This window comes from Trachurus trachurus (assembly GCF_905171665.1).
Source record: "Trachurus trachurus genome assembly, chromosome: 11".
NCBI lineage: Eukaryota > Metazoa > Chordata > Actinopteri > Carangiformes > Carangidae > Trachurus > Trachurus trachurus.
Genome location: NC_139904.1, coordinates 19,419,777 through 19,552,141, shown reverse-complemented (window position 1 = coordinate 19,552,141; position 132,365 = coordinate 19,419,777). Strand labels below are relative to the sequence as shown.

Sequence of the window (132,365 nt, the reverse complement as noted above, 5' to 3'; positions counted from 1 at the left end):
GCAGGAGAGGAGGGAGGTGGTCAGGGTCGATGCAGCTGCAGCCACAGAAGCGTCCGTCTCTCTTCTCTCCCAGAAACACATGTTTTGGTTCCCGTCCGAGGCCTTTCAGGAGGCGGGACATCCCGTCTCCACCAACCCGGTCACACAGACGACGCAGAGAGCCTCCGGCGCCCAATCAGAGGAGAGCAGAGAACACGAGAGTCAAGAGAGGCTCCACCCGCATCCGGTCGACGTGGACGACCACGATCCCGGCCAAGAAAGCTACGACGATACAGACGGCCGGGACGACGATGACGACAGCCGCCATGACGTCCATGAGGACAGCCACCATGATGATCAAGATGACCCCGACAGTCACCAGCACGAAGATGACCACGACGACCACGTGACGCACTACATTCCAGCTCAGCGTGACGATCTGGATGGACGGGACCGCCACGATAGCCATGACGACCACCATGAGGACCATTATGACATGGGCGAACATGAAGACGATCGCACCCGCTACGGCAGCCAAGAGTACGACGATCGAGACGACACTTTCGATGATCACCAGAGCTACGAGGATCACGAGGACGTGACGGACGATCACCATGACGATCGAGACCACGTGGAAGACTCGAGGCAACATCCAGACCACGACGACCACGACGATGGCGAGGACCATTACGACCTGGAAGAGCACGACAACGACCATTACACCGACCACGATGATCACGACCACGACGGCCAAGACAGCTACGATGATCACGATAGCCACGAGGACGACGACGGCGGTAATCAGCATGTGATCTTTTCTATAGCAACGGGTGAGCGCGGGAACGGCACTCAGAAGGGAGCGGGAGCGGGAGCGAAGGCCACCACCGACGAAACCTGGCTGGACGGGTATCCTGTCGTTCCAGAGGAGGCGGAGAAAGGCGACGCCACGACAGAAAGCGTGAGAACAGAAGACAGAGAGAGGGGGACGACGGACAGACCCAACGAAGTGGAAATGCGCGGACCGGCCCTTTACACCGGCTCGCCTGAGGAACGCGAGTCTCCCACCTCCGAGCCTGAACGGGAGGGAGCGGAGGAGGCGTGGCCCGGGTTCATCGCCACCGTTGCTCCTTCGTCTGACCATCCAGCGCCCTCAGACTCCCCCTCGTCCTCCGACACCCTCGACTACGTCACTCAACAAGCGGCGCCCACCCACTCCTGGCAGGGCGACCTCACCGAGCACCCCGTCCTCGATTACGGCCCAGCGCCACCGGTGCACGACGGCGACGACGGCGACATCCACGGCGATGTGATGGAGGAGCACACCGTGCGCAACCTGCCGGGTGAGACTGGCGAGAGGGCCGAGGCGGAGGGGGAGATGGGGGAGGCGATCTGCACGGGCGACGACTGCCCTCCGCGTCCGCCGAGCTCCTCCAGCCGAGGCCCCACGGTGGCCGCCATCATCGTGGCGGTGTGCGTGGTCGCCGTGGCGGTCACCATCGGGGTGTGGTGTTACCGACGGCAGCAGAAAAAGAGCTCGGTGTACGAGATGAACGGGAAGGGCCAGAGTCAGAGCAGACAGGGCCAACAGATAGAGATGCAGCAGAAGGTGTAAGAGCGAGAGACGAGGACAGAAGGACACTGACGGAGGGCAGAGACGTTCGCGGGTGACGGGACGATTCAGATGAACTTGAGAGGAGAGCACAGCCCTTCGTCCTGCTAGAAACTCCTGCATGATTGAAGATTTTGGATAGGTGTGAACAGATGAGTTGAGCTGCAGCCCCATATGAAACCTGCACAACATAAAGCAGTGGGAACTGATGCAACATCACAGCGGTGGTTCCCCCTTCCCTCTCACTTAGCAATTTTAAGGAAATTCAACCGTCTTTTTTCACACCTACTCATTATTTTCAATGCTCTAGCATCCAGCTGAGCAGTGCAGGGGCTGTGTCGCGACCGGACTCCAGGAACAGATAAAAGAGATTGTAAGGAAATGACCGTGTAGGAAAACCACAAGAAGGCCCGCCTGCCTGAATCTATGAACCGAGACTCCAGCCTCCAAAGCTCTTAGACATCGTGGTAAAGATTCTCTGTGTTACCTTGCTGTTGTTTCTGTTGACTTTACTGAGTGCTCTGTTGATGTGTATTGTTCTCGATTTATCAATCTCAATCTTCTTTTTCTGTTTATTGTGTTTATAAAGAACGTGTATATCCCACTTATTAATCAACGAAAGGTGAAGTTCAGATCATCGCGGCAGATTTGGGCAGGTAGTCCTGAACAAACGACCCGGCTTCTGTCAGACCAGCACGAAAGAAAACAAAAAGACGTGTGACGGGAAAAGCATTTGAAGACTTAACTCTGTTGGTTTTGACAGTAAGCTGGTGAGAAATACAGAGTGGGTGTCCAGACTGCAGACTCAACCTCGCGTGTGTGCGTCTGTGTGTGTGTGTGTGTGTGTGTGCATATAATAGAGTCTGTGAGTGTGTGTGAGTGAGTGTGAGTGTGTGTATGTGTCTCAGGTTCGTGCAATCCGCCGCTCAGCGGTACGCCGTGTTTGAAGTTTCCGACTGAGGAACCAGGGTGGATGCTGACGGCATTCAGACCAAGCAGAGATCAAACATTGTGGTGCTGCCATGGCAACAGAGAGAAACTATCCAAAATGTTATAGTTAAAAGATTTGTGATATTCTGACATATTCTGATATATTTCATAAATGTTGATGAAAGAGTGGAGTCGGTGAGACGATGACTTAAGGTTAAAATTATGGCTGGATGTCATGCTCTCAAATGTGTAGATTTATTACATTTAGCTCTATAATGATAAATGTACTTCTATACATTTGAATATACCATCTCTTCGTTATCTTTCTATTCTGCTGTCTGTCCTGATTAATTACAGCATGAACTGTTATGGCGGTTCTTCAGGACAGAAATGTCAGTTAATGTAAATTCAGTTTTCAATTTGTTGATCAAGAAAAAATCAGATAATGATTTAGGTAAGAAAACCATAATGAGTATTTTTGGTTGTCCAGCCCCAGTTAAAAAAAAGAGAGAAATATTTCACTTTAGCACTGTAGACTGTGATATTTACACTTTTGCTGTTTCAATATTGTGCCATGCACTTGAGAATAACGTAAAAACACTAACATAGGAAATGTCCTAAAAAGGTGCAAATGTCCTAAATAAAGAACAAAGAGCCATAAGACAATTTAAACCAATATATAAATGATGTATGTTACCATGAAATCTGTCACAGGTGGCTGGTAGCTCATGGATGATGGTTACATTTTCTCACATATGCCTCTAATGTAACTCAATATTCTCTTCTTGATTATAAAAAACATGTCTAATGTTATTTTCAAATTGGTAATGAAATAAGGAATTGTTGCATTTTGATGAGTTAAGTGAATTAGAGCCAATATCTTTCCCACACTGATTTAATTCAGCTTTTTCTGTATCATGATGTCTGAAACTATATCGACACTGTTCATGGAGAATGAAGCCTATATGTTTCTGTAAATATGGATCTATGACTGTATTAACTAGCTGTACATACTGTAGCGTAACCGGTGTCTAGAGAATCGCCTCACTGAGACGGTCGAGGTCGGTTAACATGAGAGAGCTCCTCTTTGTACGCAGGGTCAACTCATTTCCACCCATCAAAATCTCCTCCGCCGCCTGTTACATGTACTACTCCACTCTGCTGTTGAAACACAAGTACTGTACACCCAAATAATAATAAATAAATAAAAACACACTGTAGAAAATCAACAGAGGACCTGTTTGATCTCACACCAGATTAGCCACATGATGTGATGCCTCCAGACTGATTGTAATCATTAACAACGGTGAGGTTGAATGAGTCACTTGAGTTTTGTGCAAGAGCATGACGCTCTTGATGGCCATTTTATCATTGTCCTATCTCTTTCACATGACACTTCACCGTGTCCATTTTGCTTCCATTTCAAGCAGCCTGATGTGTAACTACACTGTATGTGTTCTCTCGGTCACAATAAACTCTTTAACATTGGGCTAATGCAGTAATTATCGCTTTAGATGTGGGTTTAACTAATTTATATTTGTATTTCCAACAGGGTCAAACAGATACTGTCACTCATGGGGATATGGATCACGTTCAATAGTGCATTGTTTACCAATCATTGTGTAAGTTTGACCTGTGACCCTGACTCTTGACAATCCTCCTTTTATCTGAGCTCCTTTTTTTTCTTTTTTCTTTTAACCAGCCATTATCTTTCTGCTTCTCTGACATGTCCCCAACATTTTCAGAAAAGAAGAGGCAAAGATGTAAGGCCCTGTGGAGGGAGAGGAAATAAAAGAGACATGTAAATATAGACAGGAGAGGAGTGGGAGACAGAGAGAGACACACAGTCACACAGAGGGAATGTTCCCCTGCGGGTTTTTAACATCACTGTGTGACAAACTGCACAGAGACTCAATGTTCAAACATTATTAAACAACTCAGTGTTTTCTCTGGCCATGTCTGTGCAGCACAATCCAGGGTTTCATCTAAAGGGCACATGCAACTAGCTCCTCTGTCTAAATGATGATGTTTTGCCATCACTGTAAATTGGCTGGTGGTTGAATACAAAAAAGCAATTTGAGTACATGAATTTAGGATTTATGAAATTGTAACATTTATATTTAACTATTTATATTACATATTACAGGCCAGCATTGTAATGATTACTTGAGAGCTCATGTTTGGGAAACTTATTTTATTGTGAAAAAGACCATTTTTGAAAGACAACAGCGATAATTCACAGTGGAGGAATGAATTCATAATAAGTATGAACAGTAAATATTTCTGCTTCTGTTATCTTCACTGACCGTCAGTCATTACGCTACTGTGCTGAATGTCCGTACCTCTGAGCTTGTTATTTGATGTTTGCAAAAATATTCAGGCTTGTGGTGCTGCAGGGTAAAAAAAACACAGTGACCAATCAGAGCATCTTACGAAACCCAATAAATACAAACTGGTGCTTTTCTTGTTGTTTGTGTTTGTTTTTCAGTGTTTCAGCAGAGTTTCCAACGTTGGCTATTCATCCCCGTCCAGGAACTCATCTATAAACTCTACCACCTCCCCCTGTGGAGACACACACACACACACAAAGAAGGAGAAGAATCAACCAGAGACGACTCAGGAGGCACTGTTTTGTTTCAATGTGACATTTTGCTCCGAGTGACTTGCATAAATTCTCCCACAGGATGTTATAACTGTGATTTCTCGTACCTGGCATTACTAAAGAGATTACAGTCAAGAAGTGAATGGTATTTGCCACATACAGCCTGTAATCCTGGCTAATGCTGGGTTGCCCTCATGGCCACAGTCCTTGTACTTGCATCACAACAATTTAAAGAAACACAGCGTGGTGCTGCCACCTCATGGTCCTATATGATACTGCAGCTTGATAAAGACAGGGCCTACATTGTACTGCAGGGCATCATGTGACCTGACAGAAGAATCCAGGGTTTTTCCATAAGTTACACAAGGACAGAGGCAACGAGAAGTGTTTACACCCTCATCGAAAATCTTTATCTATTATGTCTATTTCTTAACGTGTCCTTCATTTGCCAAAAGATACTGTGAACTCTTGACTGGAAACGTCCTGTGACACACTGACTAACACACCCACAAGAAAAATGTAAACGCAGGTACCTCATCATCACTTGCAAGGCGCTGTCTGGAGAACTCCAGCATCTGTAGCTGCATCGTGGTCTGGTTGTAGTACCGCACTGCCTCCTATAGCGAACACACACAAAGGGAATAATATGTGTTATATAAAAACAGTGGCAGAAAATTTGAAATATTAGGTTAGTCCAGAGAACCTGACAGGAATAGTATGTTGAAAATTAGTTAATACGCTTATTTCTTTTGTTCCTGAGAGTTGGATTCAGGAACAACTGACCCAATTACTGGCAGCAGGTAATCTGAGTTTAGCACAGACATGGTCAACCTGGTTCTGCCCATTAATGCTGCGAGAAGGTTCACTTCAACTTTCCAAAAAAATAAACACAAATTAGTTAGAAGGTGTTCAGTAAGTTTCGGAGGGGCTGGTAGGTACATCTTGTTACCTGTAGGTTACAGGTTTTCCTCTATCTCAAGGCTTTTTGCAACAACTTGTGGTTTTGTGTCGGATTGTTTATTAGGTGGGAGTAGTGACTTCCTGGAGTCTTGTCAACATTGTGAGGTTGTCAAGAAACTGACAAGAGAGTCCCCCTAGAGTCTTTTGCAGACTCGTGCTATAAGCTCAGCAAACCAGCTGGTGGCTGTGGTTTCATATTTACCACACAACATGAGAGTGTTATATTAGTAATAGACAAGAAGGTGATAATCCATGTTTCCCAAAATGTCAAACTATTTCTGTGCAGCAGGTTTTAAGTAAACAAAACAGACATTCAAGCACTTTAAGGCAGAGAAAGAAGAAAAGTTAAAAACTTTAAAGCCTTTATTGAGCTATGTAGGTAATGTATAGGCCTATAAGCAAAGTTGACACTGTTTCAGACCGATAAACAAGGACCAGGAGCTGTTTATGCTTCACTTTGAGTGTATAAGGTGTATAATGATTAACATGTCTCACTGATCTGGGGAGGAAGTCCTCTTCTGTCAGATCCCACTGGCTTTTGTGAAATTTGTAATAAGCCACGTTGTTCTTCATAACTTCATCACTGGGGTCAAACAGCATGTAGCTGACTGCACATGGTACCGCGTTCTTCAGGTCACTCACTGAAAACAAAACAAATCATCACTGAATACAAGAAATATACTCGACTGAAGTCACACACAAAACAACTGGCATTAGAAATTAATAGTAAGAGTGCTCCAGGAAAATGATGTGTGTCCAGGACAGGTTAACAAAACACTACTCACATTTGTAATAGGCAAACTGCAGGTAGTGGTACATGGTGGCTACGAATTTCTCAACAACAAATCCCCCTACAACAGGTGTCAGGTCACTTTCACACTTCACTTTCCTCTCAAGGACTTCTATGTAGTGATCTGAAAAAGAAAAGAAATCACCCGAGATGTTTCAGAGAGATAAAAAATATCAAGAAAAAAAAGGGGGTTGAAATCAAATAATAATGTAAACATGTTGGAGAAAAAGGGTTCATATCCTGACATAGTAAACAGTCTGGAGGGAGCTGGTCAGCTAGTGGAAAAGTGTAAATGTAGAGTTATACTGACCAGCTATGGAGGGGTAAAAGTCCTTAAAGTCTTTGACGTCTCTCGGGCCTTCGGACGCAGCCAGACATTCATCGTAGACCTTGAAGAAGTCCCTCAGAGCCAGCTCCATGTCTGACACTGAGGTTCGGAAGTTGTCTCCATTATATGCTCTCACCGCACGCACAAACAACGTCTGGAGTACCGTGTGACAAAAGAAACACCAGTGAATGAAATATGTGTTCTTCTCAAGACCAGGACAAAATCCTCCCTCCATCCTCTATATTTTGCCCCGGTTGAATCACAGGCAGCCGCCACATCAGTGCAGCCACAGAGCCAAGAGTGGAACAGTTTGTGTGTGAGTGCACTTAAATAGACATGTGGGTATGGGTGTGTGTGTGTGTGTGTGTGTGTGTGTGTGTGTGTGTGTGTGTGTGTGTGTGTGTGTGTACCTCATATGATTTGGTCTCCAAATCTTTGAGGTGCTCCTCAGCCCCTGGCAGGCTCTTGTAGTAGGCCATGTTCCTCTGCATCATCTCATCATCTGGGTGCTTCAGCAGGAAGGTGTGGGCAGCAGACACGGCCTTGGCCAGGTTGTCCGACTGAGAGAAACACATAATGTTACATACATTACTGAGGTGCATATTACTGCCGTGCCAGCATGGGCTATATGTTTATTAACTAAACAGTCTAGTCGTGTTTCTGCTTGCTGTAACCATTAAATTAAGCTTATATTTAGTCTAATTCTCTTCTAAAATGACTTCCACTGACTGAAGAGAGTAGTTATGTAGATGGTCTAAAATCAAATATGTTCATTTATTTGGTGTTTCGATGGTGATGGTGGTGGTGGTGAATGTTGACTAATACAAAGTCTCACATATAGATAGAGTGACATCTGATGACTGTGAAGACCTCATCATACAATTTTCATACAAATCAGGTCATTCAGTAACACCTCCTGTCACAGTTGCGGTCATCCCGCGAGGAATGTTTGCATAAATGTATTAACAGAATAATGTTTCAGGCTACAGCACACAAACTGCAGTGTAATTATAATCTATTGGACTGTTAATAGTTTAAAGCAGAAGTAAGCAGAATATTTGTGTTAATATAAGTCTTAAATAGTTATATCTTCTGACAGCAATCACTTATATAGAGTGTTTGGTCTGAAACACGGGTCTGTCAGTCACTCTGCTCTGCTGTGAGCCGAGGAGAAAACTTTCCTTGTATCCTACAACCTTTATCCAATGAGGAGAGAGAACGGCATAAAGGGGCGGTCCTCTCTGTGTGTGCAGCCAAGGGATGCGCGTGCATGTGGTGACGTAGGGACGAGGGCGGGGACTGCTAACTCCATCGGCTGACAAGAAGTTAGCCAAAACGACCGGATCGCTTACTTCTGCTTTAATTATATTATAATAATTGATAGTAAATAATAATAATAATAATAATAATAATAATAATAATAATAATAATAATAATAATAATAATAATAATAATAATAATAATAATAATAATGGAGTGCATATTGGACGTTGAAAGTTTTATTAGTCGGTGTAATCATCCCCTCTCACTAACAAATTTCTCATTATTTTTGCAGTGTAGGCAGGGGACTGCAATTGAGACATAGTAACAAAGAGTCTAGTCTACAGTATCAGTATTCAGTATATTAGAATAAATGTGGGTGCTTCCTGTTTTACTGTTTGAGTCTCCTAAAGACTCTTTAGTTTTAGCTTTGGCTAAACTGTGGTTCAAATTTTATTCACAAATCATTAATCACAACGACCAACTATACAGTCAGTGTTCACATGGACACATTAGTATCAGTTTAAGTCAAAGATGAAAAATGTGAATATACAACATTTGGGTGCAGGTATACACTCAAACCAAAAAAATAAACACCCCAGCATCATTGTTTTACAAGTCTTGTTGGGAGAGGAACTTTCTAAATCCAGCTACATCTCATACTGACCTGAAGCTTTAGTGTTTCCTCTCACATCACAGCATAGATGCTTTAGCAGATCTGCTAAATGAGTAAATGTCATGTGGACTATATGAACCTCGGGTGCACCTGTGTATTTTTGTCATGTTGTACATTGTTCATGTTTTTTCATTTGGTTTTGATTTGAGTTAAAGAACTGTCACAACTACATGTAATAGGGTTACATGTAATAACCCTAACCATAAGTTATGTCTAACTTTAACCTCAGTTCTTAACCCCATAATTAACTCTGATCCAAAAACTTATTCTTGTGGAAATCCTTTTTAGACACACATGTGGATGCTTTTATAGTTTCTATATTCTGGGGACGAGTTTTCATTCTTAGCTGGAAGAGCATGAACACAAACGAGCACTAGTAGAAGTTCAGACCTCCTGTTTTGCAGAGCAGAGCCCCCCCCCCTGTGCACCCGTGGCATGTACTGTAGGTGACGTCAGGAAAAACCACTGTCAGTGACATTAAAATGGAAACTGGACACACTGGAGTCCACACAGCAGTGAAGACCAAATGAAGCCATTGACCTATTTTTAATATCACCATAAGGCAAACAAAGCTGTGACACGATATCACTCATGGCTTGACTTCTGGGGTCTGGATACTTGGGAGCAGCCTGGCGACCCCACATGATTCAGATGTTTGCTCACCTTGAAGTAGGCGTACTGCAAATATCTGTACGGCTCCCTCCTATCAAACTCATCTATGGTGTCCCGGCTGGGCATGGTCTGTCTGAAAGCGGGCAGCCCCTGCTTGCATCGCTTCAGGCACTGCGCCCTCTTCATAACGTTGCCAAACGCCCGCAGCTCTGGGAACTCCACAAACTTCTGCTCGTCGTCCAGCCTCACGGAGCTGCAGTTGAGGTTGCAGAAGGCCTCGCTGTCCCGCAGCAGCCGGTAGAGCCGCAGAGACACCTCTATGTACTCCACCGTGTCCAGCCACTTCTCCCCGGTGTACTGGTCCAGTGCGTATTTGTAAGCGGACTCCAGTGGCATCAGTTCGTGCCTGGGGAAACTCCTGAAGCTGTATTTCTCATACTGGGAGTTCACCACACAGAGGGAAGACGCGATTATAAACGCAGCAAAAAGTTGTGAAGAAGTGGAGGGTGCCATCTTTAAAAAGAAAAAAAAAAGTTTGGATACTGGTGAAGACTGGAGAGGGGGCTGGTTTGGATTATCCAGGACGGTCCGTGTTGCGTGGGGACTCAAGGACCGCCTCAAGTTCCACCACGTATCCGGACGAAGCCTCCCCTCCCCCGGACGCAGAGCTGGAGCAGTCTCTCCGGCGAGTGGGGGCTGCTGGAGCTGCTCCTCCCACTACTGAATCACACAAGTAAATCAGTGCTGCTGCTCTGCCCAAATACAGTACAAGTTAAAACATGACATGCAACAAACCATTTATAACACAAACAACACGAATGACGCAGCGGTTTGTGGGCCTACACTTTTATTTTGGATGAAAATCTAGTGTTAGGACTTTTCCAACCTGTTTCCTTTGGGCTGCTAATTGAACCCCCGGTGAGAGTGGATGGTCCCTCCCCCTCCCGCTGCCACGTAGAAACATTCCTGTATGGGTCCCCCCCCACCCCCAACCCCCATCCCAACCCGAGGGCCTAAACCCCAGCACCAACATAACAAGACCCATGTTTACCATCACCTCCAAAAACTAACTTTTTATGTGTTCAGCTTGTAGTTGAAAATCTGTGTGCGAACCAGAGGTGCAGCCAGATGTGCGCCTTGTTCTTATGTATTTCGGATCCAGAGGGATGTGTCTGCAGCTGAGTGGAGACCCCTACGTTACCACGTTGACACATCTCAGAAGCTGCACTGCGCAAGACCGATACGTGGTGCCCAAGCTACTCCATTCAACACCAGAGAGAGTCAAGCCTGTTAGAAAGAGAGAGCACCGGGCAGGAAACACTTCAAAATAAAAGCACCATTAACCTTGTAAACTTTGATTTTATATTTGTTTGCGTCTCAAATAGACACGAATGCATGTATTTTATGTCCTATTTAGTTGTGTTAAAGGATTATAATGTGAGATTTAGGTCATAAAAGGGTTTAGTTTTGTTACAGTTGAACCGGATGTTGTGCGTTTTTTCCCCTAACTTGACAAGTGATCATTCCTGAGCTTGGAGCCAGGGCAGGACTTCTATCCAAGCCGGAGTAGAGGAAACTAAAAGTAGGCTACCGGTGAGCAGGGAGGGCACACACACATACAGGACGAGCCCCGCAGGTATCCTCATAGCTGAGTCGTTGGTGGGCAGTGAAAATGATCCAGTGCGTGCAGACGATGCTGTATCTCTCGGTTCTGGTGGCGTTCGCCGCCTGTAACGCGCCTCCGGTACCGTTAGACGACATCCTCATTGAGAAAACTTTCGTGCCAGAGCAGTGCGGGCGCGCAGTCAAAGTAGGTGACTACGTAAGGTATCACTACAATGGCATGTTTCCGGATGGCAAGAAGTTCGACTCCAGGTGAGTGAGTGGCACCACGCAACACAATTAGCCAACATTTACTTTGCTCTCAGGTGATTCTGCAGCAAACCGGGTGCACGGTGCGAACAGCGTGCGCGATGCGTAAAAGTGCGCGTAGCTAGTGGTTTGTCCCTGTGAGCCACGCAGGCAAGCGAGCTGGCTGAGCTGTAGGTCAACACAGTCTCTACTATGTGCAGGGGCTGCAACACTTTTTTTCCAACCCCAACAGATTAAACTCTAGCGCTAAAACAGAAAGTTTTACATCAATTTTAATTTGATCTCACTGGTCTTTTTTCATTTAAAATTTTTTTGATTGAAGCTCACTCTCAGGACCTCTGGACCATGGGAATCAGTGGTTCCCATGGAAGGCTGAATTGCCACCTAGACAAATGGGGCAGCTGACTGTGGCCCCCAGACCCCCAAAGACCCAGGAAACTCCACTGTTTCTGTTAATCTAATTAAACACACATTTTCTTCACTATCTCTATAGTCCCCTGTGATGTTAGTTAATTTTCGTGTCCCCATCTAGTTTTCAAGTTGTATATATTCATCAATAAAGTAAAAAAAAAAAAAAAAAAAAAAAGGGGGGGGGGGTATTCTGCATGTGACCCCCCCTTGCATGTTAATCTGGCCATGTGTGTGACCTGTCTGACTGTAACCAATGGCCTTACTCCAGGGACAATATGACCCTGTGAAAATAAAAGCAGCCTAAATATTTAGCAGTCTAAAGACATTTTGGTGCTTTAACTTATAGAATATGATCCTGACCATCCTGAATTCTTGCAAAAGTTTTGCCAAAATGTGATTTATTAGAGTGAATTGTCATTCAAATGATGTATGGGATTTATTTGTTTCACCCAAACACTTGTGGCTGTATACTGTTTACATAAGTCTTAACACCAAACAGAAAGATAGTCACTGGTAAAGACTTTGAGCACGTCCTGTTGGGAACTCATAATTATAGCGAAAACAAGCTTATATAATGTGTTATAATAATAATATAATGTGTTAACCTGTTTCAGTTACGACCGTGGCAGCACCTACAATGTGTTTGTTGGTAAGAAGCAGCTGATCGAAGGGATGGACAAAGCTCTGGTGGGGATGTGTGTCAACGAGAGAAGACTAGTCAAGATCCCTCCGCACCTGGCCTATGGAAAGAGTGGATATGGTGTGTATGTCTGAGCGTGTGTTAACCCCCACACACTGTGATATCAGCACATCTCTTTGTACCCATCATGCCTCAGCCTGATCATATGGAGTCAGACTGAAACATGATCTCCACTAACTCTGTGGACACACTGCTGTTTATTCCTCCCAGGAGTCGTTGTAAGTCCACAGATGAGTGAACACACAGCTGGCACTGCTCGCCATAACAGTGAGGGAATTTGGTTTGCACACTGGCAGACAAACACAGGGACAAACACAACAGTCTTTAAGGAAAGCACTAGTTAGCATTGTATAGAGGAAGAGAGGGAGAGAGGAAGTGGGCTGCTCCCAGTCGTCCATGATGGATGATGTCACAGGGACATCACAGACCAGGAAGCTCTAGATCGAGCTGCTAGGAACACGCTGCAAATGCTTCAACATCAGCAGCAGCCCAGACACACTTAATGGACAGCAAACTGTGTGAAACCGAAGACTACTTCTATAGGAACATAAATCCTGAGGCAGTGTTTACATGCAGAGACGAGTGTGTCTGAGAAATATTTAGGTAATGGAACAGAGAGAAGAGAGGGGGACATGTGTGGACAGGTAAAGGCTGAGGCTGTATCCTCTGCTACCGGCCTGTGCTAGAGGGAACAAGACAGAGAAAGAGCAAAACAGAGCTGTGAGGTTTTGCTTGGAGGTGGAAAGAGAATTAAACAGAGAGAAAAGCTGCCAGTCATAAAGATCTAATGGCTGCCACCTACACAGTCCTTCCACCCGCCACCCGCCACTTCACCTTCTGCTCTTTAGACAGTCGGCTACATCCCGATACAAGAGACAGAGATAACTGTTAGAAACATTCATACCTAGGAAAAATATGACATGACATCAATACTGTGAATGAATTTTAGACCTTTAGATCTTTCTCTTTATGTGATTTTTTGGCAAGATACTAAATAAATAAACGAAAAGAAAAGAAAAACCTTTTGATTCAACAGAAATACAGCTGGAGGTGGTAGGTTGTGTTTTCTGTGTGTTTAACCACTGCTCTTCCTCTGATAGGCAGGGTTATGTTTGCCTTGTTCTCACATTTATCTGTAACATATAAAGCAAAAAGAATGAATGAGAATATGAGAATATTCTTGTTACTATCATTATATGTATGTTGTCAAAAGACGTTTACTTTCATTATTTATTTCTCTATAATTAATTTCAGTTGAGATGAGGCCATCTTAAACGGCCATACACCACATATTGTGTGAAGAACAACTTTATGAGTGATAAACAGACCTGTGAGTCAACTTACAGAAGTTCATTAAGAGCATTAAAATGAATCCTTAAGCCATTAGTCTCACATTAAAGTTGCTCTTAATGATGCAACAGGCATTGTTGGAGTTTGCCCCCCTCAGAATTTGACCCATTTTATTGAAAAGTCCTTGCTTGTTTTCCAAGAAAGCGTGAGAGTGTATGTGTGAGAGTATGTGTGAGACAGGACGACTTTTTATTATCATTTTCTTCTTTGATTAATCAAGGATGTTTTTGGTGTATTAAAAAAATAACTCAATCAGGTTTAACTGGTGGTATTCAGTTTACAAATACATCTGAACAACTAACTGGAACCAGGACTCATTTATCATTTTCAGCTGTAACTATGAAAGCACTGCTTGATTTGCATCACTTTCCCCTGCAGGCGACATCATCCCTCCTGACTCCATCCTTCACTTTGACGTCCTGTTGCTCGATGTGTGGAACTCAGAGGACGGTGTCCAGAGCAACACTTACCACACACCCTCCATCTGCTCCAGAAAGGTGGAGGTGTCCGACTACGTCCGTTACCACTACAATGGGACGCTGCTCGATGGGACTCTCTTTGACTCCAGGTTTGTTCTGTGTAATGATCCGTCCACCGCATAAAAACACACCAATACACACAAATATGTGACGTCTCTCCTCTACCCGACCTTCTCTCTGTAGTCACACCCGCATGCGCACATACGACACTTACGTGGGGATTGGCTGGCTGATCGCTGGTATGGACCAGGGGCTTCTGGGAATGTGTGTCGGAGAGAGACGCATCATCACAATGCCTCCATCACTTGGCTATGGAGAGAATGGAGATGGTGAGTTATTCATTCATAAAACATTTGAAAATACACACATTGATGGGTTTAAAGCAACAGGTGCAGCAGTTTAACACATGTACAATACCTTTTTATATATGATGACATAAGTTGATTAACTTATCATGTATAAAAAAAACTGGAAAAAACGTATTAAGATAATTTCTTTACACTAAAAGCAAGTCAAAGTCTTTCAGTTTTCATCCTCAGTTCTCTCCTGAATCTCCATGCTCTTTCATGTCTTCACCTCTCCTTCTTCTTCTCTTCCTCCTCTCTGCAGGCAGTGACATCCCAGGACAGGCATCTCTGGTGTTTGACGTTGTTCTCCTGGACCTCCACAACCCCAGAGACGGGATCACAGTGACCAACCAGCAGGCGCCCGAGTCCTGCACGAGGAAGACCGTCTCTGGAGACTTTGTCCGCTACCACTACAATGGCAGCCTCCTCGACGGAACCTTTTTTGATTCCAGGTGTGTTTCCGTGATTAATATTCATCATTTCAATCACACAGACGGGTGTGTCGTAAATCTTTGGGCTGTCAGTAGAAATGAATGTTTCAATTCTGGGAGCTGTTTACCTGTGTAAAGTCTGCTGATCTTTAAGCAGCCACAAGATGGCAGCATCTCTCTGTGTCCTGGAGATGTACTGAGTGATGAATCAAAACCAGTGATTTAAACTGAACAATATCTCCTGTCATAAAAATGGACTGTCTGAATAGTTTTTAGTTCTTCTTGTGCTGTCACTCTAATTATATATAACTAACTATAGATAACTATGGAATAATTATAGAGGGTGAAGGTCTTTGAAATATCCATAGTTAAGAAAAAGAACACACAGCACTATGTAAATCAAGTTAAGGAGTCTGGATTAGGATATATAAGTATAATATCGGTTGTGTCCTGCAGCATGTTTGAAAAGTCAAACATTTGGTTCACTTTTTGAAACAAAGGACGCTTAATCAAGGCCGTAACTACCACTGGGGACACCGAGGTCATGACCTCTGTGTTTTTTTCTCAACCAGTTGTTACACTGTAACTACAGTACACTGTGATGTGAGCGTACGTGCACAAAATGTCACAAACAACTGTGACTGTGAAATTGCTTTTCTGGACAGATTTAACAAAGAGCCTATTGTGTAATTTTTTTATTTCAGTGTGTTTAAAAGAAAAAGAAAGAAAGCTAAGGCATGTGAGATTACTACAGACATATCTGGAGTACAGTAGAAAACTCTGCCCACTCCTGTCCTCCCTCGCGTACCACAACATAATTATTTTTAAAATCCTGCGTACGGCCCTGGATGCTTTGCACCTGCTTTGATCATTTTCATATCAAGAATTGAATGGAAAGAAGATATTCGTTGTGGCTACTGAGCTCTCTTTTCTGTTCTGTTCAGACGTCATACATCCTGTTGTCACACCCTGATTTTAATTTTCGGAGGAAGTGATTATGTGTCCTTCCTACCACAGACTTTTTCTGATGTGATGTATTGCATGGCTAGGAATCTGTTTTCATAAAAAGAAACCACAAACATATCCTTCAAGCCCAGCTGTGTTGCAGCTTTGAACCAGGTTGTCATAACAGACTCTTGTTTTATTTCCTGTTATCAGTAGGTGGTTTGAGGGTGAGTGGTATTGCTTTTGTATATGATTATGAAAAGATAATTGTGGTGGGCGGAGTAGGTGGATAACTGCATACAATCAGTTACAGTTAAGGCATCCTGCATTTATAACTTTTGGGTTGAATGCATGGGTGTAGGTTGGTGAAATTAAGTCCACACACAGATCTCGTTTTTTAAAGTTAATTTTGTTCCTCATTACATTCAATTACAAAGCCTTATGCTACCACACTTACTGTTGACCAAGTCAGTTTGTCCTGTATCTCTTTGATCACGCCATTTCTTTTGGGCACAAGGTCACATATTATCAAGTGTGAGTATGCAACAATTACATTTTCTGTATCACATTAATATTTTCTTTTCCACAGCTACTCTCGTAATCGCACATATGACACCTATGTGGGTCGGGGATACGTGATCGCTGGCATGGACGAGGGTCTGATTGGCGTCTGCGTTGGAGAGAAGCGCACCATCACCATTCCCCCACATCTCGCCTATGGAGAAGAGGGCACAGGTGGGTGTGCACGGATGACTTGGATACACTGATCTCTATAAGAAATGTTTTACTTCCCCAGTTTAGCCTTCATATAAAGGCTTTCTGTGTTTGTATGTTGCCCTCAGGCACTAAGATTCCTGGATCAGCTGTCCTGGTGTTTGATGTCCACATCATCGACTTCCACAACCCTTCAGACAGCACGGAGATCACAGTGGTTTACAAGCCAGAAAGCTGTGACAGAGAAACAAAGAAGGGAGACTTCGTCAAATATCACTACAATGCCTCTCTGATGGACGGAACATCCATCGACTCCACGTGAGTGAACTTCTGTGAGACACGTTTAGGCTTCTGGGAGAGCAAAGCGTCTTAGAAAATTGGACACAGTAACAAAGCAAATAGGAAAGTGGTTGTAAATATTGTGGAAATATTGAATAAGTAAAAAAAAAAGACCTGTGTTGAGGAAAAACTAATATGATAAAATAACACTCTCAAAAGGTGTTCAATAAGTCAGAAAAATGTTCATCTGAGTATCAGGATAACTCCTCAAGACTGAGCTTGGTGCAGTAGGGTTTACCCCAGTGAAAAACAAACATAAACCCAAGCCTGTTCTGGACCAGTTGCTGGCCTCTGTGCTTGTCTTTATAGTCTTTGTAGAAAGTACTACCTGTCTTCCTCAGAGCAGGGGAGATTTCTTCCCTTTTTCGTTCATATCCAATACAATTTGTCCGAAAAATAAAGGTGTCACCTTTCTTCCTCGCCTTGACCAGCTGGGGCTTTCCTTTACTTTTAACTGTGTCACATTTTGCGGGGGTTCAACTTAAGGTCAGTGTCCTCATTTGGCCTCCATTAGTTTCTGACCAGCCAAGCGTTTTAGTGTTTTACGGCTGGCCTCTTGGCAAACTTACTCTATACTCTGCTCGGCATATACCCTCCACCATACCTGTTACCCTAGTTACTGCACCAGGCTCTCTCTCTCTCTCTCTCTCTCTCTCTCTCTCTCTCTCTCTCTCTCTCTCTCTCTCTCTCTCTCTCTCTCTCACACACACACACACAGACACACACACACACACACACACACACACACACACACACACACACACACACACACACACACACACACACACACACACACACACACACACACACACACACAAACTGATGCAGTTTACTGTAACGCTGTAATGTGTCTGGCATCACACAGGAAACACAGCAGATGATGATGATGACTAATAACAAAATTTCTGTGTTTATTTCCTCCTCGTGTGCCTCTTTTAGTCCTAACACAGAATTTCAGTTCCACATCCCCGTCTGGTCTGCAACAGAAGTAAAACTGTCTCAACTTTATCACCATTTCAACTGAAGTTGTTTGAAACAAGAAAGATAGACAACACAACATCCAACATATGGCTTCATAATAAAACCATATCAACATCATGAATGTGAAAGTTTAGCTAATCTTTCAGGAGTGTCGGGGCGTCGCGTGGCGTAGTGGTTAGAGCGGGCGCCCCATGTATAGAGGCAGAGTCCTCGCTGCAGTCGGCCCTGGTTCGAGTCCCGCATCGGGCGCCATTTACTGCATGTCACTTCCCCTCTCTCTGCCTCCCCGTTTCCTGTCTGTCTCAACTGTACTATCTATAAAGGCATAAATGCCCAAAAAATATACAAAAAAAAAAAATCTTTCAGGAGTGTCTCGAGCTGTTCTTGACACCAGTTTCACCCTCCAAAACCCTTTTAACCTCTGCCACACTTGAGAAATGTAGATGTAGACGTGCCATCCTGACTGTGAGAAAGTTACAAAACCTTACAGTTACAAAACCAGTACAGTTACTCTGTGTTTTTGTAACTCTGACTCCATCTGTTTCAGGTATAATTATGGGAAAACGTACAACATCGTCCTTGGGGCCAACCAGATAGTTCCAGGGATGGAGGACGGACTGTTGGACATGTGTGTGGGAGAGAAAAGACACCTTGTTATCCCCCCTCATCTGGGCTATGGGGAGAGAGGAGTCAGTAAGTTACAGAGAAACACACACAGTTACTGTAAGAGTCATGGCCCCAGAGGTTTGTCTTCTGCACTAGTGCGTGTTTTACTTCAGCCTACATACTTTCACAGGATATCGTCAACAAAAATAATATTAATAATAGGTTTTGTTGAAGTCCACCTCTGACTTCCCCGCGGTTGGTTGATGCAAGGAAAGAACCACGTTGCACCAGAGAATTAGAGTTGATATATCATCAGCATTTATTTAGCAAAGATCTTTGGAGAACACAACAGAAGATCTGTGTCTTGAGCCGAGCGCCCTGTGTTCTGAAGAAGCTCACCCTTATCAGTGTTTCTTATATTCTTTTTCTGTCAGCTCCCCCCGCCTTGGTTCCTCTCCGTACCAATTCCCTGCTAGGAGTTACTCATACCTCTCCCTACTAGGAGTTGCTTTCAGTTAGAGTTTGATATATCATACCTGCACGGGAAGCATAGTGGTCTTACACAATCTTCACTCCCCTCCTGATGTTGTCCTTATTTGCACTCCTCCTATCAAGCAGGCTTCAACAGAACACAGTGTACAACTTCTTGTCCTTATTCAGTGTCATGTATCACAAGCATACAGCAAATCACTACACACACGCAAATATTTTCAGATACATAGTGAATGGCCATTTCCCACAGTTTACATTTATATAGCGCTTTTCCCAACACCCAAAGTGCTTTACAGAAACCATTATACATACTAAACAGTAGACAATGGTCATATATAGTATGTACAGTATATGATCATGAATAGCACATGATCCCGTAGGAGTCTCTTATCTAATCTAAGATGATTTGATTTTCAACGTCCGGCAGATATTCTGGGTAGTGGAGATTAGTTCTTCTTTGCTGATGATGACTGATGTTCACTTAGCAGACAGTATCTGAGCCCCTGTGTGTGTGTTTGTGTGTGTGTGTGTGTGTGTGTGTGTGTGTGTGTGTGTGTGTGTGTGTGTGTGTGTGTGTGTGTTCACAGCTGATGAAGTCCCAGGGAGCGCCGTGCTGGTGTTTGACATCGAGCTGGTTGAAATGGAGGAAGGACTTCCTGAAGGCTACATGTTCATCTGGAACGACGAAGTGTCAGCTGACCTCTTCACGGAGATGGACGTAGACGGCGACAAGGTGGTGGAGCCCTCTGAGGTGTGTGATAACCTGCCGTCCTGTGTTTATATCTCAAAAATTAAATTGTGAAGTATGCACAATGACAAAAACATCTTTTACCATTGATTGATTGATTGATTGATTAACTTTAATATCCCCAAGGGGGCAATTCAGTGTACAGCAGCAGTTGGCACAATAAACACACCGGATACAACACATAAAGTAGCAATAAATAGATAGAAATACATTGTATAATTAATACATAACAGTACGAGAAATACCAGAATACATCATAAAAATGATTACCGAGGCTACAAGTTACACCAAATCATCAGCTACAGAAAGAGGTGAAACAAAAGAGGAATCAGATGGTCGAGATCTCTTTATTCCAACACGGCCCTGTAGGCTCGAGATATCATCCCCCCGGCTATGTGTGTGTATTGGGTGTACCGATCATCCTGTTTACCAGATATTTTGGCATTTTAACCCAAAAGGGAAATTGGGGGGAAACAGCTCAGTATCATTTATCTTGGACTTTTGGTCACGTAACCTAACCCTGGTCACGCACTTGGCTGTTATCTCTATGTGTGTGTGTGTGTGGTGCAGTTCCATATTCCCATATCTTTTGGTCTTCTTCTTGTTGTTTTCAACTTGTTTGGCGCCAGTACAGGTCACGGTGACCTGGCTCAATCTTGGGTGGTGTTGAAGTCAGACTAGACTTCGTTGGTTGGTGCAGAGGAAAGAATTACATTGTACGAGAGTACAATGAGTTGAGTTTAAAGTATAAAATATTTATTTTGCAAAGATCTTTGGAGAACACACAATACAGAAAATCTGCTCTCGAGCCTAGCGCCCTGTGTTCTAAGGAAGTCTGCGTTTGCAGCGAGCTATATACTCTTCTGGTTCCCCCCTAGATAATTGGTGCGCCCTTTCCCCTGATTGGTTCGAATGTACACATTCCCTTACATAGAGTTGTTTTTGGCTCGTCTCTGTTCCGGGCATTTTCCGGTTTGTCTTGTCACTGGTCTTTAAGATGGTCATTGTACCCTTTAGACACTTGCCCTATCTATAAATACCCCTGCGTGCAGACTTCCCCGAACAACAGTGTACATTTCCTTTATTTAACTCTGTCCAGTTCCATATATGGCAATAGTATAGCAAGCATAGTTCACTCAAAGTTCACTCTATTCAAATAAGTCACAAGCAGTCAGTTTCCACAGTGGCCTGGCGTTCACAAACCTATTGGCGCTCTACTAGGGGCATGGTGTGATACTGTATGCACTCTGTTATTCTCTTACACCACCTTTGATCTCTTCTTTCGTCTCACAGTTCACTGACTACATCATGCGGCAGGTGAATGAGGGCAAAGGCCGCCTGGCTCCCGGCTTCGACCCCTACCGCATCATCGACAACATGTTCTCCAACCAGGACCGCGACGGAGACGGAAAAATCACAGAGGCAGAGTTCAAGCTTAAAGCAGATGAATCTGCTGCTCACGATGAGCTATGACGGGACTGAGCGTAAAACTCAGGTTAGGGTTCGGGTGAAGGGTCAGACCGGTGGGAAGATGCGGGTGGTTCTGGTAGAAAAGGATGTGGGTGTAGAGTCAGCCAGGGTAGGGAGGGAAACGTGCTGAGAGGTATTCTGTGTTTTTATACTGAGGGCTGAGATGATGGTAAAAGGGTGTTTTGTTTTTAAAGACCCTGTAAGAACCAAATGAATCTGAAAAGTAAAAGTTGGAAAGAAAATGTTTAATATGAAAACTATGTTAACAGTGAATTTTTTAATTTTTAATTTTTATTTTTTACCGCTTTTTTCCATCTAGTTCATTGTGTGTTTTCATGTGTGTTATTTTATTTTGAAGGGTAAAAAAAGCACTCCTGTGTGAGAGAACAAATCAAGGCCTCACTCCACCATCTCTACATTCAACATTTCCCCCTGACTTTTTTTTTTTTTTGTGGTTGTGTCAACTTTTTTGTCTAAAATACATGAAAAATCTTTAGGGAGCAATTAATCGGTCATCACTCACTGTGATACACTGTGATTAAGTTACATGTTGCTTCTGAGGTTTGCCGCTCATTTGCAAATGACAATAATAAGTGAGAGATTTAAGTGAGACAAGGATTTTATTTAGGTAGTTTATGTGTGTTTTACTTTCAAATGTCTAGATGCCTTCTGTGTTTTCTGCTGTTTATACGATTCATCAGTTGTCCGTCAACACTGAAAACTCCTAAATGTTGTTCACCAGCTTCCCAGTGTGTTAACTAGGTCAACTGGTTTCCCATCACCTGTTGTTGTCTCCATCCACATGCCAACCGCAATTTAGGACTTGGTGTGCTCATGAGTGAGTGAGTTAGTGAGTGAGTGACTGAGTGAGTGAGTGAGTGACTGAAGTGTAAGTCTTACTTTTTTATTCAGGTGAAAATTGAGGCTTGATGGTTTCAATGTCAGCACAGTCATAAGTTTGATTAAATTACCTGATTTAAAAAAAATGATTAGTTTGTGTCAGTCCATTTATTTACCTAGTTATATGTTTGCTTAGGGCACTGTTTTTTCTTTTTAAACATGGCTTGCTTGAACCAGTTTACAGTAATCGAAATTGATTAATCGATTGTCTGAATTTCTGGCACCTTTGAGTCTTTGCATGTGTTTTCTTAAGCTGCATTTAATTTAGCTGTAAGCAACAGGTAAAAAAAACAAACAAACAAAAAAACGTATTTATTACTCTTGTGGTATATTGATGTGTTAATGAAAAGAAGTGATCACCGCCGACACGTCTTCACTTGTATTCAAAAAGAGTTTATTTACAAGAAGAAAAACTGTGTCAAATGAATGCCGAATCTTTGAACATCTTAGGTGTTGTTGAAGTCCACCTCTGACTTCCCCGCGGTTGGTTGATGCAAGGAAAGAACCACGTTGCACCAGAGAATTAGAGTTGATATATCATCAGCATTTATTTAGCAAAGATCTTTGGAGAACACGATACAGAAGATCTGTGTCTTGAGCCGAGCGCCCTGTGTTCTGAAGAAGCTCACCCTTATCAGTGTTTCTTATATTCTTTTTCTGTCAGCTCCCCCCGCCTTGGTTCCTCTCCGTACCTTTCCCTACTAGGAGTTACTCATACCTCTCCCTACTAGGAGTTGCTTTCAGTTAGAGTTTGATATCTCACACCTGCACACGAAGCATCTGCTGTGGTCTTACACATGCAATCTTCACCCCCCCCCTCCTGATGTTGTCCTTATTTTGCACTTCTCCTATCAAGCAGGCTTCGACAGAACACAGTGTACAACTTCTTTGTGTAATCCGGTGTCATGTATCACAGGCATACAGCAAATCACTACACACACACACATATTTTCAGATACATAGTGAATGGCCATTTCCCACACTTACCATAATAGGCATTAACTGTTCAACATTAACATGAACATTCCATGTATTTGTTAATCTAAACAATTCCTGTAAGTGTTTAACATACATTCATGTCTTGCGTCTATGAACATATTTTACGACCTTGCACTCATACTCCGGACGAGGCTAACATAAACTTAAGCAAGGCTCTCACATGAAAAATGTAAACAACAGGAACAGGGTACATTTCACAAGAGCCACTCATTATCTAATCTATTACTGTTACTAAACACCTAATGCAACATATTTATATATCTATAAATGTATGTGCGTCTTTCTCTTGTAGTGTATTATCCACCTGTTCTTTTGCTTTAATATCTTAAATTATTGTATGTTCTTAGTTTTAATATCTTGTTATTATCATTATGTATTGGAACTCAAGGAATGTGTGAATCGATGTCCTGCTTAGAAGTCATCTGACTCCATGGAGGATGTCTGGATCAATGTCTTCTCTAATGGGATACAGGAAATGGGGTTTGTCTTCTCTAATGGACAAGAGACATAGGATACAGGATATGGGTTTTTTAGCTAAGCCTAAAAAGCCTAAAAAGCCTAAAGATCAATGGGTTAAGACAAAGGTCCTTGACCATCTGGTCTCGGGAGGTTTCTCTCTGTCCGGAGAAGGACATCCAGATTTGAATTGAACCGGCACTAACCTAAATTGAAGATAATACACCACAACTGTTTTTTTTTTTACATGGTATGGTATATTGATGTGTTGATGAAAAGAAGGTATCACCGCTGATACGTCTTCGCTTGTATTCAAAAAGTTTATTAACAAGAAGAAGAACAGTGTAGGCTACCTTTTCTGACACCCCCATCTCCAAACAGAGAGGGGCCCTAAACCAGATGTTAAATTACCCTTGACCTACCCCCTAACTTTTAGGCAAGAACGCCCTGTATTTTAGGTGCCCTTAACCATTAGAGGAGACGGCAGAATCAACAATCACCAGGCACATTCCATTCGATCAGATTACTTCTGAGCAAAACATGTCCATCAAGCCGAGCACCAATTCACACACTCTTTCAGTTCCAAACAAGGTACACATAAATGATGATGATAACGAGATATTAAAACTAAGAACATTAAGGAGTAGCCTATATAGTCTACTTGCCAACAATGAGTACCCGGAAATGTTGAGTACCCCAAAGTTTTATGTTAGAAATAGATAGTATGGGTCCCCAGTATTCAGAAACAGCCGGATGCTAACTTATATATATTGGGCAATTAGCACAATTGGCATAATTAGCATAAATTAGCATAATTGCCTATGGGCAATATTTCAACAAAATTGACTTGGCTGATCTGGGCAATATTGGAGTGGTTTTAGGGGTTATTGATGATGCTGAATCCATTTCTGACATTTTCAAAATTCAAAATGGCTGTCTAAACCGATGACAAGATTTTGAAATCCATCAAAATCGGCCCACTGGCGGTTAAAATTTGGTCACTTCCGGTTTAGACAGCCATTTTGAATTTTGAAAATGTCAGAAATGGATTCAGCATCATCAATAACCCCTAAAACCACTCCAATATTGCCCAGATCAGCCAAGTCAATTTTGTTGAAATATTGCCCATATAGGCAATTATGTCTGTTATGCTAATTGCCCAATATATATAAGTTAGCATCCGGCAGTTTCTGAATACTGGGGACCCATACTATATATTTCTAACATAAAACTTTGGGGTACTCAACATTTCCGGGTTCACAATGGGGCCCTATGGGCTGGCAAGTAGACTAATAATATAGGATGGCTTGCTTGAACTAGTTTAAAGGGACAACGAGGAGTTTTGGAAAAGCGAAGCGTTTTCACACTACATTTATGAGCCTCCGCGCGCACCGTACATTTCTTTGACCCGGCGCAAGACGGACTCATGTTTTCATTCATCAAAAATTAAAGTCAGAGGTTCAAAGAGGTTCACATATCATCGTAGTTCCGACCATAAACGGCGATTCTGCGGCGTTATTCTCATAACTCGCCATGAAGGAAACGCTGGTCGGCTCGACCAGCATTTCCGCCACCACTAATAATAACAAAATAACGATAGAGACAGATCGATATATTTAGCGAAAATGGAGCCATTAACAAGTGTGAGTAGCGGAGATTCATCCACATTAACGTGAGACATTTTTATAACCGAATAGAAACTCCTCGTTGTCCCTTTAATCGTAATTGATGATTGTCTGAATTTCTGGCGCCTCTGTGTCTTTGCATGTGTTAATTTAGCTGTAAAAAAAAAAAAAAAAAACGTATTTACCTACTCTTCTTTATTAACACATTGAGTTCATTCTTTTATCCATTCATGTTGATGTTCAGGTTCTTATTTTTTCACCAAGACATTCCTATGTCATAATTCCACACAATGTTTGGGCCCTAACCTGGCCCTAACCCTACTGATGAGCCTCTGGTCTGAGCGACCAGCACGCTGCTCCGGGGCAGGGCGGTGAAGGGGCGGAGTCTGTGAAGTAACTCTTTAACACAGCTGCAGGACAGGCTGCAGAGTCAACAGGCTGCAGAGTCAACACGCTGCTCCGGGGCAGGGCGGTGAAGGGGCGGAGTCTGTGAAGTAACTCTTGAACACAGCTGCAGGACAGGCTGCAGAGTCAACAGGCTGCAGAGTCAACACGCTGCTGTGAACCAAACCGGACGGAGAAGAAGGAGAAGAAGGAGAAGAAGGACAAGCTGCACTGATGACCATCCACATGGACGGGACAGCTCGGCTGCAGAAGAGAAACTTAAACGAGTTAATTTGTGTTGGACTCGACGGATTTTTTCACGGAGACGTTTGACGAGAAGTTTCTACACATCCGCAGCTAATACCCTGCAGTAATTTCCTGTTCTGAGAAGTTACGTTTTTTTTTTTTGGTGTGCTCCCTGCTGCGGTAGCGTTGAGAGTCACTTGAGACAATGGAGGGCAACAGCCTGAGCTGCCAGGTGGGTGGATGTGTGAATGTGTGCAAGCATGCTTCGGCTGTGTGTGTGGAGGGGTTAGTCAGCGAGATGATTGGGCGCAGAAAAAAAGACAAGTCATCAAATGTGATGGAAACAGTTAGTCAGATCCTACTTTTATCTTCCCGTCCAGCTGTTGCGCTAAACGATCAGGGGTCCGTTTCACAAAGCAGGTTTAGTGAAAACTCTGAGTCTGTTAAAACCCTCTATTGCATGAAATATTACTTAGGCATGGTAAAAAAAATGTTTTGCATGTTTTTATTACGTAAAATTGTCTAAATATTTAAAAAAAAAAAAAAAAAAAATCTAACTTTTTTTTTAAAGGGGGGCTCGTTAAATTGTTATTTCATTCAGTTATCTAGAAGATATAAGTGCAAGTCCATATTGAAGTCGTGTTCTGACTTCCCCGCGGTTGGTCGAAGGAAAGCATAAGGAAAGGATCACGAGTAGAAGTTCTGAGTCAAAGACTTGTTTTATTTAAGCAAAGATCTTTGGAGATTACTGTGGGAAATGGCCATTCACTCTGAAAATATGACGTGTGTAGTGATTTGCTGTATGCTTGTGATACATGACACCGAATTACACAAGGAAATTGTAGGCTACACTGTGTTCTGTCGAAGCCTGCTTGATAGAAGTGCAAATAAGGGCAACATCAGGATGGGGGTGAAGATTGTGTAAGACCACAGCAGATGCTTCCTGTGCAGGTGTGATATATCAAACTCTAACTGAAAGCAACTCCTAGTAGGGAGAGGTATGAGTAACTCCTAGCAGGGAATTGGTACGGAGAGGAACCAAGGCGGGGGGAACTGACAGAAAAAGAATATAAGAAACACTGATAAGGGTGAGCTTCTTCAGAACACAGGGCGCTCGGCTCAAGACACAGATCTTCTGTATTGTGTTCTCCAAAGATCTTTGCTAAATAAATGCTGATGATATATCAACTCTAATTCTCTGGTGCAACGTGGTTCTTTCCTTGCATCAACCAACCGCGGGGAAGTCAGAGGTGGACTTCAACATTACACACAGAGTAGATCTGTCTTAAGCAGTGATGGGAATAACGGCGTTATTTTTTTCAGTAACGAGTAATCTAACTAATTACTATTTATTTCCACCATTACAACACCGTTACCGACAATTAAATGAGGCGCGTTACAAACTACTCAGTGAAGCCGTTGTCCTCCGACTTGGCACATCTCAGCCACAGAAGCTGCAAAACTGTTTTTTTTTCTTTCTTCTCTCTCCTTTAGTGAGGGGAGGGGGGAGGATGGAGGGGGAGGGGCAAGACAACCAGATAAGTGATGACGATTGGTTAAGGCAGAGTAAGGTTTCATGCTAAGCCAATCAGAGGCAGTGTTCAAGAAAAAGTTTGTCTGGAAAGAAAATACTTTCAGGAAGCTTAAACATATCTAGGTTCATTTGAAATTATTATATTTTATTATATCCTATTTTAGAAATGGGCTGGAAAGGGTCATAGGCATAGACCGTAAAGGGCATGGACGTAGCATTCGTGACGTCACCCATTGGTTTTGGGGAGTCGTTTTTTGTGACTCAAATATGGCAGCCTGAACAGCGCCATGTTGGATTTTGGTGGGCGTGTACTTTCCATATTTGGAGGAGAGGCGGTAACTCAACGGGTCAACCGGCCGAGAACCCGCCCCCTGGCCTAGAAGCAACTGCCAAACTGAGCTAGCTGTCTCTGGACCTGTCACTCAACATTTCCACGTCCATATTTATGCGAACATTTTAAACCTAATAATAGTAAAACGGTAGAGTTAAAAAAAAAAAATTCACCCCCCTCAGAGTGTGTGCGGCGGTAGAAACTATCGGTTGAGACCAAAAAACGTGATGACCCCAGGCTTTGATCATGTTTATTGAGGATGTATATAGGGCTGTCCCAAATGATTATTTTTCTCCCGATTAATCTATCGACTATTTTTTAGATTAGTCTAACGGTTGATTAGGTCGATTAATCGGGACAGCCCTAGATGTATAACTGAGTCGAATCAAATGAAGTCTCAACAAAATTGCACTCCAATAGTGACCGTGTGTCATGAGGTGAGTAAGTGACTGAGCTGAGGCTGTGTATGTCGCTCTTAAGACGGGTGGGGTGGGGGTGTCAGCGGCGTGAGCGGGTCTCTGTAGCGGGGACAGCTCCGTGACACTACTGTGTGAGACTGACCACCGGTGAGGGGCGGGGCTCACGTCAGCACCGCTGCTCGTTGAAGACAGCAGTGATGACGTGCTTTCAAGTCCGAGTCTCCAAACCAGAAACATTTGTAACAACACCGGAAAAGTCGCTAGATTTGTCACTAGTCGCTTTTGTCAAAAGGAAAGTCATCAAGAGGGTTTGGATAGTCGCCAGATTTAGCGAGAAAGTCACCAAGTTGGCAACACTGACGTTACCTTGCGTTGCTCCTCACAGGCTCACATGCTGCCCTATTGTGCCGCATTTGGCCCGCGGGCTGGACTTTGGACATGCCTGCTCTAACCTTATATCTATTCCTAACTCCGAAAACTCCACCTTCTGTAGACAGAGAGGAGCTCCTATCCAGATGGTGAATGACCTCTGACATACCCCTTAACCTTTAGGCCAACAAAGTCACCATATCCTGTATCCCACAACCCTTAGCCATTAGAGAAAACAATCATTCACATTGAACCAGACACATTCCATTAGATCAGATTACAGATAGGAACAGGTGTTTGTGTTTTCTAGCTGTTATTTAAACTGTGTACATTTTCGTACCTTCTTGTTTTTATCTATTTATGTGCCGTACATGGGTTGCAGCAAATTTTGTCATGCACTGTATGATGACAATAAAGGATATTCTATTCTATAGAATATGGAACAGAAGCAGAGCATCAGTTCACACATTTCTTCCAGAAAAAGCACATACAAAGAAGAACATAAGATAATACAAGAAATTAAAGCAAAAAAGTTCAGGTGGATAATATACTACAAGATCTTCTTCATGTTTTTGAGTGACTTCAACACTTAAATGTCCAGTGTGTAAAATGGAAGGAAAGGGCAGTGTTTAGTTCAGTTGGTAGAGCACCCGCCCCATGTGTTGAGGCTATAGTCCTCACTGCAGGCGGCCCCGGTTCGAATCCTGCGTCGAACGGCCCTATCCTGCATGTCCCCCCCCCCCTCTGCCTCCCATTTCCTGTGTCTCTCTCTCGACTCTCCTATCCATTAAAGGCAAAAAGGGTTAGGGGTTAGATGCATCATCGAAATCACGTGTCTGCAAACCACTTATAACAGACCGTCGCTAAGTATAACAGACCATTGCTAGGGACTCCTCTGTGGTCTGATCAGAGGAGCACAGAGGAGAAGAACTTTGCAAGATATTTACCTTATGTTTCATATAAGGTTCATTAAACAGCTTCTGACTAATTGTGATGTTGGGTAACTTGTTACCGGAAGAGTGGAGTAGGGATGGAGTGATTTTCGATCAGATCGTCTATCGGTGATCGAAGGGACGATCGTGATTTTTTTTTTCAAATGGCGATCTTTAAGGCGATCTTTAATTAATTTACTGCCATAAGATGTTAAAGAAATAATCTCTAGAACCTGCGCTCTACTGTGTACTTGAAAAATGTTTCGTGGAGCAACATGTCTGCATACAGAGCCCTTGGATCTATGCAACAGAGGAGTGAATATTAAACTCTTAATTCCTGATCTTTTTTTTTCCTTCTCACTTTTTATCGGAGGTGCATGCCGCGGACGCAGGCTGTGCGGGGTGGGGCGGGTCATTAAAAAAACTGATGATGAAGTCCAGAGTGTGTTATCAGGGGTGCGCTGATGTTGACGAGAAAGCCGGCGGAGGTGTGAAGGAACCGGTGAGACGGCGGCTGGGCGCATCAGCAGAGCGGGGTTGGCTTCAGAGCAGAGAGCAGACCGGGGAGAGGGAGAGGCGGCCGCCGTGGCGGCTGCTGCACTCGCTGCACTGTGACTCTCCCACTCCTCACGAGCTCCACACTGACAAGCTACCGGCAACACAGCGCCTCTGTCTGCCCTTTCAAAGTAAAAAGCCGCTGTCTGACGTTTAATAGCGGCGGGGATGGTTGTGAATAGATGCGGTGGTGTGGGGCGGGTCAAAATACTTCATAGTATGTCATGCGTCATGCATGCGCGCTTGTCTGTGTGTGTGGACGACATAACGGAGAGTGAGCGCTATGCGGAGATGAATGAACGGAACTATATAGCAAGTTTTTTTTTTTTTTTTAAAGCTGACGTAATTGCTAACCCCCCCCCCCCCCCCCCGGCGATTGGATCGCCTATCGGCGATCGACAGTGTCCACGATCGAATGATCTGAATATAGGGCCGATTTCCCATCCCTAAAGTGGAGGCTCCTTCCACATTGTGGCTGAAAACCAGACCTGCTGATCAGAGCCTCTGACCCAGTGTCTCATCTCTCGTCTCAGTGGCACTGCGAGTCTGTGACACAAACGCGCCCAGTAAACTGTAATCTCTTGTTTATGACAGATATGACTACACAAATACACACATCGTAACATGTATATGATAATCCATCGATCCACTGATTGATTATCAAAGACTATGCACACGACCGGAAGGAGGCTTAGCAAAACAGCGGAGAAGTGACCGGACTTGCAGATGCGCTAAAAGATGCAATTTATAATTCGACAAGTCGTATTTTGATCAACATTGTCTCAAATTAATTATTTCACTCGTAAGCCGTGTAATAAGCGGGATAATGTAGAGTTAGTTGGTTGTTATGAAGAAATAAACCCCGACAGGAGAGATCAGACCCCTGAGTTTGTGGAGGGACCATGAACAGGAGTACCCTAGCTATTCAGAGTAGGAAAATGTTTCCTGTGCATTTCTGGAACAAGCATCTCTGTGGAGAGAGTTTTCTCCTTCACAAGAGACATTGGGCCTCATTCACCAATATCTTCTTAAGAACCTTCTTGGATTCTTTCTTAAGTTGTTCTTAAGAAGTTCCTTAAGAAAACCCTACGTCAGATTCATCAACGCGTTCGTAAGCCTCAGAATTGTTCGCAGCTGTGTTCTTATGCCATCTCCTCGTAAATTGAGGGCGTGTGCCAGGTGAGTCTAATTAACATAGGATTAGCATAGGTAACCGCCCCATCAATGCCCATAAAAGGGCATGAGACTGCAGGGCCGTGTGCACACAGAACCCACAGGCACTGAGCAGAGAAGGTGAAGTGAGAAGGAAAGTTGAAATGCTCAAATGAAAATCTGGGAGGGAGCACCAGACTCCAAACGTAAAAAGAACTTAAGTAGTGAAGTGGCGCTACTGCGGCAGGAATGAGACAAAGAAACAAACAAAAAGCTTATATTTAGTTTATATTTTTATATTTATATTTAGGCTATATTTAGTAGCGTCAGCAGTGGATGCAGCTCTTCGGTTGTTATCAGAGAGACCACACTCTCACGTGTGCCATCATAAATATCATCATTATCACATATGAAAAAAAAACTGTTGTGTGTAGTGTGAACACTTACAGTAAGTGCACTGTTGCAGCCCGCAATTAGGAAAAAAAAATCATATCGGCAGCTGTATGCCCCCCCCCCTCCCAAAAAAAGAGAAAAAAAAACAACTGATATGAATTAAGTGTCTATAATGTTTTTTAAGAGACTGCAATGATTTGTCAAATATTATTATTAATATATATGATTATTAAAAACATCATAAAAGATAAGAAAATAATTCTTATTCAAATCATATAATATCATACAACTGCAGAACAAAAGAAAACGCTATAATCGGTTATTTTTGCAGAAGTCTCAGCACCTAAAAGTGCGTAAATATACTCCTGACTGTTCGTAGATTTTGTTCTTAGTTAAGAACAAATTCTGGATAAGAAAACATTCATGAATGCCACAATCTTCGTAAAAACTTTGTAAGTAGGACTTAAGAACAAATTTGTTCTTAAGAACGGTTCGTGAATGAGGCCCAATGTGAATGCACAGAGAAGTGTCCTGAAAGCTGGGCATGTGGACCAGCTTGTATTCCTCCACAAAAACCTTGAGATTAAAAAATAAGCACTGAACTGGAACAACATGTAAAATCCAGTATGTATCCAGTAAGTGAATTTCAAGATTTGATTGGAAACATATTTCATAAGTTAAAGTATGGCAGCTGAAGATGTTAAAACCTAATTTCATCTACTAAACAAAATTTTCTAACATTCAAATTTGGCAGGATGGTTAATAAGCCATATGTCTGTTATGTGACTAATTCAGAAAACAAATCTAATTTCACTTTACACAGACTTGAATGTCTATTTTAAGAATCCTACAACCACTTTCATATTTGATTACATATATACATAGAGAGGTATACATTAATTCCTTTGTGGTAACAGTCAGAAAGTGTTGATGGTGCAGAGACCATGTTTTATTTTGATAAATTTTGAAATCAAAAACTCCTCACACTGATTGTGAACCTCTAAGCAAAAGTAGTGTTATGTTTGATTGTACAGGGACTGCATATATTTGCAAGTATTTGAGACTTTTACTGATGGGTAGATAGCCTATTCATTTCTTCAGCCTTCACATAAAGAGCCGATGTTGCAGGGACATTTGCTTTTTCAACTTTAGAAATTTTAACCTGTTTATAAGGTATATTACAATTAAAGGTGAACCTTTTAACAGAGTCAAACAATCTGTTAACTTTTTTTCATTTGTTGTTTAGCCAAAAAAACCCTGCAAATGCTTTTATTTATTCTCTTGTGAAATACAAATGTAGATCCCTCTGTTCCAATTCAGTAAGCTGATGTTAAGCATGTAACAGCATTGTGTATTTACAGTTTTCCTGCAATTAAATTCTTTAGAAAACTCAGTATATCGTCGTGCCTATGGCATCACAATATATCCTATCGTTGCCCTTGTATCGTGATACGTATCGTATCGCCGGATTCTTGCCAATACACACCCCTACTAGCAACAGGTAGAAACAAGTGCCAGAGACAAGTTCAGAAGTGGATTGTACTACACAGGAAAAGCCGGGTCGTTCAACAGAAGGAAAACAATCAAAGCAACATGCATAGGCGTCATTTACGCTGGGAACATGTCCCCACCACTTTTTGTCAAGAACAATTTTGTCCCCACCACAAAATTAACTTAACATTATCCTAATGAAGAATGACGAAAAAAACGTTGATAAACTATGACAAAATAGGCAGCCGAAACAGTGTGCACAGCGCAGAGCTTCTGCTGGAGCCAACTCGCAACAATGTAGCTTCGATTAAAGAGTTCTCACAGTCCGGACGAAGCCTCGCAGGCACTTGGCTGGTTACACAGGGAGCGTGCTTCTCCTGCTCTCTCCGCGCCGGTCAAACATCAACCACTCGTCTGTACTCGGTTTTCCACACACACAGCAGGTCTGTCTCTAGCTCTGTATGTATGGATGTGTGTGTGTGTGTGTGTGTGTGTGTGTGTCTCGTGTGCAGACGCAACTGAAAATTGACCGGATTCTCTCGCCTTTTCTGTGCCCGACTTCCTGTCTGGTACGAGCCGTCTATCCAGCTTGACAGACAGCGCTCACGGCTCGCGTGAAAAATAGAACAAACGGCGAACTGAAGCGCATATGGTCATTGTCCCCACCACTTTTCAAAGTAAACTGACACCCTTGGCAACATGTGTCAACAGCTGATATTCTTCTGGGTCCTGTTTCAGATAGTGGGATTTGTGCAGACTCTGAGTATATGACTCTGAGATGAGGGAAACTCAGAGTTTTCCGTTTCATAGAGCCGGCTCAGCGTAATGCTGACTCAGTTGCTATGGTAACATGTGCTGTGAAGCAAACCTGCTCCCTGGCAGGTTTGATCCATCTAAGCCTGAGGTTGATGCCCACTGAGCGTGGAGCAGGAAGCAGAGACATTGTGAATGAAGTCGTGGACATCAAAGTGAAACTTATTTAAAGGCTGTTGAGCGGATTATTAGAGTATTTTCCTTGTAATGAGTAGTAAGGTAGTCTTTGAAGTAGTTGTAGTAAACCTTGTTGCAATCCTGTTAACTCCATTAGTGGAGACATTTGTGTACTGAATACAATAAACCTGGGGGCAGAGGAAGGACACTAGGATGACCCACGTACAACCTTGTTTACTAACTGAACTAGGTTGTAAATTCCTATAGGTAGCCTACAACAACTGGGGTAGCCATTTGTTGAGTAATACATCTGTTGACTTGTTTTATGGCCTGGGAAAGCTAGCGCTTGTAGTAGTAACCAGAGTCATAAAGTGGGGTATAAGAAGGGACTGCAATCTCTGTTCTGGGGGCACTACTCTGAGTGACAACCTGCATGAGATTGACCAGATAGTTGTGTTCCTCTAACATGAAACAGCCATATGTGCAGTAACAAGAAGGTTTGCTGTGACAGTCTGAAGAGCATGGAGGAGAGACCAGAGTTAGACAGGGTGTTAGAAAGGCATCAAAGGCAGGGATGATACTGCCAGAACCTGACCAAATTACCTACACCAGGCTGCTGGTGTTAGAATAGAATAGAATATCCTTTATTGTCATCATACAGTGCATGACGAAATTTGCTGCAACCCATGTACGGCGCATAAATAGATAAAAACAAGAAGGTACGAAAATGTACACAGTTTAAATAACAGCTAGAAAACACAAACACATCAGAAGCACTCTTAAGAGTGCAATTACTGGCTAAAGCAGCCCAAAATTAGCTCTATGAGCCCCCGTGCTCAGTGTGAGCCATGATAGACAGACACATTCAGTGACAGGTTCAGAGTTCTGACAGCCCATGGATAGAAGCTGTTCTTTAGCCTGTTTGTCCTGCTCTTCAGGGTCCTTAACCATCTGCCTGATGGCAGCAGGTTGAACAGGTGCTGACCGGGGTGGGAGGTGTCAGCAGATATTTTCAGTGCTCTGCTCAGGCACCAGGAGCTGGCTATGTCCTCCAAGGGGGGCAGAGAGCAGCCAATGATCTTTTCTGCAGTCCTAGTTACCCTCTGCAGAGCCCTCTTTCCTGCAGCCGAGCAAGAAGCAAACCACACAGTCACACAATACAACATCACAGATTCAATGGTGGCTCGGTAGAAAGACACCAACAGTTTCTCCTTGAGGTGGTTCCTATGGAGCACCCGTAGGAAGTGGAGTCTCTGCTGGGCCTTCTTAATCAGTGCTAAAGTGTTGGTCGTCCAGCTGAGGTCTTCCTGGATGTGTGCCCCCAGGAATTTAAAGGAGGCCACTCTCTCCACACCCTCCCCGTTGATGCTTAGTGGAACATGGTCCCCTCTCCTCCTCCTGAAATCAATAGGCGCGTTTCCACTGCAGGAACTTTGGGGTAATTTTACGGGGCCAGTCCCGTTGTTGCATGTCTCCACTGCAGGAACCTCCCCCACAGGGCCGTTTACAGGAACTTTTACGGGGCAGAACGGAGTCCCTGCCTGGGGGTAGGTACTCAGATTGGCCCTCAAAAAGTCCTGGTGGGGCTTGAGATTTACTCTGTGCTGCTTGGTCTGATCGAGACGGCAATCCCATCTTTTTTGTATTTATTTATTTTAGAAAGCGTCTATACTGCCAGAAAAAGAGCGGTAACGAAATGTAAATGGTCATGTGAAAAATAATTTTTGATTGATTGATTGATTGATTGATTGATTGATTGAAAACTTTATTGAACAACATTAGACAAGTGTTCAAAAGGATTAAAAACACAATAAAGCCCAAAGGCTTATTTCCATTATGGTCCTATTTGATGGTAGACAGTACACATGGATTTAAAAACAAGGAAGAAAAACACACAACACATGGACTAAAGACATGGGAGAAAGACACTAAGGCACGTAGACTACAACATTGAAGAAAAAGAACAAGATGAAATAGAAAAAACAAGGGATTTGGTCCCAAACAGAAGCAACAAAACTTTTAACAGACACACAAACAAACAATACAATAATCTAGTGCTTCACGGCTCTTTTGATAAAGTTAATTTATTGATTAGCTAACCATTTTTTTATTGAGCACTTAAAAAGAAAGTAGAAGGAGCTAACAGCTTTAAGGTTTAAAGGAAGGCCATTCCACAAGACAGCTGCTGAGTAAAGAAAAGAAAACGTTCCCATACAGCTCTTAAATCGGCAGAGCCTGTAGTCAGTGGAGCTCCCCCTGGTGGAGTAATTGTGTGTGTCACTGACTTGCCAGGTCCTTTGGCAAACCTTTGTAATGACTCTTCAGGCCATAAATTCCCCTGATAATTTCTTGTCTAAGATACGGCCTAGGTAGGTGACCATTTCCCTGGCTGTGATTATAAAATTACCTAGTGTGACCCTAAATTCTTGTGACTTTCTTAGTTTGTCTCTGGACCCAAAAAGAATTTATTCTGTTTTGCCAAGATGAAGAGACAGCTTATCATCTACCAGCCATTCACTGAGTTTGGAAAGTTCTATACTAAGCAGCCTTTCCACCTCTGATTTCTCTTTATGAGAGACTAGTATGACCGAATCATCAGCAAATAGATACAGATGGCAATCTATGGCTGACGGCATATCATTCACATATAGCAAAAAGAATAACGGACCTAAAATACTCCCCCTGGGGAACTCCACATGTTAATCTAAGAGGTGAGGACAAGGTCCCTTCCACATCCACCACCTGTTCTCTACCTACCAAATATGACCTCACCCACTGGAGAGATGAATCAGAACAGCCAAGGGCTTTTAGTTTGTTCAAAAGGATATCATACTGGACTGTGTCAAACCCTAGAGGGACAATAAAGGTCTAAAGTAAAAAAAAAAAGCCGTAAGACCCCGGTGGGTCCTGTCTGCAGTGGAGACACGGCCACCGAGAGGGCCGACTGGGAGGACGGTTCCTGTAGAAGTTCCTACCCCCTCCTTTTACCAGGAACTCCTCCAGTGGAAACGTGGGTAATGACCATCTCTTTGGTCTTGGTGCTGTTTAGCACCAGTTTGTTTCTGGTGCACCACTCCGCCAGTATCCCAATCTCCTGCCTGTAGGCTGACCCCCCGTGATCAGGCCGACCACGGTAGTATTATCGGCGAACTTGATGATGGAATTCGTGGGGTGTTTACAGTCACTCGAGTTTCTTGGATGGTAAAGCGGTGTGTGGTCCAGGACAAGTCTTCCATGATGTTTACTCCCAGGTATTTGTAGCTGCTCACTCTCTCCACCGGAGTCCCATTGATTGTGACGGGTGTGTAGCTGTTCCTCTGCCTCTCCTCCTGAAATCCACTACTATTTCCTTGGTCTTGGAGAAATGTAGGTCCAGGTTGTTGTTTTTACACCGAACAGCTAGCCCATCTACCTCTGTTAAATAGGCAGTCTCGTTGTTATTGGAGATCAACCCCACCACCACCGTATCATCCGCGAATTTAACAATGGTGTTGTTGGGCTGTGCAGTCATGTGTAGTGTGTACAGCAGAGGACTTAAAACTCAACCTTGGGGGGCTCCGATGTTGAGTGTGTGTTGCATGGAGGTGTGTGTCCCCATCCTCACCACCTGTGGCCTGGCAGTCAAAAGTTCGGCATGACCCGTTTTAGGTTGGTCCTGACCCTATAAAACAGCTAAAGGATGAGATTAAAGTGCAGAGACAATAGTAAAAACATCTAGGGACAACCTAAGAATGCCTGCCTGAACAAAAAAAGTTTTAAGCCCTTTTTCCAGTGTCCACAGACTGGGGTTTTCGTAGATGTTCAGGGAGGGAGTTCCAGATGTGGGGGGCAGCAGAGCAGAAGGCTCGGTCTCCATCATGGTACGAAGTCTTGTGCGGGGCTCAGGGCTGCCGCAAGGGGGGTGCAAACAGGGTGACCGCCTCGAGCCTCGCGCTGTGGAGGCCTCGCGCCAGGAGAGGGGAAAAAAACGGTCCGTAATTTCTCCAGTTTATCTCCCGATTTTGAAGGAAACCAGTAAGGGGGATATTTGCCACAGTATCTGGCAACCCTGGTCTGCCTGTGCCTCGCACCTCTGTCACTCGCTAGAGGCAGCGATATGCCAAGTTACAGGTAGAGTTGACAGTCCACCTCTGTGATTTTGGCCGCCGCCTTGATCAAAGCGTGTGGGGGCCGTTTCATATGTAGCGAGTAGCGTCAGCGTGGATCTGCACGCGGTACCGGAGCTTTATTTTAAAACAACAACAACCTTTGTCATGGTGGAGAGCTGAGAACAGCTGAGTGTTCCTCTCTGTTGAGGTGGAGTTGTCACCTCACCCAGGTCCGTTGATGCAGTGTAGGAAGAATACTCGGAGAGACGATCAAGTAATTCACACTTAAGTTTTAATGCGCAGTTTGCAAAGTGCGGAGACCGCTACAGCATACAAGATGTGAACACCACTCTGTACACCACACAGTCTGAGGCTTCCTTATTCTACCCGTGGTCATATACTCTCGTGCTTTGGGGCGGATTTCCTTGTTATTTCCTTGCTGCACCATCCGTCGTCTAAAAGAGTGTTTCCTGAGTTAAGCATAACAACTCCAAATATGGTATCATCTACTATTCCTTATGTGCAGGATGTACCAGGGCACACTTTTCTTCCAGAACATTCTGACCTCACGGATGTTTAAGTCTATAACCTTTGAGCAGCTGGTCTACATCCTCAAACACATAATGTTCTATCTTGGATGCAGAGAGGTGAGTGTCAGAGGCACTTCCTAATTTCAAATCACACAACACAATAGAAGAACAAGAAGAAGAAAGTTTATTCATAGCACCTTTCACAGACGACAGTCACAAGATGCTTTACAAAGCAGAGTGCGATAGGCAAAATTCAGTGACACATTGACAGACACAAATCAACAAGCAATAAAAAACTGTTACAATTACGAGAAATTAATAAAACACCAGTGTAAACAGGTGTGTTTTTAGCTGTTTTTTAAATGAAAAATGGAGGAAGCTGCTCTCAGCTGGGGAGGCAGGGCATTCCAGAGCCTTGGGGCTACTGATTGAAAAGTCCGGTTATAAGCCTCGAGCGGGGGTCGGCAAGTAGGCCTTGGTTTGAGGAGCGAGTGGTCTAGATGTGGTGTGTGGGTTCAGAGATCAGAAATGTAGGTGGGGGCTAGTCCGTGAATGGCCTGATAAGTTATAACCAGTAGTTTAAAATTAATCCTAAAATATACCGAGAGCCAGTGTAGAGAGAACAGAATAGGGCTGATGTGTTGTGATTTACGGGACCTGGTGAGAAGCCTGGCAGCAGCATTCTGAATTAATTGGAAATGGTCTGTGGAAGATTTACTTTAAGGCAGGAGAAGAGTGAATTACAATAATCAAGGCGAGATGTGACAAAGGCGTGAATGATCATTTCTAGTTCAGATGTAGAAACCATAGTTCTGAGCGATGTTTCGGAGGTGAAAAAAGCAGGTCCGGGATAGATGATTGATTTGTTTGTCAAAATTCATATGCTGATCAAAGATGACACCAAGATTCTTAAGGTTGGGGCGTACCAATGGTTTTAGGGAACATAACATTGTTCACCTCGGAGACAACACTGTCAGCACCAATGATAAAGAGTTCCGATTTGTCAGTGTTAAGCTGTAGAAAGTTGCTGGCCATCCAGCTTCGGATTTCGGCCAGGCAATCACATAAAACATTAAGATTATGATTACCGCTGGGGTCGAGAGAGAGATATAGCTGAATATCATCGGCATAACAGTGGTATGATATCCCTTTGTACTTAGAAATGATTTTGCCTAGTGGGAGCAGATAGAGGGCAAAAAGGATTGGATCCAGGACCAATCCCTGAGGCACCCCACAAGATAGGGTAGCAGACTCTGATCTAAAAGGGCCTACGGACACAGAGAAGCTTCTTCCCGACAGGTATGAGATGAACCAGTCAAGGGCTTGCCCAGAGATACCCACATAATCCCTAAGTCTATTAATGAGGATACTATGGTCAACTGTATCAAAAGCTGCGCTGACGTCTAAAAGCAGCAGAACAGAGCACTTGCCAGCATCAGAGGACATGATATGATATCGTTAATGACTCTGAGGAGAGCAGTTTCAGTGGAGTGTTTCTCACTAAAGCCGGACTGAAATTTATCAAATAAACTGTGGTTGGTCAATGCAATATTGAGCTGCTTAGCGACGAAGAGAAAGGCACCTTAGAAATTGGTCTATAGTTGTTCAGGGTCGATGGGTCAAGGTTGGGTTTTTAAGGAGAGGCTGTACAATGGCTTGCTTGAAATAGGTGGGGACATGGCCGGTTTCCAAAGACATATTGATAATAGACAGAAGACAAGGACCAATTGTGCTAATGACGGATTTCAGCATGGGAGTAGGTAAAATGTCTAATTGGCAGGAGGAGGACTTAGCAGAGCTGACGATTTCAACTAATTCTTGCAGGGAGACTAGGGGCAGGACTAACAATGTTTATTGTGTTAAAGAGAAGATTTGAGTTATGTCAGGAAATGAGGTTTGAAATAAATAATGCTCTAGCAGGTTTTTAAGGTGGAGACAGTGTACCTGAAGCTGCGTGGACTTCCACAGGCGTTCCACCCTACGACATTTACATCTAATAAGCATAGCTGTAATATATCATCAAAAGGTACAGTCTGCGAATGGTCATGATGGCGTCTGGTCTCAGCCGCGCCATCTTGGACAGATCATCATGTTCAAGTGCTAACCGGAAGTCACGTTTGTTTACATGCTAATAGTACACGCTAATCAACTTTCTTGGAGCATTAGAGACATAAAACATTGTGGGAACACCACCTGTTGCAGCTCAAATGAGACAATATCATAATCAGTGTTGGGAAGTAACGCGTTATTAGTAACGCCACGTAACGCCGTTACTTTTTTCAGTAACTAATAACGTAACATGTTTTTTTAAAATCAGTAACTCCGTTTCCGTTACCAACCGCTGCGTTACTCCGTTCCTTTTGGTGAGGTTTTACAGCGGCACACACTTCCTATAACATTTCAGACTTGAAAAGGTAACGTACAGTAGCATATTTAGCTACTTTGTTAACTCGGTTGCCTCAGATGGTGAGGCGATGAACAATTAAATTAAATACTTACGCCAAACAATTTAAGAACAACAACAGAAAAAGCCAGGAAATATTGGGAAATAGTGAAATACATCACACACACACAGTGCTGAGTAGACAACTTACATGGCCAAAGTGCAAGATAAGTGAAATTGAGCTGTCCCCCCCCTTTTTCCTTTTGAGTGAGGTTTGCCAAAAGGTTTGGTAAACAGGATGAAACCTGTACACCCACACACAGCCTGGTTTTGGTTTAAGAGAAAAATCAGACACGTTAAAATCAGCAGAAGATCAAAAAGACACAGGTAATAAAGTACATTAAATAAAATAGCTAAAGGAGGAGATTAAAGTGCAGAGACAATAGTAAAAACATCTAGGGACAACCTAAGAATGCCTGCCTGAACAAAAAAGTTTTAAGCCCTTTTTTAAAAAGCCCCGTTTCCACTATGCGGTACGGTGGTACGGTACGGCACCATGGAACCGTACTGGTCCCATGGTACCCATTACCATTTTTGTAACCCTTCTGGTTGGGGTACCTAGCACACTGGACCGGTTCCCATGGGGAGGAGCCAAAGCACTGCGAGCTGGTGATTGGTCGAGCATATGGCGTCATCGCGCAGCGCGACGGATATCTGAAGCACAACAAGACACCCGCGCCATTTAAAAAAAAAAAGTCTGCTAGCAACGGAGTCTGGAGTGCCGAGGAGGTGCAGGTTCTGTTCTCTGTTGTTGGTGAGGAGGCTGTGCAGCGGGAGTTCGAGCACTGTGCGGAATGAGAAGGTTTTCTAGCTGGTTGCTGTAAAAATGGCAGAGAATGGGTTCAACCGGGCTGCGAGCCAGTGTCGCGTTAAGCTAAAGAAGCTTCCCAGCGACTACAGACGTAAGTCGACATAGTGACGCCCCTTTATACAATGGAAACGCAAAGCTGACCATATTCAACCCGAACCGTACCCGTACCAATCCGTACTGTGCCGTACCATACTGACAGTGGAAACAAGGCAAAAGTGTCCACAGACTGGGGTTTTCGTAGATGTTCAGGGAGGGAGTTCCAGATGTGGGGGGCAGCAGAGCAGAAGGCTCGGTCTCCCATGGTACGAAGACTTGTGCGGGGCTTATGGAGGAGGTTTGTACTTTGGGACCGGAGGTTACGGGTAGATGAGTGAGGGGTAAGGAGGTCTTTGAGGTATTGCGGGGCGTTGCTGTAGATGCAAAGGTGGGTGATGAGGGCGATCTTGTATTGAATTCTTGAGGGCATCACAGTTCTGAATGAATTTAAGTTTCTGAAGGTGTTTGTTGGGTATACCAATGAGCAGGCTGTTAGAGTAATCAAGCCTGGAGGAGATTAGGGCGTGGACGAGTTTTTCTGCATCAGAGAAAGTGAGGAAGGGGCTGAGTTTAGAAATGTTCTTTATATGGAAAAAGCAGGTTTTGTACAGATGTTTGATGTGGTTTACAAAGGTAAGTTGTGGGTCCAGCTTCACACCGAGGTTGGTAACTGAGGTAGAGAGGGGGATGTCTTGACTGGAGAAGGAGATGGTGATTATGAGTGATGACTGGACCTGATGAGGGGTGCCAATTTGTATGGCTTCGGTTTTAGAGCTGTTTAGCTGGAGGAAGTTGTGATTCATCCATGCCCTAATCACCCAGGCAGTTGGAGAGGACTAGAGCAGGTGATGATGAGAGGAACAGGGTAGAGCGTAGGTTGGGGTCAGTTCGGAGGTACAACTGAGTGTCATCGGCATAACAGTGAAAAGAGATGCCGTGTCGGCTGATGACATGACCCAGTGGCAGCATGTACAAAATGAAGAGGAGGGGTCCTAGGACAGATCCTTGGGGGACACCACAAGTAACAGGGGCTGTTTGGGAGAGAAGGGTCTGGCTGCGGCCAGCGGTGTTTCCGTCATGACATTTGGGCGTTCCTGGCTGGTAGCGTTTCGTTTCCGGTTTAAGTAGCATTCTAGCGAGCGACTAACTGGTAGCGTTAGCCACCGGTGTAGGCACCAAATGTGGGGGCTCCGGGCTGCCAAAACCGTTTTGACTAAATCTGATGTTTGTTAAGTCTGTAAAACGAATTATTGAACAAACATTACTATTTCTGTGTGCACGTTTTTGTAATTAGTCATGGTTGTCGTAGTTGTTAGCTTTGCTACTGCTGACAGCTAACAGCAGCAGCAAATTAACATCACCTCAGCTGTCAAAACCCTCCCGTTGTCGGACACGACATGAAACTACTCCAGTTAGCTCAATCATGTTGTAACTAGGATATCCGCTGGAAAAAATGTTTTTTTTCATGGGCCGTTTATTGAGTTATTGTTTATTGATACTGCTAACGGCTAACAGCTAAAGGTTAGCCCAGCTAATCTAAAATGTTTGTTCAACAATTCGTTTTATAGACTTCATAAACATCAGAGTTGTCGCAACGGTGACGTGAAAATGTGACATATAGCTAAAACCTCGTCCGTATTGTTCTCATTAAAATTACGTGATGATTATAAATAAAGTCACAATGTCTATCAACCAGTCTATGCTATCAACAATACAGTAACGGTGGAATCGAGTGTCATTCTCCGGAAAGTGGTGGATAGTCGGTTCCGTTTGCATTTTTATAGTGGTCGAAGTATTTGTGATCATTAATCATTGATCGCATTTAGTGTTGTCACGATACCAACATCGGTACCAACATGTTTTTCGATACTTTTCGATACTTTTCGGTACTTTTCCATATAAAAAGAGAACACAAAAAATGTCATTATTGATTGATAATTTTTTGACCATAAAACAGGAAATCAGTAAACAGTTACTGCTGCTGCAGGATTAACATTCCATCTATATTAATCTGAACTCTTCCTAAATTAAAAAATGTCTGTTTAAAAATGAACATCAACTTGTTTTCTTTGCATTATTTGAGGTCTGAAAACACTGCATCTTTTTTTGTTATTTTGACCAGTTGTAATTTTTGGGAGAAATTGTTATCAGTAGTTTATAGAATGAAACACAAATGTTCATGTTACTCAAACATACACCTATTGTTTCCCATATGTAGACCAAATTGATTCTGTTCCCCCCACCCCCATCAACGCAATATCGTTCCGTTAATTCATCTCTGCGTAGCGCTGCTTCGCCGTGCTCACTCACTCACAGAGAGAGAGAGAGAGACAGAGAGAGAGAGAGACAGACAGAGAGAGCATGCAGCCAGTGGTGATCCGCGGTAAAAACAAAACTTATTAACGAGGCTGTGGCGGCCGTCTCTCTCTCGCGCGCGGCGCACACACACAGACACACACACAAACACAGGCACATGGACAGGTGGCGCTGTAACGGTAATGATAAAAAGCACCTTGCTTCGTTTGTGACTCGCTCTCTCGCTCCTCGCGGCTCAAATTACAATGCGGCGACTTCACGCGGCGACGTCACCGCTGCTGGCGGCGCAGAATGAAAGTACCGGTCCCATCTAAGCGCAGTATGGTACCGTTTTAAATGCGTTAGTACCCTAATCGCATTTTGCCGTTAGCCGCTAGCGAAAAGTCATGGAGAATTAAAACATGAGGAGCAAAGAGATGCTTAAAAAAGTCCTTCTAAACTCCGTAGATTTGGTTGCCCTCTTCATAAACATGACGGTGTTTTATATTTTCATTTTTTAAATAATTATCATTATTCATTATATTAAATCATTATCATTTTTAATAACTTTTTAATATAACTAACTAGCCGCTCGGGTAGCGGCTAACTAGCCGTTAGCGTAATGAGCATGGATGTATTATATTATCGTAATGAGCCGTTAGCGGCTAGTTAGTTAATCGGAAGTGAAGAAATACACTGTGTTCTGTCGGAAACCGCCAAAAAGCAGAAGTTCATGTAAAAACAGAGCAAGTCATAATTATGTAAAGGTTAACCCTAACCGTAAACAACTCCTTATTAGGAAGAAGGTTGAGCAACTCCTGGGTACAAGGGGCAGGGCTGGAAAAGAGTATAAAGACACTGAAAGAGGTGAACTTCCTCAGAACACAGGGCGCTTGGCTTAACTCATTGAGTGCCACGCTCCTTTCCAAAGTTTTAGTCAAGTGTACCGGCAATTTAGACCATTTTTGACTTTTTATGTAGAGCCATAGTGTATTCTATATTATTGCCACCAACACATACTGTAGCTCAATTGAAAGGTTTAACTTTATGCTTCAAGTGGCCACAAACCGTTTGTTTCTACGTGCCTCCGTTCCTGAGAAAACTCAAGCTAAACATGGCTGGGTTTCACCAAAATCCCTCCTTTTTTTCTAGAAAAGGAGATAGAGCGTCTTTTATGAAAGGTGCTCTGTTTGTGTCTGTCGCTCTTCTGACACTCGCATTTCTGGATCAGAGGGCTCGTATAAGATAAATATATACAACAATTGTTGTTCTATTCACAAAACCACCATCGGGGGCGGGGGGGGGCGCCACTAAACAACAATAACACAGACGCACCGTGCCGTGTCACAGCCTCTCGCCGCGGAACGTGAGGGTCTGTCGGCCACAGCGGCTCCGGAACACCGGTCCCGCCGGTGGTCGCGGTCCTTCTGTGGTACGGGTCGGTGATGCCTGTCTGCTTTGGCCCAGAGACCATCAGATTTTACCGCGGGAGGACCTTGGGGAGGACACGGTGTTGCTCCAGATGAAGACCGCTTCCTGTTTCTGCTCCGAGCAGCTCGAGCAGCTGGAGCAGCAGCGCAGGTGAGAGCAGAGCAGCTGCGCTGCATCCATGCAGAACTCCGTTTGCAGAAGCTGAGTTATGATAAAAAACTTCCAGATCATGAGCTGTCATGTGACTTTGATCGTCATCTATTTCAGTTCTCCTCGTCGTAGAGTCCCCAAATTTACATATAATGTGTATTAAAGTGTCTATTTTCATAATTTAAAAAAGCAAAAAACGAAAAATCTCGTTTTTGGCACTCAACGCATGGGAACGAAAAACGAGAAATTACGTGGTTGGCACTCAATGAGTTAAGACACAGATCTTCTGTATCGTGTTCTCCAAAGATCTTTGCTCAATAAATGCTGATATATCAACTCCAATTCTCTTGTGCCTCGTAGTTCTTTCCTTGCATCAACCAATCGCGGGGAAGTCAAAGGTTGACTTCAACAGTAACCAGATGTGTCCCTCAGCAGTCTAAGCCTATAGCAGCATAGCTATAAAATGGTTCAGAGCTACCTGAACCAGCCCTAACTAAAAGCTCTGTCATAAAGGAAGGTCTTAAGCCTAGACTTAAATGTAGCTAGAGTGTCTGCCTCTTTGACCCATGGAGAGAGCTGGTTCCACAGTAAAGGAGCCTGGTAACTGAAGGCTCTACCTCCCAGTCTGTTTTAGAGATACTGGGAGTCACTAACAGACCTGCGTTCTGGGAGCGGAGTGCTCTGGTAGGACAGTAAGGAATGATTAGTTCTTTCAGATAGGATGGAGCTTTATCATTATATATATTTATCCTTATAAGTCAGCAGAAGGGTTTTGAAGTCTATTCTAAATCCTACAGGAAGCCAGCGGAGAGAAGCTAAAGTGGGAGAGATGTGCTCTCTTTTCCTAAGTCCTGTCAAAACTCTCGCTGCGGCATTCTGGACCAGCTGGAGACTCTTTAGAGAGTTTTTTGGATATCCTGACAGGAGAGAGTTACAGTAGTCCAGCCTAGAAGTGATAAATGCATGCACCAGTTTCTCAGCGTCACTCTGGGAGAGGATATTCCTAATCTTAGCGATACTGCGCAGATGGAAGAAGGCGGTCCTGGTCACATGTTTTATGTGGGAGCTGAAGGAAAGGTCCTGGTCAAAAATGACTCCAAGGTTCCTCGCAGTTGTACTCGGGGTCAGGGTGATGCCATCTAGAGTAGTAGACCTCTGTCTGAAGCTATAAGGGCCCATTCACATGGAGCGTCTTTTGCGCGAGCGTTTCCATTGTTTTCAATGTAACCGCGCGCCTTGCGTGCGCAAAATCCGAAGCGACGCCGACGCGCCGCGCATGCGGTGCGACGCGCCTTTTTTTCCGTGCGCACCGAGATGAAAATAATATCTCAACTTTTTCGAATGCTGCACGCGCACCGCGTGTCATGTGATCAGAATCAGCTGCACGGACCTGCTTCACCAGCAGCAACAAGCAGCCCGGCTCTCAGTGCTTGCCCGCTTTCAGCAGCTCCCTCTCGGCGAGCGGCAGCTCAGTTCTCCCCCGGTCCAGCCCTGGATCTCTACTCCATAGCTGCCGTAGCAGCAGTGTGATACCAGTACATTTAACCACATTTTTAACTTTTATTAGACACAAGGTAGGGAGTTCACGCCTCGCCTGCCTCCCTCCTCTCCACACGGCGGTGAGTCCTCCGTTCAAACTGACAGACAGACAGGCAGATCGAGCAGTGAAGCTGCTGAGAGGGTTGCTTAGTAACGGCAGACGCGACCATAGACGCGAGCTCAGAAGTGCTTTGAAAAACGCATCCAAAACGCTCCAGCTGGTGTTTTGCACGCGTTTTCAGGCGCTTCATGTGAATGGGGCCTAAGAAGATCATTAGAGACTTTGACCAGTGCTGTTTCAGTACTATGAAGCTTTCCAATCTGGATTTAGAGAACACCAAAGAGCTCGTTGCTGTGCAGGGTGTAGCCTATGGACTTGACCCTTCCTTCAACCTCCTGATAAGGCTTACAGAACTTGGATAAGACACTCAAAATGATTGCTTTACATGAAAAAGGTGAATAACAAGAAACACATTCTCTCAGGGTACATTTTACAAGAGTCACTCATTATCCCAACTATGACTGTAACTAAACACCTAATCCAACATCTTTATATATCTGTAAATGTATGTGCGTCTTTCTCTCTTGTAATATCTCCATTTATTTATATTTATTCTATTTGAATATAAACTGTCAATTGTTACAAATGAAATTGAGGATAATAGACTACACTAATCTATAATTTCTAATCTATTGAGATGTGCCTGTATATCTCGAGGAGCCAGGGGCCATTCTAAAGTGATACCACTGACTGACCCTGGCTGCTGATGGAGGTTGAGGAGTAAAGAGCACTCCCCTGCTGTGATATCTTGTCTATAGTTGAACAAATGCACAAGACCAGCATCAGTATTAGAGAGCAGACATATTGCATAGGGGACCACCTCTATGTAGACACACTAGTGGATTCCCCTCTACTTGGGTTCAACTTCCTTTGTTTGCAGGTGGTCAAAGCATTGTATTACGAATAAAAGACAGCAGAATTTTATCCATAGGGGTACATCTTGCTAGATCCCCTGAACTGGCCAAAACTCGAACAAAAACTTGACATTGATGTCAATGAATGGAAGTGTCTGAACAGTGGATACATGTGCAGATACTAAAAAGGTATGATGGCTACGTAATTATCTTGTTTTGTCTCCTGGTAAAAACCTCCTGGAAAAAGTCACACTAAATGAATCCAAGTTGAAAGAAGTTGACTGTACTAGTAGTAAAAACATTGGCCCCCATGATCCTGTCACTTAATGACAACTCCAAATGCAGTCTTTTGGTATTGGCAGATGTTACATACTGGACATTTAAAACATGCCAGATATCTTGCTCAACAGCAAGAAGGCTAAACATTAATGGCATGATGCATCATGCATTTGTGTTTGCTGCAGTAGTGTAAAGCCCCTTTTCACACGCGGTGAGCGCAGGCTGCGCACAGCTTACCATTCATTGTTTAGGGCTGACCCGATTATCATATTTTGATAATCGAAGCTTCGCGGACATAAAATCGATTTTATTTTTTAATGTAAGTAATGGCAAACAAACACTGCATATCTCCAAAATCAGGCAGGTTTCCAGGATACCAAGTAGCCTACTCATTTTAATGTAACAATTGCCGATGTGAACCGGTGTCAAAAAGGGAAAAAGGAGGGGAAAAAAAATTTGATCATAGACTTTCATGATCGATTACCATGGCAACGAACGAAGCTTCGAAGCTTAGAATTTTTTGGGTCAGCCCTATCATTGTGTATGTGTTGCACGCATATAAACTGTCAATCGTCACAAATTAAGTTCCTATCGTCCTTCAGATTTGAATTGACCTGAACTACCGTAACCTAAATTGAGGATAATATACCACACTGTTTACCAGACTGGTTTTGGCCAATTCTCCCAAATTCCCATTCCACTTATCTTGGCCTTTAACTCCATCCATCCATCCATCCATCCAGGCTTCCTTATTCTACCAGTGGTCATATACTCTCGTGCTTTGGGGCGGATTTCCTTGTTATTTCCTTGCTGCACCATCCGTCGTCTAAAAGAGTGTTTCCTGAGTTAAGCATAACAACTCCAACTATGGTATTATCTACTATTCCTTATGTGCAGGATGCACCAGGGCACACCCTTCTTCCAGACCATTCTGACCTCGCGGATGTTTTGCATGACGGCTCTTTTCCTAGGGGTTAGTTTAAGGACACTGTTGTGCAACACCCTTCCACACTTGAGGCGGTAATTCTTTCGTATACATGTTATTAAGCTAATGCGCGTAGCTGTTGTATTCCACAGTACTCAACAGTGTCTCACAGGCCTGGAGTGGCTAATCGGGAGGACCGGGACAATTCCCGTTGGGCCAGTCAGATTTTTGGGCCGCGAGGGCCAGTGTAACTTTTGGGGGTTTTTTTGGGGCCGGTGTTCAATCATAACACTGGGTTGAAAAATCACGTATGCTGCTGCTGTTTCTGGGCGGCCTCCACGTAATGGCAGGGACACACCAGCCGCGGCAGCGCCCCTCCCGTTGACACACCAGACGTGCATTTCTCCGACAAGCGCTTCTGCCCCTCAGCTGTGTGTGTATGTGTAGGCCTATCTCTCTCATGTGCTGATTATAGATTGACAAATAGGCATATATTAACGCACTCACATGTCGTACCTATTTGTCAATCGCAGTGTTTTATTAAAATTGTTTTAATTTTGAAAATTGGCCGGATTCTCTCGTTGTTTCATGTTTGACTTCCTGCCCAGCTTGATGCGATCGCTCGCGGCTCGCGCACCAGGGCTGAGCTCCATCTCCTTCAATATCATATCATTATACAGCTATATGTCACAATGAATGTGAACGTGTCGTGTATGTATCAAACTGTTTTCTCCCAGGCCTGATATTCACAACTTTAAATCAGTTTGTATCAAAGTTGGGATCACATGCAACACAGTCTCATTTACAGTCAGTCATCTGTGTGCCTTGGGAGGAACAGCGAGCTATTAGTAGGGTTTCTACATTATGTATATAATATTCTACATTATTTTATATAATAATATTAATAATAATACTTTCTTTGTTGCATTAAATTGCAGTTCATTCACTCATTATTCTCAGTGGTAGGGTGTGTGTGTGTGTGTGTGTGTGTGGGGGGGGGGGGGGGTGGGGGTGGGGGCACAGGATAACATAATTGTTTCAACGTGTATGAGACTGACAGCACCAGGACAGAGAAACAGTAAGCCCCCCCCGACACCCACCCCCAAACCACTCCCACTTCGAAGTGTCTGAAGTGGGCCAGTCTGAGGCATGAAACTCCAGGGCTGAAAATGAGTCCCACTCTGGCCCTGGTGTCTCAACACTGTGCGTGTGTCTGGTGTTCTTTGGCTTATGTCAGTATTTCCAAATGTTTCCTGTTGTTTGGTTTGTTTTCGGCATCAGTACAGGTCATCGACCTAGCTCTCACTCTTCTACAACAACTTTCGTCCAGAACTCTTTGTAATCAGTAAATGGCAGTGAAGTTCTTTGAGCAGGGAGATGAGTTAGTTATGTAAACAAAGTGTCAATTGTCAGATTACGGCAGGAGTCAAGAAAACCACCCCGCGCTCAACTTACTTAAATTCCTTGACATGTTTCTTTCTCCCTCTGCTGTGTGGTGTTGTATGTCCGTCTGTCCGAGCCTCAGGTTTCCTTAACCATAAATATTGGGTACATTGTAGAAAGTTTCCTGATGTAGGAAACTGCACCACGAAACAAGGTTTGCTCAGTTAAAATCAGGGTTGGAACAGGATTTGGAGATGGATACTCTTAGAATGTTTTTCACATGTGTTTTTACATGTGTGCATGGATGATGTAAGTACAAAGGCCATGAAATATGAGTACAAGGTTATTGGCAAGGTGTCACTATATCTTGACAAGTTGAAAACAGTGATGGATTATCTAGATAGAAGAATCCCATCATATTTTACAGATATGTTCTATGTATTCCCTACATAGGAGGTAATTGGAAAGCCTCACAGTGTTAATTGTATTGCATTAAGCAATGGACCTGGGCTTACCGCATTGAACTTAAGATCTTGGATGTATCTCTTCACTGAAAAATCAACTACTGCAGAAAAAGCATCATCAAAGAAACTATCCACAGATCTTCGCTCATGTTAACCTATCTTATTCTGTTTCTGATTTACTGATATACTTTTCTTGTTGTAGGTCTGTGTCTTCACATATCGAAAGCTGTTGTATTTCCAGACACATGTGCACTCAAAGGATCATAAACAGGTTGGTAATAACCCTATTTTACACCTGATCTAATTATAATATTTTCAGGGATTTGTCAAAAAAAAGGGACATTTTCCAACAACTGTAACAAAAACAATGGTTTGTGCCATAAAGTAGTTGTGTTTTTGATTACTGGATCAAATGCATGTCAAAAAGATGATACCTTGTGACCAAAAGATCAAAAGTGACATAATCCGCCCGACAAGTTGAAAAACACAACAAGGTCTATTGCAAGTCTAGTGACTAGCTGATGTTGACCTTGAGACCTCCAAGTCTGTGGGGCATCCTAACTATCACTCTACCTTCCTGAGATCCCCTTTGGTCACTTGTGTATTGAAAGACTTTATTACAAAAAAAAAAAAACAGTGTCAAAATAACCCAAATCTGGGAGAATCTCTGGAGCTAAATGTGAGATCTCCCCCTCTCAGCTCAAACCACTCTCTTTATATACTATATGATTCTCTTATCTCCAGAAACCCACCTTCTCCAGACAGAGAGTCGTCCCTGTCCAGCTAGTCCATAGATTAAAACGGCACCTAGCCTTCATAGGTTAACCTCTGATTTGAAGGCTTTGAACTGGCGTTTAACCTTTGAACTAGGGAAAAACACAGGAAAGGAGACCACAGAACACAACACACTTTACAAGACATGATAGGAGATCAGATACTTCATATCATAAGACGGTTTCAATTTTCCTGTTGCCACATTTGGCATTATTAAACCTACTTTGCATGTTTCTTGTTCTCCACCAACAGAAAATGAAAGCAGTTTTCAAAGGTAATACTTTACCCATAACTTTTATGTAACAATTAATTTAGTGCATTTTTCCTCCAAAGAAATGTGTTATTCAGACTCTGTGTTCAGTTTGTTAATTTGTCTCCTGTTTGCTTCTTTTTTAGATGTGTTCAAGAAAGGTGGTAAGCTGCTTCTGCTTCTTTTAAGTGCTGGTACTAATCAAATACGAGTTGTCATCATATTAAAATGATCATATTAGTCATTTATATTTATTTAAATAAACAATAAATGTATATTTATATCATTTATAAATTGGCTGTCCAGTCATCATTGCTAAAAGTGTGGATCTAATTGTGGCAGAAAAAGGTGGATTAAAGTAACATTGCGGAGTTTTTCGGCCTTAAAATAATGTTTCCATACTCATTGCAATGGTAGAAAAATGGTTAATAGGATGAATGGTGCTGCTGCTGCAGCCTGAGCCGGGTCGCGTCGGCTGAAACTGCACTATGTAACTTCCCTGCATAGGTACGAATCACGTCACAAAAAATGCCAAATCCTGGAGCATCTCTGGTGTCAATGTGAGATCTCTCTATCTATGGTTCAAAACCATAACCTTATATACTTTCTAACTCCAAAACTCCACCTTCTCCCAACATATAGCTATATCATATTAGGCACATTAACATGAGCAATCCATGTTTCCTGTAAATCTAATCAATTCCTGTAGCTGTTTAACATACACAGTTCATGTTCTATGTCCATGAACATGAGACAGGATCTAGCCTATATAATTTTCCGACCTATTCATCCTCCAGACGAGGCTAATCAACTTAGTTAAGACTCTCACAGGAAAAATTTGATTACAACAGGAAACACATTCTCCCAGGGTACATTTCACAAGAGCCACTCATTGTCTCATCTATTACTGTTACTAAACACCTAATGCAACATCTTTATATATATCTGTAAATGTATGTGCGTCTATCTCTCTTATAACATCTGCCTTCGATTCGTTTACTTCTAAGCAAAACATGTCCAGGAAGTAGAGCACCAATTCACACTTTCCTTCAGTTCCAAAAAAGGGCACACATACAAGTGATACATAGTGATGATACAAGATATTAAAGCAAGAAAGTTAAGGTGTATAATATACTACACTTCATTCATACATTTTTACACTACATGACAAACAAACCCAGAATCAGTGTTTGGAACTAATGGGGAAAGTTCTGTCCAGAGTTTTCCGATTTGTACAATCCGTCTGTCTTTCTACCACTCTAAAGTCAGGTCTCCGTCCAGATAGATGCAGAGTTGTCAAGTTTAGAGATGTATTACACAGTCTATAACCTAGTTTGTTTGAAGCATACTGAGTCATAGCCTAGTGTTTGAACTGAGAAATATGATCATTTGTAAATTTTCATTGTGCCAATGTCCACCACTCTGCCTGTATGTTAAAATTTAAGTAAAATGTAAAGTTTTTCTGAGTATTTCAGACGTAATATTTTTTTTTCACTGTTGCATTTGCTCCACAGGAGACATTCCCTTCATTACTGTTGTCAACCCACGTACCATATCTGAGATGAAGGCACCCATCGTAGGTTAGTAAAAGGTTTTTAAGCACACTTTAAAGTTTTAAGTTCATTAGTTATTATCCCTAGGCAACAGACCACAACTCACAGTCTGCTTACAAGCCTTTTCATCCCTGGGAAGCTGTGGTCTTCAGGATTGTGTGACGTGTCTGAATGTTCTTGTTTCATTGTGAACCTGCGTTTGAGCGGGTTTGAATTTGAATGTTTGAAATGTTAATGGCATAAACAAACTGTACTTCATGTGCTTGTTTTAGTTTTATTTTATTTGACTTTTATACTTTTGGTGGATCAAGCGATCACACTGACCTATGATGACTCATTATGTTTGAAGTAATTATGCTATTTTAATTTTAAATTTCCAGGCTTGTCCATGCTGTCTTTATGCTTCAGCTTAAGCACAGAGACCTTTTTCTACCTGTGCCACATCTGTGAGGAAAAATGTGAACCATTCAGGATTTTAAACCACCTCTCTTCTGGTGACCATTGCATCAACTACTTTGTAAGCACTCAGAGAAATAATTCAGTGTTTTTGAATTTTGAAGCAGAATTCACTTTTTCATTATTATGATATGTTTTATGTTTTAGAATTACACGAACCCCGATGTACTGAATTTCTCCTGGATGCCGAGTAGGAAAAGGAGAGACATTCTGGGGCATCAGCACAAACGGGAGATGAAAGAGAGAGGATCTGGAACATTACAGGTCTGTAACCTGGAATCACAAATGCAAACACATAATGAATAGTAAGAGCACATATTTACAATTTAATTGTATTGGCAGCAGATCACATGACTATTTGTATGTCAATGGAATCACTCAAAGTTTAATATGTGGTGGAAATCAAAGCATCAGAGACATAGTTTTCAGAGCAATAAAGGTCCTAATTAGTGTTACAATAACCTGTGTTAGACAGAGAATGGTAAACCACGAATGCCCAAGAATCAGAAAAGAAAACCCCAGGCTGGACTTAGCGGTCCATCCTTTTGATCAAAACAGAATACAGATAATATCTTTGGAAGGTTTTAACATGGGTTAAGAGTACAGTTGTTTGCGCCAAAATCCAACCGGTTCTGCTGCTCCACAAGGTCAGGTTGACCTGGCCCCCATCTCAACTTGGTGTTGACATAAAAGCTGAAAACGTATCAATGTTTTCAGATAATTTCACCATTTCCACCACAATTTCGCTTTGCAGATGCTGGAGTTACCCCTAAGCCTGATTATCAAGCTTGAAATGAGTACCTACTCTGAAGGTATGTGATTCTCTAACAGATATTTGAGTTTAATTAGAATGTAATGTATATTAATTAAAATGATCTGATCATCCTCTCAGTGATGCACACCCTAAATGAAAATGAAAAGCTTCGCAAGCTGCTTGAAGGTTTGTTCAGATTTTATAGTTATTTATTTACCAAGCTCTTATTTATACTGATTAGGACTCTGGGAGTTCGTTTTGGAGTTCATTTGACCACAATCAGACTGCTGTCACAAATAATCAAAGCAGTTGTTAAATCAACACTTGGTTTATTCCCTTCATCTAGCTACCAAGTCTGAGAGGAAATTGATCCAAACATACCAAAGGGACAAAAGCAGAAAACATCCACTTCTTGGTCGGTACCCATTTAACACCTATGTACCTTACAAAATATAATGTTTGCTCATAAAAGGCAGTACTTACACATACATTTTATTGTATCCCAACATAGATATAATTAACATTTATCTTCCCCTTTTCCATTTAGGTATGCAGCACCTTGTTGAATGCATCTGTGAAGGGCCACCTGAGAAGAGATACTACCTCTGCACTCTCTGCAAGCTAACTTTCACCGAGCACATGATCATCAAGCATGTCCTGAGCTTTGACCACATCTTTTGTTACTTTGTAAGTAGCTGTGATTACACCTGACATTCGTAAAGTAAAGAGGTGTAATCTATGATAGCTCAAATGCACTGCAACCTAAGACAATGTATGCAGGACACAAATGTGGTGCAAATTCAGAAAACATCTTTATCAATTTTACAACACAAAAGAAAAAAAAAAGAAACACAACAGAACACATGCACATGCCAAAACCAACAAGATGGCAAGACCAGGAGGTCAGGGTGTAGTTGTCGACCAACTGGGTCTAGAAGGTCGTTGTGGCCTGGCAGCTTCAAGAGAGTTCTGTTAGAAAAACAAGATGGGCTAAGATTCATGCTGTCAGACTGGTGAGATGGTACTATAGTGGTGCCAGTGGTACTGACTAGAGTATCTAACATCCTGTAGATGCAGTGTGCTTGCTTTTGTTTTAGTTTCTGATCAGCTTCTGGTGTATCTGACTAATGGATCTCTGACAGCTGTTTGTCTTTCCATTGGCTGTCTGGAATTCACATCTGTTTTAATCTGTGCAGAAAGTGTGGCACCCCTCCACTCTGCTGTCAAAGGAATGCTACCAAGAGTATAACTTTTACTTCGCCTCCATGATGCGAAATTTGGCAAAGCAGACAGAGGAAATTCATGCAACTGCTAACACTGATATGAAGGTAATATAATTAGCAGAATTCTGTACTGCAAATTATATGGTGCACCTGTTTAAGTTTTCCCATGTATTCATGTGGAGTCATGTGTGTTTCTGTTGCAGGAAGTGAAGCTGAGCCCTGCTGAGTTCCTATCTGTGAATTTCAAGTCTTATTTAGAAGGTGGATTTTCACCATTCATTTTACACTGGACACAGAAACTGATTAACCCATAGATTACTATTGACCAATACAGGAACAGGACTTGCACCATGGCTGCACCACCTTGTACCAACCATACCAAGTCATGTTAACCTTTTTATTGCACAAAGAGTAAGGGACAAAGAAATTGACACAACTTAGTAAATTTAATTAACAATCGAATAAGTAATGATTTGATTACCACATTTGGTATAAAAACACAACATGTCATCTACCATACTACTGGTATGTTGCTCTGAAAGCACCAAACCATCAGACGAACTCTTGCATGATGATTTACTGACTTGGATTTCTGTAAATTTTAGCTCTAAAGAGGCTTGAATCCATCGTGAAAGAAAACAAACAATGCACCTTGATCACAAGCATCAAACCAGGGAACAAGCTGGGTAAGTGTCATGTCAGTTTGAATTGGTTTGTCCAGTGGGATAGGGGCTGTTTGTATTGCACCTTACACACTGGCTGGAATTACATGAAAAGTCTATTAGTCAATGTGGTGACAAAAGTATATCCATACTGTAGCTGCCTTTACATACATTAGCAAACATGTCAAATCAATGAACCAATCAAGAACCTATCACACTGTGTGTGTGTCATAGTCACCTTTACTCTTGTTACACAGTCCCTGGGGGTCCTGGAACCAACTTTGGGATCCACTGCTTTACAGGATATTTAATTTGACCACAGTATGTTTTGGTTGTGTAAGGTCAGTTTTAAGGGGGACCAGATTCCAGAAAGAGAGGAAGAATGAACAAAGGGTGAACAACTAAATACCACCTTTCTGTTGTTGTTTTTATTTTTTGTAGAGTATCATCCTCAAAAAACGAAGATTGCTGAAAAAACAAAGACTCCTGAAAAAACAAAGACTCCTGAAGAAACAACGATTCCTGAAGAAACAAAGACTCCTGAAGAAACAAAGACTCCTGAAGAAACAAAGATTCCTGACGAAACAAAGACTCTTAAAGAAACAAAGACTCCTGACGAAACAAAGACTCCTGAAAAAACAAAGACTCCTGAAAAAACAAAGACTCCTGAAGAAACAACGATTCCTGAAGAAACAAAGACTCCTGAAGAAACAAAGATTCCCGAAGAAACAAAGACTCCTGAAGAAACAAAGACTCTTAAAGAAACAAAGACTTCACCAGCACGATACAAACTTTGGTGTCAGGTGATAGATTATGCTTTTGTTACTCATAATACACACTGTGGTTTTGACAACAGAGAGCACAAGCTTGTTTGAAGCACTGACCTTTGTGTATCCCTTACGGCAGGACTGCAGTTTTGTCTATGATAATATATATCAATATAAGAGACATCTGACAGGATGGAGACACATCGAGGTATGGATCATGACGTTGACGATATGCTGCAAAATCATAACTCACTGAAGACATACAGCTTATAATGTTTTTGTCCCCAGATGTTGACAGGATTCTGCAGAGAAGGTACATGTTCACCTTTTTCTCAGTTCCCATATTTTTGTGTATTAAGCTCATTTAAATATCATGTGAACATGTCCTCCCCCTTTCTTTCAGATGAAGCTGCCCATGGTTTTGGTCAAAAAGGTGCAATTTTCTCCGTCTGTGAAAACATACAGGACCATGATTGAAATGGATAAATGTGAATCTGTTTTTATGTCAGAGCAAATTTTTTTTTACCAAAACATGTCTAAATGTTTTTTTCTCCCCCTTTCCTTTTCTAGAGTCTTGCATGCCACACCTGGGCTTATACTCAATCATCGGCAGAGGAGTGCACCTAAATAAACCAGTTATTGGTAAGTTGACCCACTTGTTATCATTTTACAAGTTGTTGTGGTTTGTGCATATGAAAAATATATAATTTGTGTTCTGTCTTTGTTTCTTTGATTAGGTGCATCCCTGATTGTGACTTGTATAAGCACACAGGTTCAGACAGACAATATTTATGTGTGCTTCGCTTGCAAGGACTGTTTTCTTGAGGACACTATCAAGCAACACTTGAATTGTGCAAAACATCTCATACTCACGTTGGTGAGTTAATTGAGATCATTTTCTTAAATGCTTCATATTGGCTGCATTAATGTGGAGTCAGTTCAATCATGAATATAAGTGTGGATCTGCATGTCTAACGTTTTTATGTCATAGTCACCACAATGTGTGTTTGCAGTCTTCCTTTTTACAATAATAAAACCTGTATTCGATTTGTTTTTGGTCTTTTAGCTGTACCTGAATCCCTGGCGTCTTCCTTTTGCCTGGGAGGATGAGGTGGATGTGGATTTGTTGAAGTCAATGGCATGGAAAGAGGAGAGTGAAAGGGGACCAGATCAGTGCGTGATGAAGGTACAGAGCACAGAGCACCTAGACAGACCTTGGCTGATGTAATGAAATTTAGCATTTGAAGTGCAGCTGTTGACCAGGTATTTTACCCCTCAGACAGGACGACACGTTTCCCCTTTTCTGACATTGTAGCTTCTGTCCTCTTGTCCTAAAACACAGTTCCTTTTGTACGATGAGAAAAGACACATTTTACCAGAAATAATTGATAGGTTTAAAACATGAACAGCATGGACAAACAAAACCTGCTGCTTGTATTGGGGCTAGGCAATTGATCCTACCCTGTATACATTTATTTTCTTCAATGATCCCCACCCCTCCTAAGTATTGGGAAAGAATCCACTCTATTATATCAAAATTTATATGGAAGGGGAAACAACCAAGAGTTAAGCTCTCCACCATACAGCATGACAGAACTGCTGGTGGACTATCTGTTCCTAACTTTAGACTTTATGCACTGGCTTTTTCTCTTAGACCACTTTCTGTATGGTTTGACCCTCATGGAGGGAGATCAAAGAGCAATTAGTCCAGCCTTACAGACTTCAGGACGTAGTATATTCTGCAATCACTCCTAAACAGGCCAAAGTAATTTTTGGTCCCATTATATCATATTTGTTTATCAATTGGAAATCTGCATTGAAGATTACCAAAACAACCACTAGGTGGCACCAACATTCTCCAATTTTTCATAACCATTCATTACTAACAGATTCCCATCCTTTTGTATTCCCTACGTGGTCAGAAAGAGGAGTACATACACTTAAAGATGTTTGTAATGGTGAAGGTCTGCAGACCTTTCAAGATCTCAAACAGCAGTACAAATTACCTGGCACTTCGTTTTTCTTTTATTTGAGAATAAGATCCTCAGTGAAAGCATATGGGGTACCCTGGAATAGCAAATTGGAAACACTGCCCTTATACTCCATTAAAAACATTGGTCTGGTCTCATCTTTATATAAATGTTAATTGATGTCAACACACCGACCACTTGTGCTGTAAAGTAGCTGGCAGAAAGATTTATCTCTAAATGGCCATGGAAACCTTTTTTTTTTTCTAATATCAAATTGTCCTCAAGAAATCCAAATCATCAGCTTATTCATTTTAATTTTTGACACCGTAGTTATTTGACACCAAAAAAACAACATGCAATGAAGAAAATTGATTTCCCACTCTGCACCCTCTGTTAGCAGGATTCTGTTCATTCGTTCCTATGTAGTGGCAGTGTAGACCTGTTAAAGGGAGGGGAAGGGTGGGTGGCTGGTACGGGATTTTCTCCTTTACTGTTAATTTGTCATGTCCAGGGGAAAATGTTTATTGCTGCTTTTGTAACAATGAATGTAAAATAAAATAATTGTTCACAAAAAAAGAAGTCATGGACATTTAGAAATGATCATAACATTACCAGTCATTACTAATGTAGGTTTTGTCTTTCCTTTTCAGATTCTTGACTTGCCAGACTTCATGTTTCAGAGCCTCATGCCACCAAGTTACTTAAAAGGTAGGAACAGTGTATATCAGAATATAAAAAATAGTTAATGGATGGCTAAGAAAAATAGATTGAGTAGCCACAAATCCTTGTATAGATATTAGTGTTAGAGAAAGTTTTGAATCTCCTATGCAGTCTTGTGTGGTCCAAGGTCAGTCCCTCTGGCGCCGTCACCAGATAACACTTTGCGTGTGAAGAGAGAAACCATTGTTACTTTCCCACCACCTTGGAACTGTAAAACCCAAGGCAAGGCAAGGCATCTTTATTTATATAGCGCATTTCATACGAAGGCAATCATTGTATCATTTTGCTGATTTGTGTTGATATTTAGCCTTATAGATTTGATTTTTTCATTGAAAAAGCAAGCAAATTCATTGCATTTTTCTGTGGAAGAGAGTTCTGAAACTGTCTCTTTTGGGGGGGGGGTTGTAAGCTTATCAACCATAGCAAACAGAGCGCGAGTGTTGTTGATGTTCTTATTAATCATTTCATCAAGTCAGGACCACTTTGTCAAAATAATCTTTATTTACTTGCACAAGTTTCATTTGGTGGTATGATACTGTTCTGGGACCCCCTGCTCTTCCACGCGCTTGTGTGGAAAACCTGAGGCAGGAAGAGCACCTTCCTGCCCTTCATGAGCCATCATGATGAACGGCATTAGCAGGGAGCGCAGCAGCAAAGAAAACCCAGACAGAGCAGAGCAACCACAAGATACAATACAAATACAAAGGTTCACAACAGATGACGGGCTGGAGGTGGGTTGCAAAAAAGCCACCAGAGGAAGCAGCGTCGGGCTAGAGCAGTTTAAAAAGCTTTGCACTTAACTATATTAAAACTGTGAGCACTGTACTGTGAAATGAGCTCTGTAAGAATATTTGAACTGTTTCTGGTCATGTTTGTCTCGTAGCCTGTTCAACAACATGCTCCTTGTTTGTTTGTTTTTTGTCTTTAGTGATGCAAAGACTTCAACCATACCTCACTCTCCTAAAAAATCACGGTTGGTGTTGTAATGATCTTTAGCCTTAAACAAGTAAACACAACTTGGGTGCCTTGATTACTGACATCTGACTTCTACCTGTTTGTCTGTCTGCAACTGTGCAGTTCCACACTGTGAAACATACAGCAAGCTCAAAGAAAATGAGCGGTTCCCCCTGCTTGGTGAGTACTGCTGGAAAGAAAAAGTCTTGCCCATAATCAGAGGTGGGTGTGGGTGTTTTCTGACTTTTCTTTACATGCATTGTAGGAAAACAGTTCCTGGTCATGCATGATCTCCTCACAAGACATGAGACACTTGAAATGGGATACCTGTGTTTGCTCTGTAAAAGGACACTGTCTGGTGCTGAATTCTATGCTCATGTGTTCAGTCGTGAACATGTAGAAAGATTTCTGGTGAGTTGATTTACTCTTTACACTACTTACTTGCATTATATTGTTATTAGATGTGGGGATTTTGCCCTATATCCCCAACTATTACATATAGTAGCTATTTGAGGCATAAACAAAGCAGGCAAACTACAGTGACAGTGTATCTCTTGGGTTGCAGCAAATGGTTGTAGATTTGCAAAGTATATGAGCATTGGTCATTTTAGACGATATTGAAATTTCCTTATTTGGACAAACCCCTTGAGATGAATCATCTCGTTTTCGAGGGGGTCCAAACATATAGGCAAACATTAACTCATCGTACAAACATGTTCTCAACAATACAGAAAAAACAAACAAACCAAAAAAAAATAGTCCACAGCAATAAAACAAAGGACAAACCACAGTTAACATAACAACAGTGGAAGAATACAACCGTAAGAAGGCCACAATGGCCAACACTGAGACTGAGATAACGGTAGGCTATATAGTGATTACTAAGTATCAATTCACCAAATCATTAGGTGAGAAGACAGAGCATGCTTGAAGATACCAAAAGAGGAACTGGATCTATTATTAGCAGCAAGGTTAACAAGGTGCCAGCCACCTGCACTTTATCATATGTAAATATCACTAATGTCCTTCCAGTGAACATTTATAAAATCAAGTGTATCTGGCATATGTCAAATCCATTCATTTAAGATCAGTCTTTGTAGTGTTGTGCTTAAGACTGACCTGTTTTAAACAAAACCTTGTTTTTTAAAATGAAATATAATTGGGTTTTTTTTCTAGAATAAATGCATGGATGATTGATCAGCATGTTCACAAAAATAGGAAGAGTTTGTTTATTTGTGTGTGTGTGTGTGTGTGTGTGTGTGTGGGGGGGGTGTATCTGTGTGTGATAGCTAGGTGGAAAACAACAACAGGATGTTCTGTTTACTAGAAAAACAAAAAAAATACAAAAAAACACCTGAGTTCAGTGTTGGGTTCTTTGGCCTTTTTGGTGGGTTCGTCATATTTGGTTGTGTTTCTCAGTAATTCATGTCTGGAGAATAATAGCCTACACTTATGTCTGGAGATTAGAAAATTAATTGAATTGCTGTTATGCCCATGTCAAGACCAAATCTGCTTTCTTTCCTCACTGTTTACGTTATGTATGATACGACGTTGTTCTCTAAATGTGTTGGCCCCCCAGATGACATATCCAAATTTGGAGAAATTCGAAGAAATTAGATTTTTGGTTTAAAAAAAAAAAAAAAAACTTTTTCGACACCCGTGTGGTTAAATTGGCTTTTGTAAGGATTGGGAGCCTTCTTCACTCACAGTGGTCAATTCTCTCAAAACATTTTTATTTACCTCACACCATTGGTTTAATACATAGCTATTTTATCAATTTATGGCCTACTTATTTATATCTCACATCAATTCACATACTGTACATCAATCCAAACTGTAATTTATAAAATGGATTCACAATACACAATCAATTCACATATTAGCAATATTTATTTACATCTCATCAATCTAATTCAATTCATCAATTATTTGCATTACTTACATTACATCTCACTGAATGTAAGTACAACTGACTGTAAAGTAACAGTAACTGGAAATTTACCCAAAGCCCTCAGCAGCAGGCCAAAGATTGCTCCTCAAAAACTAAAATATTTATCAGTTTTATGATCGAGTTTATAAATAAGTCGTATAGATCTACATCCACGATTAGTATAATAAAACAGTGCAGCAGAGGGAGCTGAGCTGCTGCTGGCTGTAGGCCTGCTGCCGGGGTGAGGAGGCGGGCTGAGCTCCGGGGCTCCTCAGTACAGTCAGTGTTGTTGTTCTGTGGTGTTGTGGTGGTCATCTCTGCTCCCGCTCTGGGTGGTGGAAAGTTGTGGGTTTGCTGCCAAGATGTGTGAGTCGGTGACAAGTTTGGAGGGTGAGTCGGTAAACCGGTCAATGAATTAAGATGTAGGGAGAGGTAACTTACTGCCGTCCTTTACCGTAATGAACCAAGTAATGAACGGTAACATTAATCTCGTTTCATTACCGCCTTTTCAGTTCAGAGGCACAGCGTTATTTTTTTTTACAGCACTGGTTGCGTAGTTTAGTTGTGTTGGCTAGTGACATTTAAGCTAATATTAACATTAGAAGATTCAAAAGAAGCAAAATGTTTGAAAGCATTAAAAACGACGGCTCGATATGAGTTCGATATGATAAAAAAAAAAAAAAAACTTTAGCTAACTTACTGTCGCCATGATGGGAAGAGCTTCCTAGCAACACCTGCTAAATGTTACCTGGTGTAAGGAAAAATGTAGGCTATTTATTGGTACTTTCACTTGGATTTATAGTTTAGATTTATATAATAGTCTGATTATAGTGTATTGTAAATGTATATGTATTATTGTTAGATGATAGACGGTGGCTCTGCTCTTGCAAATTTTAAAAATCATAACAGGGTTGTTTTTGTTTGCTTTTGCAGATATGGAGCACTTCAAAGAATACTTTTATGCATTTGTACTAAAATTTGGATTAAGTAGAGCAATGCTAATGTAATCATAAAGTATAAAATGGTCCATATTATGTATTGGGCTACCACAGTGTGTTCTGCAGGTTTTGTCTTCAGATGTGTCAGTGCTGTTTATTAGATATCATTGCTTGTTTTGCTTGTTTGCTTGACAACATAATAAGTGTATTGTGTGTATGTATGGGTGCAGGGATGTGTTCATCGAGGCACGCAGACTCAAAACACTGATGCAGAGACCTTACTGGACCTGGCAACACAGGCGGGACGTATTCACTCCATAGCACATGTACAGGTATTTTATGCAAAGAATGATTTGTCTGTACTATCTGGCATCTTCTCTTGTCATGTACTGTACTGATGCAATGTTTTTGTTTTTCAAAGAAAATTGAGTTGGATATGCCTATCAGGGAGCCGTACCCTTACTTTTTTGGTAAGTGTGTCATGCCATGAATGTTAATAGCCGTATTTCCACTGCAGGAGTTCCTGGTAAAGGGAGGGGGTAGGAACTTCTACAGGAACCGTCCTCTCACTCGGCCAGTAGTAGGACCCCGCGGCGACATCATGAGTTTCGATCGCCGCTTAATCGTTGTTTAAACCGTCGCCCAGGCAGGCACATGCACAAAAATCATAACAACAACGAAGAAGGATGGAAGGAGCTGAGGCGGTAGCCGCGTTTCTGGTTTGTGTGTTTGTGCACATGGCGGTTGATTGTAAACCTGCTTGAGTTTTTTTTTTTTTTTTTACTTTTCACGGCATTGTTTTGCGGCGTGATGGATCCCCAGTGTGTCGAGGTGCGCTGATATTTTCATTTCGCCGCAATGACTCAAACCCCCTCTGAATCTCCTCGGTGCTGTAGACTGTAATGTCTGCACCTCATCGTCGGTCCATTTGTCGTACATCTTCCAGCTGTTTTCTTGTTGTTTACAGCGGTGTCTGCTAGGCTAATGCTCCCCTTCTGCTCCCTCTTTTAAAAATGCCGGTTGTTTTGGTGCTTTCTGGTGGCGTCAGAGCCTGCTCTAGCTTTAGCCAATCAGTGCCGGGTTAACCTCGAGCCCCACCCAGGAGCTTTTCAGGGCCGAACGGAGTACCTAGCCCTGGAGTAGGTACTCCGTTGGCCCCCGTAAAAGTTCCTGTAAATGGCCCTGTGGGGGAGGCTCCTGCAGTGGAGACACGCACCAACGGGGCTGGCCCCGTAAAATTACCCCAAAGTTCCTGCAGTGGAAACGCGCCTACAGTATTGTCGCCTGTAAGTAAATTGGTTTCTTGATTCTTCTCAAATTGTTTTGTCCCAGCAATAAGCGCCTTGACGTCTGTAAAAAGAAGAACTGGGGGAGGAGCACTTACACCTGTGATAACACCAAAAATGAAACTGAGTAAGTCCAGCAAAAAATATATTTTGAGCATCATTTAGATGTACAAGTACTGTGCAATAGTTTTAGGCAGGTGTGGAAAAAAAGCTGAATGCTTTCAAAGATGGAAGTGTTTTTTTTTTTCATCAATTAACAACATGCATTGAATAAAGAGACAACAATCCCAAATCAAATCAATATTTGGTGTGACAACCCTTTGCCTTCAAAATAGCATCAATTCTTCTAGATAGGTACTGTAGGTACACCTGCACACAGTCTTTGAAGGACCTGGGCCGGTGTTTTTTTCCAAATATCTTGGAGCTCCTCAGATCCTTCTGTCTCTACATGTAATCCATGGAGGTCACTTCCAGGACTTGTTGTTCTTCTTTATGCCGATGATAACTCTAAATGACACTGGCTGAATGTTTGGGGTTGTTGTGAATAAATTTGGGTCCAATCAGACGCCTCACTGATGATATTGCATGATGGATAAGCATTCTGACTTAACAGCATTTTTTCACACCTGCCTAAAACTTTTGCACAGTACTGTAGATATATAATGTATGTGTTTGGTTCCCATACCAATATAGACCTCAGGAGTACATTTGGCTGCATTCCATTAATACTTATGTCTTGAAATCATCTGTTAGCAAACTTAAAGAGGAACTAAGCAGGATTTCCCCGTGGCTATTCTACATGTTTATCTTAATTAAAAAGCTCTGGAGTAATTGTGATAGTTAACTACATGACTTGAAACTTGAGTGAGAATGGAGGCTCTCTGCCTTCCACCTGGCTCATGGCTGAAAACCAACCTTGCAAAATTACTTACTTGGCTGCCGCCCCAGTGTCGCAGCTCTCCTCTCTGTGGCACCACGACACAAACACGCTCCGTAACCCACAATCTCTTGTTTATGACAGATAAGACTACATAAAATATACACGTCGTAACATCGTATATGTTATATAACGTTATCCATCGCTGCATGGATTGATTTTTCACCGGCTTTGTTAAAAACAAATGCACAGGGGCGTCGCATTGGCGTAGTGGTTAGAGCGGGCGCCACATGTATAGAGGCACAGTCCTCGCTGCGGTCGGTTAATATCAAGGGGGCAGTTGTCGGTCTGAGAAGTGAAGCTCACTTCCGCGTTCAAAAAACTGCAATCCCCTCGGCTTCCTCTGGGGGCTGGTGTCAGAAGGGAGCATTCCCCATAGACCCCCATGTTAAAATCGCCGATTTGACATCCTCAATAAACATGTTAAAAGCCTGGTGTCAGAACGTTTTTTTTTCTCAATCGATAGTTTCTACCCCCGCACACACTCTGAGGGGGGTGAATTTTTTTAACTCTACCGTTTTACTGTTATTAGGTTAAAACTCTGGCCAATCAGGGCGCGGAAACGTTGAGTGACAGGTCCGAGCAGCTCCGTGGACAGCTGCTTCGAGGCCAGTGGGCGGGTTCTCGGCCGGCCAATCCAACATGGTGCTGTTCAGGCCGCCATATTTGAGTCACAAAAACGACTCCCCAGAACCAATGGGTGACGTCACGGACGCTACGTCTATTCTTTTTACAGTCTATGGTTAATATACTTTTAAAAAAAACAAAAAAAACAAATGCACATGGCCAGGCGGAGGGTTAGCGGAGGAAAGCGACTGGACTTGCATAGTTCCTCTTTAATTTGAACAGCTAATGTAGTGCTCTTCATGTTGCTGCTTGCTGGATAGTTGACAAAATCACATATTCCTCAGCCCCCAAGAAAACCCTGGGAAATGTGGACAAGGTGATGGACAACAGTCAACAATGTACAACGAAGGAGGGATCTAAGGACCAGAGCGGTCAAAAAACAACAGACAACAATAAGAACATCCCTGAAAAGATTTCAGGAGGACTTGATCCTGAAATTGCCAAGAAATGCTCTGTTTCACCAACTAGTACAGCTGAGATGAAGCCTGCAGTGAGGGAGCCATGCCATCTGATAAAAGAGGAGAAGGAAGAGATAGAAGTGTCTATAACCAGAAGTTCAAGTAGTGAGATTCCAGACAGCATCCAGGAAGTGGAGAAAGATGATGAAGCAGAGGTTGGAAAAGAAGAGAACACAATGTATAACTGTGTCCCCACACATGTGAAGAGTTACCCGTGTGAAGGAAATGAAAGAAAGAGGGCCAGAAGCATTTCTGAAAATTCACAAGATGACAAAGGTTCTGACAAGAACATGGTGATAGAAATGGGATGTAAAAGACCCCGGTGCACCTCCGAACAGGATGCATCTGCAGAACAGGATGCATCTGCAGAACAGTCCCAAAAAATTCCAAGTGAGGAACTTAAAGGGGTGACCACCACTGACACAGGAGGGAGTGGCACATCAAGTCACAAGACTATTAAGAAAGAAGGTATGTTAATCTATCGTGAGTTGTCACATCTCATTCTTTTGAGTAGTTAATACACCAATTAATCTTTCCTTCTCATAAATTGGATGTTGTAAATGATGGATTGAAAATTAAGTTCTTATATGTTTGATTCATCATAACATCTCATTAATTGTTTCACATTTTAATTTCACATTTATTATTGTTATTAATGAGTAATGTATTTTCTAGGCTCATGTGAGTCTTTTGAACGCCAGTGTGATGGAGGTGACTCTGCCCACCTCTCTAAGAGCTCTTCTGTGAAGGCGACAGAGAAGAAGAAAACCCTCAGCCATGTTACTGGGTCGGAGGACCAGCGGATGCATTTGATGGTGAGCTGAGAGAAGCTCTGTGTGCTGTGTAGCATGGCGTCTTTCATATTGTAGTCACTCAGTGACAATATCACTTCACAGCCATTAGGGAGAGGAGGAGGAATGATTGTAGTGACCACTACACAACAAGAATCAATATCGAGACAAAGCAATAGGGAGTGCTGCAGTTTGGGTCCAAGGAGGGATGTAAAAAAGTGTGGATAAAAAATCAGGTGCTCATCAAGACCAAAAAGGATCTTTGAAAAAACAGGGAGCTGGCTGAAGCCAAAAAGGCAGTCCGAGGCACTCTGAATAATATTAAAATCCTTTATTTAAACAGGTATAGAAATCTATCCTAGGATCTATCCCTGTTTAAATAAAGGATTTTTATATTATTCAGAGTGCCTTGGACTGCCTTTTTGGCTTCAGCCAGCTCCCTGTTATATCAATATTGTTTTTAGTTTCTTGTGTGCGCATACTTTGTCCATTTCACGTTAATATGTTAACAGATAAAATGGTTGTGGTCCATTGTTTCTGCGATATAACATGTGCATATGTGATGGGTGGCAAACAAGCTCATATTCAAAGTGATGTGGTCAGTTTGGTAACAGTCGCACCTCCCCCTGTGTGTCCCCTGTTCTCTGACATTAGGTGTCAATAAATCTCCCAACCACATTAACTGAGCAGCAGAGGAAGAAAGTCAAACATTTTGCCACTTTATGGGAACAAGATCAAGGACATGGACAACTTCAGGTTCGCACCAGCCCTTCGTTCTTTAATTTGCAGACATGTTTCCATTTGTCACTGCGTAAGCGCAGATAGAAGAAATACACTGTTTTCTACTGGTCAGCCTGGGGCAGCAAGTTCTAGGCCACACAACTGAGATAAAACAGGTGACTGATTCAAAACAAATTCAATAAGATTTATTATCTGTTTGTTGGGACTTTAGGTTGCTGAGCTGGATGACAAAAAACACAACACGTCAAAGCAAAATCTCAAGTCGGGTAAGGGAACACATTCCTTTAATTTTTGTAGCATATCCCTGTGTTCATGCTGGCTTCGGTGTGTAATATTTATTTTGTATCATTTTCACAGCCTCACAGGCAGTGAAGGAGCCACTGACTCGGCAGGTCAGTGAGTGTGGCCTCCCTGCAGCCTCAGGGATGTCTGGTGTTAAACCTGTGCACTCCTCAGTCGCTGATCATGCTCAACATGAGGTCTGCTCCGTCAGCAACAATATTAAAGTGAGTCTACTTGGCATCTAAATGTTTTATGAAGATAATTTTCTAGTTTTTCAGGTTGTCACGCAAAAGTCAAACTGCATGCTGGTTGGATGAAATTTAGCATGTCTCCTTTCGGTTTGACAATCTGAAACTGATGAGTCTAAAATGAAATGTTAATTCAAACCAGTGTGATTAATTCAAGTAGAATACATTCCCAAGGAAATGTTTATGGGTCAGGCTGCAGGGGTTTTATAGCAGGCAAAATACTGACTTAATTGCTTTACTGCTTGAGTCTGAGTCACCTAAATGTTGTGGATGGTTTCTGCTTATCACATCTGTTGTGTCTGCTCTGCTCTGTTCTTGCAACACTAGTGATTCATTCTCTTCTTCTGTCATTTTGGTCCTTTTTTAAAGTGCTACCCTCTCCAAAGTTGGGTGCAGGAAGTAAATGAAGAACGGAAGTTGTTATATACATTTAGGAGTGAAGATATGAGCATGTTGCCTTAGAAGATAACCAGGCCAACAGTAGTTGTTCTGGTGTGTATGAAAACATCTGATAAATGGACATTACATGTTATTAAATGTGATTGTTTGTTTTCAAAGGTGTTGGGGACTGATGGTGCTTCAAAAGTCTCAATGACACAGCTGTCCTCAGTGCCTGCATCCACATATGTGGTGGCTCAGAACACCTCCAGTGGTACCACCACAACCACCACGAAGAGCAGAGAGACAAACAGCACATCTACAGCTTCAACCACGAAATCTGCACCGGTGCCCAAACTGCGGGAATGCAAAACCGAGGCTGCACCCAAAGTTACAGCACCCTCCTCCTGTAAAGCTGCACCCACAGGATCCTCCACAGTGGTGCGGCAAGTCACCAGCAGAACTTCATCTTCCGAAACAGAATCTAAAATTACAGTCACATCGGAAACTACAGTGACGATTTCGGCTAATGATGTGGCTAAAGCGACAGTTCAACACAAAAACACCCAAGTGTCTAAGGCTATGCCACACTGTCATAAGATTAATCTACCCGCTGCTCCTCACCAGACCATGGTCAGGCCTGAGCACAAGAGTCCATCCACAGAGCCCTCGCATATCTTCACCACTAAGATGAAACCAAGTGAAAAGCCTCCTAAAGTTGGTAAGTATCATTATTCATATGGAGAAAATAACTCGATAAGCCTGAGTGGTTTTAATCAGTGATCTGCTGCTTTGTGTTACAGGTGTAAGCTCCATGATCACAGTGACGTGTAAAGGAAAGCAGAAGCTCTACTGTCAGCTTTGTGCAGTCAAGTTGAGGAATTCTGGTCACCTGTATGACCCACGCCACAAGTATAACTATGTGGTGCGTGACTGCGTCTTGCTGTAGAACATCTGTGAGTAAAGCAGCGCAGTATTACAGATGTTTACGAGTATGTTTTCTTTCCAGAAAAGCATGTTGCCTACGGTGGGTGTCAAGCCGGAGGAGGAGAGTAAATTGGACTATCTTGTGGGCCTCTTGCTTGAGGTGGAGAAAACTAATGGATCTCCAAAGGGCAAGGTGAGCTGCACGCATCTCTTCAAACAGTTGATATGATTAAAAACGATTACTAGGATCACCGGAAGCGTAATCTTTAATTGAGAATGTTTATCAAGATGTTCTTGCAGTTAAGTGTCCAGAGAAAACAGAAGGTGTTGAGGCACTGAACTGAAACTAATGCAAACTGTCTATTAGAACAGGGTTGCACGATCATTCTGTCGTTTTTACCAGTTAATGATTTAATTCGCTGTGCACACGCTACGTTACCCTGGAAAAGAGGAGACGTCCGACGAGACATCCTAAAAAGCGAGTGCCTAATTTTGCAGCAGGAAAAGAAACTTAACTGAGATGCTGATGTGAGGGAGCTGTGAAACACCCCCATAGGTACTGGGGATGCACATTTTGAATTTTTTTTCTGACCGATAACCGACGCTCGTTAACCGATTATTAACCGTTAACCGATATGACTACAACGCTCGCGGTGCACGTGTGTATTTAACGCCCCCCCCAAAAAATTGGATTGCTCCAATTAAAAAATAAATAAAAATGTTGCCATTAAATACACACGTGCACTCTAACAGCTGATCAGCCCACATCCACTGTGCTCAGTCTCAGCTGATCGCGTTCATATGGAGGTTATGTGTGTGATCGTCCAATGTTGAACAATTTTTTTATACAAAGTGCAGCCAAACACCTCTGACAGCTGCAGGAGAGCTGCTCTCAGCGCTGTTGTTACAGGTGATGCACATCTGTGTCCGTGTAGGTTACATTTATTGTCTGACCATCCTTCATGGAGGCTGCCCTGCACATACTGTCAGTCCTGTGTAACTTTTTGCTGCGAAATATGACTGAAGGCACATGGAAGTCTGCACATGTCGACACGCCCCAATGAGTTGACGACATAAAGAGCTAATAAAAAAAATAAATAACCGATAGTATTAATCGGTCAAAGTTCTTGTTATTGGTTAACGGTTAAATGGTTAATCATGTGCATCCCTAATGGGTATCCCCAGGTAGATAACTGAGGTCCCTCAAACTAGAGAGAGACCTTGAAAACAGAAGCCATAATGCCGTCAGAGCTGGTACCTGACTGAGGTAAATCATAGTTCTCTCTTCATGTGCAGTGAACCAGTAAGTTATCCACAAGTTAACTTACAAAGTGATTCCTCTGCTCTCCTCAGTCGATCGACGGTTACATGTGGATTGGATTTACATGAAATTGTGGCAGACAAATTAAAATAAGTATTGGTGATTAATTGTTTTTTTCTTTATTTTTGCTAGACTATAGAAGTGACGAAAGATGAGTACATAGCACTGGGTGATCTCTCGGACGCCGAAGGTAAAGATATTCCAAATGTCTTTGTCTAATTTAAGGATCGGGAATATTTATTTGGTCTCAATCCACTTTTCTGTCTTTTGCTCTTAGGTCTTAAAAGGGTAGAACAAATGCTGGAAGAGAAGAACATGCATGCCCCATCATCACCCTTCACAGCACAGGCTTTGAGACAGAAAGCTGCTCTCATCGCACCAAATTACGGTAATTTTACATCATTTTAGAGAATCAGGTTGAAACATGTTATTCATCCACATGCAAATAGATTTGAATTTATGATTTTCTATTTACATTCCTGAGGGGATATTGTTTGTTGGACATCGTAGATGAGTCCACTTGAGGAGCTCATTGCATTATTGTAAAGTTATTTTAAAGTTGTAGTGAGGTACTTTGAGTGAGACACTGAGGTCTGGATTATATTTGACTAATTTATGCGGTTTCTTTCTCTCAGAGATGTACATGCAACAGAATGAAGTGTCAGGACTCTCTACTAAGAACCAACCAAACCAGCTCCAGATACAAGGTAAGAATAAAAAGGCAAACAACGGGGACACCCCGTTCACTCACCTGGTAGAGGATGTACCACACAGGTTTTGTGTGAGCAGAATGCTGCATGTCATCCACCTCTCTTCTGTCTCTCTCTCTCTACTGTCTGGTAATAATGAACGCAAAATGGCCAAACAATATAGCATCTGAAAAAATGCAAAGGATTTCTGGTTTGGGGGGGGGGGAATTTTCTGAAGTTTCCTGCTGTAGAATAAAAAACTGCTCTTTATTCAGAAATGAAATCCAACCAGACCATCGAAAGTGATTCAGACCCCCGACATGGAGCAGGTATGATGATTGTCTTTGTTACTGCAACCAACAGAGAATCAATCTTAGTAACGTTCACATTTACAACTGGACTAAAACTGATTTCTGCTCGATTTAGTCTCTGTCAAACAGGAAAGGGTCAGGCAATATGTGGAGGCCCATGCTCATGTTCCAGTCAGTCCTGCAATACACAGTCCTGGTAAACACCAAGCTTTATCTTTCAGCTTCTCCCACATGCTTATTTTCACATGCTTTTACAATTGCAAGTTCTTTTAAAGAGCATGATTCTTGCAGCGTTAATATTTTTTATCCATTATCCTTTTTTTCAAAATCCACTATGTGTGTTTTTTATTCTTAGAATAAATTTGAATAAATTCATTGCATTGTATTTATCTTAAATTTAAATACAAAAGGTATTAGTTTGTTAGTCTTGGCAATTCTGTTATTGTTGTTAGTTTGTCTCCCCTACTTCTGTCTCACATCTGCCCCCTCCCTCTTCCTTACTGTACCTCCCAGCGGCCCATGGTTGTGCAGATCTTCCAGTCACGCAATCAGAATCCGTGGACAGCTTTGCTCAAATCCCTTATCCCTGCCAAGAGGCTCCTCAGGACGGACAGCAGCAGGAGAGATGTGACCCAAGGACACAAGACACAGAGAAGACACCACCTGTAATACCCCGCAGCCCAACCCCTTTCTCTTCTGCAGCTGTGGTGAAAACAGAACAGCAGCACCAATCAAGATGCAGCCTTGAAGCAGAACATATATCCAAACCCCTCAGATCCAGTGGAAGACCTGAGCAGCACAAAGCAGCGGAAGCGCACCCAAAAATTTCAGTGGGTAGGTATTATGCATTTATCCTGCACTATATGGATTTGTGGCTTTTATCGTATAACATACTGATTTGTTTTGTTGTTTTACTGGTGTTGCAGGGGAAAGAGTTCAGGGCTCCTCCGATTTGTCCAAATACTTGAGTGTGAAGAAACTGGAACCAATTGGTGGGTGTGCCCATCCTTGGACAACATTCCCTTTTAAGCTCCTATTATTTCATTTAATGTCACAGAAGCACAACATATGTAAAGGATACTGTGCTCTCATCAGGTCTGGGCGACGTGTGGGAGTGTAAAGGGCCATCTAAGACGTCATTCTTCTTGTGTGAGAGCTGCAGGGAGAAGCTGTCACTCAAGACCATCTTTCAGCATCTGACCAGCACTGATCACATGGTCAAATACATAGTGAGTGCTATGCCAGTAATTTTGAGAAAACCTCTTAACCATAAATATACTTAACATGGGCTCTCACTTTTTTTTCTCAATTATGTGATATGTATGTCTTTTAGAGTAGGGCATATCCACAGCATCTGAATTTCTGGCAGTTTGAGGATGTGACCCAAGAGCAGAAAGAGTTTATTTTAAACGGCGTCGCACAGAAACTGTATCAGCGGGAGCGTCACAACAGGATTGATGCACAGGTAGCCTGTCAATTCTTCCAGACACCCTGACATTTTGTCCACTCACTTATTCTGGGAAGTACATCCATTATTCCAGTTGTAATCCTGTATTTCTCTCACAAAGGGTGTAGCGCTTGGAATGCACCTCTACGAATGTGTGCAGACCGCTCCATTCAGTGAAGGTAGGAGTAGGTTTTATGTGCGGTAGTTGATGGTATGGTGTTATAGAGCAAACAGTGATATCAACTGAACTGATAGCTGAACTGACTGTTTTTTTTTTTTTTTTTTTTGTAGCTTTAGAAATGGTCCAGAACATCGGGAAAGCAGATAAACTGAGCGTCGTGTGCACCAATATTCCAAAACAAACAGGTTAGTGCCAGCACCCAGAACAGTTAAAGTTTGGAAATCATGAAGTCTTTACACCCATTGCACGAGTACAACGGGCTATGACATTTGATTTCTGCTGCACAGAAGAGAAATGGGAGATTCAAGAGGAACCTCTTCCAACAGAGGAGCCTGAGACAGACCAGACAAGCGACCAAGGTATGAAATACTGTCCCAAGGGGAAATTTACAGTTTATGTATCATGTACAGTTCCTTGCGAAAGTATTCATACCCCCTTGTACTCTTCCACATTTTGTCACCGTACAACCACAAACTTGAATGTATTTTATTTAGGTTTTAAGTGATAGACAAACACAAAGTAGCGCACAATTGTGAAGTGAAAGGAATGTCGTTGGGCTAGAGTGACGTAGACTGCTGATAATCCCCCTGTAGCTATTGCTTTAATAGTGTTGCCATCTTGCGCCGCCATGTTTGTACGGCAGCCCGAATGGAAAATCCAGCCAGCCAGATAGCACATTTTGTGAGTTTCACGTTCATAACCAACAAAGAAGTAGGCGGTAAATACGTTTTTTTGTCCTTGGAGGCCCCTGTCACTTTGCTGACGGGAGGGGGGAGTGCGAGTGTTCGCTGCAATCTAGAATCTGAATGCTAGATATCACAGTTTTCCCCCCATTTTACACACTGGACCTTTAAATTTGTGATTATAATGTGACAAAATGTGGAAAAGTTCAGGGGGTATGAATACTTTTACAAGGCACTGTAGGTACCATGGACTTTATATATTAAGATTGATGTAGCCTGCAGGTTTCTGTCATTTTGTTGCTGCACTGTTATAGAGTTGTCAAAAGTTAAGCATGTAAATTTCTTTCTCTCAACTATAATAGTTTAATGCTATTTTCTGGTGCTAGAGGCAAGACACAATACAGATGAGCAGAATTTGGAAGAAGAGACTGCAGTGGCTGGACATTTGGATCAAGTCAAACACGGAACAGTCTGGAGTCCTCTGCGTGTTACCAGTGCCTCCTCAAACGCTGATTCTGTTGTCCTGCCATTCCTTGGTGACACAGATCTCAGGCCCAGAAGGACCTGCAAGAGCCCCTCTATACAACCGGAGCCCAGACCACCAGACACTCAGCACCAAGTACCTATTATTAAAGTGGAAGAATTCCAGTCTACGGTCAGTCGGAAAACTATGCAAACCCTGCTAGTTTCTCCTACAGGTAAATCACTTGCACCAAGGAAAAGGCCAGCTGAGACATCTGTTGAGGCACTGCTCAGAAGTTGCACTGATAACCCCCAACTCAATGAGCCTATACCAGCCAAATGCACTCGCAGCTCACAGCAACAGGACTATGAACCCAGTTCGGAACTGGTCTGCAAGTCCTCTTCTGTTGACCCCAATGCAACCTCCACCACCCTGCCTCAAGACGACAAAGGCACAGGACGTAAACCATATGCAGATGAGGAATGTACACAGCTTGTGGACCTAATAGCTCAGATGAGAGAGGATAGGTCTGGGGGAAAGGTCTTTCTTTGCAAGCCAGATCCAGATAAAGCTGAATCTGAAAGTGGTGTGGAAAGCACATTGGATTCAAAGTGTGAGCTAGTTAAAGCCACAGCCAAGTCAGATGGCACCATATTATCTGCTGCCAGCACTGCTGACCCCAGTGAGCCAAAAACCCAGAGTGTCAGCACTGAGACCCTCTCAGGCAATGTGAGCCAGCTCAAACCTCATCGTACTGACTGTGCAGTCACTAGTCATAATGCAGAGCAGGTATCACAGCCACAAGGGAACATGCAGACTGAAACCAGTGGTGTTGCTCATATGCCCATTAGCACCATCATAACAGTCGGGTCAAACCCAACCAACCAGCAAAGGGGCGGCAGCAAAGAACAGAAACACACTGAGGGGCACAGTGGCTATCAGGTGGCTCACAGCTCCACAGCCGGTACATCAAACCCCAGTAACACTCAGACACATTCGGCAGGGCATTTTCAGTACAGCCAAATGTTTCCTGTCACAAATGGAAATTCACATCACCTTTCCACTGCAGCTGTTGCAGGTTACCCATCACCAGACAACCCAGCTGTTTCTCCAGGATTTGTTGACCTTGCAGCGCAACAGCAATTATTGCAACAACAGCAGCAGGAGCAATGGCGGTACCAACAGCAGCAGGTGTGGAAACATAATCTAGAGGTGTGGCAGCAGCAGCAGCAGCAGCAGCAGAAACTACAGCTCCACCAACAGCAGCAGCTACAGCACCAACAACAGCAGTCACAGCCCCACCAAGAGCAGCAGCTACAGCACCAACAACAGCAGTTGGAGCCCCACCAAGAGCAGCAGCTACAGCACCAACAACAACAGTCACAGCCCCACCAAGAGCAGCAGCTACAGCACCAACAACAGCAGTCACAGCCCCACCAAGAGCAGCAGCTACAGCACCAACAACAGCAGTCACAGCCCCACCAAGAGCAGCAGCTATGCCAATACCAACAGCAGCAGCTATACCAATACCAACAGCAGCAGCTATACCAATACCAACAGCAGCAACTATACCAATACCAACAGCAGCAGCTACAGCACCAACAACAGCAGCAGCGGCTATACCAATACCAACAACTACACCCACACCAACAGATGCAGATGTGGCAATACCAATACCAGCAGCAGCAGCAGCAGCAGCAGCAGCCGCAGCAGCCGCAGTAGTACTCCTCATGAAACAGTGACAACCAGGATGTTGGAGAAAGTCACCAATGATGTTGCGTTCTGTAGCTTTATTCTGTTCATCACTCCAACTAACAATGTATTAACTAACCCAAACAAACACAGCTGCCAGCTTTTCTCCAGACCTCCAGCCTTTCTCCGTTCTCCTGCAGCCAATAGTAAAAGTATCCCCCAGGCACCTGCAAATCTTTTTCTACCTTCTTGTTCAGGGGTTTTTATTTCAGTTCTCTCTTCAATATCCGATGAAACTACCAGGTAAACTATGGTGAAGACATATTTCATGTATTTCTTATCGCTTAACCCCTTAAGCTCAAATGGCTGTAACGTCCTGGTATACTACGTATCAAAAAATCTTGCAGATTTCAGTTTGTTATACTTTTGCATCTTGATATAAATGTTGTAGTCAAGTAATTTTTAATTTTATAACATTTATTTCATTATATTTATGTATTTGTGTGTTCACACAGGCATGGTGCCATTATGTGTAAATATTGTTGTAAATCTGTTCAGAGTCCTGAAACATGAGTTTTAAATGAAGTTAACTGATCTTCTGTTGAAGTTGCAACGACTTAGGGATATTGTTATACGTTGTAAGCACTGTTAGCTTTGTATCTGAATATTGAGTTTGTAATTCTGTCAAACCTTTTGAAATTTTGAATATTAAGCTGCTGTTGTTCATTTCACTTTTTAACTTTTTTAATGCAACATTTTCAGCAGTAACTACTGTGGTTTTTGGAAGAAGTTTTAATATTCATATTTTGTTCACGTGAATAAATTTTTTGTTAAACAGACTTGTTGCATCTTTATCTATATATCTATTTTATCTAAATTGATAGGACAGTTCAACCTGAGCTACTAGTTGGTAGACACACAAACTGTCCACATGAAACCTGTCTACCATCAAAATTAGAGCAGAGCTGAAATACGGCAGGACTTGGGTGACAGTTGGAACTCGATGAGTGCTTAAGCCCTCTCCTCAACCTTATGACCCCACATAAAATGACATTCCTGGAACATCTCTCCAGTCAACGAGAAACTGAAGATGCCTTTCGAATGTCCATGTAATATTATTCAAACACATTTATTTCTCCAGGTATGGTATATGAACATAATAGAGCAGTATGACATGGATGAGAATTAGCTATATGTAACCTCTTATCACTAGGTGTGATGATGTTTTCTGCAGTAGTTGATTCTTTTTGAAGAGATTAGGCTAAAATCTGAAGTTCAATGCACTTTTTAATTCCAGCTCCGGCTCATCACCGGCATGCGATCGACCGAACCTACCTCATATATGGGGAATGCATAGGAAACATCCAGATGACCTTAGGGGGTACCTTTCTCTTTAGATCAACAAGAATCTTTTGCTGCCATCAACTTGTCCAGATGTAGTGGCACCTTGTTCATCAACTTGTGCTCGGGATGAACCTTTATAATGATTTGAATTGTCTCGTGTTATTACTGATCTTTATATTCCTTTATCTTCACGTATCCTGTGGTATTGTATTGGTCTAATACATGTTGGGCATTTGGGCAAAGTGTTTTACAGATGTTGGCGATAAATAAGTGACGGTTACCATCGACAGAGATGTGACTGTTGTCAAGTAGAATTGAGATCCCTTGGAATCAGTGCACAGAGGCCAAGAACACAGAGGCCTGATTGACGAAATACATTATTTGTTCCTAAAAAAAAAGGTAATATTTGCTGTAACTAAGTATTATAATATGATTGACATACAAAATGTATGATTTCTGTAACTGTTTGAATCTCCTATGCAGTCTTGTGTGGTTAAAGGTCAGTTCCTCTGTGCTTATAGTTGAAGGCTGAGAGTTGCTCCTCTGAGATATACTGCCTGAGATCGTTATCCGCCCCTGCACTCTCTCCCAGGAACATACCAAGGTCTTGTTCCCTCCCTTTGTGTCTTAAATTTCATTATTTGATGGTTTCCAGTCACAGCTGCAGAACTGGCACCGTCACCAGATAACACTTTGTGTGTGAAGAGAGAAACAACTGTTACTTTCCCATCACCTTGGGAGTGTAAATCTTAATCTCAGTGTTTATGCCCAATGGCCAATAAAATGTTAACACATCTCCCTTTGCAGGTGGGCCTGTGTTGGAAAAATACCTACAGCACTCTAAATGGATGAAGGGAGGGATGAATATTATATTACCATATAAAGCCATGTATCAGATTGAGTTTGGTGTGAAGTAATCAACCTGTAAATGGGAGGGGGTGAGTGAGTTGTCCGTAGCATTGAACCTCAAGAGTGTAGGCTAATTGGGACCTGGTTCGTGAAGATGTCTCTGGACGATCCAGGAATCCAAGTTTTGACAGCAGACAGAAACGGACAATAAACCTAAGGATGGATAGCTACTGCTGGTAGAATTGAGGGAACCTCCACTCTCCCCGCCACCGGGGCGGGGATGCAATGCAATGCAATGAATACCAGTAACCTGTTTGTTCATTCAGAGACAAGTTGAAAGCACACAGAGCCACAGTGAAAGCAAAACAGTCAGTGTAGGGAGAGTTTTGTTGTGTTGCATGTCCAGTGGTTCGTGTGGTGGGAAGATGGGACCAACCTGCCAGCCTGAGGGCACCAACGAAGGGGGGGCTAAGTCTAAACCACAGCTGCTCCCCACCTGTTTTTGACCAATAAGAATTAATTACACACACATAGTGTGAAGTATTACAAAGTAATAATTAATTAATTAATTAAAATGTTCCTGTTTAAAAAGGCCTATCCCTGATGTCCTGGTCTTTTAGAATGTCCATGTGCTTCGATTTTGTTGCACTTGACTTTCTTATTTTTAGGGTTTTTAGAGTCTGACAAGGTTTCCTGATAGTTTTCTCTATGTTTTAAATTTTTAATTGTAAGTGCTTTGAAACCTGTTTATCAGGTGAAAAGTGCTCTATAAATAAAATTTATTATCATTATTACTATTATTAAAGGTCCAATGGAGGGTCCAACGAGTTTACCAGCCTGAAATTGGACGTTATTTTGATTTTATTTTTCTGGGGTCTCCACATGTTTCTGTTTGAGTTACTCCTTTATACAAGTTTTAAGAATTTGTCTTTTTTAAATTGGTATGTGGGTGTCTAAGGCAGAGGGACCGGGTTTTCACTCTCACACTCCATAAAATTGCTGTATTGAGAAAGGTTGTGTTGTAGCAAGCACGTATACAGGTACTGTTATTTTTGTAATGATAGTAAACATGTATGTGTTATCTTTTTATTTTTTGAGACTCTACGAGCCTCGTAGGGGGAAAGTATCTGAACCCCCTGAACCCTCTTCTCTTTCTTGTGGGGTGTGTTTTTCTGTTCCCCTTTCCTGTCTAATGGAGTGTGTTTTTGGTGAAATGTGTACCTATGTTTTTCTTTACCCAAAAGGTTAAAAGGTAAGGTCAGAGGTTATGGAACATCTGGATAGAGGCCCCTCTCTGTTTGGAGAAGGTGGAGTTTTGGGGTTTTCACAATTCAGATGACTGCGTGGATGAAGTCGGTTCAAAAGTGCAAAGGTCATGTCATGCATTATAAACATTTCTAAGTTAATAGGCAATTCAGAAAAATGCTCATCAAAGTGAAATAACTTCTTAAAAATGATGGGGACAGGTGGAGTTTGGTGCAGAGTTCATCCCCAAAATAGACATAAACCCGAGCCTATTCAGACTGAGTTGTTGGTCTCTTATTTTGATACATAGGCCAAACACCGTTCTGGTGGGTGCACATGCCTCATTGCTCTGGTGTTTTAACGAGGTGCTGGCACACCTTGGCCTACACTCATTACAGAGACTGGTGCCTCCTGGTACACCTGTTGCAGGCTACTTTCATGAAGCTGGAGCTCTGGGTATTTTCCAGGTCAAGGTTCCCTTTTTCTCCCAACAGTATACTCCCCCTGCTGGCTGGCTACATGTTGCGAACACTGAAATTTCTTATGGATATATTTTAACACATGTTCTTATCTCTTTTATGATCAATTATTTATTTGTGGAAATGTTGTAGCTACATTAAGAAGAAATTTGAAATGAATTGCAAAGAAAAGGGGGACAGCTATTGTGAGAATGTTAAAGTGCCTTATTAATGTGGTTTTAAATTTTCAGTTGATAAGGGAGGTGGGGAAAAAGACTTTGTGAGTCTCCATGTTTAGGTTTTGAGAGAGTCATTGTAGTGATGATTAACAGCTCAATGTATTGTTAATTAAATCAGCCTGGCCTTGTCATGAGGTGAGCTTTTCTTTTGTTCACCAGGTGGTGTTTAATCTTTTTTTAGAGCCATGCTTTGGTCTTCATGTGGCAAAAAATAGAAGAAAATATTTGATTCATCAAAGTAGGCAACAGACATCTCGCTCCTGTAGGCCGACTCGTCCCCCATCAGAGATGAGGCCGATGAGTCTCAAACACAAAAATCTTTTTTTCCTGTATTCTGTGGATCCAGATGAATTCGCTGATATAATATATGTGTATACTGTTATATTGATGTGTTGATAAGAACAATGTCACAAAAAATGCACTGGAGAATCTCTGGTGTCAATGTGAGATCCTCCTGTCAGCACAAATCACTTCGGCTGATCTCCTCCAGGCAGAGAGGAGCCTCTGTCCAAAAAAAATACCTATAGCACTCTAAATGGATGAAGGGAGGGATGAATATTATATTACCATATAAAGCCATGTATCAGATTGAGTTTGGTGTGAAGTAATCAACCTGTAAATGGGAGGGGGTGAGTGAGTTGTCCGTAGCATTGAACCTCAAGAGTGTAGGCTAATTGGGACCTGGTTCGTGAAGATGTCTCTGGACGATCCAGGAATCCAAGTGTCAATGTGAGATCCTCCTGTCAGCACAAATCACTTCGGCTGATCTCCTCCAGGCAGAGAGGAGCCTCTGTCCAGATGTCCCATATCCTCTGACCTTTTTAACTTCTAATGTACAGGAAAACATATAATCACATTTCACCAAAACAAACATCATTAGTCAGGAAATGGGAAATACATCCAACACAAAGAAGACAAATAGTTCAGGGGGTTAATAATAGAAGACAGCTCACAGGGTTAATAGAGCTAGTGGGCACAGAACATCTCTGGTACAAGTACAATTTCAGAATAAAAGCCCTCTAAAATCTCACCTCATAAGCTATGCTATTTCTGAATTCTGATTAATATTAAAAGGAAACTTTTTGTTTCCACAGAATAATTCCACTCCAGACTGAGCACAGCTACCCAAGAGTGTCACTTTGAAAATATTTGTTTTAATGTAAATATTTTATTTTGAAATCAGTCCTTGCACGCTCTTCAACGTTGATGGTGGAGGCTGTCTGACCGCAGACGGAGAAGAAGAGAGGAGCCGCCGGAGTTCATAAGGTCACAGCCTGTGTGTGATCAAGGCAGCGGGAAGCAGTCATGAGTGGACTGACGGACACACTTTGTTTGTATGAACGTCAATCTTACATTTCACGGCTTTTAGCACAGCAACACGGTTAATTAGACAGTTTAATAGCTACGACTTGCAGCAGACACAGCATTTTTTATCGGTAAGTTGAGCTAACGTTACAACTGGAAATTGATGTCTTTACCTTTCAAACAAATATAACGAGCCAGTATTGTTCAGCACTGGTTTATTTACAGAGTTGTGGTGGTGAATGTTGATAGAAAAACAAACAGAAATGTCCTTTGAGAAGATGTAGCCTATGTTTTGTTTGCAACTCGTTTTTAATATCGCTCGACAACAATTTTGTGCACCAACGGTTGTTAACGGACGTTTAAAAAGATCCGCCATTTAGTGAGTTGTTTAAAAAAAGTTAACCTGTTTTTTTCTCTCTCAGCTCGATGGAGGAAGTCCGTTGCAAAACAGAGTTAATGCTGCTCGCACACTGAACCACTGATTCACACCACCGGTGAGTATCCTACATGTATGGTCCTTTTTCACGGAACTGGTCTTTAATGCAACTAACTTAACGTTACAGTGAAACGTTAACGGTAAATGAAAACTTTTTTTTTCTCCACTTTTCCTGTGGAAAGTCAACGTGCGTTAAATTTAGCTTTAACGTCGTTTCCTGACAAATGAGGAAGAGTTGAGATTTTATTTTACAGGGTGAGATTATTTTACAGGGTGAGATTAACAACAACAAAAACAACAACACTCAATTCTTGTTGAAACTGTTATGATTAATGTTAGGCACTGTCAAGCCACAATAAACAGTAAATTACCACCAGGGAGGAGCTGTTTTTCTGTTATGTTAAAAAAAAAAAAAGGAACATCAGAAAGCCACAACAGTAATTCATCAAAGTGAGGTTTTAGTGAAAAAGTTTTAAAAATCACTTCTTCAACCTCATGTTGACCAGTGCATTGATTTGAGTGTCCTATCTGAACCATAGACTGTATAAAGATCTGAACAGCCTGATGATGACGCAGCTCCATCTGGTGGTTACACTTTAACTTAGAAAATATAATATTATAAATATTTAACAGGTAAATTATCATGGTTTCTGATTTGTGGACAATCTGGAGGAAGAAGTTAGCTTGACTCCTGTTTTTTTGTGAATTTTGATATATTCTGCATTGCATAACTTGGACACAGTATGCTGCATGCAGAGTTTTCTGCATATATAATCATCAAATTATACGGAGCGGATTATGGAGGAATAATAGCTCAACAGTGACCAGCACATGCTAAGACAACAGTTGCAGGATATCTTCACAGTCCTGTGTGGCCCTCTGTAGTCAAAAAAACTCTAATAAGATTTGGGACTTTGTTTTAAAATTCCTCTGGCAGCTACTCCTCCACTGACCTTGAATGGTAGGCAGCTGAAGAAGTACACATGATAATTGTGTCTCTGAAATAATGTGGGAGTCTACCTCTGATACTGGAAGAGTAAGACTGTCCAATACAACACACCATTGTGCTAGCCACAGTCAGATATAAGACACTCATCTGTTGCTTCTTTTCTTTCTTTTTTTTTTACACAGGAATGTATGGGTGACACTAGATAACATTATGTGGTCTTCCTCTCTCTAGATAAACAAGAGACAACACTCATCATTATTTTTGACTTTGAGAAACATGAGAAAATATATATTTTTTCCAGTTATTTATCCAAGTCTATATTTCTATTAAATTTTTCATGCTGTTTTAGAGGAAAACAAAAAAAAACATTGGACACAAGCACATTCCCCAGAGGTGATGACCATAATCCGTCTGTATGAGAAAAATACATAGATTCCTTCAAGCAAATTGTTGGTTAGGGGTGTAAAATCTATTTAAGACACAGAGAAAAGGTTCAAGGTGCCTGTTCAGCATTCTGTGTACCCCCATGTCTGTTTTTGTTAGGCTTAACTTGGCACTACACCATGTAGGGTTAAAGTGTCAAAAGAAGTGACGTGTGTACTACAGGTGTGGAGCATTCAGAGTGCCGTCGTGCTTTCTGTCAGTGACCCCATTTTGTTGCCGTTCAGAGCAAACACCTGTGAGTGTAGAACAACTCGGTACATTGAGAAATTCCCACAACACTGTATTATAACTTAATGTACGCTCCAATTTCAATTTATGCAGGTAGAGATCCTACAACAGCAGCATGCATCCGGCTAAGGGACACAGAGGTATGTCTCCCTTGTCCCTTCGAATGGGCTATAATACACTATACATAGATATCATACCTTATACTTGCTTTGCCTATCTGCATACCTTTTCAGTTATTGTTTTTGACTGATGTCTTTCTCTTTTTAGGAGACTCAAGCAAAAGTGAGCTGCTCAGTTCTCTGAAGGTGTATCTGAACAACAAGAACAGACTACAACCCATTATTGGTCCGTAGCAACAAATGCTTATGAATTTCGTATGTGTGTCCTGTGTGTCCTGTGTGTATTTAAATGATTTGTTGCTTTATTTACACCCAGGCCTGGGCAGCATCATAGAATGCGTGACGGTGGGAACATGCAACAGAGAAGTGTTGTACCTATGCGTGGTGTGTATTTGTCGACTAAGTAAAGCTGACATAAGGAACCACATCATTGGAAGTCTCCACAGATACAACTACATTGTCAGTATTACTACAGTAGAAGTCATTACGTCAAGTTTGGGTGCTGTCTTGGATTAAAGTTTAACATGTTTATTTTTTACTCAACAGAAAGCCCACTACCCGAGCTTAGTGTCGAAATGGAAAGAGAAATCTGACCTGTCTAAGCTGGCATGGCCTTTAATGGAGATAGCCAAAACAATTGAGGGAAAAGAGGGAGCTGGAGAGGTGCAGGTATGTACATTTTTTTTTAGCACATGGTTGTTTTGGATGCAAGTATTTAAAAAAAAAAAAAAAATCTTTTTCCACCTCCATATGAAGTTGTTTGAGGTTGAAGATGCTGTTTACCAGAAGATGGCAACACATAGTGAAAATGATGGTAAGGGAAAAGTCTTAAATTATTATTGTATTTTTCTGTGTTTGTCTAGACTTTTTTTTTTTTCATGATTTCCATTGGGTGTCATTTTTTTACTCCATGTGGGTCTCATTTTCTCTCGTTCTCTTTTTCCACAGCCGTAACTATGATACATGTTTTAAGAGACTGGCACAATGAGCCTGTGAGCGCTTCAGAGGCTACACCTGAGCAGATGGAGGACCGTTCCAGCCAATCGCAGAGGATTGTATTGCTTTCTGGGAAGTCCCTCAAAGCTGACAAGATATCACATAAGACTTCAAGCACACAAACTTCAAGCACACAAACTAACAGTCCTCCACATGTGAAGCATCCGCCAGCCGACTGGCTAAAAAACATCTCACCATCACGCAATACTCAGATGTCACCTGAAGCCTCTGTGCTGTCAAAGAGCAACAACAGCTTCCTTAATGGCTACACAGGAACCACACCTCTTATCGGTGAGTGCAGATCAATAATAACAATAGTGTAAGTCAAAGTAGATGCCAAATGTTAGTTATTAAAAAAAATTGCTTGTATTATGTTTGCACCAGGTCTTGTCCGTGTGGTTGAATGTAGGAGTGAAGATGGCAACATGCATGTTTTCTTATGCCACTGCTGTCGCATCAGATCCAACAAAGAGGACATCATTGATCACCTCACCAGCTCCTCTCATCTCACCAACTACTTGGTCAGTTTGTTACATATATATATATAAATAACCGAAATGAACAAACACAAATCATTTTTCATTAAGCCTCCTGAGGCTTTGAAAAACATGCTTGGAGAAAGTTTTAAGTTCACTGAAAACATCTCTGTGTAGACGGAAAAACATCCTGAGCAGATGGGTGTAATGACAGCAGATATTAATGACAACTGTCAGTTAATCCAATCACTCGTCAGGGGAGACGAACAAGAGGAGGGCAGAGCAGAACTGAAGGTATTGTATTCACTTTTATGCACAGCTTATCCTGCTTTGAAATGACCTGTAACTCTAACCCCTCACAGAGGAGATCTTGACCTCGCCTAAATTTGTCTCTCCATCAGTTTTTAAATATCTTATGTTCCTAGGTGATAAATGTACCAGAATCACTCTGTATCCCAATGACTGGCAAAAGTTACCACTGGTGTAAGTACAGATTCATGTTTTTTTTTGGCCATAAACAATTGACCTCTTTAACTTCAACTCTCTGCTCTTGAAGAGTCACTTGTGATGTAAGTACAACCTATATTTTCCTCTGTCCCTTCACGTTATTACTCTTGCTTCCATATATTTAAGAGGTGGTGTAGCACTGGGTGCTGTGCATAAAAGAAATACTCCATAAGGTCTCAAATAAATCCACCAAAGCTTCTGTTCTCTTTTGCAGCCAACGCTTTGTTGTAGAGGAAGTGAGTTTTACTCACGCATTTGTCCAGGCCATGTGTTGATAAAAGCATTTATACTTTTGTGGTTAAAAAAGCAAAGTATGTCTTATATTTTGTTATCTGTATTTTTCACCCATTTTTCTCTCTTTCATATTTTGTCCTCTTACAGCTTCTAAACAAATTGTTAATTTTTCAATGCAAAGATTTATGTTTGTATTTTTGTTTTGTATACTCTTGGATTGTCTTTTATTCACTTCCAGGTATAAAGATGCTATGTAATGGACTGACACTTGCAGGCACCCATAAAAGCAAAATCACAGGTGCATTCATGGAAGCTACTCTTCACTTGCAGAAGTTTCTTTGGTTCTCTCAATATTGAAACAGTTGGGTAATTTTGTGTTGCTTTTTGCTCAGGGCCAAGATGGAGCAAGGACTCGGTTGAGGGCAAAGCAGAGAAAAATAAAGCAGTGCAGCTGAAATGGACAAAAAGAAAGTCAAAGAAAAAGGTAAAGAAAGTGGCAAATACTGTGTTCAATGTCAGCCTGCCCCTGACCAAAGGTTTGGTGCTGCTGGAGAGGTCGGCTTTCCGTGAGGACAGCCCCCCCATGTCAGATTCACATTCACCGGCCTCAGACCTCACTCCATCGCCCAAGACAGAGGACTGTGACTTGGGCTATGATATTGAGCAAGACTTCTACAGTAGAGATGCAGAAGCGGATCAATACATGGGACCAGAGAGAATCTTCACAGACACTCCGTATCAAGAGGAGGACAGTTCATTCAGTATTAATGAAGACTTCAGGCAGTCTGAAGATGTTAATTGGACAAATGATCAAAAGGTTTATGGTGAGGGTAGTTATGGCACACAGCATGCTTCTCAAGAAGATACTAAGAACTTTGGAGACCTACAGAAAGAAAACAAAGAGTTGTCACATGCTGTGCACAACACTCAGGACTGGGCATCTTACAACTCTTCTTACAGACCTGAGGACGGTTATGCTTCACAGTGGTACAGTTCTGCTCCACAGAATCAGGTTGGAACAGGAGAGAAAGTGCCAAAAGAAGAGAAATGGGATATGAGCGTAGGTGCTGCTCAAAGTTATTACCAACAACAACCCCAAAACCAGTACATGGCAGCAGCTCATCCCAGTCATCTGACGGGTGGTATTGGGAATCATAGTTTGCCTGGTCAAACGATTCCCTATTCAAATGCTGCTTGGAACACCGGGTATCCTCAGCTAGATGCACCTGCTCACAGTGGCATCATGGCACCTCAGCCTCCTAGAGGACAGTCTCTTGAGACTGAGCAGAGATATCAGCAAACATACATGCAGTTCACTAGCAGCCAAGTTCACACAACTCCACAAAGCTATGTGGCGCAACCTGCAGCCTATCAAGGCATGTACATGGGCCACGGGGTAACGTCTGTCCCCAACTACAGTTATGATCTGAACTACAGTAATCTGTGTTATGGAGCCTACTCTGGACATAGTTACAGAGACACAGGGCCACCAGGTTTGATGCCAGGAAGTGTAGGAGGAGCACCTCCATTTGTGAGTGCATATCCCAATTTAAATTCAGCATACATGGCCACACCCTATAGAGACCAGAGCTCTACTCAAGGTAGTGGTCTCCCCTATTGAATGAAATCACATTTTGATGGTCAAGTTTGTGATTATGCTAATTTAAACTCTATATCTTATTTCTGTCAGAAGTGAGACTTCTATATGGTATGTTGCCTGCAGTGAGAGTTATAGCCTCTGACATCAGTATTTGGCTTTGTTGCCTTTTACTTGATCATTATTTGATGAGGATTGTATTTTTTATTCTATTTTGTGGTAGTAACACTGACAGGGATTTTCATTTATGTAAAATGTTAAAAACAGAACTTTTGAACTATAAACATGAAATGAGCATGCCTGATATAGAGTTGTATATATTTGTCAAGATAGCCTATGTTATTCTTATCTGAAAGTGTAAGGGACTTGATGCATACAGGCAGAATTAGAGATACTGAGATCATTTAAAATGAAAAGTGCTGGGATATTGCTAAGTTCATGTGTTCTGACCAAGTGAGGGTGAGAACCATTCAGTTATATTAAGCATCAAACTTTGTTTGTGTGGCAGCTGGCTGTTATACTTAAAAGTCACATTGTTAATACTATGGTTTGCAGTTGTCACTAAATGAATATAACTGCTAACCTGTATTTCTTTTGAACCGTTTTGCCAGGTCGACTGCATTTATGTATAAGCTGAGCCCAATGAACTCAATATGTTATGAAATGTCAAAGTGCTACAGAAGTAGTTGTTATAAAGCACTGCTGAAGTTATTTGGATTACTTTGCCCCTTTTTGTTGATTGTGTGCACCACTAACGATGTTGTATTTGTGTTGACTCTACGTAGATAAAAGTTTTCTTTGTTAGTGGGAGTTCAAATGTCTTTACGCAAAGACTGTTAAGTTCTTTTCGTGATGTACTGCAAGGCTCCTTTGATACAGTTACTTATGTATATGTTTATGAAGTTTGTTGTACTCTGGTTTCCTGGCCCAGCAGAGCACCTTTAACCTTTCACCAGCAATGCCCAAGTCTTCTAATGTTGAACTTCCATTCAATCAATCCAAGGTTAAATCAGCAGTATTGACTTAATAGAAATCAGATAACAGCATAATCACTAAGCAGTGATGCACCAGGTTGCTATGACCAAGATTTGGGAAATGATGCAAGTGATGATTATGTTGTGCTTTAAGAATGTTAGGCTTTGAAACATAAATCTCAAATGCAACTACCAACTGATTTGGTGCAGAATAAATGCTTTCTACACTTGATGTCTTTCTGTTTCATCATTTAAGAGGTTGAAATGTTTTGGACATCTTTATTAATCCCAAGAAGAACAATACATCAGCAGTTTACCCAGTCCATACAACCTTGAAGTAAGTAGATGAATACAAATTGGTTTTTGATCAGTTTTGATATATCGGTGAATGAGAAAGATACATAAGTTGAAGGTTATATGTCAGAATTCATATTGTTCATGCATGCTGTTCTTCCCTTCATATTTTAAGATCAGGATTCCCCTGATCTCCTCTTTAATTTTCTGCATCATTTTGTAAGATAAAATATCTAAATAGTAACATTTCCTTGAACATGGTTGGGAATACATGATATTCCTGGCCGATTATATCAGATCAGGGCAATGAAGGGTGAACAAAGATGTGCAGTCTGTCAATGATAATGGTTTAAATGCCGCATTTAATACGGAGAGTAATGTGAACATTGTGATGTCAGCGTGCAAGCTGCACAGTTACCGGCAGCGATATTCCTACAATAAACAGAGTAATTGCATCATATTACACAGACTGTGAGGTTTCATTTGGACTTAACAAGATACCTAGACCAAAATACATGTTTTACCTACACGACGAGGCCGAGCTCTTAATGCTTCGTCATATTTACCAGCCAGACGACTTGTCACAACGGGATCTATAATTTCCACTGGACTTGAACGCACCGTCGCTGTCACACGGAACTTGCGGAAGCGCTTCGTGTCTGCGCTGGTTTGTCCGAAGCGGAGCCTGCAGCAGGGCAGACCCCTTCCCCCCTCCTCTCCTCTAACTACCGAGACGACAGCGGCGGTGGTAGCCAGTTAGCATAAATACCGTGTCTTCACCATAGGAACGGTATCGTATGGCATTTACCTTGAATGGCTAAAAGTGTAGTAACGACTGGCTGGCTGTAGGTAGGTAAACAACATCTGGGAGGAACATTGGAGCTGCCTCTCCCGGTTTCTCACACTCCCCCCTGATCTCGTCGGTAATATGTCAGCTTTCTCTGAGGCGGCTCTAGAAAAGAAACTCTCCGAGCTCAGTAACTCCCAGCAAAGTGTGCAGACGCTGTCGTTGTGGCTCATTCACCATAGAAAACACTCCAAGACCATAGTCAACGTTTGGTTCAACGAGTTAAGAAAAGGTAAGGACGGTACGAGCTAAGCTAGTTCCTCGTGATAAAACACGGCTGTAGCATGTTTACACAACTTAGATGTAGCTCCTGGCTACATACGCTGGCTAACTTCGGCAATGCTGTTACTAAAATTACATTAAACCTGATTGACAACGGACTGTTGTTAGCAGAGCAGTTGCTAACCAACGCTAGCCAACTTTCAGTTCAAGGAGGTTTAACTCATCAGCATTGTCTTAACATCAAGGCTAACGTAGCATGTAACCACGTTATCCCCCCACTAACGCTGCTTTGTTTCTCTCGTAGCCATGTGAAGTCTAAAATGAAGACAGGTCAGCATGTTGACCCCGTGGTTTTTCTAAATGCATACATTGATGTTAGCTTTGGTAAACGAGTCTCTAATTGTTTAGCCCTGATGCGGCAGACAGAACCACCGAGCTGCTCTTTAAATTGACTCCCACTGTAGTGCACATAGTAAATGCATATTAAGATGGATTTTCCTTTAAGCTGTAGAAATAAAGATTACACCCAGTTAGCAATTGAGATCATGGCTATATATGTGTCAAATAAAAGTTGTTGTTGCTCATATTGATGAATTGATATTTCCACCCAACTCACCAGTTTCTGTCAGTCACACGATGAGTTTTAGCTTCTTCCAGGTCAAGAAAATGAGCTGATCATGCTCCATCATGTTTTTATTTATTTATTTTTAAATTAGTGTTAACTTTTATCAAAGACAAAGCCATGCAACACTGCCAACATTTAAGTTTTAGTGAACTAAATTAACATTGAATGCTAGAAATAACTGGGCCACCTGGATAGTAAGGTGATACTGGATCAGAAGGAAAACTTAGACTTAAATGTTATAAATTGGTCAGTGCGACTTGAGCTGTTTGGGTTTATTTGTCTCATTGAAGCTTTAGCTTCTCTGCCATTTGTTTTGTCTTGGTTTCGTTCCCTCTCTCCCTCTCCTTGTCACAGGAGCACAACAGTATGTCCCCTGAAACTTTACATAGATGTAAGATTTGTCAAAGTTAGTCATGGTCAGTTACTACTAAATGCGTAACTGTGTCAAGTAGTTCAGGCAGCATCATGATTTACAGCATACGATTTCACAGCTTTTTGGACTGATACTGAAACACTACACTGTAACCTCTGATCTGCTGTGGTAGTTGGATATTCTTTGTGTAATTTTATTTTTGCCTTATTGTCACAATAGGTTTATAAAACATGGTGTGCCACAACAAAAACTGATGCAGAGTGTGTAACCCAAAAAAAGGAGTGGCTGGTGGTGTTTGTGTGTGTGTCTTTTTAAAGATGCAACTCAAAGTGTGACTGATGGAGGTTTCAGACCACTAACCTGCCATTTATAACTGACTGACAGTAAATACTAGCTCTGAATTTAGATGCAGGTAGAGCTTCAAAACATCATCTTTTAGCTGCTTATGATATTATTTTAAATGATGATAAAAAGCCTGTTGTATGTTGGGTATTGCTGTAGCTAATAGAAGCCCTCTTTCCCTTAGGGTGCTCCTCAACAACCTAATGATATCTCAAGTGGATGTTGTATTTTAGGAGCTCTGTCTAAGGACCGAAAGTAGTGTGCAGTGTTAATAGCGATGGGGATAGAGATGGCACATTTTCTCTGGAGCTTTAAGCTTAGCTCAGTGTTGACTGTAACCTGTGCAAAAACAACAGACATACAAATGATCACCTGTCTGTTATCAATGTGCCATGGGGTCTTTGCTGGTGGAGAAAACACAAATAGAGAAGAAATATAAAAGAAACAGTTAAATTAAAGAAGAAGAAGAAGAAAAAAATGACCTCCGACATGAAGTTCTTCAGTGTTCCAGTCCTTGAGGCTTTCATGTAGCTATAGTGAAGAGTACCTGACTTAAGTGGGTGTTACATTATAGATTTTGCTCTTGTGATTATTTTCTATGAGGTTGATTTGTTCAACCCAGTTGGTTGTGTTGTGGTCTTGCTCGCTGGGAAAACATGCTGGTATCTTTTTCCTTTTTAAAAGTTTAATCAAATGATCATAAATAACATTTTGGTACGTTATCTGGTGATCAAAACACATCTGTTTCGTCCAAACCTTTAACTGTTTTGCTCAGCCTAATTGTCTGGGTTTGTGTCTCATATCCAAATTCTTCAATGTAATATGTGTGTCTGCATGTGAATGCTTGCAGCTCAGGTATCACGCAAGCTGACCTTCCTTTACTTGGCCAATGACGTCATTCAGAACAGCAAGAAAAAAGGACCAGAGTTCACCCAGGACTTTGCGCCCATCATCGTTGATGCATTCAAACACGTATACAGGTCAGATTCTACATTACTACAACAGCGATAAGTGTTGTTGTGTCGTGTGTTGTGTGATAGGTTCGTTTGTATCACTAATTGGCTATTCCTGAAGTTGAAGTTTACAAAGGAAAAAAGGGTCTCCCGCACCAAGCTGCTTGAAAAAGGTCCTGTGGACCGAAACATTGTTTGTTTTATTAAAGTCTTTTGCAAGTGACTTGACAGTGTGCGGGAGACCCTTTTTTCCTTTGTTCACTCCTAACCTATGCTCCAACGCACCTGTCTTTCAAGATTTTTTTTAGGTGTGCATCAGCCTCCACACCTTGACTGAAGTTGAAGTTTCAAATATTGAATTGCGCTAGAAAATGTTGTTGTTTTAAAATGAACAATTCAAGTAGCAGAGTGGTCAGACTTCTCCAATAATCGTTTCTGAAATTCTTAATTGAGATTGAGATTACTTTATCGTTCAGAATCAGGATGTAATATCTTTGAAACTTTGACGCAGCTTATGGCATGTATAGCATATTGGCAGTGAAAGGGCTGTTGAAACAAAGCAGTAAAAAGTGCGTGTCTGTTATGTGCTGTGTTCCTGTCCAGGGAGGGCGAGGAGGGCTGTAAGAAACAGTTGGGTCGGGTTTTGTCCATCTGGCAGGAGAGAGCCGTGTACGAGAACAACCTGATGGATCAGCTCTCGCAAGTCCTATGTAAGTTAATTCACGTCTAACCTGTAGTGGTACTGTATAGCTTCGAAGTAGCGCTCAACACCCAACCATGTCTATGTATGTACTTCTCACAACAACAAGTCAGTGTGACTGCTGCATATATACCCTACCAATCTGCAGCTTTGAACCTAATGTGCTTGCTTTGCCTCCTTTCTGTATGATGAATTTTCCTCTGTGGCTAATCGTCTTTACAACTGTGAAATTACACAGTTTCTCTGTATTTCATCATATAAAGTGTTCACCGTTTCACCGATGTTACTAAACCAAGTTCTATTTTTAACTTTTCGTTGCTTTTGCTTTTTTTTTTCTTGTAAATCACAGATGGAGAAAAGAAGGCGAAGAAGAGGTCATATGAGGAAATCCAGCCAGATGATGAGGACTTTGCCTCTCAGAGCTCCCCAGCTGAGCCCCCACAGGTGCTGCTCTAGACAAACAACGCAGCCATAAATACAGGATGCTAATGAAGTTGTGCTGTAAACCACATAGGATCATTTTATGATACTTGTCACAGTTGACACAGCAGCTTTTGGAAGGATGCGTCTCTTCATACTGTCTTTCTCTGCTTACCTGTCAGATGTTGTTCATGTTTGGCACATACTTAATCTTAACCAGTCATTTACCACGCTCTCCTCTTTCACTCCTCTCATCTCCTTTGTTCCTTTCACCTGCGACCTCAGACAGCGGAGTTAATCCGAGCTCTGCAGGAGCTTGAAAATGCAGCCTCTGGCGACTCAGTGCTGCGTCAGCGAATCTCTTCCCTTCCTGCTGAGGTGCAGGACACATCGCTGCTTCACAGGATCACAGGTGGGAGGCAGGACACAGGACATTATTGTGTACTTGAGTCACATGGAGCACTTTATTAGGAACACCCTAAAACACTGGGATCAGGCCTCTGCTTACATTTGAAACAGCCTCAGTGCTTCGTGGCTTGGATTGCATCACATTTCTGCAGATTTGTCTGCTGCAGATTCTTGCTCCCATTCAACCAAGTCTCAAAGATGTTCCTCTGGAGCTTGCTTTGTGACATTGCGTTGAAGTATCCTCAAGAACAGGGGTTTTCAGCATAAAGCTGAATCAGTGTGCTGCCCCTGACTTCTTGTTTTTGTTGGTCAGTGGCTTTCTGCTGCCTGAAGATAGCAGAACACATCTCTCACACCTCCTGCCATTTAAACAGTGTGGGTGCTGAATGGGGAAATTACAGCTGCATTTGGTTTGAAACTAGCAAAGACACTTGCAATGTGTTTCGTGCTGCTTGCCTCCAGGGTTGGGCAGAGCCGTGCTTCTTTGATGCAGACAGATGGTGCTGATGTGGGGAAGGGAAAAATCGATCAGAATTTAGCTAATCGGATAGTAACAAATCATTTTTATTATCTTATTATAATTTTTTTTTCTGCTTCACGTTCCCAGTCATTCTCCAGCACCCACACTTTGAAAACCGCTGCTTTAGAGGCTAAATTGCCACCAACCCTACTCAAATAGGCGAGGACAGTGAATGACAGGTATTAAGGAGCACAGAGTGTGCCAAGAAAACATTGCCCACACTATTACACCACAATCAGCAGGAGACTGGACTGTTGACCATCTGAATACCTCGGCACAAGTTCATCTGACCTGTCTGTTTGCAGTCTCGAACAGTCCTGTTGTTGTCGTGGTGGTGACTTCTGCTTTTGGCCAACAGGGATGAGAAACAACATGGACTTCTGCTATTGTAGCTCATCTACTTCATCTACTGACTGGATGAGAGTATAATTGCATTAAAAAGCAAATGTCCAGGTGTTCCTAATAAAGTGCTCGCTGACTGTACATTAAAATTTGAACTGAATGTTTTTTTTTTTTTTTTAAGTAGTTTAAAGCCTTTTAAAACATTATAAAGAGCTCACTTGTCTCCATCTCAAGAGACAAACACTACCGGCTGAAGATCATTTAAACAACACACTCGAACTAGAATGAGTAAAAAGTGCCCAAAATGCCTCAATTCATCATATGAAACAATGTTAGAGCTGCCAGTGATTGTTCGTCCTTGTCCGGGAATGGCAGATGTCTGAATTACCTCCAGCTGAACCCTCTGAAGTGGTTATCATTGAGCATTGTTCCCTGTTCTCTGTATGCTCTCTGTGATTCAGATAAAGAGTCGGGGGATCGTCTCTCCCGGCTGGTGGAGGAGGCCTGCATGCTGCTAGCAGACTACAGCGGTCGCTTGGCAGCAGAAATAGATGATAGGAGGCAGCTCACACGCACACTAACGGTCTTCCTGCAAAGCCAGAAGGACGGCCTGGTCCAGAACGAGCAGAAACTTGAAGTGCGTAAATCACTTTCTTTCTTTTCACTTATTTTATGTGTGTATGTCTTGTCTACCTCGCCTTTTGTGTCATTAATATCCATTCTCAGTGGTCATCCTCCATCTAGCAGCATGCTCACACAGCTTGTCTTCCTATGTTTTGAAGTAACATTTCTGTTTATGTATTTCAGCTGTTTCAGTCTTACTGCAGATTTCAATACAAGTCTTAGGCCTCATTGCATCGCCAAACAGGAAACATTCTCACACACGTCCAAGTGAGATTTTCCCATAGAGAATTACTTGAACCTTTTAGTTAGCTGAGGTCACTCACTGCGCACTTTCCACAAGATAAGAGTATCGACCAAAACAAATCCAGTCTTGTAGCGCTGAACCACTTATCTACAAAGTTTCTTGTTTTCCCGTAACCTTGATTTCTTTGTGGTGACAATAACTGTCCAGCCTTTATTCACAGGACACCAAGAGGATCTTGAATTTGTATCTTCACCCAGTCAAGTCTCTTGTAATAAAAAACTGAAAATAAAAACTGAAAATAATTTTGTGAGTGCTTTTATTTTGCTGTAACACCTGCAGTTGCTGGTGGTGTGTGCTGTGTTTGAAATTTCCATTTTAAGGATGTTCTATGCTAACAGCATTAACATTTTTTTCTTCTCTGGTATTGACACCCTCAAGGGTTGAAAAGAGCTAAGTTCAATAGAAGTTGCAGATGGAGGGAGGGAAACTCATTGTATAACAGGTCAAATCAAAATGTTAGAAGAGCAGAACAAAGTTTTAGGAATCTGGTATAGACACAAATAAATAGACAGTAGTGTATATTTATTATCCCCTGACCTGAAGAAATGTGTTTTGCTTGTACAACACACCCACACATCAGCTGTCCAACAATCATAACAAAGTAACACCTTAAAAGTGATGTAACTGGAGCAGAGATAAAAAACAACATCTTGAGTAACATTTGATCTTAATGTGTCTTTTTACTGTTAGAATAATTAGATGTACATGAATCAGGTGAAAGTCTTTCTTATGTCAGCTGTTTCATGGCCCTCTCTAGATTTCAAACACTCCATAACATGCCCTTTAGATGTTCGGTTCTCGATCAAGATATTAAACTGTAAACACCTCAGTCTGAGGTTGGAGGAGAGGAGAGTTATCTATGAACCTGAGGTAAATACAGTTAAATATAAACACATTTAAATCTCATCCTAGATACAGTAATTTGTAAGATGACTGATGAAGTCTATTACAACCTTTTGACAATTAATATGGTTTCTGTTTTCAATTGAGACACATTCTGTTATGTCACTAATATTTCTATTCTTATTTAGTTTTCATTTGTGTGATTGTGTCTTACCTCTGCTTCCTTGAGACAAATTGTATTCTTAAAATATTACTGATTTTAAGAAGAAGAAAAAAAAAATCACAACATTGCAAACATGTTTCTAGGTTTTGACAGACCTCTTCTGCTGTGGACTTTTTCAGGAATACAAACGTAAACTGGCGAGGGTGACCCAGGTCCGAAAGGAGCTGCGTTCGCGTCTGAACAATCTTCCAGGAGGACTCTACAACTCTTCTGACTGACCCAAGTTTCGCCTCCTGAAGTTTACACCTGACCCTCCTGCTACTAAAACATCTCAACATTGTTTCTTAGATACTTGATCAGCGACATCGCCACAGCCCTTTTGTTTTTGATTTTGGAAAGTGTCTGTATGGTGACTTATGGTTCTCATTCTGTCTTGGATAAATAATTTATCCACATGGCTTTTATTAACAGAAACGTCTTCTTTTTTTTTTCTCTCTGTCTGTGAGCTCATCTCTTTGTGCTGTATGTCACTGGTACACTTTACATGAAGATGTATAACAATCAGACACAGGCCTGTCATGCTCTGGCCCCTGCCCATCAAACTTTTACAGCTTTAAAGTAGTACGGATGATGCTGGTGACATATTTTTGTATGATAGTGACTTAAAATAATACACCAGAAAATACTCCTTTAGTGTGACCATTGTAATGATTTTCATTATTTGGATTGCTGTCATACTTTTAGTTTACTTAATTTTCCTCACTCCAGGTTGTAGATTATTGCAGCAGTTTTTCCAAATTGGGATAATTCATTTTATTGCCTCCGAAGCAAAATATGTTTTTGTTAAATAATTGGGAAACCATATTGTGAAGCTGAGTAGTATGCCATGTTCCTAAAAGCAAACACATGTGATTATAATTTACATAATGCCTCTTTGTGAGAGGGGTGTGTAAATCATTGGTAAGTGTACATATTCAAGATTGTATATAGATATGAAGGCGTTGTACCTTTAAGCGCTCATGATTTCCCTCCATGTGAACATGGCTTGGACGTGGTCATTCAGTCAGGTTATTGATTTTCTTCTTTACAATGATATGTTTGTAGTTGCCCATACCTACATGATAAGGAACTGCTGAGTGAAGGAGTCTGACGTCTTGTTAACTGTAACACTGTCCTCATAGTTTTATCCTTATGTCTACTGAACGCTGTGCTGCTGATGGTGCCTCGCAGCCGGAGAAGTGCCCCAGTTTTCAAAGCCAGGCCTGAAAAGCAGCTGTTTGTTTTTGTAACTATGGAGCAAATTATTCTAAGAACCAAATAAACAGAAAAAAAAGTATAAACCCTTTGCAGTCATGTCTGCTGTTTGTGACACTGAGCCGGTTATGCCACCAGGGGGCGTAGTAAAGGGACGTCTGTTGTCAACTTGTCCCAGTGTTTTCTACGATGTGCGCTCGTTTTGGACGCCTGGACAGCTTTCGGAGGAGGGCGGTGCGGTACAAAGACTGACCCCGCTCACGTGAGCTTCCTGTGGCCGACGACACGAGCTCACAGGAAGTTGTGTCAACGGAAGGTAACGTCTCGATGAAACAAACCACACACGCACACGAACGGATAGTGTTTTCAAACTATACATTGCAAATATAAACGTAAAGGTTACATCCAGTAGCTTACGTTTTCTAAGTTGTGAACATTTTGTTGTTAGTCGTTAAACTTCCAAAATGGACAATTTCGAGACGCCTTACGACGTTGAAGCTGAATTCATTGAGTGCACGGTAAGATAGCTAACGTTAGCTTCACCTGCTAATGTGACACGGTTCGAGAAAGAAATAAAACATGATTTACAAGTGCTAATGACTATTTACACTCGGTTGATAGATAATAAGCTAATTATACTAAATTGGTTATACTAAACCACAGTATACTTGTAGTTATACAATATACTTGTGGTTTAGTATTCAGTGATTAATGCTCAGTTCGTAGTTTAAGATGCTGCTCACCGAGAGAATTCATCCATTTTTGCTCCACCATTGTTTGTTGCTATTGCAGGGAATAATGTTTTCTGTTTCTCTCCAGGTCTGTGATAAATCCATAAGAGGAGAAACCTTGTACAAGATCCACCTGACCACATCAGGGCACTTAAAGGTACACAGCACTATTTACTAGTGCAGAGAGCTATGTAATCTGAAATTTGTGTTGAATATTAACATATGAAATAGCTACTCTGTGATAAATTAATGGTAATGGTTAACAAGCTATTTCACTGCGACTATTGCTATTGTTAAATTTAAGCTGACGATTTTTCCTTGCATGTAACAACACATTTTCAACAGGCTCAAGGTAAAACTCACAGTTAGAAACAAAAGGTGTCATCCCACTGTCTTCACAAGCTGTGGAGATCTCTGGACTGTTGGTTTTTTCTCTCCGTGTGTATCCTGCAGTTCTTCCTCCCTCAGTCCTGCCGTCTTGTGTCATAGTAAAAACAATCTGGTGGGTAAGTCCCACATCAGTGATAACAGGCAAGTGCTGAACATTTCTTCTGAGTGAGGCTTGAAACTGAGATTTTGGGCACATTTGCAACTGCATCTTTCATGTCTGAGCATTCAGGAACTTCTCTTGCTACAAGAAACCAGCAGGCTCTTTGACCTTTGTGAAGACAACGTGCTGCGCATCCAGGATGACTATGATGTCTTTGATTGGTGCACCCTTCAGTGGGCATCATAGTGACAGCTATATGACTTGATCTCTGTTTTCTTAGTCTTCTTCATCATCATCATCATCATCATCATCATCATCATCATATGTGGACAGTTGTGATCGACACAAGGATTGCAAGATTCATGTTTTTGAACAACCTGCTGGGTGACTGATCTGTGTCACTCTTCTTTTAATAGTTTGTTTTAAATGAAGGACATCCTAGAGTCACTGTCCCACATCCACTCTCTGGAAATTTTCTCCAGCTCCCTTGGGAAATTCACCAGGTCAGGATCTTGCAAGATTTTTTGAACTTTTATTCCATCACCATTGATTTGACCAAAACTTGCAACACACTAAGGTTTAGAACATGTGAATTTGTTCTTGCACATGACTACATCTCACATCCTTCCCTGAAGATTCATGTTTTGGTGGGCAAGTTGGACAACTTGCTTGATTCTCAGTGGTTTCCAGTTTCTACTACTGGGAAGCTGAACATGGAAGACTAATAATGCATAAACATGGACTGTACTCTGACAAACCGGGCATCACAGTTGCAAAGATGCTGCCCACTGTGCCCAGGCATAGAAGCCTCAGTCCTCAGTTGGTTGTCCAAAAAGGATCCGTTCAGCGTACTGCTGCATGGTCAGCTGCGTTTTGGAAGAGCTTTTGAGCTTCTTGCACTTGAGGTATATGCCCTTGTCTGAAGAAAACTGATGATGACCTGTATGTCTTGCATGAGTCTGGAGGGATGATGTCTGATCAAAACAGATTTTACATGGTGTTTGACAATTAAAGGCTGTACTATACACACACACACAGATGAATCCATTGGGATCCATGTGTGAATGAAGCTTAAACATCAGTTTATGGCCCTGTTTACACGACAACGCTCGCGGATGAAAACGACAAAATATTTAATCGGATGTGCCTTTCATTTAGATGGCGACGGCGTATTGGGGGCTTGAAAACGCAAAAAAGTGAAACCACCCTACAGAGTGGAAATCTTAAAAACTCTCCACCGTTGCGTCCTTGTGTAAAGGGTGTAAACGCAAAAGTCTGCTATGATTGCTATGACCTGTGGAGGGCACGGAGGGCAGCATTACGATTGCCGGCGTACAGCCTGCCGGAAATCAAGAAGAAGAAGAAGAGGAAAACACACAGGTGTGCGGACTTGGTGGTGTTGTGTGTTGCACACAGATTTCCACCCCAAAAACGCTCGTCTAAACGCGGAATAAAAAGTGAAGACGCGACGCCACTTTTGCATTTTCTGTTCGGGTCGTTTCCGTTTAAACGTAGCCTATGTCTCCTCTTGTTTGTACTGAAGAAAGAAGAAACCTTGCAACTAACTACTTCTCTCCACACAGACAGCCATTTCACATAAAATTTGGTCTTTAAGTATTGCAATAACCTTCTCTTAATAAAACAGCTAAATATTTACAGTTACAAGCAGAAGGACACACCCTCAAGTACTTAACTGCTTTCTTTTCAAATATACTAGGTAAAAAAAAAAAAAACTTAAAAGAAGACAGGTGAGTTTATGTACCTTTACTGCACCTCAAGTGGTTTTAGTGAAAATAACATGCTAAAACATATTTTTGTGTCCATGACATAATGGTTCTGTTTTTAGCAGTGGTGAACCCTAACCATTGTCCTGTTTAACCCAGTACTGATTGACTTGATTTTTGTTGCTCTCCTTTTATTCCTGGCAGAAAGTGGAAGCCCTTGTTGCTGCGGGTAAGTAGACTTCATCTTCAGCCCTGTTATTTTGTTCTATTCTGGCCAAGAGTGTATTTGCTGTCTGTTCAGATGAAGGTAACAGAGGTCAGTCTACTCTGTTGCTGGTTTTTTATGGACAGCATTTTTATTGCATTGGTTGTGATCCCCGTAGAATGCTTTGAGAAACTGGAAAAAAAAAAATCAAAGAACATGTCATGGTTTGGACTGGATTATATAAAAAATGTTCCAGCACTCTAAAAACTGAAATACACAAACGTCACGGTTCCTCCTTAATTAAGGGAAACTTCGACTTGCCTGCACAGAGCCCTGACCTTGCCCCTTGAAGACGGGTGGGATAATGGGTTTTCAAACTTGTTTTCCAAGATCAGCTCCAAACTCACTGATGCGCTTGTGGCTGATTGGGAACAAATTCAGTCCAGTTTCTAAAATCTTATGGAGACGATCTGCTGCTATAGCAGTAGATTTATGCCCATAGTTTTGGAATAAGATGTTGAACATCACACATGTGTCATGTACTGCTATGCACATACTTGACATAGAGTCTATGACTCATTGGCACAAATGATGTGCCGGAACTGGCCCAGCACTGGTTTGATGGTGGGTACTGAAACTGGGCAAAGGTTTCTGGAATGCAGCTGACTGGAGCTGATTTGATTGTTGAAATCAGCCAAGTCTATGTGCCCAAAACAAAGGACAGCAAGAGTTCCACTTTGTACCTTGTGTGGTTTTTGGTAGATGAATCATTCAAAACTCTGTGAAGACTGTGAACCCCTCTGTCTTTTTATTATAGGGCAATCCTTATATTCTGGGCATCTGCAATGTTTACCAGTTGGCTGTGCAACATCATGTGTAGTCCCGTCAAGTCACTGTATATTTGGTTTAAAATTACCCCAGTTTCGACTGAGGGGCTTGTACATTTACCAGCAGCAGAATGCTGACAAGGCTACCAGTGCGACTGGATCTAGCCTCAGATGCAATGGTATTAGGCAAATAGGTAGCATGCAAGCTGGGCTCAGTGCACCATACGCAGGGCATCTTCCACTGTGTGTCCTTGTTTTACTGGACTGTGTGGACACAACTGGTTGGACTGGAGACTGGTTTTCCCCACAAATGGAGATTGTGCCGCCTACTGATGCCCTCGGGGGTCAACATGTTATTCATAAACGTCATTCATCCGCCCATCAATCAAATGGGCGGCAATTAGTGAAAGAATGCAGTATAGGCCAACCTACATGTCTCCCCAAATGTCTATACATTTGGCCACCATGTTTGGTGGCTATGTATTAGACAGAGCAGGATCACATCCAGTTGATTTGTGACTGCATCATTAATGAGTGCACCAACACGCAGCTGCAATGATCCTGACTTGGCTGGTGCCTGGCTACTGAAATAGATGATGAAAGATGCAAGTAATCATCTCATCAGGTTTATGCAGAGCATGCATGCATCCTTGCACATCAAACAGTCTGACTGTTTGATCCAACTTTCTGTTTAGAGGAGGGTTGAAATGCAAAAAAACAAAAATACATTCATGCCGCTTTGCGTATGAAAAAAATAGCGACAAATTCTTCCAAGAGATACTTGTGCACGTTTTTGAACATGCAGCCCCAAAGAAGCATGTTCCAAAGTCACCTGACAAAACAAATTGTAGAGGAAAAATTGGTTTCCTCTACTCTAGGGATAATGGAGTGGTAGTTTTACTTCTCTAAGATGGATGTCACAGGAGGCCGAGGCCTCTCTTTCTTGCAAAGTAAGTTTTTTTTATACAATGAAAGCATCGTTGTCAACATTTTTTTTTTATCGGCTGTCGTAATGATTTCAGAAGATTTCATCCCATGTTTGTATCAAAGAGATCCCGTCTGTGTTGTATGTAAAGCAGTTAGTTAAGCTGCTGTTAAATTTGAAAATTAAAAATAAGGATGTGCTGTACTGAGAACTAAGCAAAACGAGTCAGTCTGTACCAGGTTTAATATAATTAAGTAAAACTATCAGTGAAAAAATAATTTAGTAAACTGAAATATAAAATAAAAATGACAATTTTTCCAAAAACGAGAACTAAATAAAAACTACTATAAACAATGCAAAACTAAACTGAATTGTAGATAACATTAGCTTATTTATTTTTATTTTATTTAACCTTTATTTAACCAGGAATAATCCCATTGAGATTCAGAATCTCTTTTGCAAGGGGGTCCTGGCCAAGAAAGCAGCACAGTACATCCACATTTAGACATCAACAAAACAAACATAAAAACAGCTAAAAGTTAAAACTTAGTTTTAGTATTCTTAGAGATGGCAAAGTTGCAGGAAGAAAACTGCTCAATATGGGACTACTTCGAGTACGACCCACAGGTAGATATTAAAGAGTGAATGTAACGTGATGAGGATTTTTTTTTTTTTTGTATTTTCTTTTTGGCTTTTTTTTGGCTTTAATTGATAGTTCAGTAGATAGACAGGAATGTCTATCGCCACCGCCCCAATGTGATGAGGATTTGAGGACTGATGGGAACATTTATGGGATCCCACAAATTTGAAAGTTCATCTTCAGAGGTCTCACAGAGGCTACCTGGGGGGAAAAAAAAAAAACTAAACTAAAACTGCTTAATCACTTATTGAACTAACTAAAACTAAACTGAAATAAAAGAGCAAACTGAAAAACTAAATAAAAATATAAACTAAGGAAAATTTTTAAACTATAATAACCTTGGTCTGACTCTGTACACATGATATATGATATATAAAATACATTCTACACTTAAAATCATCTCTGATATTTTCCTTTGCTAACTACCAGTGTTTTGGTTTCTTAGGTGCTGCAGTCAAACAACATGCCATACCAGAATTTATGGATATTTTACAGTATCTGGACTACTTGAAGCTTGATGAACCCATCATCGGTGAGTACTTTGATACAACATTTAAAAATAAACAATCAATTTAAATTTAATTGTGATTTAAAATTATTTGGTTTTATGCCTCAGGTTTGAGCTATTTGGATGAAGTCCCCGGAGATGACAAGCACCCCGGCCCCTGTTATGCCTGTAAGCTGTGTCACATGACTACGAACCTACCAGAAATGGTCCACCATGTGATTGGACGTAAACACAGGCAGAAATATGTGGTAAAGCGCTGTCGAAGTTTTCAGAAATCTATATATAAGCCCTTTGAGTGTTTGGTTTGCTTTTCAGCTGACAGGACTGAAGTGTGACTGTCTTATTTTTGTGTTCATGCAGGAATTGAAACGGCCAGACTTGGTGACCTGGGATAAACAGTCCATCATAACCCAAGGAGGAAAGATCATACGAACCAGAGCAGAAATAATAGAGAGACAGGATGGACGAGGAAATCCAAATGTGAGCCACGCAGCTTTCAGTAACTAGTCATTTTTAATGAAGATATTAAATTGCATTTGTTTCATTTCAATAGTTTTCATTTTAAATTATTTTAGAGGTTAACATATGCTCTTTGTGATTTATTTTTTGTGTTTCAGCCAATGGCCAAAAGAGGGACTTCAAACTTTCCAAGAGGTACACTTTTAAATACAGTTGAATGCTGCAAATATACGCAATATTGAATTTGATATCTAACAACCACTATAAAAAGAATTTGTCATGGAGCTATTCATAGTGAAAATGCAAATGAATCTATAATAAGTTGTATTTTACTGAAACTGTGTGTTTACTCCTGTTTCACAGTTCAATCAAATCAGGAGCAAAATAGGGGCCGAAATAACACCCAGAGTTTCACACAGCGAGATGTACCACCACATCTACCAAAGTTCAATGATGATAAACCTTTTCACCAGGGGAGGTATCCCTCAGTTTACCCCGATCCACCATCATTCCACCCAAGTGAAACTTACATGAACAGAGGCAGACAGATGTACCAACCGGAGGACACTCTCAGCCGTGACTACATGGAAGAAGACCTGCAAGGGGGCGATTACAGGGAAAGTAATATGCACGGACAAGAATACGAAGAGGAATATGTTCAAGAGCCGTACAATCCTGGTGGTGTTTCCAGGTATGATCCTAGGGATGAGATGCCAATGCCTCGTGGCCAGCCTCGACAGGTTGGGTTGGGTTACCCTAAAGAGGCTCCTCCTATCAAAGGCCCCTTCCCAGAGAGAGATGCTCTGAAGGAGTTCTACACTCAGGAAGTTCGACGCAGGCAGATGAATTCTGAGTATCAGGCGTCACAGCAGACATACCCAGAAGATAAACAACGGTGGCCCATGGAAAGGGAATCTGGCAGATATGATGGTATGAACAGAGCAAGTAGGCAGGGATCAACTGAATCAGAGGCCAAGAGACGGAGCTTTGCCACACCTTCTGAGAGTGATGATCCCCATGATCATTTATTCAATATTATCAAAGATTATCAGCACAAACTGAGAGAACCACGTGAAGAGGTAGCAGTTGCTAACCCTGGGCTAAGCAGAACAGGACCCCCTTCCTCCCATAGACAAGTGGAAGTTACCAGGACCATGTCTGGCATCCCAGAGCCATTCAGGCGCTTTCTGACGGGGGCCTCTGATGATGATGACGGACATGGTAAAAGGAAAAGAAAGAGTCGCTTCTCTGATGCCACAGCAGAGGAGGTGGAGATGACGAAGGAGATGTGAGTGATAACATCCCCGGTCATTTATCTGTAAAACATTAGAAACGTGAATCTTTTAAATTGTTTGACTGAATGGTATGTTTTTTCATCTCCAAATGTCTGTTTTATTCTCGAAGGTTTGGTGATGAATATGGACCTCCAAATCCAAAGTTTGGTGGTCATCCCAGACCAGTTGGTACACCACGACCACAGAGACCTGAAACCCATGGAGCACAACAATATCCTGATCCCTACACAGAATCACAGGTAATCTGTCATGACATTAAGCTATTCTGATGAAATAGTATCCTACCAATGAATTCATATGAATAGTCCTTTTGTACACCATAGAAACACACATTTCTTTCTCTGTATGTCCCTGTACTGGTCCACAGCCTGGGGATTGGGGACCACTACTGTTTTCTACTTCCAACTATAGAAATAAAAGAACATGATGCTCTTATTTAACATAACTGATGTCAAACTTGTTGTTTTAGAGCCCACATCATTCTGAGATGTACCAAAGAGGTGGCTCTGGGTCAGAGAGTGTCTTTGACATGCTGGTAAGGTTGTAAAGTGAAAAGTATTTGCAACATACACAAGCAGAGAGGTGTCTGCTATGCAAGGGGGATCTTAACCACATCTTTTTTCCATGTCACTTTTCCCCTTCAAGAAAAATATTGAAATTGAGAATGCAGAAGAAGCTGACTTCCTGAAGAATAAACTTTGCAGCCTCCTGAGAGAATTCAAGTCCAAAAAGTCAGACAGTGCTGTGGTAGGTGTCACTGTGCACATGGCCAGTCTTTCTAATAAATATGCGCTTTAATTCTGTCCCTTTGCAAAACTGTCGAAATAAATTAAAGAGGAATTTGTTTCTGTTGTAGCAAAGAAGCCAAAGTGGAGCTGTTGTCAACAACAATTACAGCAGCTTAAAGCCAGACTCACAGCTGTCTCCACAACAAAAGTATGAAAGAAGCCTCAGAGAGGATTTAGACCTCAGACAACCGCAAGACTATTGTTTCCAAGATGAAAACAGAGGACGAGGCTGGAAGCAGCCTGAGTATATGCCTGATGAGCAACTCCAGGAATACCATGAGGAACCCAGACTCACAAGTAGAGGCCAGTATGGAGGTAATTTGTCAATACAAACTGTTTAACTTGATATCAATAATTGTATCTTTGCTCTGTAACAGGCATTAATGTTCATAAATAACTCAAATGTTAAAGGGATAGTTCAACTTTTTTGAAGTGGGTTTGTAGAGCTACAAATGGCCATTAAGAAAACTAGATGCAATAGAAAGGGCTCTGCTCTCCCCCACTGAGAAACATCGACACATCGCGCTGCACTGAGACACAGGCAGTATGTTGTCAACGAGGGACAATTAATCAGTCTCAAAATATTACACCAGTTTAAGAGTATGATCTAATTCATTTAAATTCATTGAACATTATAAAAAAAATATATATATAATACTCCTCGTATGTACCTATGCACTCTATGACTGTTGGGCATTTGATAAATACAAGTTATAAAAAAAAAGAAGAAAAAAGAGTACGATCTAAAGTAAAATTTTACAATGCATTGGTTGGTCGAAAAAAAGTTTATCTGGAACTAACCAACTCACTCGGTACTCCTCCACACAGGCAGGCTCCTTTCTACTGCATATAGTGTACTTAATGGGCATTTATAGCTCATACAAACCCACTTCAAAAAAGCAGAACTATCCCTTTTAAGGTCTGTATATCGGTCATATTTGATGAAATATTCCTCATTAAAAGTATCATAGAAAAACAGTGAAATTTGTTGTTCATCTTGTGATGAACAGTACGCTACAGTTGCTGGTTTCCACTCTCAAAAATGAATTTTTCCCACGTCCCTTTATAAGTTCTTCTTTTTGAATTCCAGAGGTTTCTGGGTTCTCTGAAACGTCTTGGACGCCACATGCTACCCACTCAGATGAGCCAGGATATTATCGTGAAAGGTTTCAAGAACCCACGCACCCTCAAGAATACCACCCTGCTACTAAGGAGTATTTTGACTCTCGCTCATCTGCATCAACTCTACACATGGAACAAAATCCCAGGATGCACAGGGGCCCTCAATACTCCAAGAACCTTGACAAAATTACCTCCACCCTCCTGGAGCTCGTGGCAAGAAAATAGTCATCATAAAAATGTACATACATTCACATATGTTTATGATACTGAAATTGTGAATTGTTGTGAAATTACCTTCCATTTTTTGTGTTATTTGCCTTGACTTTGACTTTTACGAAGTTGTTTCTTTTCAAAAAATTTCAAGCATCATTGTTTATGTAAACATTAAAACATTTGTCTACTACAGCTGTAATGTCTGCTAAAATTTCTATTAGCACCAGCAATAGTATTGTCAGTTTTACAATATTAGTCTTTATCTGTATATCTTAATTAAATTGAACTTGATACAGCTGAACCGATTTAGTGTTTTTAGGGGATTGCTGAATCTGCATTATTATTGATATTTTTGGCAGCAGGACCACATGGAATAGTTAATTCTATTATTTTACCCGACCATTATATATATTTTTTGATAAACAGGAAAGGGGGAGGCAGAGAGAGGGGGGAATGACATGCAGGAAAGGTCTGCCCGACGTGGGATTCGAACCGGGGACGCCTGCGTTGAGGACTGTAGCCTCTACATGTGGCGGCCGCCTTAACCACTGCGCCACACACCGCTCCCCGACCGTATAATTTGAGTAATTACAGCGTTTAATAGTTAACTTACGTCTCACTGTGACCAATAATACTTGCGGAGTGAATATCTTGATAAAACCCATAAACGCATTTTCAATTTAATTAATAAAAAGGATGGAGATTGACGGCGTCGCTCCGGGAGACGTAACAGCTACGTCATGACGTTCGTGCGTCCAACTGTTTCCGGTTCGAATAGCAGCCATCTTGTTTCCCCTTGCTAGCTAAATAAAATAAATAATACGCTGAGCAGGACTTCACTTCGAACCCGTAAAACAAAGTGAGTAAGAAATTTAAATTTGCTTTGTGTGTGGAGCGTTTACAAGAAAGGGGTGCGTGTTGTGTGGAAGTAGGGGCAATTAGTTCACTTTTTTTCATTCGCTGTTCTTGACCAATAGACGATTGTTTTGGAAGATGAACATAGGCGCCATTTCCCTCCCCGCTCTCTGAGGCGCTTATTGGTGGCCCGCTGAAGGGATCACGGGCGGTCAGGAAACTGATGCTCTTTGTCCGCCATGTTGGCTCCCGTCTGAGCGAATTTCAGACGGACTGGCCATTTGTACTGGGGCCCCGAATGGCGTCAGTTGCAGAACGAACTTAGCCCTAAAAACCTTGATTGGTGGAATCTAGTCCGAGGTTTGATTGGTCTGAAGGACAGATCCAAACGTTGTCTTTATTGGTTAGACTGCTTCTTCCTAGCTTTGGAAAGCTCTGCAAACTTTCATTTGATGGCAAGACTCGTTGTCCAGTGGCGATTAAAATTACACACAAACTGCGGATGGTCACCTGTGCTGAACAACCGTCAGCACTGTGCATCTCCTTCAAGCTAACGTTAACTTCACTAACGTGGAGCTCCCTTTCAACAGTGACCACCACCATAACGCTAGTAGCTACTAGTGCTGAGTGTGTGTTTAAGGTTGCTGTCATACGAATTAAGCTGCCGATATGTTACAGCGCTGCGGTGCGTTTAGACATAGTCGTTAATTTCAGCGACCGTGGTATGATGCTTAAAACGGACTTCCATCTGCTATCTGTCTGCGTCGGCTTTCGTTGTCTCCCGCTTGCCATTTTGTCATCCTAACTGGCTTATAATGTATAATGTAGCGACCTAGTTTACGTGCGACACGGCATTAAAGGCTGGTGCGTTCAAGAGCAAAGTTGCCCTATTTCCAGTAAAAATGCCCAATACTAATTATATGTAAATATAAAGTGTGCCCCTGTTTTGTTTTTCGGGATGGAGGGAGGCTGGGAGCACATAAGTGTTCTTGATTAAACTCAAAGTAGAGGCTGTGTAACATTCATGATTCAATTCAGATATAGTATGCAGAACAGGACAGAACAGTCCTCCATAAGCTTTAGCTGGAATTTTACTTAGCATACAAAATGCAATGAATGAGTTTTAAATGTACTGTAGCATCTCCCACTCCTCATTAGCAAATGAAAAGTGTACAGTTGTGTATAGCTGTGTACAGTTTACAGCTTAATTTACTTTATAAATCTGCAATAGTTGTCCTGTCTTTCATTGTTCACTGTGCATGCATGTTTAAAATAACAGTGACATAATAGTAACAGTGTCTGGATGAGACCCATTCACACATCATGGGACTTATTCCCTGAGCATTTTATGTGCGAGTCACTCAGCTAACCATTTAAATGAGCAGGTGTGCATGTATTTTTGCATCTTTGTGGGTGAATGCGTGGTTTGGCCTTGCTACCCGGAGGTTACTGTGTGTATATGAAACCTAAAAGTCTGGCAGGTGGATGTTTATCTCTAAACAGCATCAGTGAGAGCAAACATGTCCCTGGTACGGGCAGCATGGGTCATGGGAAGGTCTCATTTGTACAGTGACCTTGCCAGGTGTCATTACTGTGGCATTTTGGGTAGCTCGAATGCACTTGGAGAAAAACTGCTCTGGCATGGCAGCCATGCTGGAGAGATTAATCTTTGTGCGGCTCCACTCTAATCATTAACTGGATCGCTGTAGTACCTGCCCTAGTCCCCATGCTCCTCACTAAAATAGAAAAGAGAACATTTAGCTTTGTTTCTCCTGAGTCTCTATCTTGTTCTCTCGTCCTCTCTCCACTTGTTCTACCCCTCCCATCCTGTAACAACTCTCCTCTCTGTCCTTCTCCATCCTTCCGGTTCCCCTCCCCCTCTGGGTTTTTCATTGATGGGGCAGGTTTGCTCTCTTTCTCTCTCTCTCTTAAGCTTGTTGTGTTCCTCACTACTGTCAGGATTTGCAGTAATATGCAGCATAAAGCTCTAGGTCACACCACCGTGGGTGCACAAGTTAACAGTTAAAAGCTACTTTAGCTGAAATGTCATCATCACCATCACACCTTCACTTTCTGTCCCCTCTCCATACGACTCTGTCTAAGCCTTACACGTCTCGGTGTGGAATTAGTGATGCAGTCAGTGGTGCATTAAACACCATGGGTGTTGCACATGAGCAGCAGCGTCCTGCCTCTGAGTTCGTAGCAAAGGTTACTGTGTTGAAAGTATGCACATTAAACCGGTGAGTTAACAAGAAGGACATTGTATGACATTGCTGACGTGGTTTTCTGATGACGTTTTAATTGTGGAAGTTGCTGTGAGCGTAGTTTTCGGAGTCAAGACAACAATGTCTTTGTTTACAGACTTTCACCCATATCTCTTAAGTCTTGTTTATCCACAAATAGGACGAGAATCAAATGCACTCCTCCCCTCCACCCCCCACTTCTGTGGCTGCTGCTCACCAGTCAGCTGATTTCTTCTTCATTTTGTGCAAAGCTCTGCAATGGTTTTGCAGTAATTATTTTATTTTTTGTGTAAATGTGATAGACACCATAATTAGGTTTTCACTGGATTCATGTTGTGGTTGTAGTAAGTGACTGTTTCCGTGAGTCATGAGAATATGTTGAATATAAAAGCCTAATTCAACTAATTCATATTCTAAACGAATAAAGAGTGGTCATGCATGTTGATAATTTTGTTCTCCAGTTGGCATAATATTAAGAAGAGCACAATGAATCTCATTATAAGAAGTAGGCTGGTTGGAGGCTAGATGTTTGCAGCGTGTACCTGTGGCTGTGAGCAAGGATGAATGAGAAAGCAAGGACAAAACATGGATGTGAGTGTGTGTGTGGATGTGCATGTACGCCTGTGCACACGTATGAGACAGGAGTCTGCCTAGTATGCTTTTGTACTTTAAATCATGTGGATGCAACATGCGGCATCCATCCTGGCACTTCTTTCGGCCAATGAGGGCCCGCGCGGCCGCCTGCATCACCGCGCGCTCAGCCTGTAGCGGCGCAGAGGAGGCGGGGCTTAGAGAGACATTTAGTTTGACATTGTAAATAAGCAGAGAGCAGTTGTCAGAGAGCAGCCAGTGGAGCCTTTCTCATCCGTCCGACAGCAGGAGAGGCAGAGAGAGGGGGGAAACGCTTGAGGACAACATCATGCCGAGGCAAGCCACCGCGAGCGACACCCTCACACACTCCCCCGAGGAGCTTTCCACAACTTTCTTTGCTCTTTTTCCACCTATTCTCCTCTTTACTCTCTCTTCCTCTTTTCTTTTCCCTGACCCCTATCCTGCAGCTCAAGGTAACTTAGAGCAGGAAGTTGGCTGTCGGTAAAAGGGGGTTGGGCGGAGGAAAGGGGAGGAGTGTGCTGCGTCCAATGGCAGAGGAGGACCCTGTCTTCTTACTGGCTGCGAGGCTTAGACCGGGGTGGGAGCCGGGTATGAGGCGGGGTCTGAGTATCATGTAGCATGCTAGATTGATTACTCTTGAATGTTAAAGGGGAAGGAGGCTAAAAGATTTTTTGTCTGTGACTGAGTCGGGAGTGCCGCTGTACTGTTTGCCTGCTGCTGTTGCGCTGCTGCTGCTGTGCTGGCTCTCTGTTTCCCCCTCCCCGACCCTCCTCCAACACTTCGCCTCTCGTCTCTCTGCGCCGGGCCAGGGGTCAGCTCAAAGACAAACGGCACAGGTCACCGGTTTTAAAGGGAGCGCGAGAGGAGCTGCTGGGTTGTTGGAGAGAGTAGAAAAAGACAAGAGAAACACAGAAAGGTCAGCGAGTTGAGGGGACTTGGTCAGGAGAGAGAGAGAGAGACGGGGCTGTATGTTTAGGCAAGAGGAGGACGCTGGGGGGGCTGCTGAAGGAGACAGGGCAATGTGTAAAGGGAGAGTGGGAGAGAGAAGGGAAGGGGAAGGGGGAGGGGTAGAAGAAGGGGGGGCTCGCTCTTCTGTGTGTCCGGGCTGAGAGCCTTTTTTTTTTTTTTTTTTTTTTTTTTTTAAAGCCGTCCAGTGGAGCCAGAGTGCCTTTTGTCTGGTGATACGATCAGGGAACTGGAGGAAATGAAGGAGCTGGAGAGAGTTTTTCTGTCAACCTCTGTGCCTCTTCTTATTCTTCTTCCTGCCGCCGCCGCCGCCGCTGCTGCTCTCAAGGAGACTTGAAACGGGGGCTATCTCTGTTTCTGCTCTGCTCCACCGGGGCAGGCAGGCAGGCAGGCAGGCAGACCAGCTCACCATGAAGGGCACAGGGGTAAGTCCGTCTGTCCGTCCGTCCGTCCGACCGCTGGAAACACACGCACACACAGAGAGAGAGAGAGAGGAGAGACTTGTCAACTTGGTCGAGAGTTAGATTTTCGGAGTAAATCGAGCACCTCTGTTCACTTTCCGATGTCTTCTCTCTCCATCACGCTCTGCAGTGATGAGACTGTGTCTGTCCTTTACAGCCGTCCTCACCCCCCCCTCCCTCTCCTGTCCTGTAGTACTCTCCTTGGGAGACCGGAGTTGTGCATTTTGTGAGTGTGTGTGTGTGTTTGTGTTTCTCATCCATGTCCTTCAGTTATCCCCTCAGTACAGTATTGATGCTTTTTAGAGAAAAAAAACAAAACAATATAGGTTAAGTCTTTTTTGTTTTGTCAGTGCTTGTCACTTATTGTGTTTTTTGACTTTGGACTACTACTACACACACACACACACACACACACACACACACACACACACACACACACACACACACTTTAAAAAAAAACGTACTCTGCATCTCGTCATCGGCAGCATGGAAGTGCACAGCTGCCAGACTCTGACTCTGTGCTCAGATGTGCTTCCTTCACCGTCTCGGCGCTGATGGTGTCCTGGAGGCCTGTGGCCGCTGGACCTCGGGTGGTGGTGGGGGGGGGGCTACCGGCCCGGACCCTGCTCTCCTCAACGCACTGTCCTTGTTTACATGTCAGCGCCAGACAGTGACGCAGAGCCGAGCAGCAGCGACGGCCCCCACGCAGAAAGGAGATTTTGTCATATATGTGGGGGGATATCTCTCCATGTTGTTGTCACTGTTGGTGTGAGGGGGTCTCCAGGGGTGGAGGTGCAGCTGGTTGCAGTGACCTCAGGACCCCTCGGGCCCCCTCCCCGACAGTGCCAGACGCCCAGATGGGACAGACTGTCAGCCTGTCAGCTCCAGGGGCCGGGGAGGCTAAGAGTTTGATCTGATCCCTTCTGATGGGATCTTTGGAGGGTGCCTCTTCTCTCACTTGCCTCCGACTCCCTTCCTCTCCTTTCCCTCGCTCCTTAATTGAAAGTTTCCATTGGTGCCTTTGACAAAACAGTCCCGTTGGGGAAATAGAGAGAGAGAGAGAGAGTGCGAGAGAGAGAGTGCGAGAGACTAAAAATAACTCTTAAGTTGAAGCCCTTGCTGCCAAATCCCAGGGCTGGCTGCTGTCTGCATGAGATTTGAATATCATTTGTGCCCTACGTTGTACCGGAGGAGGAAAAAGTAAACGACACACGCAAACCACTTAGACATAGCTAGGCCTTTCACCTTATCACCGCTGTGCATTCACTCTTTTGCCCTTGCCCCCCCCCCCCCCCCTCTTCCTCGTGTTTTTACATGTGCGCTCTGTCAGTAAAGACAGTGCGTGTGGGCAGCCAGGGGGAGTCAGCTGTGTTCCTGCATGTAATATGCAGGTAGCTTTAGCCCTGCCTACTTTGACGCCAGGGACGGGGCCTAGCATTGGATGAAGGTCACAGGAATGTGAGATTGGCTCCCTGCAGTCTCTCCGTCAGCAACAAGACGGAAACATGTAGTGGGAGATGAGAAGTGAAACTCAAAGGGGGACAGAGAATGTAGCTAATATGTAAAGTATGTGATGTTTTTATTAAGCTTCTTAGAAAGTACACAGCCCGAACCACTGGGGTCACTTAAGTGCTGCAGTGAAAGTTGAAAAACGTGTCCTTTTTCTATCCTCCCCCCTGTCCCTCCCCTTCTCTCTTTCATCTCTCTCTCTCTCTCTCTCTCTCTCTCTCTCCCTCCTCCCTCTCTGGTTTCTCTCTCTCCTCTGTTGAATGACCTTGGGAGATCAGTGACTAGCACTTCCTGGAGTTGGCTCAAAGCAGAACCAAGGGCAAAGTTTGCAGGGCCGTTCGGTTGGCTGGATCGGTCCAGCCGTGCCGTTGAGATGTTGCACCGCGGGTCACAGTGTGCACGCGTCCGTCATTTTTACCCCGTTTGCTTGTTTTTTTTTGTTTTGTTTTTTAAATCGCAAGACATTTGCACCAACATCTTTGAAAATGTTGTGCGTTTCCCAGTAGTTAATCTGTAATTCCTGGCTGGGAACTTCTTGTTTCTTTGTTTTGATTGAGTAGATCATTTACCCTGCATGTTGTAACCATGCCAGTCTGTATGGCATTTGTGATTGGGTTCATCAAGGTGAGCGCTTTATTTGTAAATATACCCCCCTGGTTTATAGCCATCAGAGTATTTGTCACTATGACATGTGGTATCTAGGCTGTATTTATTGTCTGGATACTGTACATCAGAATAAAACTGTCGCCGTGAACGTTTAACGTTAAACATTCAGTGGTTCATTGATATATCCTTGTTTACGGTAACATATGTTGTGTAAACACAGCTGCATTCCTTTCCTGCTTCGGAGGCCAGCTGAAACCTCGCAGACATCGACCTTTTGTGACCTTCCTGCAGAACTGTCCATTCTGCATCATTGACAGTTTCACACTACAGCATGTGGAAAACCAACCTCTTGCTAAATACATGTCAGTGTAGCAACTCTCGTCCCGTAGTTGGTTCTGTGTCATTTAAATAGTATTTTTAGTTTGATTTCATCATTTATATTGAAACGGAGTCCATCTTGGTACATATGTGCTCTTTGAACACACTGATGTTTTAATTTTAAGGACACTTTAAGGTCATAGTGGTGGTTTTTCCCTCCCCTCTTTCATGCCCTTGCCTCAACATTTGCTCAGCACAATTAATGTCAAATTTCACTTGTCCACATTTATAAACATCCACTGATGTTTAACAGGGAGCTGTAAAACAAACAAACAAAAAGGCTGAACTATATTATAAACGAGCGTTGAATATTCAAGTAGTGATTACTGTTTCAGTTTCTGTGTGATTTTACTGCTTCAGATTATAAAAACTAATCAAATCAACCAAATGGCTACGTTGACGAGTTTTACACACAATACAATGAGCATTTCTCTGCGATTTCGGTTTTGAAATTCTTACTAATTGAAATTGTGCTTGGGACAAAATGATGAACTGCTTTTGTACAGTAGCCTATATTCCACTTTCCTTGTGTGTAAGTCAGGGCTTCTTAATGCACATCTGCTTCGATGTGAAGTGTCAGCTCTGCTCCGGGCGAAGATCTGGGATGAGATGAGTTCCTCCTCACCACTGCAACAGTGTGGTGCTGAAACACCTCAGGGAAAAGTTGACTTTTTCTGTCCAAATAGGACTTCAGGTTCTCCTGAACTGCCCTGCCTCATTACTACTCAACTACACTCAGCAAAATGAAGCTCACTTAACTTTACGTTAATTGTTAGGTGATTAAGGAACAATTAACTGTAAAACATTTCCCCCCCTAACCAAACGCCAGTCAGTTAATTTGCTTCACTATACTCTCTTTTACAATACAGTCTTTGCTCTCTCTCTCCTCTTCTACAAATTCTTTTAGGAGCAAATAAATAGGCGCATGGCTCAGAGATGCTATCTGGTTGTTTTTTCCGGTCTTTAGCCTTTCTGCCTGCCCATCCAAGGTCCGATCAGGTTTATTTGGACAGGAATTGAAGGCTCATGTAAAGTGGTGTGATGTCAGAATTGGAGCGAGTTGTCGATGCTGCTGCTGCGAGTGGCCACTTGATGTGACGTGCCAGCGAGCTAGAGGAGGGAGGGAGGGAGGGAGGGAGGGATGAGGACGGGAGAGAGGGGAGACTCAGGACTGGGGTTGTGAGAACATTAGCGCTGATTCAGCTGCTGCAAGAGGAGCAACATTGACTTACCGGAGAAGTTGGAGGAGAGGGAGATCAGGTGAAAGTAAGTAAGACAGGAAGAGAGAAACGCACACCCGCAAGTGACAGAGAGAGATGGGAAGTACTGGAGAAGAGACAGGAAGAGAGATGTAAAGCCGCTGAAGGAGGAAGAGCAAGTTGCTGTGTTGGACAATGTCGACAAAGTGCAGACATCACATTTGTCCTCAAAGATACACGTACACAGAGCAGAGCTCCTAGGAAACCCAACACCAGCATCTCTCGGTCTCGGTGACCTGATGAAGGACAACAGGACCGCAGGGAAGAGGAGAGCAGAGATGCACAGTGCAGAACAACACGGTGTACCCTAATAAAGCATACAGTAGCAGCTTAGAAAAACACAGTGTACATGAACTTGTCAGGCTCATTGAACAGAGCGATCCACGGCATTATCAATAAAAATAATCAAATCTGGAGGTAACACTGACAACAGGTAGAAAGAAGTGAAACTAACCAACAAGCTTTGACAAATTGTTTAGTATAGAATAGATTTTAACTGAAGTTTCCGTAAAAACTTACTATAGGTTGTCGACCTGTAAAATCCAGAGGCAGATAGGACTCATCAGTGCAGATGAAATAAGCCATCCTGACATTGGCTTTCTATATGCATCAACCTCCAGACCATTATAAGTTTTATAATGCTGACATTTACTAGCTTTCAGGGGAATTTCAAAATTGATTTTCTTTGTGCAGTGGAGAGCCCCACTCAGTTTATTTGACTAGACCCAGACCGTCGAAGGTGTTGCATAAAGTCAGCAGAAGACATAATGTTCTGTATTTGTGTGTCAGACATCAGCGTTCTCCCACGCAAACTTTCCATTGATGCAAAGCCTTGGGAAATATGGTAATATTGGTGTACTGTAGGTTGGGCTCTGTGGCTTGGAGCAGCAGCAGCAGCAGCACTCAAGAGCATGTTGATATTTCGCCCAATTGCCCTCCTCTCTCACATATGTTCTCTTTCTCTTTCCCCCACTCGCACTTCAGCCTGCCTCTCATCACACTTGCTCTCTCATTTCTTCTTGCATATTATTGACTCCCCCCACTTCCCTCCCCTCCTGCCGCTGTGGTTAGTGCGTGGCTGTGTATTTAGATTGAAGGTCACGGGGTCAGAGAGAGGGGGTTGGGGTGTGTATGTGTGTGATTTAATAACGTCTCTCTTTCTCTTTCTCTTTCTGTAAGTGTTTTAAAAGTAAAGGCAGGAGTTTAAGAGAAGTTGTGTATGAGAGCAGAAGGACGAGTTTGGGTGGTACTGTGTGCTTTTATACTTATCTTTTTTATCAATTGAATCATTTGCTTATTTTTTAACTTCTATCCTTCCTCGGGGGCCTTAGCGTTGTTACCATGGTAATTAGCCTGATGGTTGTCTATAATGCTGTTAAGTGAAATTCCTAATTATGGTTTCCTTATCGGGGCTACCAGTCGGGAGAGAGCCACACACAAGCTGGCAGCGCACACGCAGATAGACAAGGTTGCGTTGTTTAAGAAATGATCACAAGATCGAGAGCTGATAGCTACCAGTGGGTAAAATGCCATCCAGCTAGAAAAACAAATGGTTCTCATCAGCAGTGCCCGTGTGTTTTTCACTCTATTTACATGGTCATGGTGCCGTAAAGTACACAGCGGCCGGCAGAGGTCAGTTCAACCATCGGGGGGGAAAAAAAACTACACTTCCCATCAGCCATTCCTGCCGCATGGAATGCTGGGAATGTTCCAGTGACTGCAGGATTTCAATCAACCTTGAAATGCAACTGGACACTGGAGCATCAGACAGAGAAGGGGAGACATTGTCAAGGTCAATCACTAGCCTGGCATGTCATAGCTACAAGCGCCCCGATTGATTTATATAAACCCCCCCACTCGCCCCCCTGCTGCCATTCTGTCTCATCGATTTAGGTTACACTCTCTGTCGAAAACTGAATGACAGAACAGGACGCAGCAGTTGCTTCTTCTGTATTATTCAGTAACTTCCTCAAAAAGGCCGGAGAAAGCGATCTTTCCCTGTCAAAAATCAATCAGGTAAAGGGGTTTTTTGCACTCTGAATTAGTGATTTATCAGTGTAAAATATTCACAGCTGCACTTAACTGGTATGAATAAAAGGCGCTGACCTGGACCCAGAGTCAAAGCAACGCCATACAACAGCACTGTAACAGGACCTGGAGGCGGACACACTGGATGGAGTCTTTGAAAGCCCCGTCTTTTTGTATTGTATTGGTCCGTCAGCTGGACCTGAGCTGCAGCCATTCATGACTCGGAGTGAGAAAAGAAAGAGAAGATAAAGAGGAGACCCCCCCTCTTCTTCCAACACTCTTTTTCTTTGTACTGTCATGTCTCTCTTGTTCTCTCCGTGTCTCCCTCTTTCTGCCTTGTTTGACCCACATAGCTAGTTTGCACAGCAGTCCCACTGTGGCCCTGTCTGTCTCTTACCTCCCCCTGCTAAAGCCTTTGGCACTTTGTCTTAGTGCTGGATTAATGCTGAACTGGACAAGGCACTACCCCTCCCTCAGCAACACTCTCACACACACACAAACACACTCCGTCTCCCTCGAGTAGCCCCACACACTCATCTCTTGTTCTGTCCCCCCACCAATGTCTCTCTTTCTTCTCCCTTCTGCCGAATCTATCGAGGTAGGGGGAAAAGCGAGAGAGGGAAAGAGTGCGATCCAGACACTCCAAGCTCTGCGTGCTCAGACAGGCAGGCCAATATTCCCCCAGCAGATTCCTGGCATGCCATAGTAACCTGCCGGATCCTCTTTCAAACCGTCAGACCCCTTGTAGAAGCAGTGGCTTTCATGTCTGTATGCATGTACGGTATGTGTAGCAGTCGCTTTACTTCAACTTTTGAGTAGGTTTAAAAAGCGTGCGTTCGTGGAATCGTGTTTGTATTTTCGTAATGTGCAGCTACCGACTCAGTTGTTGTCAGGAGAATGTTTCTCTATCACACACACACACACACACACACACAAACACACGTGTCCTCAGTGCACAGGGTCACCAGCAGCAGCGACTGACTTGCATGCTTGAATTTGCAGAGGAGCTCCAGCTATGGGCCAAAGGTGATAGAGCCATTCATAATCAGGGAGTGTGCAGCTCGTCTGGTGGTGGGTTCTTGTCAACGTCCCACAAGGACAAGAATAGAAGCCCATCGGGGCTCTATTTTAGATTTCACTGTATTATAATTATAGGCTGTGATAGGATATGTGGTTGTGACACATGGGAAGAGCACAGGGCAGCGCTGGTCTGGCCTGAACCGACACTGTATTCTGTATCCTGTTGTCATTTGTTCTTGGTGAAGGACCTGTCTCTAGTGTTTTCACCTCACGCCTTTTGTTTTGTACTTTTTCTAATGTTTTACACTTTATTTCTTCCTCTCTCCTCCCTGTTGCAGCAGAGTAGAAGATGTCCGCAGATGCGTTTGGAGCCGGGGGCAGCGATGCCCAGCAAACCCTGCAGTCTTTCTGGCCCCGTGTCATGGAGGAGATCAGGAACCTGACTGTGGTACGTTATGCCCACTGAAATAGACCAAACCAACACATGCTAGTGACTTATACAAAGAAATTCAATGGTTTTATGTGTTTTCAAACACACACAAATGTAGTTACTAAAACACAAGTTATTTTGTGCTCAACTCTGTCTTTGATCTCTCTAACAACCAATGTGTTTCTTTCAGAAGGATTTTCGTGTGCAGGAGTTACCTCTGGCCCGAATCAAGAAAATTATGAAGCTGGATGAAGATGTCAAAGTAAGAAAACAGTTTGATAAATGACAGTGATGTGGAATGTGAGTAAAAGATCTGTTATGTGGGAGATTGCCTGTAACAATACAAACTGCTACATCATCCAGAGGTTAAATCCACTACAAACATGAGCAAGTAAATAAAGTCACATGACACTCATGCAAAGCCTTTGAAATGACAGGAGAGGGAAGTTCACTCAAAGGTAAGATTGGGGTAAGAGGTTAATAAAGGTTGACAGTAAATTTTTACAGTAAATTTTTACAGTGATTTATAATATCTGATTTTACTTACAGTTTTCGTATGCATATATATAGTTTGTGTGTCAATTATTTAAAACCTTATGAATAACGTTTCTCACTGTGGCCTTGTTCCTCAGAACGTGCAGCGCCCGCTCGACTCAACACCAAAGATTATTTTATAATGGAAAAATATTATCAGCTGTTGCACATTTAGCAGCGCCTGTTGATAAGAGGTCCATTATTTATATCAAATGGGTTTACATCAAAACGTATTAACTGCATGCATATGGGAATAATCGACCATCATTAAGTGAAATTACTAAACTGATTGTGCGGCCATTAGAAGATTAGAGGGTTGGCTTTAGCACTCCACATTTTTTTCAAGTTGTTGTTTATGTTGAATATGTAGTAGAATAAACTACCAAGCAGAATTGAATTGGGCCTTTTATAACTCATAGCACTCACTCAAAGCACTCATTGATACCAATGCTGATATTATATTATGCAGATATTCTCAGGGTATGGCTGGTGTTTGGGGGCATGTGTGCACAAGCTCTATTCAGAGGAACCTCCCCATCTCCGAACATTTGTCAGTGGCATTCAACGAGGCAGTTACAGCACATGGAGGAATAATTACCCCCCCCCCCCCCATTACACCAGATTATCAACCAGCGCTGTTCGTAGTCTCCAAAGAGAAAGCCTTGGAACATGTGCGCGTGTGTATGCGTGCCCCTGTGCGCGTGCATGTGTGGCTCGGATGTGTCGTGTCAAGAGCACTATCCCCTTAGTTAAGCGGCAGCTTATACTGGTAAAGAGATCAGGAGATCACAAGCATATCTGTCTTCTGTCAGCCCTGACACTGTCGTTTTCACTGCATGTGTGCAGCAGGCACATGTGAGCAGCGTGGAATTATTACAGTTTATTTACGCTTCACAACAATTATCACATGACTTAGTCTGAGAGAGTTCAGCGCCAATCGATATGAAGACGTAGTAGTGTAACTCGCAGCTGTAAGGACATAGAAGTTAAAGTGTTTGTTGAGATGTAATAGCACTTGTGTTTAGAGCTGGGGCATTAGCATTTTAAACAAATCATTTAGCAGCACCTGTGAATGTGGCGCAGCCTTTTGTGACTGAGGTCCTGAGCGATTCATGTGATTGAAGTTTAATAGTCTGTGGGTGTATTTAACCAAGTGTAATTCCATCTCCTCTATACAGATGATCAGTGCAGAGGCTCCGGTCCTGTTTGCCAAGGCGGCTCAGATCTTCATCACAGAGCTCACACTCAGAGCCTGGATCCACACCGAAGACAACAAGAGACGCACACTACAGGTCTGACACGCACACACACACACACACACACACACACACACACACACACACACACACACACACACACACACACACACACACACACACACACACACACACGAGTCGTCATCCTCCTTTTACATCTTAACATCCTCCTTGAATCTCTCCTCTGTTTTCATACACTACTTCACGCTCATTTGTTGGGATCACATCCATTAACTGTAATAATTACACCACTCTTAATTTTGTCCGCCTGTCTCTTTCCTCCATCTGTACACATCCATTTACCTTTTAACTTCTCCCACACCATCGCATTTAGCCGTCATTTGGGTTTGTTAACTTTATATTCACTGACGTATTCCTGTCTGTGAGCACATACAAGCGGAGGCCCCATACCAGCATCCCCTTGAGGACTATCCCTCTGTTTAGTTCTTTCTCCCTCCATTGACTTTGAAAGCAAAGCCAGGCGGGCGCTGGTGACCCAGTTTTCCCTCCGGTGCCATTTTGCGTGCTCCGCTGTCCCAAACTTGAATAAGATGGACCCTGGAATGAGGCGAAAGGGAGAGAAAGTGGAGAGCTTTCGAGGGGCCGACGGGAGCAGCAGGGAAAAATCAGGCTAGTTTGTCTCACCTGGATGTCAAGAGGGGAAAACTGTGGAGCAGAACATGAAAGCTCTTAAGTCCACTTTATCCATTCACATACCTCTGAGAGATTAGCAGCCCATGGATGTGTGTGTGTGTGTGTGTGTGTGTGTGTGCGCGCCAATGCAGGTATAAAAAAAAAAAAGAGACAGGAATAAACAAAAGAATCTAAAATTGAAGACCTACTTTGGAAATGTGTTTGGTTTCCTGTTGTCTTGGCTTATCTCTGTCCCTGAGTCCTTTTTGTTGTTGTTTTAGCATGAAACGCTCTGTTGCTCGACTGTATGCTTAAAATAGAAACTTCATTTACTATGCAGGTTTACATGTTAATTACATTTCGTACCACAGACGGCACACAAGGTTCTTGTGACTCTTCACCTCATGAATGTGTGATCTTCTTTTCTCAGTAAGGGAAAAACAGTTCCCCTCCGTTTCCACATGTTCGCAGATACACTGAGCCCGAGTCCTATTGTGGAGAGGGCACGCCAGTTGGGGTCACCATAGCAACGCTCATCAATAGAACAAGTGTAGATGTGACCTGGTGTTACCAGATATTAATCAAGCTGCTATAAATAGCCTCTAGTGCAGGGAAGGCCACAATGGGGGGTCCTGACAGCCAATATCCTGTGGAAAATTCCACAGAGACAGCGCACTGCTGTGGATATAGGAAGGCGTTATAGAGGCAGAGCGTTTGCGCATGAGGGCAGGAAAACGTCATTCTTATTCATTTCCACCCATGTCACACACTCCACAGTTCATGATTATGACGCTAGGTTGGTTGGTCTCATGAATCCATTTGCCCTTATTCGAACTTTGATTAAACTGATCTCAGGCTGCAGCTGATCATTATTTTCATTATCACCTAATCCGCCAATAATTTCCCTGATTAATTGTTTTGTATATAAAACAAAAGTGTGAAGGTGACATGTCGAAATGACTTGCTGTGCCTGACCAGCAGTCTAATGCCAAAATATATGAATTCTTTCTTCTTGCTTGAAAAGTCACTCAAATTGTTAATTGATGATGAAAATGATGATGAAAATGATCAATAATGAAATCTCTGTAGACTAATTGTAACAATTCTTAACGCTCTGTCCTCCTTTAAGGTCAGTCATCAAAGCAAATACCTGCTACAATGCTACTGGGAACTTCATTTCAATTCCAAAGTCGCCTCTCGTGTGGCTATTCTTAGAGCGGGTTGACCTTAGGCCTTGAGGCATGTTTATATATAGGTTGCTGCATACATCGACTCTGACCTAATCACCTTCCTTGTTTTTTTTTTTTTACAGAGGAATGACATTGCCATGGCGATAACGAAGTTTGATCAGTTCGACTTCCTGATTGACATTGTGCCCCGGGACGACCTGAAGCCCCCAAAACGACAGGTAGGGAAGCGTACACATCCAGGATGGTCTTCTCTCACAGTGACACAGCATCCAAGGTTTATACGAGTCCTTCGAAAAATAAAAATTAACGTCAGGGTTGAGGTTCAGCAGGGCTGGTGATTTGGATCCTCATCTCAGGTGCTTTTCAATGTTGGCAATATTGGAGGGGCTGTAAACATCCTTGACTGGAAGCTGGGGTTTGGTCAGTGAGGGCTTTCAGTCGGATGTTTGCAGCATCTTATTGCCTCTGACAGCCAACAGTAGCCTCAGACGTGGCGCTAGTTGTTTGAGTCAGTAGATCACACTTAGTGGTGGCATCGTGTGTTTTAAACATGTCGCCTCACAGGAGCTAATTTCACAAGGGCAGTGAAAGAGGACAGCGTATTGTTTTGCTCCCAACAGGAATTATGTCCTCAACAAAAAGATTTTGTATACCAGATGGAGGAGTGAGATATTTAAATTTGTTGTCAAGTAGACTGTCTCCAGGCATGTAAACATCCTACACTCTCAGCTGTGTTGTCATGGAGCTGGGAGAGGGGTGTTTACGCTTCTGGTGATGGAGAAACCTCATCAAGAATGAAGCCACGCTCATTAGTCAGTTATGAAGCAGCAGAGCGCAGGTCAGTGTTCACAGATAATTACTTTAGTAAGAATTGTTCGACCTGGGTTTGAGCCCCCCACGCCAACAAACGTTTAACCTGCTGAACTGTGCCGAGTAAACCGAAACCCATCAGACTCTGACACCGCATTTATGTGGCTGACCCAGGGAGAGCATGGACAGAGGTCATTTCCAAACAACAGATCAATAACTGCCACCACATTATTAGTTACTTCACTTACTTGTTTGAGTTACAAATGTTTGAGACAATTTATTTTCTATGAATTGCTCCTGACTGATCAGAATACAAACGTAGCGTACCTGCCTCCAGGAGTTGCATCGTGTGGTATTGACCAGTATGATGTCTGTAATGGAGCTTACGTCCAGATTACATTACTTCTCCCCAGCCGCATCCCATCAGTTATTTATCAGACCTGCACTTCTCTTCTGTTACACCAGCAAAAATAATTTATGGAGATGTAATGGACTGATAGGCCTTCTTCGGTGTGCGTGTGTGTGTGTGTCTCTGTGTGTTTGTGTGTGTGTATGTTTCTCATTTTCAGGAGGAGATGCGTCAGTCAGTAGCTCCAGCAGAGCCGGTGCAGTACTACTTCACCCTGGCCCAGCAGCCTGGAGCCGTACAGGTGCAGGGAACACAACAGGCCCAGCAAGCCGGTGCACAAACAGCCACCACCATCCAGCCCGGCCAGATCATCATTGCACAGCCACAGCAAGGACAGGTACTACCAACACCTTGTTTGAGGAGCTCTTTACAGCTTTTGTCATAAAGCAGTTCAGAGTACAACTCAGAAACAAAAGTTAAACTAAAGATGAATCCCGCTCTGAACTGCAAGAAAAGAGTGTGTGTGTGTGTGTGCGTCTTTGTTGAAGGATTGCTTCTCCCCAGTGGTGTTAAATAGCACATTCTCAACTCCACCCAGTCCTGGGAATCCCGCTGCAAAAAGGCTTGTTACTCGGGCCGTGGTGCCCAGCTTTATTGACATTAGTATTAGCTCACATTTAGGAACTGACCACTCTCCCACCAGCAGGAATAGCTGAACCTCAGAACACACCCTGCACACATAACAACACATATGCACACCCTCCCACTGAAACCCTGGAGTGTAAACATTTGATCTGAGTGTCTCACCACAGAGAATATTTCCTCTTCCTCTATTTACTCATGCGAATTATGTTTATAGACTCACTGCAACTGGTTGATTTGAAATTCGTCCTATCACTCCCTGTTAGTTTTTTGGAGTATTGCAGCCTTTAAAACTTTTGAGTTTTTGAAATTGCACAGTGTATGTTTTGCCTTAATATAAGTACACAGTGGAAAAAACAAGGAAAATCTGTCATCAACTTAAAAATGTATTATCGCTGGACTTTTTCTCTTTTTGCTGTTTCTCATCCTCACTCACACACGCCATGTTTCAACTACAGAGAAATGAGCTGTAAGAAACAAAAAGTGAAAATCAATATGTGTTTCTTAATAAAAATGAGTCTCCAACACGCACAAACACAACACATGGACTCTTCTCCTCACACTCACAGAGACTATTAGCTAGATTGCATTCCCCCTCAGGATCACAGTGTTTCACTACAACAGTAAGATGACAAACCTGCATAATTAGGGACGCTGTTCCATTGTCTCTCTCTCTCTCTCTAATGATCTCATTCCCACTACTTTTTGCTCTGAAGCGCTTTCTCTCTGCAGCTTGGTCTCTGCATGTCATGTAGCTGTGCTGCTGGGCTGCTGTGCTGTTTCGTGCTGCTTCAGCAGACTGCCTTTAGCTGAGCTGTCATAGTCATTTAGACCTGGCCTGATTCACCAGTGCTGCAACTGCTGCAGTCCCCGCTGAGAGCAGAGAGGTCGCACAGTGACACTCACCTTACGTAGACCTCATTGTAACTTATTTACAAGCTAGCACTTTAAAAGGTGGGCCTTTAGATAATCAGTGGAAGGCTTAAAATGGACTATTTGACTATTTATCTGACAATTTGCATCCGCGCTATCCCTCTCCTTTCCTCTCCAAAAGTGTTTCCTGATTTAATAAGAGTTCAGTTGTCGCTTCCAAACACACGTTATGTTTGGTTCAGTGGTGTGTGGAGGGAGTTTTTGACAGGAAGTCCTATTAAAGAAGAAAGAAGTAATTTGAACAAAAGAGAGTTTTCATTTCATATCTTTTATTTATCCTTGTGTCCTTGTGCAGACCATTCAGTGTTTACTCGTAGTTACTTCACCAACTCTGTCATGAGCACTGATGAAACCTTTGGCGTTACTTGTGAAGTTCATGTATTTTTAAAACCTCAACTATTATTATTTTTTGTGTTTTGCTATTTTACCTCAGCTTCTTTTTCATTCCTCCTGTTTTATTTGCATACATCATAACCATGCTCCTAAGTTCATTTCCTGCTTATATGTCACTGTTTGCCGTGTTAGCATTGAAGCTATCTGTGCACACACTCCACACACGCTTACATTTCACGTGTTGAGTTGTTGCTGTCGCTGCTTTTCTCACCGTGTGTCTCTCTCTCATTTTCTCATTCTGTTCTATCGGCCATCAGATGCTGCAAGGTGCCACCATGCAGCAGTTACAGCAAGTGCAGGTGCAATCACAGGGCACACCCATCACGGTAAACACACGTGCACGCATGCATTTATTGTCACTAACCACACATGCAGAGGCCAACGCTCAATGTTGCATCAGCCCCTGACTGTAGGTGCCTACTGCTGCTGCTGCCGCCGCCGCCTATGAGTTCGGCCCTGCTCAGATGACTCAGGTCTGTACGGGCGGCCGCAGTGTGAGATCAGGTGACCTACCTTGGATAGTGTGACAGGCAGAAGAGAAAGAGAGGTCGTGATACCTGCATTGTCACCTTATGTCTCTAAGTCTCTGTCTTTTGTTCCTGCCTGATGATCTCCTAACAGACCTTTTAATATTTAAGGACATACGAGCTTCATGCTTCTGGTTAAAATCACATTCCAGGGGTGTTACTGATTTCCTGGATCTCTGTGTCAATGTCAATCTTAAACTACATGCCCGGTTGTTCAGTGACTAATGTGTTACTTCTATCTCTTTTTCCCCTCTTTCTGTCTTGCTTCTCTGTGTCAGAGTGCACCGGTTGCCATGCAGGTGGGTGAGGGCCAGCAGGTACAGATCGTCCAGGCTGGTCAGGCTCAGACCGCTCAGGCCCAGGGCCAGACCATGCAGGTCATGCAGCAGATCATCACCAACACGGGAGAGATTCAGCAAATCCCGGTAAGAGATGGCGCCACGCTGGAACAGAAAAGTGATGGGGAACAAGGGGGAAGGGGTTGATGATGTTGAAAGAACGAGGAGCAGCGGTTTAAACCCGACAATGTGGGACTTTTCAAACCTGGTGCCTTCGGTGAATTATCATCCTTCACCGTTTGACGGGAGCCATGAAACGTACGGTTTAGAAAGTTAACAATTCACCAGAGGAAGGTGAATTATTCTTGCTGCTGTTGTCTAGAGCAGGAAAATGGCTGTGACCTCTTTGTTCAAATGACCTTTGCTCTTAACCAAACTCTGTCTCCCCCTTGTGTTGGTCGACTGTAGGTGCAACTAAACACAGGCCAACTACAGTACATCCGTCTCGCTCAGTCCGTCTCCGGAGCACAAGTGGTCCAAGGACAGATTCAGACTCTTGCCAATGCCCAGCAGGTAATCATGACAGCGATGCAGATTAACGATTAGAGAACAAATATGATGATGTCCAAACATTTACATTGTTTAACTGTTTTTTGTTTCTTCTCCCTTGCTTGTGTATAGATCACACAAACAGAGGTACAGCAAGGACAGCAGCAATTCAACCAGTTTACTGACGGACAGGTAACAACTGCAGCAAATATATCAAATGTGTCCAAGCTGTAGAAATGACAGTGTCATTTCTACAGCTTAAGTATGTTGGATTTGTTGCCAGGTGGCACTAGACGCATCATCCTTGTTTGCAGCATTTCTTTTAGAATCACTCAATCCAACTGTTGTTTAACCAGAAACGCCTGATTTAGATTTAAAACCTTTATTTCCCTGGCTAAGATACAGGTAAAGACAGCTATTGTTAAGTTAGAAAGTTAGAAATGTAATTATATAACACATAGTAACAATCAGATAATCAGATAAGAGGTGGTTTTTTTTCTGAGAGGCTGCCTGAATCGCACATTTTAACAATACTATGTAAAACCTTGTCACCGTGTCCTCCTGTTGAAATCCAACTACACACTCACCCTCTCTGTCTGTCTCCGTTTCACAGCAGTTGTATCAGATTCAGCAGGTGACGATGCCAGCGGGACAGGAGCTGACCCAACCAATGTTCATTCAGTCCACCAACCAGACAGCTGACGCACAGGTCACGCAGGTCAGCACTGAATGAGCCCAACCAGCAAACCCCTTACTTCACACACACAACATGCACACCAGCCCATGTGACGCCCGACAGATGCCGCCAACCTCGACAAAAGACGCTCGATAACCTTGATTTTAAGCACTGCTCATCTAGACAAGGGACCTGAAATGAATAACACTCATGTTTTTTGTAATAAATTTAGTACACTGGAAAACCAAAGGGACACCGATCGACTCTTTCACAATCACATGCTAAGTTGCATCCGTGCTCAGTAACCATTTTATGTTTTTGTACATCTGTAACCCACATCTGTAGAGAAAACATGCATCTACTGCCACATCCGACGTCTCTCCATCCAGTAACTCTTCCTCTCGTCTTTGTCTAAACCACAAGGGTTTTTAAACATAAACAAGTGTGGGCTTTACTCTTGACGCCTTCCTTTCTTCACTCCATTTGGAAGTGAATTGGAGAAAGTGTCTGTCTCTGTCTACATGATCTGGTCCTGGCATATCTGTGACTGAAGGAAGCTGTGGGATTCTTCACCTCCCGCTTTCCTCCCGGTGAAAACCTGAATCATACCTTCCTCTTTCTTTGTCACGTAATTGATATATGAAATGAAGCCATATACCTCAGATATCACTTTCTACAGCAACTCAATCTAAGGGATCTCAAGAAGAAGCTATAGGTTCATTGATAATTTCATGTAGTTTCTATGTTGTTATTTTCCACATTGACGATGAAGCATGACTTTATGTTGTAAGGGCTTCAAACTGTATAGGTAAACTGTGTATGTGATGGTGTGTGTGCTTGCGTTTCAAGCACCCACGCTGCAGTCATCTTTACTCTTCCATCTTGTTTCTTTATTCAAATACTTTGTTCACCCCTCTGTCTTTAGAGCGGGGAGGCTCCTCTCTGCCTCTATGCAGTTTCACATAACCCCCTCTACCCGGGTGGTTTTGGAGTCTTGTGCCCTGGTTTAAGTCCCATGTACAAACACATGACTCCATCTGGAGAAAAAAAAACACCCTTTTTATAGGAATATTTTTTTTCCGATTCAAGTGTTTTTCTTTTGGTTCTGAAATGTTTGGCCTCATATCTTCCCCTTCATTTTTGTACAGTAATGATTATTATTAATGTTCTTATTATTGTTGTTTTTGCATGTAGTTCAAACTGCCAGCATGACATGCAATAGATAGGTACAATTTTATTTTTGATGTTCTTTTTTGTAAACAAACTTTGTTTGTGAGAAAAATAAAAAACCATAACTTGTCTAGGAGTCCTGTTTTTATACAATCACTTCTGTCATCAGGCGCTGATTTTTGTTGTATTGTTCTTGTTTTAGGAGAAATAAGTTCTTCGTTTCTGCATGGACACTAGACAGGGAGGCAGGAGACAAATGCTACAGCACTCAAGAAATAAGACTTGAACCATCCCAATCAGCCATCTTCTGTATTTCCAGGTAGCCGCATCTCACCACCAGAGCCTAAAACACCGTTGCTTGTGTTGCGTTTATTGAAACTTTATCATTAGTATGAAGCGGAACTAATATTATAGAGCAAGAAGTATTTTAAATGTTAATCAGGATCAC

General features: G+C 42.4%; 8 protein-coding genes across 24 annotated transcripts in view; 7 read left to right on the top strand and 1 right to left on the bottom strand.

Annotated features, from left to right (window-relative positions):
* Positions 1-1,591, top strand: part of susd5 (sushi domain containing 5) — a gene marked incomplete at both ends in the record, with an annotated part of 10,535 nt that extends 8,944 nt beyond the window's left edge. The window contains one exon of the mRNA XM_083981535.1: positions 1-1,591. This exon is cut by the window's left edge and continues 313 nt beyond it. Coding sequence (XP_083837661.1) covers positions 1-1,591 — 1,591 coding nt within the window.
* A 3,121-nt stretch (positions 1,592-4,712) lies between these two features.
* Positions 4,713-10,428, bottom strand: crtap (cartilage associated protein). Its single transcript, XM_083982000.1, has 7 exons — positions 9,798-10,428; positions 7,609-7,758; positions 7,181-7,352; positions 6,866-6,994; positions 6,576-6,721; positions 5,654-5,737; positions 4,713-5,080 (listed from the first exon to the last, which is right to left on the bottom strand). The coding sequence occupies exons 1-7, from the start codon at positions 10,257-10,259 to the stop codon at positions 5,033-5,035; spliced, it is 1,191 nt and encodes a 396-aa protein (XP_083838126.1). The 5' UTR covers positions 10,260-10,428; the 3' UTR covers positions 4,713-5,032.
* Positions 10,429-11,301: 873 nt separating this feature from the next.
* On the top strand, positions 11,302-22,056 carry fkbp9 (FKBP prolyl isomerase 9). Its single transcript, XM_083981998.1, has 10 exons — positions 11,302-11,621; positions 12,644-12,789; positions 14,458-14,647; positions 14,742-14,887; positions 15,168-15,357; positions 16,871-17,016; positions 17,124-17,313; positions 18,863-19,008; positions 20,001-20,164; positions 21,455-22,056. Exons 1-10 carry the CDS (start codon positions 11,419-11,421, stop codon positions 21,632-21,634), a joined length of 1,701 nt encoding a protein of 566 aa, XP_083838124.1. The 5' UTR covers positions 11,302-11,418; the 3' UTR covers positions 21,635-22,056.
* A 4,096-nt stretch (positions 22,057-26,152) lies between these two features.
* On the top strand, positions 26,153-75,493 carry LOC310993748 (uncharacterized protein). 6 transcript variants are annotated; one of them, XM_083982206.1, is made up of 47 exons: positions 26,153-26,473; positions 51,839-51,907; positions 52,663-52,684; positions 52,807-52,824; positions 54,175-54,240; positions 54,594-54,730; positions 54,817-54,933; positions 55,424-55,481; positions 55,562-55,609; positions 55,770-55,838; positions 55,971-56,110; positions 56,620-56,751; positions 56,850-56,907; positions 57,252-57,332; positions 57,750-58,111; positions 58,215-58,283; positions 58,364-58,388; positions 58,479-58,508; positions 58,646-58,717; positions 58,813-58,952; positions 59,142-59,261; positions 60,696-60,753; positions 61,694-61,738; positions 61,843-61,899; positions 61,985-62,130; positions 64,818-64,919; positions 65,009-65,057; positions 65,920-66,000; positions 67,722-68,363; positions 68,571-68,710; positions 69,341-69,442; positions 69,639-69,693; positions 69,785-69,933; positions 70,516-71,056; positions 71,139-71,260; positions 71,345-71,455; positions 72,716-72,773; positions 72,861-72,971; positions 73,219-73,290; positions 73,548-73,601; positions 73,699-73,779; positions 74,097-74,417; positions 74,510-74,575; positions 74,679-74,812; positions 74,917-75,048; positions 75,152-75,209; positions 75,322-75,493. In XM_083982206.1, the coding sequence occupies exons 1-47, from the start codon at positions 26,447-26,449 to the stop codon at positions 75,399-75,401; spliced, it is 5,427 nt and encodes a 1,808-aa protein (XP_083838332.1). In that variant the 5' UTR covers positions 26,153-26,446; the 3' UTR covers positions 75,402-75,493. The 6 variants fall into 6 exon arrangements, 4 of the variants coding, with proteins under 4 accessions (XP_083838332.1, XP_083838333.1, XP_083838334.1 ...); XM_083982207.1 differs by having other exon boundaries at positions 75,159-75,209; positions 75,322-75,396; XR_014595759.1 differs by lacking the exon at positions 75,322-75,493 and having other exon boundaries at positions 74,922-75,048.
* On the top strand, positions 75,453-78,888 carry LOC310993749 (uncharacterized protein). Its single transcript, XM_083982210.1, has 2 exons — positions 75,453-75,570; positions 76,281-78,888. Exons 1-2 carry the CDS (start codon positions 75,474-75,476, stop codon positions 78,077-78,079), a joined length of 1,896 nt encoding a protein of 631 aa, XP_083838336.1. The 5' UTR covers positions 75,453-75,473; the 3' UTR covers positions 78,080-78,888.
* Positions 78,889-91,413: 12,525 nt separating this feature from the next.
* On the top strand, positions 91,414-99,717 carry LOC310994118 (regulation of nuclear pre-mRNA domain-containing protein 1A-like). 2 transcript variants are annotated; one of them, XM_083982686.1, is made up of 7 exons: positions 91,414-91,822; positions 94,003-94,132; positions 94,709-94,815; positions 95,155-95,249; positions 95,511-95,637; positions 96,957-97,132; positions 98,609-99,717. In XM_083982686.1, exons 1-7 carry the CDS (start codon positions 91,672-91,674, stop codon positions 98,705-98,707), a joined length of 885 nt encoding a protein of 294 aa, XP_083838812.1. In that variant the 5' UTR covers positions 91,414-91,671; the 3' UTR covers positions 98,708-99,717. The 2 variants fall into 2 exon arrangements, with proteins under 2 accessions (XP_083838812.1, XP_083838811.1); XM_083982685.1 differs by lacking the exon at positions 98,609-99,717 and having other exon boundaries at positions 96,957-97,416.
* A 275-nt stretch (positions 99,718-99,992) lies between these two features.
* Positions 99,993-109,852, top strand: LOC310994056 (uncharacterized protein). Of its 3 annotated transcripts, none has more exons than XR_014595773.1 (13): positions 99,993-100,201; positions 100,503-100,571; positions 102,833-102,857; positions 105,671-105,757; positions 105,842-105,981; positions 106,094-106,213; positions 106,351-106,387; positions 106,556-107,480; positions 107,597-107,726; positions 107,957-108,022; positions 108,133-108,234; positions 108,349-108,590; positions 109,366-109,621. XR_014595773.1 is itself a non-coding variant. In XM_083982577.1 (13 exons), the coding sequence occupies exons 1-13, from the start codon at positions 100,148-100,150 to the stop codon at positions 109,620-109,622; spliced, it is 2,259 nt and encodes a 752-aa protein (XP_083838703.1). In that variant the 5' UTR covers positions 99,993-100,147; the 3' UTR covers positions 109,623-109,852. The 3 variants fall into 3 exon arrangements, 2 of the variants coding, with proteins under 2 accessions (XP_083838703.1, XP_083838704.1); XM_083982577.1 differs by having other exon boundaries at positions 108,344-108,590; positions 109,366-109,852; XM_083982578.1 differs by lacking the exon at positions 102,833-102,857 and having other exon boundaries at positions 99,999-100,201; positions 108,344-108,590; positions 109,366-109,852.
* Positions 109,853-110,373: 521 nt separating this feature from the next.
* Positions 110,374-132,047, top strand: nfyc (nuclear transcription factor Y, gamma). Of its 9 annotated transcripts, none has more exons than XM_083982693.1 (11): positions 110,374-110,469; positions 121,886-121,995; positions 122,171-122,239; positions 123,690-123,803; positions 125,713-125,808; positions 126,970-127,146; positions 128,975-129,043; positions 129,523-129,669; positions 129,991-130,095; positions 130,204-130,263; positions 130,685-132,047. In XM_083982693.1, the coding sequence occupies exons 2-11, from the start codon at positions 121,897-121,899 to the stop codon at positions 130,802-130,804; spliced, it is 1,056 nt and encodes a 351-aa protein (XP_083838819.1). In that variant the 5' UTR covers positions 110,374-110,469; positions 121,886-121,896; the 3' UTR covers positions 130,805-132,047. The 9 variants fall into 9 exon arrangements, with proteins under 9 accessions (XP_083838819.1, XP_083838814.1, XP_083838818.1 ...); XM_083982688.1 differs by having other exon boundaries at positions 122,168-122,239; XM_083982692.1 differs by lacking the exon at positions 110,374-110,469 and adding an exon at positions 113,519-113,635.
* The last annotated feature ends 318 nt before the right edge of the window (positions 132,048-132,365 follow it).

Coding starts and splice junctions, on each gene's coding strand:
- LOC310994056 (XM_083982577.1), top strand. CDS start 100,148: ATGGACAATTTCGAGACGCCTTACGACGTTGAAGCTGAATTCATTGAG. Junction 105,982..106,093: donor AACACAGGCAGAAATATGTG/GTAAAGCGCTGT, acceptor GTGTTCATGCAG/GAATTGAAACGGCCAGACTT. Junction 106,388..106,555: donor GACTTCAAACTTTCCAAGAG/GTACACTTTTAA, acceptor CCTGTTTCACAG/TTCAATCAAATCAGGAGCAA.
- nfyc (XM_083982688.1), top strand. CDS start 121,897: ATGTCCGCAGATGCGTTTGGAGCCGGGGGCAGCGATGCCCAGCAAACC. Junction 125,809..126,969: donor TGAAGCCCCCAAAACGACAG/GTAGGGAAGCGT, acceptor TCTCATTTTCAG/GAGGAGATGCGTCAGTCAGT. Junction 127,147..128,974: donor CACAGCCACAGCAAGGACAG/GTACTACCAACA, acceptor ATCGGCCATCAG/ATGCTGCAAGGTGCCACCAT.
- crtap (XM_083982000.1), bottom strand. CDS start 10,259: ATGGCACCCTCCACTTCTTCACAACTTTTTGCTGCGTTTATAATCGCG. Junction 7,353..7,608: donor TGGAGACCAAATCATATGAG/GTACACACACAC, acceptor ACGGTACTCCAG/ACGTTGTTTGTGCGTGCGGT. Junction 5,081..5,653: donor GCCTTGCAAGTGATGATGAG/GTACCTGCGTTT, acceptor GTGTCTCCACAG/GGGGAGGTGGTAGAGTTTAT.
- LOC310994118 (XM_083982685.1), top strand. CDS start 91,672: ATGTCAGCTTTCTCTGAGGCGGCTCTAGAAAAGAAACTCTCCGAGCTC. Junction 94,816..95,154: donor TCAGCTCTCGCAAGTCCTAT/GTAAGTTAATTC, acceptor TGTAAATCACAG/ATGGAGAAAAGAAGGCGAAG. Junction 95,250..95,510: donor CCCCAGCTGAGCCCCCACAG/GTGCTGCTCTAG, acceptor CTGCGACCTCAG/ACAGCGGAGTTAATCCGAGC.
- fkbp9 (XM_083981998.1), top strand. CDS start 11,419: ATGATCCAGTGCGTGCAGACGATGCTGTATCTCTCGGTTCTGGTGGCG. Junction 15,358..16,870: donor GGAACCTTTTTTGATTCCAG/GTGTGTTTCCGT, acceptor TCTTTTCCACAG/CTACTCTCGTAATCGCACAT. Junction 20,165..21,454: donor AGGTGGTGGAGCCCTCTGAG/GTGTGTGATAAC, acceptor TTCGTCTCACAG/TTCACTGACTACATCATGCG.
- LOC310993748 (XM_083982206.1), top strand. CDS start 26,447: ATGGAGGGCAACAGCCTGAGCTGCCAG. Junction 58,389..58,478: donor GACAGGATTCTGCAGAGAAG/GTACATGTTCAC, acceptor CCTTTCTTTCAG/ATGAAGCTGCCCATGGTTTT. Junction 69,934..70,515: donor CCGTCAGCAACAATATTAAA/GTGAGTCTACTT, acceptor TTGTTTTCAAAG/GTGTTGGGGACTGATGGTGC.
- LOC310993749 (XM_083982210.1), top strand. CDS start 75,474: ATGACATTTGATTTCTGCTGCACAGAAGAGAAATGGGAGATTCAAGAG. Junction 75,571..76,280: donor AGACCAGACAAGCGACCAAG/GTATGAAATACT, acceptor TTCTGGTGCTAG/AGGCAAGACACAATACAGAT.